We start from the raw sequence: 144,179 nt of genomic DNA, 5'->3' as shown, positions 1-144,179 counted from the left end.
GAGACAGTAAATGAAAAAGGAGAAAAGGAGGGTGCACGTCTCCAGAGAGGCAGAATCCAAATCCTCATCGGACGACAGATGAACAAGGAGAAGGCAGCAATCCTAAAAATCTGAGTCTTATTCACCCAATGTGAGTGCCGCCTTCTCCTCATTTGTCTGTCTCATCAAGGCAAGTGTTTCAGGACAGCAAATTTCTGGGGAGCCTTGATTTGTGTCAATGATTTACTGAATTTCATCTAAAACATATGTTTATCTTATTAGTATATAATGCTAGGGCCTCATACACACGACATGAGGTCTGCAAAACACGGATGACGTCCATGTGACATCAGTTTTTTTTTAAGGGCCCATTGACTTTGTCCGCTTTTTGTGGCCAAGAATAGGACATATTCTATCCGTTTGCGGAACGGACACGCAGATTAGAAATGAATGGGTCCATGTGCAATCCACCAAAAAATGCGGATCAGACACGGCTACAAAATACGGTCGTGTGCACGAGGCCTAAAAAGTGCTACCCTGCGCCTGGTCACATACAGATCTGTCAGGAAACCTCATCCATTTAGTCCCTCTTCTACCACATGGATTCCCTTTCGGGGCCCCAATTCATATTCATTAATTTAGATTCTGTGACCTGCTAATTGACCAGACCTGTTTTAGTCCCCATCATCAGTTTTTTTTATATTTTTTATTATTCCCTATATAGAGAGCTGGATTTATCAATGACAGATAGAAGAAGGACTTCTTCTCCCTGTCCTCAGACCCCCTATGGACAGCCTCAGTTTCTCATAGATTATCTGTCCACGACCTATCGGACCCTCACATCGCGGAGGAAGTAAAATCATATTGAACTTGGCAAACCATGTGTCTGGTGATTAGGGTACAATTTAGATTGAAAGCAAATTTCATCAGTGTATCTTCATAATGAGAAGACGTCTCTCCTCCAGGAAAGATATCACTGCTAGACTGGAGTATTTCTGGAAAACAGTTATCACTAAATCTACACTTTACTGATGGGAACCAGTGACCTCCAGGGCTGGGAGTGGCAGGAGAGACTATGTGCCAGCAGCCTTTCTTCTAGGAAAGGTTATGGAAATTACAGGGTGTTTCTCATGGCATATCAGTGGGACGCTAGGGTTGCCAACCTTAGTTTAAAGGGGTTCTCTGGGATTTTGATACTGATGGCCTATCCTCAGGATAGGGCACCAATATCAGATTGACGGCGATTCGACTCCCAGTGACCCCACCAGAGACCTCCGCGCTACGGTGACATCAGGTTCATTGGTCACATAGCCTTAAAGTGAATGGGGCTGAACTGCCATACCAAGCATGGTTTCTATCAAATGGACGGCGATATGCTTGGATAAGCTTAGAGGAGGACGCGGAGCTTATCAAAGCTTTGGTGAGCTCCGTGGATTCCTCAAACAGCTGATTGACAGGAGTGTCGAGAGTTGGCCCCCCGTCAATCTCATATTGATGGTTTATCCTGAGAACAGGCCATTAAAAGGCATCTGTCAGCAGATTTGTCCCTAGGACACTGGCTGACCTGTTGTGCGCTTGGCAGCTGAAGACATCTGTGTTGGTCCCATGTTCATATGTTCCCGCATTGCTGAGAAAAATGATGTTATAATATATGCAAATGATCCTCTAGGCGCAACGGGGGCATTGCCATTACACCTAGAGGCTCTGCCCTCTCTGCAACTGCAGCACCCTCTGCACTTTGATTGACAGGGCCAAACAGTGAAATCATCATCACACCTGGTCCTGTCAAAGTGCAGAATGCATGGCCGCTGCAGATAGAGCAGAGCTTCTCGGTGTAACGGCAACACCCCCATTGCTCTTAGAGGCTCATTTGCATATATTAAAACTTCATTTTTCTCAGCAATGCGGCCACATATGAACATGGAACCAACACAGATGCCTTCAGCTGTCAAATCTGCTGACAGATCCCCTTTAATATGCAAATCCCAGAAAACCAGGAATCGTGGACACATTTTTTAAGGACATATTAGAAAGGTAAAAATGAATCATAAATAATGTGTGAGGTAGCAGTGTATAGTTCAGACTACCAACATGAATACTTTTGTGTAATGTAAAATAATGATAATTAACGGGCTTAACCCCTAAAATGCCTCCCCATACACGCCTGGGCCCCTGACAGAGGTTATATTTTCCTGGCTTCCTGACACCCGTGTTCCTTCTGACGCCCGCTTCTGGTGCTCTGTAATGCTAGGGAGGCTCGTTCTCATCGCGGCCCGCTACTGGGAGATGCAGCGGCGGCCATGCAGAAGTCAGAAGCGACAAGGGTGCCAGGTACGTATAACCTCTGTCAGGGGCGTGTGGGGAGGCATTTTAGGGGTTGGATAATCCCTTTAGCTGGATAAGTGCCGCCATCTTCAATACATCATGGCTGCATCTATGTTTAATTACCTATCCTGATCAAAAGTCCTCTATTATTACAGACCGCCCATACACTTACGGATGTTGGCGACCCGTACTGCATCTTCCCCCACTCTCCATTGAAATCAATGGCAGTCTCTTATATGTAGTATAAAACACGGAAGGTTCTCAGAGACATCTGCTTTTACCACTGGCAAGTTGCTTCCTCCTCCCGCTTTTAAAACAGTTTCTGCAATAGGAATCCTAGCAACACAGACCACAATGCTATGGAGGTGACTTAAAATTAGGAAATCTCTGACCACACAGTCTTGAAATGTCATATGCACTCACATGCATCAGCATGCGCTGCCAACAAACAGGCAGATGATACCAAGTAGTGCCATGCACTATACTGGTGTTCAATTGGAGGGTATTGGCAACATCTCTACAGATTGTCTCATTGGTGCTGAAGATAATTTGTGTAATTACACAGAAAAAGCCCAAAGTAACTAACAGGGTATAAAAATACACAGCAGAAGCTCCCATCTTATCGAAGTACTGTGGTGTTTTGCTCTGGTAGATAGGGTAAGCAGACGCAGTACAGAGGCAAAAGACAAGTTCTTAATGCAAAACGGATCCGCACCTATAAATGCAAATGATGGTATCCGTTCAGTGCAGATCCGTCTGCATAACAGCTTTTCAGATCTGAGTTTTCACGATCGTGAAAACTCAGATCCGACAGTATATTCTAACACAGAGGCGTTCCCATGATGATGGGGACGCTTCAAGTTAGAATATACTAAGAACTGTGTACATAACTGCCCCCTGCTGCCTGGCAGCACCCGATCTCTTACAGGGGGCTGTGATCCGCACAATTAACCCCTCAGCCCCCTAATCGGGTGCTGCCAGGCAGCAGGGGCCAGACCCCTCTCCCTCCCCAGTATTAAAAGCATTGGTGGCCAGTGCGCCCCCCCCCCTCCCTCCCCAGTATTAAAAGCATTGGTGGCCAGTGCGGCCCCCCCTCACTCCCCAGTATTAAAAGCATTGGTGGCAGTGGCCACAGGCTAACAACCCCCCTCCCCCCCATCATTGGTGGCAGCGGAGCAGCATTTCCGATCGGAGTCCCAGTTTAATCGCTGGGGCTCCGATCGGTTACCATGGCAGCCAGGACACTACTGCAGTCCTGGCTGCCATGGTTACTTAGCTTATTCTTATATGCGCTGTCTGCTCGGCGGCTGGAGCTCCTCCTACTGGTAAGTGACAGGTCTGTGCGGCGCATCAGGGGGCTGAGATCCGCACAATTAATTAATTGTGCGGATCACAGCCCCCTGTAAGAGATCGGGTGCTGCCAGGCAGCAGGGGGCAGTTATGTACACAGTTCTTAGTATATTCTAACTTGAAGCGTCCCCATCACTATGGGAACGCCTCTGTGTTAGAATATACTGTTGGATCTGAGTTTTCACGATCTAACTCAAATCCGATGGTATATTCTAACATAGAGGCGTTCCCATGGTGATGGGGACGCTTCAAGTTAAAATATACCATTGGATTGGAGAAAACTCCGATCCGATGGTATATTAATAGGGACTCCTGACTTTACATTGAAAGTCAATGGGGGACGGATCAGTTTACAATTGCACCAATATTGTGTCAATGTAAACGGATCCGTCCCCATTGACTTATATTGTAAGTCAGGACGGATCCGTTCGGCTCCTCACCGCCAGGCGGACACCAAAACGCTGCAAGCAGCGTTTTGGTGTCCGCCTCCAGAGCAGAATGGAGGCGGAACGGAGCCAAACTGATGCATTCTGAATGGATCCGCATCCATTCAGAATGCATTGGGGCTAAACTGATCCGTTTTAGGCCGCTTGTGAGAGCCTTGAAACGGATCTCACAGGCGGACCCTGAAACGCCAGTGTGAAAGTAGCCTAAGACAAGTCACATTGATGTCAGTTCTGCCTCCAGCAGTCCACGGCAGGCTTTAGGGGGCCTGTTTCCTCGGCCCATGAGTCTCAGCCCTTCAACTTGGCACCAAGCCTCAGATCCCAACACAGAGATCCTGCTGCTGAGCCCAGCTGCCTATTTAAGGACAGCCAGGTGCCAGGCAATTAAAATCCAGTCCGGTATTTGACCCCACCTGGCTGCAAATCAGCCCAGCAGCACACGCTGAGATGAAAGTACCTGTTTTCCCAGAACATTCCCCTCACTGTGTCACAGTACTAAAGGTATGGGAGCTCATAAACCCCTCTAGAATGACTCAGATTTCTGCATATACAGTAAGGCTACTTTCACACTAGCGTTTTTTGCGGATCCGTCATGGATCTGCAAAAACACTTCTGTTTACAACCGCATTCATCCGTCATGAACGGATCCGGTTGTATTATGTCTTATATAGCCATGACGGATCCGTCTTAAACACCATTGAAAGTCAATGGGGGACAAATGCATTTTCTATTGTGTCAGAGAAAACGGATCCGTCCTGACACACAATGTAAGTCAATGGTGACGGATCCGCTGCTTGCAGCTTTATTCTGTCCGCGATGGGAGTGCAACCAAATGGAACGGAATGCATTTTGGTGCATTCCGTTTCGTTCAGTTCAGTTTTGTCCCCATTGACAATGAATGGGGACAAAACGGAAGCGTTTTCCTCCGCTATTGAGATCCTATGACGGATCTCAATAGCGGAATTGAAAACACTAGTGTGAAAGTAGCCTTACTTGAAATCTCTGGCACAACAGAGAGGATGTGATTTACTCCTTAAGTACTGGGCCCATTTATGGTTCTGCATTTTTGTTTTTACCTCCCCACGTTCCAATAGCCATAACTTTTTAAATGTTATATTCATATAGCCATATGAGGGCTTATTATTTGTAGGATAAGTTGTATTTTAAGGGCACCATTTAATTTGCCATGTCTGTTATTGGTTAAATTAAACATTACAGCGTTCACTGTGTGCTAAAAATGACATGACGTCCTTATTCTGCGGCTCAATATAAATATGGCAATACCAAACTTGTATAGGTATTGTTTTGCTACTTTAAAAAAATAAAAACCTTTGAAAAAAAATCTAAATTTTCTTTGCATTGCATACATTTTCTGACGGCTAGAAATTTTTAGAATTTCGATCTAGAGAGCTGTGTGAGAGTTTTGTTTTTTTGCGGGATGAACTGTAGTTTTTATTGGTACTTTTTTGTGGCATTTTTGTGGTATGTATGACTTTTTGATCACTGTTATTCAATTCCGTTAGGGGGAATAAAAAATGGTGAATGGTTTTCTTTTTTTTTTTTGTCGTTCACTGCACTGGAATTTTTTAAAATATTTTAATAGTTCAGACATTTATCAGGCAATAATATTTTTATATATATAATTGGAAAAGGGGGTGATTTAAACTTTTAATGTTTTTTTTGTTTTTAACTTTTTCTACTTTTATAGTAATAATTTTTAACCCCCTTAGGGGGCTAGAACCTGGGATCTTTTGATCCCTTGTCCCATTCACCCTATTAGAGATCTATTAGAATGGCATTTTGACATGCTCACTGCTGAGCTGTGCTTCGTGCACAGCTTAGCAGGGAGCTTACCATGGCAGGCCTGGAAAGCTTCAGAAGCATCAAGGCTGCCATGGTAACCATTTGGAGCCCTGCGATTTCACTACGCAGGCTCCAATCAAGAGTCAGAGGGAGCCGCATCCCTTTGCCTGACCCCAAAGATGCCGTAATCGTGACATCGATGCCGTTGATTGTGACATCTAAGGGGTTTGGCCTTATAGCCAAATTCCCCGTCTTTGCGAGCCTGGTGCCTGCTGTATTATATAACCGGCACCTGCCACATATAGAGTGGGCTCACTGCAGCACCCCCTCCATACATTTCCTTAACCACCATGACGTTACCGGTACGTCACAGTGGTGGAAGAGGGTAATAACACCTCTATTTTTGAAGATGACACCAAGCTATGTAGCACAATGCAGTCTATGGAAGATGTCTATAAACTACAAGCTGACCTGGGTGTTTGGGCATTAACTTGTCAAATGAGGTTTGATGTACAGAAATTTTAAGTTCTGCATCTTGGACTGGTAGTAATAATCTACATGCATCATATGTCCTGGGGGAGGTAGCACTGGGAGAGTTACTTATAGAGAAGGATCTGGGTGTCCTTGTAGATCGTAGATTAAATAACAGCATACCATGTTAATCAGCTGCTTCTAAGGCTAGCAGGATATTGTCATGCATTAAACAAGGCATGGACTCGCGGGGGAAGGGATGTAATATTACCCCTTTACAAAGCGTTGGTGCGGCCTCATCTGGAATATGCGGTTCTGGGCACCAGTCCGTAGAAAGGATGCCCTGGAGCTGGAAAAAGTACAAAGGAGAGCAACTAAACTGATAAGTGGCATGGAGGGTCTTAGTTATGAAAGAATTAAATTTATTTAATCTTGAGAAGAGATGTCTAAGGGGGGACATGATTAACTTATACAAATATATAAATGGGCTGTACCAAAAATATGGTGAAAAACTTTTCCATGTGAAATCCCCTCAAAAGACAATAGGGCACTGCCTCCGACTGAAGAAGAAAAAGATCCGTCTCCAGAAGCATCAAAGCTTCTTTACTGTAAGAACTGTAAATCTGTGGAATAGACTTCCTCGGGACGTGGTCACAGCAGGAACAGTGGACCGTTTAAAAAAAAAAAGCCTAGATACATTTTTAAAATTAAATAACATTAACGCTTATGAAAATGTGCAGAAGTTTGTGTCTCATTCCCCCTTTGCTAAAATTCCCATCTCCCCGTATCCCTTGGTTGAACTTGTCATTTTTTCAACCGTCCTATGTAATATTGTAAAGGCTTTTTTCCATAGGCTTACAGAATGGGGAATTAATGGAAATACCATAGTTTGTACCACACAGTTTCCTTGTGTATACGCAGCACATCCCTGTTCATATAGGGTGATGGGCTGCCAACAAATGAGGATTTTGTGTTGCATCACCAGATGAATGGACATTTGCCAGTTTTTCAAAACATATACATGGGGCAATTATAGGAAATGGATGTTTGTATAAGCGCTCATCCCTGATAATTGTCCTGCTCATCGACCTGTGTAAAAGGGCCTAAGGCTTCGTTCACATCTCTGTTTTGTAAATCCAGTAGTCTGTTCCAGCAAGGGGCGAGACTACCAGGGTTAATGTATCTGGCATAGCTGGACACCGCCAGATCCCCAATTTGGCAGGGATCCAGCAGGTTTCCAGCATAAATGCTGCTTTCTGCTGCATACAGTGGTATTTCTTTAGCAGAAAGCCAGCAATTATCTAGCAGTGCTCGGCAATGTATGGCTATGCCGGATATGTTAACTCCAGGAGTCTGTCTGTTCCTCTGATAGAACAGACTACTGGATTTACCAGCCTTAAAGGGGTTTTCCAATAATAAATTATAATACCTAATACTTAACTGTTAACCCTTAGCCAACATCTCCTGCTGAAAGATTTATTCTTCTTCTCTGGTGCAGTACAGTATTTCATATGTCTACTATTGCCATAGATTTTTTTGTAAAAGGTATATAGTGTAGTGTATAATTTGTTGTTTTGGTGGTAAATAGTGTATAGGCCTATGTTATAGTTAAAAGTACACAGATGTTGACACGTTAGCCAATATAAACCTACATGTTGCATCACAGTGTACATTTAGAAACTTTTTTGCTGTCCCTATATGACCTTCTTATGTAACCCATAAATGTGGTGTGGGCCGTAAACTGAATTTTATTTTTACTACTAAACAAAAAGTCCCTCTTAAAGCTGATGATGGGGCAATCCTTATTCAGCATGGCGATTGCTATTTTCAGTATCTGTTCCTGTTCTGTATAGTGTAGTAGTTAAAAGGGTTTTCCAAGATTTTATTACTGATGACTTATCCTGCGGACAGCCAGATGAACTGTATTGAGATGGTAGTGGTTCTCCTGTGAGTGCCGCTGCCTTCCTGCAGCTCACCACGCACAGCGCCGTACATTGTATAATGGCTGTGCTTGGTATTGCGCTTAGCCCTATTCACTAGAATGGGGCTGAGCTGCTCTTAGGCCATGTGACCAATGAATGTGAAGGCCGTGGTGCTCACCGGAGTGCCGATACCTTCTCAAACAGCTGATCATCAGGGGTCCTGGGTGTCGGACCCCCACCGATAAGATACTGATGACCTATCCAGAGGATTGGTTATCAGTATAACAATCTTGGAAAACCCGTTTAATGGCTAATGCCACCACAAAGATGTTTCATTAGATAGACTTTAGATATAGTATATTAAAATATTTCACATAGCTACGTTCATTCCAGTGTGTATTAGTGTGTATTAAGATGTATCACAAAGTTTCTTATAGTCACTTAAACTATTGATTTATGCAAAGCTGTTTGAAAGCACAGTGAGCATTTAATGGCCTCATACGCATAAGAGAAAAGTCATCTGAACCCACTAATTTCAGCCCGACTGGCCAACTATCTTATGTGTATGGAGGCCTCCAGATACTCTACCGACAGATGTTATTGAGGAAACGAAGAATCAGGCATGTTGAATTTCATGAATAGGCAGTTCAGTGGGGGTGCCGGCCGGGTGTATTGCGGATCCGCAATACACTATGGACTTGTGAATGGACCCTTAAAGGGGTTTTCCCATCTCAGACAATGGGAGCATATTGCAAGAATATATCCCCATTGTCTGATAGGTGCAGGTCCCACCGCTGGGACTCGCACCTATATCGAGAACGGAGCGGGCCAAGGTGGTGGCTAGAGGACTCTGGCCACCACCAAGCACTCTTCCCATAGTAGTGAATGGGAGCACACCACATGCACGGCCACTGCTCCCATTCACTTCTATGGCCCCGACGGAAATAGCCCGTCCAGGGCTCAGCTATTTTCGGCAACCTCATAGAAATGAATGGAGGATGGATGTGAATGCTACGTTGCTTTCAGGGCTCCATTCTCGGTGTAGGTGCAGGTCCCAGAGGTAGACAAGTGGTTATTGAAGGAAAGGAATATTTGCATGTGAGCATGTGCGTCCTGTATTACAAGGCTCCAATACAGGACATAACCAACGGCAAGTGAATATCAAAACCGGTTTGCCACAGGGCTCAATGGTAGGCTAATAACTTTAGAATAAGGCAGTCTTGATAAATGGTGGTATTTGGGGAAAGTGATATAACAGCGATATCTGTTGGGCAGAATACATTTATATTAGTGGCACAACCCCTTTAATGTGAACCTACTGATCTCAGTGAGTCTGGCAGACCATCTAATTTATATGGGGGCCTCCCAACTTTTCCCTGATGGCAGATGTTGAGGGATAGAAAGGTCGAGTAGTCGGATTTCAACATGCCTCTGGCAGGGTCTGGCAGCAGTTTACTTACCTCTCCTCTTTCGCAACACATGCATGCTCAGCCAAGCTGAATGTGTATGTTTATGTGGTTCTTGAGAAATTGCTGACAGCCTAATGACCATCTAAAATGTATGGTCAGCTTAAGCGTGCATATCTATGAGGGAGTTAAAAAACATAGCTGTCAGATGAACAAGTATCAGTTCTCACAATGCAAGTCTTAGCGGTGGGGCTGGCAGGGATGCAGGGTGGCGCATGAGCAGGGAGCATGGCTGCCTGGTTAATCAGAATTTAAAAGACAGTTGAATATGGCAATAACTGGGCTCCTATCTAGTTAGAAGCTGCTGTCCTCCTGAACGCCTGTTAGCATCCTAATACTACTATTTGGTATTTTGCATCCCTGTTATTGACTTATTTTTTTGACTCATCCACGTCACGCCCTTACCTTCCATTTTCTGTTTAAAAAATTTGCTAAAAAGGATTCTAAATAAAATGGCAGACACCATGACAGAAACCGACAGATCCCATTATAATCAATAAGGTCTGCCAGGCTCCGTTGGCGTCTAACGTATGATGGATCCGGCACTGGCGTTATTTTTGTTGTTTTGCTCCTATGACAAATCAGAACAATGAAATTAACCACGCAGATGGGAATGAAGTCTAAAAAGTAAATTCGGTGCCTGTTATCTGATGGCCAGTGGAACATTCAGCGTTCAGTTCCTGTTACAATTATAGCTGCATTTTATTTTCTCTTTGAAAAAAAAAAAAGAAGTTAATCCAGAACAAAACTAAGGGAATCCTAATTAACCCTGGCTGATTCAGAGGTAAAAAGCCGTTCTAAGGCCTGGTCTGTGGGAAAAACAATCCTTCCTGACCCCTAAAAGCAATTAGACTCAGGATCCAGCTAAGTATTTTTATAAACTTATGAAACACCTTCCGTCATGTTGTTTCAAAAAAGCATCCAAATCTTTCTTGAAGGGATATGTAGTTTCTATGAAAACAAGTTCCTGTGGAAGACTATACTAAACCTGTGCAGGAAATACACCTTTTATTGTAACACAGGGGGTTATCAAATTGGTGTAAAGTAGAACTGGCTTAGTTTTCCATAGCAACCAATCAGATTCCTTCTTTCATTGTTGTCAGCTCCTTTGGAAAATGAAAGGATGAATCTGATTGGTTGTTATGGGCAACTAAGCCAGTTCTGCTTTACACCCCATAGTTTGTAAGGCTGAAACCAGTTCAGCCTGTTATCCTGCAAAGTTGATCCAGAGGAAGGCAAAAAAAAAAACTGTGAGGTAGACACCAATTTTTCTCATCTTGCCAATCGGGCAATCAGAATAACTCCCTGGATCAACGACCCTTCTCCAGAAATCTAATAACTATAACCTGTAATACATCCAGGCCCTTCTTGAACTCTTTTAGTTAATTCACCATCATCTCAGAGAGTTCCATAGTCCCACTGCTCTTACCGTAAGGAACCCTCTTCTATAATGCTGTAGAAACCTTTGTTCCTCTAGTGACCGGATCATGGGCCACACAGGTAACACGTCAGTAATTGGCTGCAGTAGTCACATGCTCCACGTTAAGGCCCCATTAGCACGTCCACAATTCTGTTCTGCATTTTGCAGAACGGAATTGCGGACCCATTCATTTCTATGGGGCCACATTATGTGCTGCCCGGATCCGGAAATGCGGATCCGCACTTCCGGGTCCGCAAATCCGTTCACGAAAAAAATAGAACATGCCCTATTCTTGTCCGCAATTGCGGACAATTGCGGACAAGATTAGGCATTTTCTATTATAGTGCCGGCGATGTGCCGTCCGCAAAATGCGGAACGCACATTGCCGGTGTCCATGTTTTCCGCAAAACACATACAGATGTGTGAATGGACCCTAACAGGACGTTGATGCAAGCACCTTTGGGAGCTCCATAGCTGGCAGTGGAGTTATGGAGCCGGAACCCAGCGGCGCGGACCAGGTAAGTATGATCCCCACCGTGGGTCTGGACACTCTGTGGGGTCTGGAGAAAACATGACAATCCTGTTAAGACTCAATCTTTCTTTGAAAGAATGTTACAAAAAAGACCATTCATGTCACGGATTATGTTGCAGATAGCTGGAACTTATAAATAAACATCCGACTGGCTTGATCCCAAACTAAGGAGCATATGGGTGAGCCCTATAAAACCCAAAGAGCTCTCCCTGACTGCTATGCCCATGCAAGGGTCTGAATGGTAGCCGATTGCATGCCCACGTACCTAAGACTGTGTGACACCTGAAGACCCTATAATAGTGAGGGGACAGGACCACCGGCTCCCTACACTTAATACGGACGGAGTCAGGGTCACCTAGAATCAAGCCAGCAAGGAAACACAAATAAAGAAAAAGACTTATCTTAGCAAACAGCAGCAGCAGCCACCAGCAGTGAACACCTCATCCAGGTGCAGTAAGCCGGATTGGGATTATGCACACTGACGCTATAATATGCAATGACTGGGTCAGGTGTAGGTCATAGTTAATAGTTTTTGTTTGTGACGCCAATTGCAGCATGCGCAGGGTACAGTCTCAGGGCCCTTTAAGGTGTAGAAACTCACGTACCAGGTTAGGAATGCCAGAGTGGTGTAATGTCTCTGTATTCGCAGCTCCATTTTGCGAATATGGCAAATTAACCCTTTGAGTGCTGGAGCGCACGTTTAGCGCTTTCTGGCACAGCAACAAGGCAATAAAGTCAGTTTTCAGGGTTTTTGCACAATCTTCAGATCTTGCAGTACTGTAAAATATGCAATTTGATCCGGTTCTGTTGTGGCACACAATTGGATCCGGTTCTGTTGTAGCACACAATTGGATCCGGTTCTGTTGGCACACAGCTCGATCCTGTTCCAGTTACGCCAAAATATGCAGTAAACCGGATTGGGATTATGCACACTGACGCTATAATATGCAATGACTGGGTCAGGTGTAGGTCATAGTTAATAGTTATTGTTCAAGACGCCAATTGCAGCATGCGCAGGGTACAGTCTCAGGGCCCTTTAAGGTGTTTCAACTCACGTACCAGGTTAGGAATGCCAGAGTGGTGTAATGTCTCTGTATAGTAGTAGGTATAGTGTCAACGGTGTCTCCTACCTTGGTACGGCTGGACTCTTGGATCCTGGCTCACTTGCAATAAATGAGTGTGTTGCTAGTAGGAGTAATTGAGGGTTTTGGTAGCAGTAAATGAGATCCAGACTTGGAATATAATTCAAACTTGTCTTTACTCTGGTGCAGCAGCAATCCATATGAGATACAGCAATAGTCTTGGGTCCCAGCAGGTATTACTAATATGTGGCAGGGATTACTATCTCTTCTGCTTCTATCATATGCCTGGAGAATATGGCACAAATCTATATCTTCTGCTCTGTCTATCTTCTGCTGTGTATGGGACTGACTAGCTGAGGAGGAATTTGGCTTCTCCTGGTCTCTGGATGGTACTCACAGTGGTGCTCACAGGGAATGGTTCTTCCTGGAGTTCTGGAGGTGGCTGCTTGCTTGTCACCAGTTGAGACTGAAGGCTCAGACTAGGAATGGTGATCTTTGGTCTCAGCCGAGACACGATCCTGGGTTGGGATCCCTAGAACTGGGAGCTCCTACCAGCACAGCCTTCCCCTAGCCGGGGTGGCTGGCACACTAACTTTAACTTCCTTTCCTCCCCATGAGGCAGGATGTGGGAACATTTCACACCTCCTCAAAGAGGGGGGAGCTAAACTGGAATGTATTATTCCAGTCTAGATATGCTAAACTGTTACTAAGGCCCTGCTGACACATTGCTGCCACCTGCTGGTGTACATGGAAATTACAGCAAAGTACATTCAAACAAGGCTTTAAAATCACATTAGATGACAAGGCACATGTTAGTAACAAATAGTAGCGGGGAAAAAGAGTTTAGTAACATAACTCTGGGATGTTACATCCCCCCTTACTTCGAGTTAAGCAGCCCTCGGCTTATGCTTAGGATGGAGAGGAACCAGCTCTGGGGTACCCAATAAAGTACAAAGTGCTGCATGTATTACACATATGACATACAAAGACAAACATGAAACGGCTATCCCCAGGTTCCTGCCCGCTAGAGTAAGGTGTCCAACACACAGTTTCCTTCTCTTGGTATAACCAGTGAACCAAATACTGCACTAAGCAAACATTACTGACTGACTTTGTAGTTTCCTGCGCTATAAACACCAAAGAAAGCATGGGGGTGTCTTTACTCTGTAATCCCACCATTATGTAATGGAATGCCCGCAAATAAAAAGGGTGGCTTCATCCTGTATTCCCTTTCCTGCACCAAAGCCTGAGAAATTTGGCTTAAAGCACGATCACTATGGTGACTAAGGGGTAGCTAAATTATGTCTCTAAGGTTTGAGGCGCCATACCTTAGGCAAAGGCTCAGAAGGTATTTATCGTCTCCATGCACTTCTGGCAATGTCACAGGAGGAGGGTATGATAATCCCATGAAACTCCTGGAAGTAAGACACCTCAGGATGGGAACAATCCTGAACAAAAAATGAACGGGAAGGACTTCTAACGATTCCCGAAGCAGCGGAGTTATCTGTGTAATTACTGGACCTGCCGGGACTTACCACTTGGTCCAACCTGGGTACCTAGGATATACAACTCCAGCTGTAGGCCATTAGTATTTAAGCGTTGGTATGAAGGCAGTCCGTATAAAGGAAGGAGAGAATAAGAGCTGTCAAATAAGGCATAATGAAGTAAGTTGCTACATTTTTTGTTAAGTGCAATGTTAAGTGCAATGTTAAGTGCAATTGTCACAAATAGTGCAGGAAGATCACATTGCGGCACCTGGAAAAGAATACACACAATGGATGTCACGGATGGTGTTGCAGAAAACTAGAAGTCACAAATAAAGATCCGACTGACTTGATCCCAAACTAAGAAACATATGGGTGAGCCCTATAAAAGCCCTAGCCCTAGCCTCCCCATGCAAAGATCTTTATGATAGAAAATTGCATGCCCTCGTACCTAGACTGAGTGACACCTGAAAACCCTATAATAGTGAGGGGACACGACCACCGGCTCCCTGCACTCAATACGGAGGGAGTCAGGGTCACCTAGAATCAAGCCAACAGGAAAACACAAATAAAGGAATAGACTTATCTGAGGAACCAGCAGTTGCAGCATCTAGCAGTGAGCACAATCCAGGAAGTAGTATAAACCGCAAAGTGAGGCAGTATGGGAGGGGATATAAAGGGAGGCAATCACTGCTAATAGATGACAGCTAGGAGAGGGAGAAGAGATGACAAAACGAAACCAAAACAAAAGAACATCATGCAAGAGGTACTGAAGAACGTCTGTCAGAACTTCTCAGAGATCTGGCGGTGACAGTACCCCTCCCTCTACGAGTGGACTCCGGACACTCAGAGCCCACCTTCTCAGGATGGGACCTATGGAAAGCCCTGATAAGACGAGTGGCCTTAATGTCCGCCACTGGAACCCACATCCTCTCCTCAGGACCATAACCCTCCCAATGAACGAGGTACTGGAGAGAACTGCGGATAATACGAGAATCCACAATCCTAGAGACCTGAAATTCAAGATTACCATCAACAAAAATCGGAGGAGGAGGCAAAGAGGAGGGTACAGTGGGTTGGACATAAGGTTTTAATAGGGACTTGTGAAAAACATTATGGATCTTCCAAGTCTGAGGAAGATCAAGACGGAAAGCAACGGGATTGATGACAGACAAGATCTTGTAAGGCCCAATAAACTTAGGATCCAAGTTCCAGGAGGGAACCTTCAATTTGATATTCTTAGTAGACAACCACACCAGATCACCCACATTCAGGTCCGGACCAGGCACACGTCTCTTATCCGCCACACGCTTATATCTCTCACTCATGCTCTATAGATTACCCTGAATCTTTTGCCAAATAAATGACAAAGACGAGGAAAATCTCTCCTCATCAGGTAAACCAGAAGACCCCTCTCCAGAGAATGTCCCAAACTGTGGATGAAACCCATATGCACCAAAAAATTTTGACTTATCAGAGGACTCCTGGCGACGGTTAGTTAAAGCAAACTCAGCAAGGGACAAAAAAGAACACCAATCCTCCTGAGTCTCTGTCTCAAAACAGCGCAAATATGTCTCCAGATTCTGATTGACGCGCTCCGTCTGGCCATTCGACTGCGGGTGAAAAGCAGAAGAGAACGACAAGCGAACCCCCAAGCGAGAACAGAAAGCCTTCCAGAATCTGGAAACAAACTGCGTGCCCCTATCAGAGACTATGTCTAAAGGAATGCCATGCAATTTGACAATGTGATCAACAAATACTTGCGCCAGCGTTTTAGCATTGGGTAACCCAGGAAAGGGAATGAAATGCGCCATTTTGCTAAAACGGTCCACCACCACCAGAATCACATTCTTCCCCGAGGAACAAGGCAGGTCCGTAATGAAGTCGATGGACAGATGCTTCCAAGGACGGGAAGGAATGGGTAACGGAAGGAGAGGACACGATGGCCATGAATGAGGGACCTTGGCACGAGCGCAGGTCTCGCAGGCTGCCACAAAACCCTCAACCATCTTACGAAGAGCCGGCCACCAGAATCTCCGAGCAATGAGATCCACTGTGGCTCTACCCCCCGGGTGCCCAGCAAGGACAGTATCGTGGTGCTCCTTAAAAACCTTGTGTCGTAAAGCGAGAGGCACAAACAACCTCCCAGGAGGACAAAGATCAGGAGCCTCTGCCTGGGCTGCCTGAACCTCTGCCTCCAAATCGGGGTAAAGAGCAGAGACGACCACCCCTTCAGCCAAAATGGGACCTGGGTCTTCAAAGTTCCCCCCTCCCGGAAAACAACGTGACAGGGCATCAGCCTTCACATTTTTAACCCCAGGGCGGAACGTGACAACAAAATTAAACCTAGAAAAGAATAAAGACCATCTGGCCTGTCTCGGGTTCAGAAGCTTGGCTGACTCCAAGTAGGCCAGATTCTTATGGTCGGTAAACACGGTAATAGGGTGTCTGGCTCCCTCTAGCCAATGGCGCCATTCCTCAAAAGCTAATTTCATGGCCAACAACTCCCACATCGTAATTTCTCTCTGCGGAGGAGAGCTTCTTTGAGAAAAAGGCCATTTGGCAGGAGAGGGACGCTGAGACAAGACCGCACCCACACCCACCTCAGAAGCGTCCACCTCAACAATGAAAGGCAGAGAGACATCAGGTTGTACCAAGATGGGAGCGGAAGCAAAACTCTCTTTGATACTAGAAAAGACCTTACGTGCATCTACCGACCAGGAGGAAAAATCTACCGCCTTTTTAGTCATATCAGTGAGTGGCTTAACAACAGAAGAATAATTCAAAATGAACTTCCTGTAATAATTGGCAAAACCCAAAAAACGCATCAACGCCTTCTGATTCTCAGGAAGCTCCCAATCAAGCACAGCGCGGACCTTCTCAGGGTCCATGCGAAAACCAGAAGCGGAGAGAAGAAAACCCAGAAATTGAATTTCTGGAACCGCAAACACACATTTTTCCAGTTTAGCGTATAATTTTTTCTTCCGCAGAATGAGCAAGACCTGACGTAGGTGGTCCCTATGAGTTTTGAAATCAGGAGAAAAAATCTAAATGTCATCTAGATACACTAGTACAAATTTCCCCATTAAATGATAAAAAATGCTGTTCACAAAATGTTGGAAGACGGCTGGAGCATTCATCAAACCAAAAGGCATAACCAAATTCTCAAAATGGCCCTCAGGGGTATTGAAGGCCGTCTTCCATTCGTCTCCTTCTCTGACCCTGACCAGGTTGTATGCCCCTCTTAAATCCAACTTACAAAAAACTTTAGCCCCAATAATCTGGTTAAACAGGTCTGGGATCAGAGGAAGCGGATAAGGGTCACGAATTGTGATACTGTTTAGCTCCCTGAAATCCAGACATGGTCTTAAAGAACCATCTTTTTTCTTAACAAAAAAAACCCCAGCGGCAACAGGTGACTTTGAGGGTCAGATGTGTCCCTTTCTCAGGCTCTCAGAGATATAAGTACGCATAGCGACCCTTTCAGGTTGGGAGAGATTGTATAAACGAGATTTAGGCAGCTTGGCGCCTGGAATGAGATTAATAGGGCAATCGTACTCCCGGTGAGGGGGCAGCTCCTGGACACCACTCTCTGAAAACACATCCGAAAATTCTGAGAGAAAAGATGGTACAGTCTTAGTAGAAACCTCTGAAAGAGACGCTGAGAGGCAATTCTCTCTGCAAAAGTCACTCCAACCATTTATTTGCCTCGCTTGCCAATCAATGGTGGGGTTATGTTTAGTGAGCCAGGGTAGCCCCAACACTAGAGGAGTAGGTAATCCGCTTAGGACGAAACATGACATATCCTCAACATGAGCATCACCCACAGACAAACGGATATTGTGAACTATGCCCTTTAACGATTTTTGAGAAAGTGGAGCGGAATCGATAGCAAAAACAGGTATATCCTTTCCCAAAGTGCATACCTGGAAACCATGTGTTATAGCAAATTGATTATCAATGAGATTGACAGCTGCTCCACTATCTACACAAATCTCACAAACAATGTTCTTGCTCTCTAGCGCCACCCTGGCAGGTAGGACAAAACGGGAACTACAAGCAAATGGAAAACCTTCAATTTCCGCATCAACCTTGCCAATAGTAACAGATGGAACGTCTTTAGAGGACTTTTTTCCTTTTGTTTCTTTATTACCCTCAAAAAACTCCCTGAATCTCCTAGAGGGGCAAACATTTGCCAAATGATTTATACCTCCACAACAGAAACAAACCCTCCTCTGAGAGCTGAATCCTTTATTATTAGAGGCAAGCAAACCCAGCTGCATGGGCTCCGGCTCAGAGGGGATTGAGAGAGACTGAGGCCCCTGCACACTGAATGAGACAGCCCCACTGTCCTTGGACTGAATATGACAGGAAGGAGTGATCTCTCCTCTCTCTCTAAGACGCCTGTCAATACGAACAGCCCGAGACATGGCAGACTCCAAGGAGGCAGGTCTCTCATGAAAAGCAAATGCGTCTTTCAATCCCTCCGAAAGACCATGGCAAAATTTACTTCGGAGTGCAGCATCATTCCAACCAGAATCAGCTGCCCATCTCCGAAATTCTGAACAGTATATCTCTGCGGACTGTTTACCCTGGCATAAAAGACGCAGTTTAGATTCAGCCAGAGCAATACGATCCGGATCATCATATATCTGACCCAGGGCTACCTCAAAACCCTATAATACTGAGGGGACACGACCACCGGCTCACTGCACTCAATACGGACGGAGTCAGGGTCACTTAGAATCAAGCCAACAGGAAAACACAAATAAAGGAATAGACTTATCTGAGGAACCAGCAGTTGCAGCATCTAGCAGTGAGCACAATCCAGGAAGTAGTATAAACCGCAAAGTGAGGCAGTATGGGAGGGGATATAAAGGGAGGCAATCACTGCTAATAGATGACAGCTGGGAGAGGGAGAAGAGATGACAAAACAAAACCAAAACAAAAGAACATCATGCAAGAGGTACTGAAGAACGTCTGTCAGAACTTCTCAGAGATCTGGCGGTGACAGTTATCTTAAACGTTACATAACATGTAAACTGGTAATTAGTGCAAAAATATTAAATAGGAATCGCAAAGAGCTCAGGTATCGTTTGAGTCTTTTCTTTGGGTGCAAGCTTTTATGTTGCGGTAAACATTTTTAGTAAAAGTAGTGCAATTTTATTAATGCAAGAGTAGGCTCAAAAATAACTTGAGTCCTTTGACTTGAAGTGCTTGACGTTAAATCCTCTGGAAACAGGTAAAAAGTGAATTGTAATCCACAGGGATAAAAGTTAATTGTAATCCAAGGAGGCATAAAGTGTTATATAAAAGCACATATTTAAGAACCATGGTTCCATGAGGTTATCAAGTAACCTGAGAAAGGGGATAAAACAATGAACTTGGACGTGAGGGGTTAAATGCTGATGGGGAGGGGGGGGAGTCCTTACAGCTCATGACCACCAGGGTGAGGACAAAATAGGGCAACCTGAAAATAGAAAACTTTAAAAACACACAATGCCAACGGGTCCTCACCCGTCAGGAATAGTCCACAACGTGGCTCCCAAATGTCCTTATTTTTGTAGAGGGATGCACTTAGAGAAGGACATCCATGTCCTCCTCGCTGCTTGAGCTACTGAAGCGCATCAGGGGGCGCTCTTGCTTTTGGTAGCTCAGCAGTTGTGGTACGCCACTGCCCTCTAGTGGTGTCCTTTGGAGTTGGCTGTGCAGACAGCCTGGAGAATGCAGCTGTAACCTGCTGCAAGCCGGGATCCCTAGCCGGTGCAGAGGCATTCAAAACCTCCGGCTGAAGGGGTTCTGATAGGCAAACAGAGGGTGCCTGGGGCTGCTTCCAAGGAATGACATAAGGTTGCACCCTGGGGTTAAATGTCAAAACAGAATTGTTTATCTGGCCCACCCGTAGTGTTGGTGGTGCAGCCAGGTCAGGGATAAGAGGTTCAGTTGCTAGCTGGGGCTGTTCCCTGAAATGCAATCTGCCATCTGGGGTTTCTTGCAAAGAACGGACTTTCCCTGCAGAGCCTGGGTCTTCCTGCCAGACCTCTGGGGTGACTGCAGGGGTTAATGGTTTGTCCAGAAGAGTCACGCCGGCAGCAAAAGGTCCTTGGACTGAACGCATAGGGGTGTATTCCACCTGGTCCCCTGCGTACAAGTTGTGACGGGCCTGTGGCAGGTAATGTCGCTTGACTGAGTGGCGGCCCACAAAGATCTCTGACCCAGAGTCGCTATCTTGCAGGAATCCCACTCCTCTCTCGACTGAAAACCAGAGCACAGTCCCAGTCCGCCTGGTGAGTTTGGGGTCTCCTGGCTGGGGGTCATCTACTACCTGCTTGACCCATTCTTTAATGGCAGACTTGTATTCCCAAGCCGTCTGGGCATAGGCGGTAATTTCCCAAGGGACTTCGGGGTTAAGACATCCCGGTTTGGCAGTAGTAGCACTGGGCGGCGGAGTGGAAGTTCCGGCCGCCTCTGCCGCACCAGTAAGTGTCCTTGTCGGAGCAGGCCTAGGCCCTAGGCCGGTTCCGGTGCCTCCTGGTGGTCATCGCGGGGTCCAATCGCCATCTGCGGTGCAGGCTGATCCATGGCCTGGGCGACTGTATTAACGGCGTCCTCCGCGGGAGCAGGTTTAGCAGCGGCGGCCATCTTGGGTGACGTCTCGCCTTCAGCGCTGACAACAGTAGTAGCGGAGGGATCCACAGCCTCCGAGGATTTGGCTGGAGTCGCGTCTTCTTCCGCGGAAGCTGGAACAGCGGCCTTCTCAGCTGGGTTAGCGGCGGCTGTCCCGTCCTTGCTTGCGCCAGGCACTGGCTCTGGGGACGCTCCAAATGCGCAGGGGCCCACTTTCTTGACAAACTGCGAGACCCAGATCTCAGGTACGGTTGTCTCGTATATCAGCTCTCCCTGGATCGCCATCTGATCCCATTTTGGAGGACGGAGCGCCATCTTCCTTGGCTCCACTGTTGGGGTGCTTTCAGGAAGTGAGGGTGGAGCCCAGAGGGAGGAGTCTGCACTCCCTTGGCTCACAATGCAAAGTTCTTGGTGGGCAGGCTTTAGGTTTCCCGCTTCTAGGGGGGCGTATTCGGCATCTTCGCACTCCTGAGAGGGCGTTCCTGAGTTTTCCCGCTTCTGGGCACGAAGAAGCAGCGCCATTTTGCGAATATGGCACATTAACCCTTTGAGTGCTGGAGCGCACGTTTAGCGCTTTCTGGCACAGCAACAAGGCAATAAAGTCAGTTTTCAGGGTTTTTGCACAATCTTCAGATCTTGCAGTACTGTAAAACATGCAATTTGATCCGGTTCTGTTGTGGCACACAATTGGATCCGGTTCTGTTGTAGCACACAATTGGATCCGGTTCTGTTGGCACACAGCTCGATCCTGTTCTAGTTACGCCAAAATATGCAGTAAGCCGGATTGGGATTATGCACACTGACGCTACAATATGCAATGACTGGGTCAGGTGTAGGTCATAGTTAATAGTTTTTGTTCAAGACGCCAATTGCAGCGTGCGCAGGGTACAGTCTCAGGGCCCTTTAAGGTGTTGCAACTCACGTACCAGGTTAGGAATGCCAGAGTGGTGTAATGTCTCTGTATAGTAGTAGGTATAGTGTCAACGGTGTCTCCTACCTTGGTACGGCTGGACTCCTGGATCCTGGCTCACTTGCAATAAATGAGTGTGTTGCTAGTAGGAGTAATTGAGGGTTTTGGTAGCAGTAAATGAGATCCAGACTTGGAATATAATTCAAACTTGTCTTTACTCTGGTGCAGCAGCAATCCATATGAGATACAGCAATAGTCTTGGGTCCCAGCAGGTATTACTAATATGTGGCAGGGATTACTATCTCTTCTGCTTCTATCATATGCCTGGAGAATATGGCAGGAATCTATATCTTCTGCTCTATCTTCTGCTGTGTATGGGACTGACTAGCTGAGGAGGAATTTGGCTTCTCCTGGTCTCTGGATGGTACTCACAGTGGTGCTCACAGGGAATGGTTCTTCCTGTAGTTCTGGAGGTGGCTGCTTGCTTGTCACCAGTTGAGGCTGAAGGCTCAGACTGGGAATGGTGATCTTTGGTCTCAGCCGAGACACGATCCTGGGTTGGGATCCCTAGAACTGGGAGCTCCTACCAGCACAGCCTTCCCCTAGCCGGGGTGGCTGGCACACTAACTGTAACTTCCTTTCCTCCCCATGAGGCAGGATGTGGGAACATTCCACACCTCCTCAAAGAGGGGGGAGTTAACTGGAATGTACTATTCCAGTCTAGATATGCTAAACTGTTACTAAGGCCCTGCTGACACATTGCTGCCACCTGCTGGTGTACATGGAAATTACAGCAAAGTACATTCAAACAAGGCTTTCAATGCACATTTGTGAGGAATATTAAATAAAATCACATTAGATGACAAGGCACATTGCAAAACTCCGAATTGCACTGGCAACTGTAACACCTTTCAAAAGCACAGATAAGTGGGAGCAAGAGTTGAATTGCCCCCCACTACAGTGGTCTACTATTTATAGGAATGTGAGAAAGGCGTCGGTTTCCAGTGCGCACAGGTTAATCCAATTTAAGATCCTCCATAGACTTTACTATACGCCTAAAATCCAAGGAAAATTTCCCCAAAATAAAGATAGGGATTGCTGCTGCTCCAAATGTGGATATATTAATGCGGACTATGTCCACTTGCTTTGGAGCTGCAGCAAAATAAGAAGTTATTGGGATGAGGTTTTCGCTACCCTAGAAAGGGAGAGTTCAATGAATTATAACCCGGGGGTTTTGATCGTGCTCTTTGGAGAATGTGGGTCAGAAGTGGAAGTCCCGGCCCAGGTCAGACGGATTTGGATGCGGGGATTGATGGTCGCTAAAACTATATTGATAAAGTATTGGGGCTCTGTCTCCCCGCCCTCAACAAGGGAGTGGGGTTCATATCTTCAAAAAATTAGAGTTTATGAGGACATTGAAAGGAAACTGAGAATTGCACGCAGATCTACACAGCCATAATTAATATTATTCTATACATTAATGAATGGAGCGGACGGCAGCCAATGGGGGGGGGGGGGGGGTGGATATAGTTACTATTATATATTGTTGTGAGGGTGTTCTTAGGAAGCTGTATAGAATTTTTCTTCCTGTAAGGATGTTTATGATTGCCATGCTAGGCATACCGTTGTGATTATTACTGGTTTATGTACTAATATCATGATTTGGAAAATAAAAATATATATTTATTAAAATAAAAAATAAAAGATGACAAGGCACATGTTACCAACAAATAGTAGCAGGGAAAAAGAGTTTAGTAACATAACTCTGGGATGTTACACAGGAAGTAGTATAAACCGCAAAGTGAGGCAGTATGGGAGGAAATATAAAGGGAGACAATTAGTCTAAATAGGTGACACCTGGGAGAAGGAAAGGAGATGACAAAGTGAAACCAAAACAAAGAACGTCATGCAAGAGGTAGAGAAGAACGTCTGCCAGACCTCACAGAACTGGCGGTGACAATTCATCCTTCGGCTGGTCCACCCTGACCAATTGTAATGGCTAATATGCCGGGGCGTAGCTATAGGCTCATGTGCCCTGGTGCAAGAGTTCAATTTGGGCCCCCCCTACCCTCAATACCGTTTCCTAACACCACCAGACCCCTGCACGCCCACCATGCCCAATAACAGAACTAAAATCTCACAGAGAAAATACATTTTAATCCAATAAGTGCATAATAATAATGATGATAAGGATGCCATCTAAAAGTAGTACATTTTAAATTATTTTTAAAAGTAGGCACTGTCTGTGGCAGCATAGTGACTTCTGTGTTACAGGGGGGCTGTCCTCGCTGCCAAAGAATCTCCCCCTGCCACTTGATTGACAGGGACGGATATCTCGCCGTACCAGGACAATTGCACGCCTGCGCTGCTGCTCTGAGTAGTGGCGCATGTGCTCAGAGTCAGAGGCTCTGCTGGAACAGAGACTGTGCATTCACCCAGAAGTAGCAGCACATGTACTCTGCTCTTCTACCATTGTAGCAGTGCAGGAGGGAGACTTTCAGGGCCCCACAACATGTCCAGAGACTCCAGCCTCCAGCCCTATCAGTCAAGAGGCAGGGCAGATGAGATTCCTCATCTGCAGCAGCCAGCAGGAACAGTCACAGACTGGGGGGCGCAGCAGAAGTATATGCCAATCGTCCACCAGCAAGGCAGCTGGCACTGGGATCTCCATGTTATTGGTCAGTTAATACATCAGGGACCCCCTGGCATGGGGCCTGGGCATAGCTAAGTGCAAACTGGGTGATCCATAGGCAGGACCGGGTGGCTGCCCTCATCCACCAGTTCGTCCCTAATGCCAGTCAATACCCCCTTAGGAAATCACTCATCAGATGTGCACAGTGGGAGGCCCTCCCCTTAGGCAAGTGACAAACTGCCCCCCCCCCCTTTCATTCTTAGGCAAGTGACAAACTCAGCTCTGCTACATCTACAATGAGGCTGTGGGTCCAGTGGAAGCTATCCAAGGCATTACAAGGAACTGCAGTTTGGCATTACATTTGTTGTAGTTGCTCATTGTAGATGTAGTAGAGCTGAGTTTGTCACTTGCCTTAGACTGAGGGGGGGCAGTTTGTCACTTGCCTAAGACTGAGGGGGGGGGCAGTTTGTCACTTGCCTAAGGGGGGGCCTCCCACTTTGCACATTAATCCTGGCTTATCAATCGCTGCTGGCCTGCTGCAGTCACATCTGATGGTGGTGGTGTAAGCGGTGATAGGTACCAGCCTGTAGTGCCCTCATTATCCAGAATATTGAAGAGAACCGCATCACTCTGAAGTCTTCAGAAAAACTATAGCTTATTCACCAAATAGTGCAATGTTTCAACCTTACATGGTCTTTTTCAAGGCTTGAAAAAGACCATGTAAGGTCGAAACGTTGCACTATTTGGTGAATAAGCTATAGTTTTTCTGAAGACTTCAGAGTGATGCGGTTCTCTTCAATATTCTGGATAATGAGGGCACTACAGGCTGGTACCTATCACCGCTTACACCACCACCTTATTGATGACATATTTTTTCTGTAATTGCTGCTACAACTTTTTCTGTATTTTACTGGTTGATGAGCCACCATCAGAGGTGTCTGGCAGCAGCTTTATCCTCTCTCCCCACTGAAAACCCTTGGCCAAACCGAGCGTGTTTGTGGGAGTCAGTAGAGATAGCTGTAGGCCAAAAGACCGTTTGATCGACAGCTTTTGAAAATGTATGGACACCTTTAGTGTTACAGTCTTTTTCTGGTATCTGATGATCAGTGTATAATTATTGTTAAGTATTTGGCGCATAGCAAATGTGGTGCCAACATTCAAAAAGGGTCCAAAAACAGAGGCCGGAAACTATAGGCCGGAAAGTTTAACATCTGTCGTGGGTAAACTGTTTGAAGGTTTTCTGAGAGATGCTATCTTGGAAAACCTCAATGAAAATAAGCAAATAACGCCATATCAGCATGGCTTCGCGAGGGATCGGTCATGTCAAACTAATTCTAATCAGTTTCTATGAGGAGGTAAGTTCTAGACTTGACAGCGGTGAATCAATGGATGTCGTATATCCGGACTTCTCCAAAGCATTTGACATTGTACCACATAAAAGGTTAGTATATAAAATGAGAATGCTCGGACTGGGAGAAAATGTCTGTATGTGGGTAAGTAACTGGCTGAGGGATAGAAAACAGAGGGTGGTTATTAACGGTACATACTCAGATTGGGTCACTGTCACTAGTGGGGTACCTCAGGGGTCAGTATTGGGCCCTATTCTCTTCAATATACTCATGATCTTTTAGAAGGCTTGCACAGGAAAATATACATTTTTGCAGATGACACTAAACTGTAAAGTAATTTACACTGAAGAGGACAGTATACTACTACAGAGGGATCTGGATAGATTGGAGGCTTGGGTAGAGAAGTGGCAGATGAGGTTTAACACTGACAAATGTAAGGTTATGCACATGGGAAGGAATAATGCAAGTCACCCGTACATACTAAATGGTAAAACACTCGGTAACACTGACATGGAAAAGGATCTACGAGTTTTAGTAACCAGCAAACTAAGCTGTAGAAACCAGTGTCAGGCAGCTGCTGCAAAGGCCAATAAGATAATGGGTTGCATCAAAAGGGGCATAGATGCCCATGATAAGAACATAGTCCTACCACTTTACAAATCACTAGTCAGACCACACATGGAGTACTGTGTACAGTTCTGGGCTCCTGTGAACAAGGTAGACATAGCAGAGCTGGAGAGGGTCCAGAGGAGGGCAACTAAAGTAATAACTGAAATGGGGGGGACTACAGTACCCTGAAAGATTATCAAAATTAGGGTTATTCACTTTAGAAAAAAGACGACTGAGGGGAGATCTAATTACTATGTATAAATATATCAGGGGTCAGTACAGAGATCTCTCCCATCATCTATTTATCCCCAGGACTGTGACTGTGACGAGGGGACATCCTCTGCGTCTGGAGGAAAGAAGGTTTGTACACAAACATAGAAGAGGATTCTTTACGGTAAGAGCAGTGAGACTATGGAACTCTCTGCCTGAGGAGGTGGTGATGGAGAGTTCACTAAAAGAGTTCAACAGGGGCCTGGATGTATTTCTGGAGTGTAATAATATTACAGGTTATAGTTACTAGAGAGGTGTAACTTGCAGGATAACAGGCCGAACTGGATGGACAAATGTCTTTTTCGGCCTTATATACTATGTTACTAATGTTACGATTTGATATTCAGCGATAGGGCTATGTTCACAGCAGTGTTTTAAAATCCGGCTCCCCAGGAATATTAAAGCCCCCATTAGCGCCCCCAGTAATAGTAATGCACCCAGTAATAGTAATGCCCCATTAGTGCCCCCTCAGTAATAGTAATGCCCCCATTAGTGTGCCCCAGTTAGAGTAATGGCCCTATTAGTGCGCCCCAAAATGAATAATGCCCCCTATTAGTGCCCCCCAGTAAGAGTAATGCCCCCATTAGTGACCCCCAATTAGAGTAATGTGGCCCTCATCCCCCGGGAACCGTCACTCGGGGTAGGCACACTGACTGTAGAGTGTTGTGTGAGAGTCCGGCAGCTTTCCTGGGCCCGGTAACGGAGACCGGGGGAGAGGGGAGGTGATAGGAAAGGAGCGCAGCAGAAGAGCCGGGGACAGGAGGAGCGCAGGCCCGCGGCTCGTCTCATTGTTATTCGATTGTTTGTGATGGCTCACCGGATTATTGCAAATGGAATGGGTGCCCCAACCAATAAAGACACACCCGGTCTACAGAAAGAGGATCAATATACTACAGTCGTGGCCAAAAGTTTTGAGAATGACAAAAATATTGGAAATTGGAAAAGTTGCTGCTTAAGTTTTTATAATAGCAATTTGCATATACTCCAGAATGTTATGAAGAGTAATCAGATGAATTGCATAGTCCTTCTTTGCCATGAAAATTAACTTAATCCCAAAAAACCCTTTCCACTGCATTTCATTGCTGTCATTAAAGGACCTGCTGAGATCATTTCAGTAATCGTCTTGTTAACTCAGGTGAGAATGTTGACGAGCACAAGGCTTGAGATCATTATGTCAGGATGATTGGGTTAAAATAGCAGACTTGACATGTTAAAAGGAGGGTGATGCTTGAAATCATTGTTCTTCCATTGTTAACCATGGTGACCTGCAAAGAAACGCGTGCAGCCATCATTGCATTGCATAAAAATGGCCTCACAGGCAAGGATATTGTGGCTACTAAGATTGCACCTCAATCAACAATTTATAGGATCATCAAGAACTTCAAGGAAAGAAGTTCAATTCTTGTTAAGAAGGCTTCAGGGCGTCCAAGAAAGTCCAGCAAGCGCCAGGATCGTCTCCTAAAGAGGATTCAGCTGCGGGATCGGAGTTCCACCAGTGCAGAGCTTGCTCAGGAATGGCAGCAGGCAGGTGTGAGCGCATCTGCACGCACAGTGAGGCAAAGACTTTTGGAAGATGGCCTGGTGTCAAGAAGGGCAGCAAAGAAGCCACTTTTCTCCAAAGAAAACACCAGGGACAGATTGATCTTCTGCAGAAAGTATGGTGAATGGACTGCTGAGGACTGGGGCAAAGTCATATTCTCCGATGAAGCCTCTTTCCGATTGTTTGGGGCATCTGGAAAAAGGCTTGTCCGGAGAAGAAAAGGTGAGCGCTACCATCAATCCTGTGTCATGCCAAAAGTAAAGCATCCTGAGACCATTCATGTGTGGGGTTGCTTCTCATCCAAGGGAGTGGGCTCACTCACAATTTTTCCCCAAAACACAGCCATGAATAAAGAATGGTACCAAAACACCCTCCAACAGCAACTTCTTCCAACAATCCAACAACAGTTTGGTGAAGAACAATGCATTTTCCAGCACGATGCAGCACCGTGCCATAAGGCAAAAGTGATAACTAAGTGGCTCGGGGACCAAAACGTTGACATTTTGCGTCCATGGCCTGGAAACTCCCTAGATCTTAATCCCATTGAGAACTTGTGGTCAATCCTCAAGAGGCGGGTGGACAAACAAAAACCCACTAATTCTGACAAACTCCAAGAAGTGATTATGAAAGAATGGGTTGCTATCAGTCAGGAATTGGCCCAGAAGTTGATTGAGAGCATGCCCAGTCGAATTGCAGAGGTCCTGAAAAAGAAGGGCCAACACTGCAAATACTGACTCTTTGCATAAATGTCATATAATTGTCGATAAAAGCCTTTGAAACGTATGAAGTGCGTGTAATTATATTTCACTACATCACAGAAACAACTGAAACAAAGATCTAAAAGCAGTTTAGCAGCAAACGTTGTGAAAACTAATATTTTTGTCATTCTCAAAACTTTTGGCCACGACTGTATATAGAGTGGTTGTGCACACCTCATTTGGAAGAATTCATGTGTCGTTTATTTAAAACAAATTGCTGGAACAGTTTCATTTAATAAAATTAAATAAAAATAAAATTAAATAAAAGTGGAAATCTCAGAGATATTCAACTGCGTAGACCTAGGTCAGGTGGACCATAAATGTTAGGGTCTCCGTAATGATTATCCCAGATTGTCTTCAAGTAGCTATATGGCTCAATTCAAACAAAGTAGAAATCATATGTCAACATTCATCAGATAGATCAGTATAGTATTGATGCTGATATCAGTAGAAATCAATATTTCATCCACCACGGGGCTGAGAAGGACGATAATAAAATCTATCCACAATACAGATACTTATATTAAAGTGAATACATAGAAATAAAATAACTCCACCTATTAAAAAAACAATAATGTGAAAGAAGTTATTATGGAAAAAATATGTCCACCTACTGAAGGTATAGTGGTTGTGTTGGAAAGGAACCTTGTATTAAGGTGTGAGATAATTCCACCTAAGTAGACAATTTTTCCACCTAAAAAAAGAGAGTACTTCCACCTAAAGTAAAAATAAAAAGAGTTCCACCTGTACAAGGAAAAAAAAGAGGATTCCACCTGAAGGGAAATTGCTCCAATAGCTATATAGTCCGCAATGCAGCTGCAAAGGTTAAAAATATAACAACTAATTCATCCACTGGTTGTTATATTTTTACTTTTCCACTTTTATTTTATTTTTTTATTAAATAAAACTGTTACTATATACCAGCAATTTGTTTTAAATAAACGACACATGAATTCTTCCAAATGAGGTGTGCACAACCACTCTATATAGCTCATTGTTATTCGGCCTGATCTGGGAGTGAGAGCGGCTCAGTCCCGGCACAGCCGCCATGCTGTGGGGCGAGGGTTTGCTGCTCTCCTTCAGCAGCGTCTTCGTGCTCCTGCTCCAGACCACCCGCTGTGCAGCCCCCAGCTCTCCGGCTTCCAATCTATCCCAACCGGCGGCCTTGTCCTTTTCAGGTTCGAGCCGTTCCAGGAGTGTCGGCCGCTCACAGCTCGCCGCCGCTCACTCGCCGCCAGCTGTCAGGACCGTGAGCGAGCAAGTCAGACAGTCTTCACTGCAGTTTGAAATGAATCCTGTGCCCGAGTCTGAGAAAGGCTTATGTAACATCCCAGAGTTATGTTACTAAACTCTTTTACCCCGCTACAACCCGTTCAGTGTATTTGTACGGTCATCTAATATGACTTTATCTAATATTCTCACAAATGTGCATTGAAACCCTTGTTAAATGTATTTGCTGTAATTTCTATGTTTACCAGCAGGTGGCAGCAATGTTTTGCAGGGACTTGGTTTAGTATTTCTAGACTGGAATAGTACATTCCAGTTTAGCTTCCCCATCTTTAAGGAGGTGTGGAATGTTCCCACATCCTGCCTCATGGGTGGGGAAGAAAGTTGAGTCAGTGTGCCAACCACCCCGGCTAGGGGAAGGCTGTGCAAGTAGGAGCTCCCAATTCTAGGGATCCAAGCCAGGATCTTGTCTCGGCTGAGACTAAAGATCATCATTCCCAGTCTGAGCCCTTCAGCCTCAGCTGGTGAGAAGCAAGCAGCCACCTCCAGTATTCCAGGAAGAACCATACCCTGTGAGCACAACTGTGAGTACCGTCCAGAGACCAGGAGAAGCCAAATTCCTCCTCAGCTAGTCAGTCCCCAATACAGCAGAAGACAGATAGTTCAGAAGATATAGATTCCTGCCACATTACAGAACCACAAGCAGACGACTTATCCTGCAAAAGAGCTCCAGGCACATGATAGAAGAAGAAGATAGATTCCTGCCACACATTACCAATACCTGCTGGGACTTCAGACTATTGCTGTATCTTCCATGGATAAAAGCTGCATCAAGTAAAGACCAGTTTGAACTTTATTCCAAGTCTGGATCTGAATTATTGCTGCAAATCCCTCAATTACTCCTACTAGCAACACACTCATTTTATTGCAAGTGAGCCCCGGATCCAGGAGTCCAGCCGTACCCAGGTAGGAGACACCATTGACACTATTGCCACTATCACACAGAGACATTACACCACTCTGGCATTCCTAACCTGCTACGTGAGTTACAACATCTTAAAGGGCCCTGCAACAGTACCCTGCGCACTCTGCAATTGGCGTCACAAACAAAAACTATAGACTTCTATACCCATATCCGGACCCACTGCATAATTTGGCGTCCGCGGAACCATACCACGCCCCAGCTCAATTGCACTTGTACCCGGGCACAGGATTACAAACCCAGACTGTCCGGGTCATTCCCGTATGGGTGGCAACCCTATTAAGGGCTCCTACACACAAACGTATTTTTTTTTCTGTGTCCGTACCATTATTATTTTTTTTCGTGGCCTCTATGTGAAACCATTCACTTCAATGTGGCCGCAAAAAACGGAAATGACTCCATGCGCATTCCGTGTCTGTATGTCCGCATGGCCGTTACGTAAAATGTTAGAACATGACCTATTATTTTTGGCATTTTCCGCAATTTGCAGACTACAAAACATCCAACAATCGTGTTTATGATCCCTTACAGTGATAACAGAAATATTAAAGATGGCGTATGATGGTAGACACTCACAGCAAAATGCACAAACATACATATGGCAGAATTTAGGCTACGTTTACACTTGCAGTAGCAGGGTCCGGCGGGGGAACAGCCTGCCGCATCCGTGCAAACGCTAGCCCACCGTGCCGCCGGAAGTCCGTTGTAGTTTTTGTCCGGCTGCCTCTCGGCATGTTTTCTGTGCTGCGACCGGACCTCCGGCCCGCCCCCATTATAGTAAAAAGGGCCAGAGCGAACCACCGGCGGCACGGTGGGCTAGGGTAAGCACGGATCTGGCAGGCTGTTCCCCCACTGTAATAGCCTGCCGGACCCTGCTACAGCAAGTGTGAAAGTAGCCTTACACATACAGTACAGACCAAAAGAGTTTTCTATATTTTCATGACTATGAAGGCATCAAAACTATGAATTAACACATGTGGAATTATATACATAACAAACAAGTGTTAAACAACTAAAAATATGTCATATTCTAGGTTCTTCAAAGTAGCCACCTTTTGCTTTGATTACTGCTTTGCACACTCTTGGCATTCTCTTGATGAGCTTCAAGAGGTAGTCACCTGAAATGGTATTCCAACAGTCTTGAAGGAGTTCCCAGAGATGCTTAGCACTTGTTGGCCCTTTTGCCTTCACTCTGCGGTCCAGCTCATCCCAAACCATCTCGATTGGGTTCAGGTCCGGTGACTGTGGAGGCCAGGTCATCTGGCGCAGCACCCCATCACTCTCCTTCATGGTCAAATAGCCCTTACTTTCAAAGTTTTCCCAATTTTTCGGCTGACTGACTGACCTTCATTTCTTAAAGTAATGATGGCCACTCGTTTTTCTTTACTTAGCTGCTTTTTTCTTGCCATAATACAAATTCTAACAGTCTATTCAGTAGGACTATCAGCTGTGTATCCACCTGACTTCTCCTCAACGCAACTGATGGTCCCAACCCCATTTATAAGGCAAGAAATCCCACTTATTAAACCTGACAGGGCACACATGTGAAGTGAAAACCATTTCAGGGGACTACCTCTTGAAGCTCATCAAGAGAATGCCAAGAGTGTGCAAAGCAGTAATCAAAGCAAAAGGTGGCTACTTTGAAGAAACTAGAATATGACATATTTTCAGTTGTTTCACACTTGTTTGTTATGTATATAATTCCACATGTGTTAATTCATAGTTTTGATGCCTTCAGTGTGAATCTACAATTTTCATAGTCATGAAAATAAAGAAAACTCTTTGAATGAGAAGGTGTATCCAAACTTTTGGTCTGTACTGTATATGGATATCCTGCTCTTAAGTCAGTCAGAAACAAGACACATGCAGTTCCTATTACACATAGGAAACACGCAATGCACGCACCAAGACATTTTTGCCTAATCCTATCAAGTGTAGCACACTTAAAGGGGTTGTCTCCCTTCAGCAATTGACATTTATTATGTAGAGAAAGTTAAAACAAGGCACTTACTAATATATTCTGATTCTCCATATTGTTTTTTTTCCATCACATTATACACAGCACAAATCCATGGTTTTGACCACTCTGCAATCCAGCAGCGGTGGCCGTGCTTGCACACTATAGGTAAAGGTGTTGGCCTGTGCACACTTCCAGCCTTTCCCTATAGTGTGTAAGCACGGCCACCACTGCTGGATTACACAGTGGTAATAACCACGGATACGTGCTGTGTATAATGTGATGGAAAGGAGGCAATATGGAGTATCACAATACATTAGTAAGTGCCTTATATTAACTTTCTCTACATGATAAATGCCATTTACTGAAGTGAGAAAACCTCTTTAAGCATAAATGTCTGGCATTAAATTTATCAAATCTTAACCTCCTCAGATTGTACTTAATCTACATTATAATTGTCCTACCATAATGACCTATTGCCTATCTACAGGATAGGTGATAAATATCAGATTGCTGGGGTCTGACTGCTGGAACACCCACTGATCATGAAAAAAGGGGTCCTGAGACATTCAATTACATTACCGCCAATCTATGTACACAAGGGTCTTAAAGGGGTTGTCTCACTTCACCACTGCTGGATTGCAGGGTGGTCGTAACCATGGAAATGAGCAGTGTATAATGTGATGGAAAAAATGAATCCAGACAGAAAAGGAAGCAATATGGACAATCACAATACCGTGGGGGTCTGAACGCTGGAGCCCCCACTTGTCCCCCTTCTTGAGCATACGCCCTGCCTCTCCATCCATTCTCTATGGGGTCTCCAGAGATGGTGGAGTACAGCGCTGGCTATTTCCAGCGGTTCCAAAGAGAATGAATGGAGTAGCAGGGCGTATGTGTGGCCTGTCACACCATAAAAAGGGGGAACAAGACCCGATCCTGGGATCAGTGGGGGTCGCAGAATCAGACCCCACAAATCATATAGTTATGCCCTATGGTGTGGAGGGGATAAGTTGAAAACCTGCACAAACTCTACATGATAAATCCGACTTACTGAAGTGAGACAACCCCTTTAAGACCACGATCACTTGATCATGGGGGTCCCAGCAGTCAGACCCCCACCAATTAGACACTTATCACCTGTCGTGTCATAGCTGTTTAACCTTTTCACATTCACAATCCTTAAAAGGTTTTCTTTGGGTGTAAAAATTTTTTTTTTTATAAAAATAAAAAATCTGGCCCAAAATATGTGTCAAACTAAAATATATACCAAAATTCCCTAATGGACCCTATCAGGGTATGGGCAAATGTATGCTATTAACACTGAAAGCCAAACAAGTCTAATTACCCAAACCTGCGCTAAATTGCACAGGGCAATGGCATTTTTAGGAGTTCCGGTGACGTACCGGGGCTCTCCATGGGGCTGACAGGAACAGTAGTAAAACGGCTAGGGCAGAGCTAAAGCCCGCCCCTCAGAGCCGGTGACGTCACCGAACACACTGCCGGGCGGAAGTTACCGCCCGGCAGTGTGTTATTGAAAACAAAAAAGCCTGTGCCCTGCGCGATTTAGCGCAGGGCACGGGAGCGCATCGGAGCATGAGATGCTCCGATGCTAGCCTCAGGGGGGCTTTCTGTGTGAAAAAAAGGGTATGTCCGGGTTCAGCTTCTTGAGCATACGCCCTGCCTCTCCATCCATTCTCTATGGGGTCTCTGGAGATGGCAGAGTACAGCGCTGGCTATTTCCAGCGGTCCCAAAGAGAATGAATGGAGCAGCAGGGCATATGTGTGGCCTGCCACACCATCAAAAAGGCGGAACAGGACCCATTCCTGGGATCAGTGGGGGTCGCAGAATTGGACCCCACTAATCATATAGTTATGCCCTATGGTGTGGAGAGGATAACTTGAAAACCTGGACAACCCCTTTAAATCCTCCATCACCAGTATCTCTTTACAAGGCAGCAGTGATGCCTGTAAATACGGAATATCATCACTACCACTATGTAAACCATCCGTGTCAATACTGTAGAATATGACGCACTGTGCAGAATTTTTCGGGCATAAGTCCAACCCCCTTTGCATGCAACCTTTAACAAAGCCCAAGCAAAGGTGCTAGAGGAGCAACGTGACCAAGGGCACAAACGGAGGGTCATAACTGAAACAGAGGCATTAGGGTCACCTGAGGTAGGGTAATAGTGGGGAACCTGAGGCAGGGGTAACTGGAGAAGAGGCAATATTAGTGGTGCATTTAGAGTGGGGGCATCTGAAGCTGGGGTATTTATTGGGGTGCACCTAAAGCAGAGGCATTAGGGTCGCCTGAGGCAGGGTAATAGTGGTGATCCTGGAGCAGCTGCAGGGGTATTGGGGGCAACTGGAGAAGAGGCAATATTAGGGGTGCATTTAGAGTGGGGGCATTGGGGGGCATCTGAAGCTGGGGTATTTATTGGGGTGCACCTAAAGCAGAGGCATTAGGGTCACCTGAGGCAGGGTAATAGTGGGGATCCTGGAGCAGGGGTAACTGGAGAAGAGGCAATATTAGGGGTGCATTTAGAGTGGGGGCATCTGGAGCTGGGGCGCTTATGGGGCTGCACCTAAAGCAGAGGCATTGGAGGGGGGACCTAGGGCAGAGTCCCCCCAATGCCACTCTGAACTCTGCAGAGGGCAGCACACATACACAGATCTGAGTCTACTATAAACAAATCCCCTATTTCCCCCTTACAGTCTCCTACAGCTCACTACTGTCACACACCTGAGAAATCAGCCCAGCACCGCAGAGGAGTCCTTCGTTCCAGCAGCCACAGTTTTCTGGCAGGAGGAGGCAGACACCTCGTCTCCTCCTTCATAGCCAGCAGCCCCAGAAGTCTAGAGGATACTGCGGGGCTCCTGTACAATGTACACCAGCAGGAGGCTGCATCACTGTGAGATACTGCCACCTAGTGGTTACAATAATTATCTCTGCTGAGAAAGGAGAAATAATTACTCCTACATCTTCTCTCGGGCGCAGGAGACTGGGGGCCTACCGAGGAATCCCCCGCCTACCCGGTGGGCCAGTCCGAGCCTGACTACAATGGGACCCAACCAGGATCTGGCTGCTTTCTGGCATGATGCCAGCTTCTGACCAGACAAAAAGTCGTGCATGAAAGGCTTTTTGTCTGGCCCGAAAGCTGGCATTATGCCGTAATCAGCTGGATCACCGCTGGATCCCATTGTAGGCAATAGGAATCTGGAGGTTCCCGACATTATCCAGCTATGCTGGATTATAGTGAATGGAGATCCAGCGTTTCCTAGCCTTATCCTGCTATGCAGCAGGCTGTTCCTCTGATGGATTCCAAAATGCTGGTGTGATCGCAGCCTAAAGTCCTTGTCTTGTGCTTTACAATCAGTGGCAAAGCCAGTGTCTGATATCTGCTGACCTATAAGGGCCCTTTTACACAGGCAGAGCATGGGGTGAATAGGTAATGGTGCTGCTAATCAACCAGTGAATGAGCAAATGTTCATTCATAAGATGATCGCCATACTTCATGCACCACCTAAAATCATTTGAGAGAGACCTGTGTAAACAAGGATGTGCTGCCAACAAATAGTGACTCTGTATGGGGATGAGCGATCACAGTAGTGATCATTTATCCCCATATAGAGGAAAAGATTCCGCATTGTGAAAGGCCCATACGATTAGAGGCCCTGTTAAAATCTAGAGATGACCGTACAAGATGTATGTTGGCCAAGCCCGGGGAACCTTACAAATCTCCCTCGGTGTTAAATGTCAGGGGAAAGGAGCCCAGTCCTTTTGTTCTTGGTGAGATGAGCCTCCTGCCAAAGACCACATATAAAGACACCAGTCCAGACACATGGTAAGTGGGGGTCCAGATGCTGAATTTGAGGCCAAAGATCTTCAAGCTGTGCCTCTGTACACACATATTTGACAATGGCCACCACAGGATTTTAGAGGGTATTGTTAGGATAGGTCATCAGTATCTGATTGGTGGGGGTCCCACTCCTGGCACCCCCACCGATCAGATATTTGAAGAAGCCGCGGAGATCCAGTGATCGCTGCTGCCTCCTCACAGCTTACCAAGCACAGCGCCGTACATTGTATAGTGGCTGTGCTTGGTATTGCAGCCCAGGTCTATTCACTTGAATGGGACTGAGCTGCTGCCTCTTCAAACAGCTGATCAGAAGGGGTCCCGGGACTGATACTGATACCATCAATAGCAAAATCTTGGACAACAACTTGTGATGACCTGCATCCTTTTTCCGTAATATAAGGTGAAACATGAGGTGTGCTAGCAAGGAGGGCTGACAGGAGCAGTATTTGTTATGGGCCCTATGTAAAAACATATATAGAGACGGCAGAGCAGAGGGTCCCCAAATTATATCATTGATTTAGTAATTTGCTTGAAAAATAAAAGCTGGATCTGATTGGCTATTGGCAAAATGAGCACAGTCATTACAGCCATGTATATCCACCTCAGTCATTTTGCTTTATAATTGATACATTATTTTCATTATAAACCTTGTCTAAAATTGCTGTCAATTAGTGATAGGTGGAGGGGGTGTGGCTTAAAGGGGGTGTCCAGAGGGGTATAAATTTAACTTGTAGTGCTCAGAGTGGTTTAAAGAGGACCTGTCACCGCTCCTGACATTCCTGTTTTAATAGCTTAATGCATTCCCCATGTAATAACAATTCTGGAACATCTATTCGTGTCTGTATGTTGTACCGTTCCTTTATTATTTCTAATAGAAGTTATGGTCCTACGATGTACAGGTAAGCCCTTACCTGTGCCTGTTTCTGGAGCCTGTCTGAAATCAAATGCGGTCACCGGGAGCAGGCAGTTCCGAGAACAGCCGCCGGGGGCCTTCATCGGGCTGTTCTCGGAACTGCCTGCTCCCGGTGACCGCATTTGATTTCAGACCGGCTCCCGGAAAGGACTTACCTGTGCATCGCAGGACGGGTGAGTCAAGATGGCAGCCCGCATGTGTTCGTTGGCGAACATTGCGAACTGACCATTACTGCTTATGAATAAATTGCTATTAGCCTTCAGTAAGGGTACAGAGGGGGGGTAACCAGTTGGGGGGGGGGGGGTGTACCTGCACAGTCTGACTCTATCCAATCAGTGCTGCCGTTGTCAGACTGTGCAGGTACACCCCCCAAACTGGTAACCTCCCCTCTGTGCCCTTACTGCAGACTGCTAGCAATTCATTCATAATTTCTAGTGCAAATAATAAAGGAATGGCATAACATAGAGACATAAGAATAGATGCTCCAGAATTGTTATTACATGGGGAATGCATGAAGCTATTGAAACAGACATGTCAGGAGCGGTGACAGGTCCTCTTTAAGAAAATAAAATAATCAATACTCAACCCCACCAGTCCCCCGCTGCTTCTGTTCTGATGCCTACCGGGTCCCCGCTGGCCTGTCCTTCCTGGTTTGGGTTTGACGTGCAGGAAATGCCACTCAGACAATCACGGACATGTACCCTATGGATGAGCTGCACATGTACGTCATGCACGGGCGGATTGGACACTCAAAGTGGCCCCATTTTGTAGTTGGGTCCGAATTGACAGAAGAGAGCCAACACAAGTAGGGTGGGGGGCAGCAATACCTTATTCAGACACATTATGTCACCCCAGCAGAGCCAAATACCTCAGTGCATCACAAAATACCGCCCCAGCAGCTCCTTTCCGAAAACTTCCCCTCTATAGTGGCCAGCACCAGCTGTCATGTTTTGTCCTCCTACTCCAGTTGCTTTAGGATGGCAATTCAGGAGGGGAACATTAGATCATTACTTACCATGGCTGGCGCCCCCCCAGGCGTCGGCCCACTGAGAAGTTTCCCTGTAGGGTCTATGGCCAGTCCGCCCCTGACAGCATGTGTCCAGCGTATAAGTGGTGCATGAATAATGCTTCTGTGTCACATGTGCTGTGAGTGATAAGTGTACTTTATGTGTACTCATGTGAGCAGCATACATCCAAGGTGCGCGAGCGGCATGTGTCCAAGGTATGCGAGTAGCATATGGCCAAGCAGCATTCGTTCAAGGTATGCGAGCATGTGTCCAAGGTATGTGAGTGTCATGTGTCCAAGGAGCGTGTGTGCCCAAGGTGCGCAACCGGCATGCGTCCAAGCTGTGCATGCAAGTGGTATGTGTCCAAGGTGCACAAGCAACATGCGTCCAAGGCGCACAAGTGGCATGTGTCCAAGGTGTGCAAGCGGCATGCGTCCAAGGTCCGCAAGTGGCATGTGTCCAAGGTGCACATGTGTCCAAGGTGTGCAATTGGCATGCGTCCAAGGTGCACGAGCGATATGTGTCCAAGGTGTGCGAGCGTCCAAGGTGCACGAGCGGTATGTGTCCAAGGTGTGCGAGTGTCCAAGGTGCACGAGCGATATGTGTCCTAGGTGTTCGAGTGTCCAAGGTGCACGAGCGATATGTGTACTAGGTGTTCGAGTGTCCAAGGTGCACGAGCGATATGTGTCCAAGGTGCACGAGCGATATGTGTCCTAGGTGTTCGAGTGTCCAAGGTGCACGAGCGATATGTGTCCTAGGTGTTCGAGTGTCCAAGGTGCACGAGCGATATGTGTCCAAGGTGCACGAGCGATATGTGTCCTAGGTGTTCGAGTGTCCAAGGTGCACGAGCGATATGTGTCCAAGGTGCACGAGCAATATGTGTCCAAGGTGCACGAGCGATATGTGTCCTAGGTGTCTGAGTGTCCAAGGTGCACGAGCGATATGTGTCCTAGGTGTTCGAGTGTCCAAGGTGCACGAGCGATATGTGTCCTAGGTGTTCGAGTGTCCAAGGTGCACGAGCGATATGTGTCCTAGGTGTGCGAGCGTCCAAGGTGCACGAGCGATATGTGTCCTAGGTGTTCGAGTGTCCAAGGTGCACGAGCGATATGTGTCCTAGGTGTGCGAGCGTCCAAGGTGCACGAGCGATATGTATCCAGTGGAGTGATAAATGTGCATTTAAAAAAATATATCTTTCTGTGTATGGGAAGAATATATCAAACTACCTGCACATGTTGTGTATTTCTATGCAGAAAATATGCAACAAAACAGAATAAAAAGCTGCACCTAATGCGTTTTTGTAATGCGGCTTTTATTGCTAATTTAATGGGGAGAAGCACTACATATAAGGTGCGGAATCGCGCACACTTGACATTCGGAGAATCATAAAATCCACACGTCAATTTCTGCAGGTAAAAACTATGCAATGTGTACATGAGATTTGTTTAACTCACTTTGTTACGGTTTTTCTGCCTGAAAATTGCGCATGGCGTGCAGATCACGGTCGTCTGCTTGAGCCCTGATCAGGAAAATCCTGCCGGGAAATGAATTCCAGCAATTAAACGTATAGAGATATTTTGCTGATTAATTCATATATTTGTATCCTTTCAAGGAGAAGCTAAATACTATAACGATCGATATAACTTTATAAAACTGATTCTCTCATTTTATGAGGTAAAAATGTACAAAGACTGCAGAAATATCTCACTTTTTACTTCAAGAAGAAATCTTTGCAGAAAGCCTCCCCCCCTCCCCCAAAGCTTAACAGAAAAAAAAGGCCTCTCACTTTTTTTTTTCTACATGCAAGAGGAAGAGAGGGAAATGAAGTGCAGAAAAAAAATGACATTTTGCAAAAGTTCCCCACTTATGGACCACGTGACTCCCCCTCCTCAAGGAAAAAGAAAATAGTCCCAGCGATTAAAACTACGAAAATATCCTTCCGCCGCAAACGTGGAATCCTTCCACTTCTACCAACGGAACCCTGGTCGTCCCATTTTTTTTATTTATTTATTATGAAGGTACGATGGAGCCGCTGTGTGTTAATACCAGCCACGGCTGTCACCTTATGAGAACGGCTTGAGAAGGAAAAAAAAATAAAAAAAATCCGCTGACGGATGATGTGGCGCGGTGAACTATATCGTGCGAAGGCGGAGTGATTCGAGTAGCGGGCCGCGGAGGGATACGCGTCGTCGCTCGTTCGTTGACTCTCGCAGGGGAAGCCATGATGGGTGCTTGAGCGTGCAGCAGCAGCAGCGGTGGTGGAGGAGAAGACATGAGACGCGGCAGGCGGGCTCCTGCACCGACCACACCGGGCCATCTTGCACCGGCTGTGTGAACATCTGGAGAGCTGCTACGGGAATCGAGCGAGTAACGGAAATACGGCGCGGCGCACCGGACGCCCAGCTTTCCCCTCTGGATCACGACACCGAGCCGGGCTAGGGTGGAGGGGAGAGCCGGGAAGGACTTGTGTACCCAGAACGGCCGGAGACCCCCGGGGCTTTATACTTGGAACCGCTGTGAGGAAGTAGGCCGCATCCCCCCTACGGTACTTGTCGTGCCGTCCCTCCGGCCATACTCTGGCCTCCCCCGGCAGCCCCCGGAGCAGCAGCAGGAGGAGGAGAAGGGGGCGGAGAGGGGACCTAAACGGCCGGGGAGAGGAGGCAGACCACGGAGCCGGGGCCGCTGCTGCCCCCCACCAGCAGCACCTCTCGGCCCCCCTCTCCTCCTTCTTCCCCACCCCCAGGCTCCCCGACATGACTGCCATCATCAAGGAGTTCGTCAGCAGGAACAAAAGGCGATACCAGGAGGATGGATTCGACTTGGACTTGACCTGTATCCATTTCACTACTACCCCCATCATCTCCATTCCTGGTCTGCACGCAGATGGGGGGCATCTGGATGGAGGAGGGGAGGGGTGGCATGATCGCTTTGCAGATGCTTTGTGGCTCCCACGATCATGGAGGGCCCTGGGAGAGTGCCCCCTTATTTCTGCAGAGTTGGAGGCCTTTGTGGCTGCGGGGGTGTCATGCATGTGTGGAGATGGGTCACACAGTTTTTGGCACTGCCTCTCAGTCATCCCATTGAAGGTCCCTATGGTGGCTGATAACGGGGGACACTAGCTGTGGGGGCCACGCCGGCCCGGCTGTGATCACATCCATGTGCACTTATTCTAGCGCAGTATTATCAGTCATTGGGTGGTTTTGGACTACTTTGGTGCTGTGCTTTATATTGCTGTTTGCTGAGCCAGGAAGCTGCAGAATTAAAAGACTCAGTTTGAGTTGGGGGTGGGAATGAAACCTTTAGAAACAGAAGCTGTGACGCTGGGGCGAGCACCGTGCCCCCTCGTAGGCTGCGCTCATTTGTTCTGAAGGCTGACAAGTTGTATCCATGTTGGGACTGTATGGTTGTCAGAGCGGGGGAAGGGGGTGTCAGAGGCTGACATGTTCATATGGTATTTGAATTTGATAAATGACCTCACAACAGTTAAAATCGGACGTGTGACCGATTGCCGCACGGCTGTTTTCAGAACCGTTGCAGTCTATGGTGTTGTAGAAAATTGGACATATCCTGTTGTCCGTTTTCACGCACCAGCAGCATCCATAAAGTTCAAAGCGGTGTTTTTTCATCCGTGAAAAACAAACCAGCAGTTGAATATGGACCGTTTGTCTTTTTGCGAATATACCCTTAGCGTGTTGGTGGACGCCGAAGAGAGTTGTAGAGCGTTGGGTCCGGGTGGCAGTCCGGTGTAGCGCTCTTGTAGCCTGCCAGTTGTGCCCAGGGATCGGGTGGCTTTAGGGACGTAGACGGGTAATGGGGTATATTGTATGTGTCGCAGTTTTGGTTAAGGCCTCGTACGCACAGCCGTGTTTTTGTTCCGCTTGTTTATGCAGATCAGATGCGGACCCGTTCATTTTTAATGTGGATACGCTTCCGTATGTCTGTGACGTGGGACATTTCTACAGAAGGGAGAAAGAAAATGGCGGCATGCACACTGCCGACATCCATGTTTTGCGGACCGCATACTGGTGCATGGGGCTTTACGTATAGATTAGGGAGCTGGGATAGATGGTGTCCTCCCTCCACAGCGGTCACGTGGGTTAGGACCCTTCGTCTTCTGCTTAGTCCTTTTTATGTCGAGTGCTTGGCTGTTTTTTGGCGGAGCGGTCCGAAGTCAGCCCCAGGCCTCCTCTACGTGTAATTGTATTTAAATTTGCAGTTTTGTTTGGAGACCCCATTCCTGCCCTGTTCAGACCCCTAACCTCAAGGTAGACATGCCTGTGGATATTTGCCAATAATCAGACAGGTGGGCAAATACTCTGTATTCCTCATAATATAGAAAGCTTCTGCTTTGAACAGAACAACTTCTTACGTTTCTTACACATTTTGTAGTCGCCAAAATCATATTGCTTGCCTATGAAGTCTCGCCTATAAAGTTAAGCAAGTTGCATAGTTAACTATTTGATCGTCACCATAGATCACGCTGCTAAATCTGGGTGAGATTAGGGGACCTGGTGGAAGGGCCGGTGCCCACGGTCATAGATTTAAGGCTACTTTCACACTCTCGTTTTGTGCTGATCAGTTATGGACGGATCCGTTCAGATAATACAACCGTCTGCATCCGCTCAGAACGCATCCGTTTGTATTATCTTTAACATAGCCAAGACGGATCCGTCTTGAACACCATTGAAAGTCAATAGAGGACGGATCCATTTTCTAATGTCTCATAGAAAACGGATCCGTGCCCATTGACTTCCATTGTGTGTCAAAAAGGATCCGTTTGGCTCAGTTTCGTCAGACAGACACCATAACTCTGCAAGCAGTGTTTTGGTGTCCGCCTCCAGAGCGGAATGGAGACTGATCGGAGGCAAACTGATGCATTCTGAGCGGATCCTTTTCCATTCAGAATGCATTAGGGCAAAACTGATCCGTTTTGGACCGCGTGTGAGAGCCCTGAACGGATCTCACAAATGGAAAGCCAAAACGCCGGTGTGAAAGTAGCCTAAGACCTGTCGGCGGTGACAGATTTCATTCATTTTAACATGGGGCGTTTATGGCGAAGCTTGTCAGATTGATGTCTGTGGAGCATTGTATAGGGTCATCACATGGCAGATGGTCTGGGCATCTCACCCTGTGCACTGGGTATGTGCAGATGTCTCTGGGGTCTCGCTATGGCAGGGACGACATGCAGTGATCCGTGGGTTCCTCCTGGCACTTATAAGGCAGTTCTTTGGGGATTGCCCTGTGGAATAAGCTGCAGGATATTGTTTTTTTTTTATGCTTCGTTTTGTAGAAAGGAGTTCTTCCGAACGGTTTCCCCCTCTGTCTCGCTCATCAGTTGCTTCCTCCAGATCGTTTAGAGACTGAGGATCATCCATTGTTGCCGAGGCCTGAGCTCAGTCACAGATCAGATTAAAATGAAGGTAGCACGTAGGATTGCATCAGACTCCCTGCAGCTAGTTGCTGTGGCACTCATCATAAACCCTTTTATTTCTATGTTTCGGCATATATCGGCACTGCCTTTCTGCAGCGTGATTTCAGTCTGTTCTCCGCTGGTGTTACTTGTCAGGGAAGGAGCCGGGTGCAGATGTCTTGAGGTGACGTCATAGTATTTCTTCCAGTCGTCTGCCATTTGCATGTGATGCTGTTCTGCACAGGATGCAGAGGTGTGTAGTCTGCTACCTCTGCTTTCATTTGCAATCTCTACTTTTGAATGTGGACAATAGGACCTTGAGGTCGTGCATTTTTGCTTCTCTCTGGCTTGGAGGATACTTTTCAGTTTTGGATACGTTTCTGTTGTGGTACCATTAGCATGGACCGTTTTCTCTTGATGCACAATTACCCTTGATTGAGTCCTGACGCTGCAATAGGTAGTTATTACCAAGGCAAGAGCTTTGCAGTTTTGCAGAAGTGAAACTCTTGATGTGTGCACGTCTTGACATTAGGCTGCAGTCTTCAGATTTTTTTGATTGTCTAGTCGCAGTGATTGCTAACCTTCGGAACTCCAGCTGTGGCGAAACTACAACTCCCAGTATGCTCCATTCATTTCTGTGGAGTTCTGAGAACAGCCAGGGGCCATCTTGGGAGTCGTAGTTTTACCATAACTGGAGTGCCGGAGGTTAGCCATCACAGCCATGGACTATCAGGGCATTATTATTATTATTAAAGAGGTATACATACATAATACAGACAATTGCACTAATCATAAACAAGACTAGCTACAGACTGGTACAGAAGGAGAGAGGGCTTTGCCCGTGAGGGCTTACAATCTACATGGTATAGGAGAAGGACACAGTAGGTGAGGGTGAAGCTGGTCATGGCGGTATAGAGGCAGCAGGGTCACTGGTTGTAGGCTAGTCTGAAGAGGTGGGTTTTCAGGTTTCTTTTGAAGGATTCCACAGGGCATGATGGGAGTTGTAGTTTTGCTATAGCTGGAGTGGCGGAGGCTACCCATCACAGGACTAGTGACGTCACATTGTTTCTTTCAGGTGGTTGTAATACGGCCACAGAACCTGGATCCACAATGCTTCTATGAAAGCCAGCTTAGGGTATGCTCACATCTGTGGCAGAGAGCAGCCTGCCGGATACGGCATTGCAGGATTATACCGTTCACCGCCAGATCCCCATTTAATATATTGGGGTCTAGTGGTGATCTGGTGTGGATGTAACCTAAGATAGGCCAAACTCTGCACTGGCCAACGACTGGGATCAAGCAGTGCTAATTCCTGAGCGTTGGCCCATGTGCAGGTGCTGCCATTTGCCTGCCCTTTTGTCAGGTGATTGCTCTTTAATGTGGCACCAAAAAGCCTAGCTTGCTGGCAGAACAGTGTCCTATGTAAGCAGGGGATGTGCTGGCAACAAATCATAACTGTGTGCGTGAACAGCCGTATTCCTGGTCCTTCGTCCTTATACCCCCAATTGCTGCATGTAAATTGGCTTTTAACGGGTAGAAATCTGCCCATGCAAAGCCACCCTACATTCAGCTTAGTTTACATCCATGATTTCAGCACTTGCAGTCATATTATAACCATCTGTAACAGGCCTTGGGGTATGTTCAAAATGCAGCAGCTTCTGTACAGAAGTTGCTTGAACTGAAAATCTGCTCTATGTTGCATGGATTACTGCGAGCCCCGATCACTAAAATTGGGCAGGTGCTGAAGTCCATGGATGCATTTGTCAGACAGATCCGGATCTGTCTCACAAATGCATCTGTTTGCCTCCGGATTGCCGGATCCGGCAGGCAGTACCGGCGGCTGAACTGCCTCCTGGAATCCTCTGCCACAAGTGTGAAAGTACCCTAAAACAAGGCTAGTCAAAGTCCAGGAACCAAGTGATCAGCGTTGCTAGTGATGTCTGTAGAATTTCTTTATCTCCAGCAACTAAGGCTTCTTTCGCATTGGCATTAGGCTGTATTAACACTTGCACTCGTGTGCTGCCGGAAGCACTGGCCGCATTCACTTTAGGCCTCATGCACACGGCCGTGTTCCGCGGCCGAGAGCGGTCCGTGGTAACCCGGCCGGGATTCCTGCTGACAGCAGGAGCGCACGGCGTCATTGGTTGTGCATGAGGCCTTAGGCTACTTTCACACTCGCGTTTTGGGCGGGACCATCATGGATCTGCAAAACGGATCCGTTACAATAATACAACCTTATACATCCGTCATGAACGGATCCGTTTGTATTATGTCTTCTATAGCCATGACGGAAGTCAATGGAAGTTGGATCCGTTTTCTATTGTGTCAAAGAAAACGGATCTGTCCCCATTGACTTACATTGTGTGCCAGGACAGATCCGTTTGGCTCAGTTTCGTCAGACGGACACCAAAACGCTGCAAAGCAGAGTGGAGGCTGAACTGATGCATTCTGAGCGGATCCTTCCATTCAGAATGCATTATAATGCAAACTGATCCGTTTCGGACCGCTTGTGAGAGCCCTGAACAGATCTCTCAAACGGAAAGCCAAAAACGTGAGTGTGAAAGTAGTCGTATGTGGGTGTCCCGACTACCCCTGACAGCAGATATTGGGAGAGTAGGGTCAGGTGGATTTTAACATCTCTGAACCTTTAGTTTTCCATGGAGATATTCTGTAGCCAGAGGAAAACTCCCATCTCCACACCGATCGGACATGTGTAGGAGGTGGTTGAGAGGGATAGGTGCTGTCTGGGCAGCCATTTGCCCGACAGCTATTGAATGTGTGTGGGCAGCTTGTCTACAGCAATTGGGTAATCAGTGATGAGAATTATTTTGCCAACAGGAAAACCTACAGGTTTAAAATGTGCCAATACAGATGGCTGTGACCTTACCTTGGCTCTTGTATTGCAGAAATATGGGGCCCATGAGCTGTGGTTCACAGCAGTGGCCTGTTTGACATGCTGGTTCCTGGGTAGTCACCCAGTTATTCCCTCCTCTGAGGAACCACAGGTACTTAGGGGAGAATGAAATTTTTGCTGTTACACTTTAAAGAATAGTTTTAAAATGGTCTCATGCGTTGAAGGGGTTTTCTGGTAATGGCAAGTTATCCTCTGTCCACAGGATAGTGGATAGGTATTCAGTTAGTGGGGTCCTACCACTGGGATCCCCACAAGCGTGAGGATTGGGGCCACCTACCTCTAAAATGAATGGGACGTCAGGTCAAGCATTCATGCTTCATTGCCCCTGAACCAGTGGTGTCGGGCAGAAGTTTCCCTTTTTAGATTTGGTGTGACTGGAGTGCCGCCACACGGTCAGGTTTTCTTATGCTTTTTTCGAAGCCAAAACCAGGAGTAGATTTGAAAGAGAAGTCCTTTATATTTTTTCCCCTTTTATGATCCGCTTCCTATTTTGACTTCCAAAGCTGCATTAGGAAACCTGATTGCGTGGCGGTACCCTGAATGTTGTACTTGTGTGCCCCTAGATTCGGTTGATGGGGTTTGATTGGTTACTTGAAGCAGTTGCTGTATGCCAGGCATGGCCAACCTGTGGCTCTCCAGCTGTTGTAAAACTACAATTCCCACCATGCCCTGCTGTAGGCTGATAGCTGTAGGCAGTCTGGGCATGGTGGGAGTTGTAGTTTTGCAACATCTGGAGAGCCTCAGGTTGGCCATCCCTGCCGTATGCAGAGCTGCGTGGCCTCGAATGGGTGACAGGCGCCGCTAATGCAGCAAGTAATTGAGAATTCTGTATGGAATCCAATTCTTAGGGGTGTGCCCATGTACCCCTGTATGACACCGCCATGTGTGGGAGGACTTCCATAGAGTGCATCCCTGCTTGACTTGGTATCTGCATGGCGTCCAGTTCCTCACTCTTTGGGCTCATGCACAGGAACGTACTTTGTCTGTGCCCGTTCCGTTTTTCTTTTTTTTGTGGCCCATATGCGGAACCATTAATTTCAATGGTTTGCAAAAAAAAAAAAAAAAATGGATCAGTGTTCACTCCGTATGTCCGCAAGTCGGTTTCACAATAAATAGAACATGTCCAATTCTTGTCTGTTTTGGAGACTAGGACAGGCAATGTTATCCATTTTTTTTTTTTCTTTGTGGATCCATTGTAACAATGCCGGTCTTAGTCCGCAGAACAGACAAGAATAGGAGATGTTCTATATTTTTTTTTTTTCTTGGTGTGCAATTGCCAGCGGCCGGAGCCTCCATGGCCTTCCAGGAATACCTCATATTTTTCACCACTCTTTGCTCTGCCCTACGCTGAGCAATCTGGCGAATGTATTGTAATACCTCCGCTTGTAAAGAAAATCAGAAATATGGCTGGTTTCTTGTCCTGCAGATTTGGATGTCTGTGGACCGCTGTTACACTATGTAGCCGGTAGCGATGTCAATCTTTGGTGATGGCCTTCTGTAGTTGGTGTTTGTAGGAGTAGCTGTCTGATGCATATTGGGAGACAGGTTGTAGAGGATCCTTGCTATGTGTGTGGGGTAGCTTTCTATTAGTGGCTGCTAACTGCAGGACACCCATGGTTTATGGTAAGGCCCTGTTCAGGAGGTCCAGCTGCCTGATCTGGCGGTGAAGTACAGAATCCGCCAGGCTGCTCTGTGCCAAATCTACTTGACGGACATGTGAATGAGGCCCAACAGATATATACATGTAAAATTGCTATGTATCTATGGCTTTGTTCACATTTCCAGATATTGTAAGGGAAGAGTAGTGCAGCGTGAAGAACTATTCCTTCTGTCAAAATGACGGACACTTCAGTGGAACCTGATTATAAGTCCGGGGGTCTTCAGATGATGAGGCATCTGACGCTCCAGTATTCATGTTTCTACTCCTCTGCTGATCTAAGACAGAAAAAATGGCGAATGTGGTCAGTACTGGACTGCTGCATCCAGTTTGAATGCCTTTTGTACATGTTCTCGGCAGCAGAAAATATATATTAGAAAGGCCTGGCAAGTTTATGTTGTGTGCAAGCCATTGGTATACCAAAAATGCCTCTGTATTCTGCTGCGTGCTTTAGTAGCTTTATTCTACACTTTCCTGTTTGGATTCACCTACTTGTATATAAAGAACCATGCTCGGCCCGGGAAACATGGTGCATGTGTTGGTCGCATCTCCCCTGCTGACCCGAACTGACTGTATCACAGTAATTTATGATACAGCCGTCTCTGATTGTGGAGCTATCAGTGTACTCACACGATGATATCAGTATACCGCAGTACCCCCGAGATCAGATACAAGCAGGCTATCATAAATGACTGTGGTCACTTCAGGTCGGGGGAGCCACAGTCGGCCAGGGAGTAGTTGCCGACACATGGGCTGTGTTTACTGGGCCGATTACTGTCGGGTGCATGAGCCCTTGCCCATTAAAGGAATTCTTAGAGGACAGAACCTGATACCATAAGTGGCAGATTCGTTACAATGTAAATATTTAAAGGGGTTTTCCCATCTCAGATAGTAGGGGGGAAATGGGACCTGAAACTACTCTGAGAACGGAGCCCCGGAAGTTGTCGAGGGTGCACTGTGCAGCCTCCCTCCATTCATTTCTAGGGGGCTGCCAAAAATAGTGCTGGCTCGGCTATTTCCTTCAAACCCATAGAAATGAATGGGAGCAGTGGCCGCACAAGCGCGGTGGGCTCCTATTCATGACTACTGGGAAAGTGCTTGGTGGTGGCCGGACCCAGGGAATCCCGGGGTCCTCCAGCCACCACCTTCCTCGCTCCATTCTCGTTGTAGGTGCAGGTCGCAGAGATGGGATATGCTAGGACAGTGATGGTGAACCCAAAACCCACTTATTTATCGCAACGTGCCAAGATGACAATTTAACCTGAATACCAATATAGTATATCTTCTATGTACTTTACCATTTAGCTATAATATCCTGCCTGCATTCAGAGCGCTGCCTGTGCTGTTCATAGTGCGCCCTGCGCTGATGAATGGCAAGAATAGTCTAGGGCAGGGAAGCTCAACCTGCGGCCCTACAGCTGTTGCAAAACTACAACTCCCAGCATGCCAGGACAGTCTACAGCTATCAGTCTACAACAGGGCATTGTGGGAGTTGTAGTTTTACAACAGCTGGAGGGCTGCAGGTTGAGCATCCCTGGTCTAGGGCATATTGGTACACTATAGACTTTTTCCAGGGTGCCCACAGAGAGGGCTCTGAGTGCTGCCTCTGGCACCGGTGTCATAGTTTCCCTACCACTGTGCTAGGATATGCCCCCATAGTCTGATGGGTGCAGGTTCCACCTCTGGGACCTGCACCTACACAGAGAACGGAGCCCTGAAAGTTGTGGAGGGTACACTGCACATGTGCTTCCTACCTCCATTTGTTTCTATGGGGCTGCCGAAAATAGCTGAGTGCTGGCTCAGCTATTTCCGTCTGCTCCATAGACATGAATGGGAGCAGTGACCGCGCCAGAGAAGAGCACTCCTATTCACTACTTGGTGGTGACCTGGGGCCCTCTAGCCACCACCTTCCCTGCTCCGTTCTCTGTGTAGGTGCGGGTCCCAGAGGTGGGATATGCAAGGATATGCCCCCCCATTGTCTCGGGTGGGAATACTCCTTTAAATACTAATGACCTATCCTCAGTATACGTCATCAATATCTGAATGGTGGGGGTCCCACAGCAGAACCCCTGCCGATCAGCTGTGTGAGAAGGCAGCGGCACTCCTGTGAGCGTAACGGCCTTCTCTCTGCTTTCCCAAGGCCAGTGATGACATGTCATTGGTCACGTGGCCTTGGAGCAGCTCAGCCCCATAGAAGTGAATGCGGCTGAACTGCAGTACTAAGCGCAGCCGCTATACAATGAATGGCAATGCGCTTGGTAAGCTGGGAGAAGGCCGCGGCGCTAACAGGGGTGCAAGTGCCTTCTTAAACAGCTGATCGGCAGGGGTCCTGGTGTTGGACCCCCGCTGATCAGATACATGGATTCCTGGTTACATGACCCGCCATTAGCAGCCATTTTATGGACAGACGCCCTGTGCAGGCAGCACAAAAGACTGCAAACAGAGATATAGAAAATAGTGCAGAATTTAAACAAAGGCTATATTAGTAAGTGCTATATAATCATCTCGCAAAAAGTGGCGAACCTCTGATGAAATTAGGGTTCATCCATGAGTTGGTGTTCATTTTGAGCAGTGAGTCTTGGTAATGTAGGGGTATTGTCTGGTATGTGGATATTATATAACCTTTACGTCACTGTCGTCTGAGACATGGCTGACAAATTTGTGCCAAAAGCCTGTCATTTTAGTAGTCATTGTGATAACTCAATCCTTATAAAGGGAATGTGTCCTGAGGATGTGGAGCGTGCGCATTAGATTGCTGCTTGTGGTGCTGTACCCGGTCTGTGGGACGTCAGGCATTGAAAACCTTCACCATGATTAACAGTAACAGGTTAAGGCCTCCTGTACATGACTATTTTTTCCCCCTCATCTGATTTGCATTTCCTGAAGGTTGGAGAGAACACGTCCTATTCTTCTCCATTATTGCTGGATGCACACTGTTATCCGTATTTTGTGGACTGCAAAATGCATACGGTTGTGCGTGGGAGGCCCAATTGCGGTTTGTGGGAGCTTGATCTTGAGGACGGGTTCCCTTTAATGACTGGACTTTTATAAAGGGTTTGTTCCATCCGGGGTGCACTCTTTAATCTGAAGTTTAAAGAGGACCTTTCATATTTTATTTTTTAGTTTAGATAAATACCTTTCCTTGCTGGGTACCCCCTGCTGATGCTGCCACCCTGCCTGTTTTTTTTTTTTTTCAAATACGCCCCGCTGTGCCCCCCAGTAGTTTTCCCGCTCAGTATGTTAATACTGAGCATCGGTACAGGGAGGAGGAGACCCCAGGGTTTCTCAGTGGGTGTCTCCTTCTCCCTGGCTGTAGGGCTGTCCAATCACAGCGGAGAGCGTCGCATGGTGTTTTCAGATAGCATTGTATTTTGTGGTAACAGGTCCTCAAGGGTCCATTCACATGTCCGTAAGTGTTTTGCGGATCCACAAAACACTGACACCGGCCATGTGCACATGGCCGGCACTATTATAGAAAATGCCTATTCTTGTCTGCTATTTGCAGAGCCGCGGACCGGAAGTTTGGGGCCGCGGAACGGAAGTGCGGACAGCACACTGCTGTCAGTATCTTTTCCAGCCCCATTGAAAATGAATGGGTCCGCACCCGTTCCACATAATTGCAGAACGGATCCGGAACATTCATAGGGACGTCTGAATGGAGTCTTACCCTGGCCTTGCTGTAATGTAACTCACCTTCTCATTCTGTGTATGCACTGAGGCCAATCTGGATGAGGGGAGTAAGGCAGATTTCACACGAGCGAGATTTCAAAGCAGCAAAGCATTACAAATTGTGGAAATCTGAAAAAAATAACACGTAAGTAGCTCGGATCTACATGGGACGCTAACCCGTTGCGGTTTAGCAGTAGGCTGTCATATATTTCGGTATGTAATGTGAAGGCGCAGTACCATGCGGTTTCCTTTACCTGACTGGCTGCATTCTTTACACTGGACTAGACTGCAGTTTTGTGTAGCTGGCATTTCAGGTTTTTCAGAATGTATTGTTAGCAAGCATCGAAACATGACTTTCCATTTCAAGACTCTTAGGGGTCATGCATACAAGCCACCTTTCTCACCTGGTGGCACAGAGAAGATCAGTGTGAGTGCTTCATGGTGGACCCTTACTCCTTCCTGTGAGATTGCACCACCACTATGTGTGTCGGTGGTGCCTGTAAGCTCTCCGCTAGATTTCTGGTTTGCTCAGAGAGGAATGCCTTTCACTGGTGTAGTTAGTTCATCGGCCAATGTCCTATGTGTACGGGCACAATTTTAAGATTGGAGGTAGGTGGACTGTCTTTGGCAGCATTACAGGGCCAGTTATCGGAAGCGCGTTCCTTCTGTCCGAGCAGCCGATGAATGATCAAAGGTTCAGGATCACAGATGCCTGAAGATCAGCGGCACAACTCACTGCGTAATCGGGAGGAAGGACTGCAGTAGCAATCCTCCCTCCCACATCAGGCCTGTGCAAACAAGCGCTGATGGATGTTATCATCCATCGGCATTTGCACAGCCCATATTATAATTTGACCGCTGTAAGCAAAGAATGGGCAGCTTAGAGGTTTAGGAGCTGGTTGGGGCAAGGCTTTGTTCACACTTTTGTCTTGGTTTCTGTTTAAAAGGGACACTATGGTGCATTGCCAGATTTGTCACTTGATGGCCTCTACCACTATTTGTTTCATTAAATCTGTCGTAGCTCAGCAGTGTGAACCCCAAACAGCAAGTTGTCAGCAAGTTATCCGACTACCTGGCTCCTGATAAAGTATATTAAAGGGGTTGTGCAAGAATTTGGCACCCTTCCCCCAAACACAGACACTTGCCTGGACCTGTAAAGGAAAGATGACTTGGCTGCTTCCTGCCGATGGCTCCCTGTTCCTTCTCCTCGATGTTTGACATCGCTGCAGTCGATCACAGGCCGTGGCGGTCACCAGCTCCACTTCAGCCATGACAAATGGCATACATAGAAATGAATGGGCCCTTTTGCTGTATCTGCCAAAAATACGGGTTGGACGCAGATGGAAAATGTTTGTGTGCATGAGGCCTTACTGTTAGACAATATCACTTAGCGCTGCCATAAATGACGCCACTCTTCTGTAGGTGGCACAGTCAGGCATTGGCAGGCGTTTGTGACATTTTTGTGGCTTGGGAAACGTCTTCCAAAGGCTTCCGGGATCCTTGCGCTCAGTAGAAAATAACTCCTAAAGATAGGTTCCAGCAGCAGATTTCTAGGCACGTTGGCTACCTGGCTCCTGGGATTTCTCCAGGTAATGTAATCAGGAAAATGGCTCCAAAGGTCGAGCTGATTGTTTGCTTGTCAGAACAGTGTATTACGAGATGAGTGTAATCGCAAGGTATTTCACCCTTCTCAAGATCAGCATGTTATCTATGAGCAGACCTGGCCGAGGATGGTAAGGGCTACCTGAGCAGTGAAGATTGTAATGGTCCTGCGCCATCTTCTGCCATGGATGCCTTGTGGCTGCAAACAGTGTCAGGTCCAGGCCTCCTGCAAGCTGGAGAGCTCCTGGCACTTGCCCATCACTGGGCAGTAATGACTTCTCAGCGTCAGGTTCGCCCTTTTTCTTATTGCGCTTTAACAAAAGTAACATGGAACGTCCCTGATATTTTTAAGATACACTTCCAGAATAGTTGTCAGTACTACGTGTTCCTTTCATCATTTTATCTTGCGTGGCCTTCCTAGCAGCGAGGTTGACACACATTTTTATAGCTGTTCTGTTAATTGCGTTAATCTTTTTGCAGTTTTTTTAACAATTAAAATAAGCTACTGTCGTTCAGGTGATGGGACTGGCACCTCTATATCGTATGGGACTATTCAGAGGTTGCTAATGCTGTCATGTGGCTATGAAGATTCATTCATCTGAGGTTTTCTGGGGCTTGCATATTGATCACCTATCAGCAGCATACAGTAGGTCATTAGCATCTGACTGGTGGGGGATCCAATTTCTGACAACCCTGCTGATTCGCTGTTGCGCTGCAACCATTTCATAGTATATGAAGCAGCGCTGTATATTGTATGGCGACTGTGCTTGGTTTTGCTGCTCAGACCCATTCACTTGAATGAACCTGACCTGCACAAAGGCCATGGGACTGATCCTTTGGACAAGACTTAAAGGGCTTATCCGGGTTCAGAGCTGAACCCGGACATACCCTTATTTTCACCCCGGCAGCATCCCTGAGGCTAGCATCAGAGCATCTCATGCTCCGATGTGCCCCCTTGCTCTGCGCTAGATCGCGCAGGGTAAGGGCTCTTTTGTTTATCATAAGCGATTTAGCGCAGGACAAAGGAGAGCATCGGAGCCTGAACTGCTCCGATGCTCGTCAGGGGGGCTGCCTGGCTGAAAATGGAGGTATGTCCGGTTTCAGCTCTAATGGAAACCCATTAGCGTGAAAATGCAGTGCAAGCTGCATGTTATAGAGCAGGAGGAGCTGAGCAGATTGATATATAGCGTAATGAGAAAAGATTCAGTAAAACTTGTACAGTAATTTATACATTTATATCCCTGCTCATTCTGTTCTTTGAAGTCCTATCAGTAACTGACAGCCTTCCCTCTATCTCTGTGTATACAGAGAGAGCGGTCAGTCACTGATAGGACCGTCTCCTGGACTTTAAAGAACAGAATAAGGGAGCTTTCACACGACAGTATAAATGGATCCGCATCCGTTCCGCAAATTTGCGTAACGGGTGCAGACCCATTCATTTCAATGGGGCCGCAAAAGATGCAGACAGCACACCGTGTGCTATCCGCATCCGTTGTTCCGTTCCGTGGCCCCGCAAAAAAGAGAGCATGTCCTATTGTCCGCATTCTCTATATAGCGTCGACCATGTGCGGTCCGCAAAATGCGGAACGCACACAGCAGGTATCTGTGTTTTGCAGACCGCAAAACACTTACGGTCGTGTGAATGCACCCTAAGTGGGAATTTAAATTAATGAAATACACGTTCTACTGAATCTTTTCCCTCCACACTATAGATCAGGCATGCTCAACCGGCGGCCCTCCAGCTGTTGCAAAACTACAACTCCCAGTATGGCTGGACAGCTTGCAGCTATCAGCCTACAGCAGGGCATTGTGGGAGTTGTAGTTTTACAACCGCTGGAGGGCCGTAGGTTGAGCATGCCTGCTATAGATCAATCTGCTCAGCTCCTCCTGCTCTATAACACACCTGCAGATTATACTGCATTTTCACGGTGACAGGTTCCCTTTTAAAAAGGGCTGGTTAAATCTATAGCTTTTATATGCTATTAAAGGAAACCTGTCACTGGGATTTTGTGTATAGAGCTGAGGACATGGGCTGCTAGATGGCCGCTAGCACATCTGCAATACCCAGTCCCCATAGCTCTGTGTGCTTTTATTGTGTAAAAAAAACGATTTGATACATATGCAAATTAACCTGAGATGAGTCCTGTACATGAGATGAGTCAGGGACAGGACTCATCTCAGGTTAATTAGCATATGTATCAAATCGTTTTTTTTTTACACAATAAAAGCACACAGAGCTATGGGGACTGGGTATTGCAGATCTGCTAGCGGCTATCTAGCAACCCATGTTCTCAGCTCTATACACAAAATCCCGGTGACAGGTTTCTTTTAAAGGGCATCTGTCAGCAGTTCTGTACCTATGACACTGGTCGAGCTGATTGTTTGCTTGTCAGAACAGTGTATTACGAGATGAGTGTAATCGCAAGGTATTTCACCCTTCTCAAGATCAGCATGTTATCTATGAGCAGACCTGGCCGAGGATGGTAAGGGCTACCTGAGCAGTGAAGATTGTAATGGTCCTGCGCCATCTTCTGCCATGGATGCCTTGTGGCTGCAAACAGTGTCAGGTCCAGGCCTCCTGCAAGCTGGAGAGCTCCTGGCACTTGCCCATCACTGGGCAGTAATGACTTCTCAGCGTCAGGTTCGCCCTTTTTCTTATTGCGCTTTAACAAAAGTAACATGGAACGTCCCTGATATTTTTAAGATACACTTCCAGAATAGTTGTCAGTACTACGTGTTCCTTTCATCATTTTATCTTGCGTGGCCTTCCTAGCAGCGAGGTTGACACACATTTTTATAGCTGTTCTGTTAATTGCGTTAATCTTTTTGCAGTTTTTTTAACAATTAAAATAAGCTACTGTCGTTCAGGTGATGGGACTGGCACCTCTATATCGTATGGGACTATTCAGAGGTTGCTAATGCTGTCATGTGGCTATGAAGATTCATTCATCTGAGGTTTTCTGGGGCTTGCATATTGATCACCTATCAGCAGCATACAGTAGGTCATTAGCATCTGACTGGTGGGGGATCCAATTTCTGACAACCCTGCTGATTCGCTGTTGCGCTGCAACCATTTCATAGTATATGAAGCAGCGCTGTATATTGTATGGCGACTGTGCTTGGTTTTGCTGCTCAGACCCATTCACTTGAATGAACCTGACCTGCACAAAGGCCATGGGACTGATCCTTTGGACAAGACTTAAAGGGCTTATCCGGGTTCAGAGCTGAACCCGGACATACCCTTATTTTCACCCCGGCAGCATCCCTGAGGCTAGCATCAGAGCATCTCATGCTCCGATGTGCCCCCTTGCTCTGCGCTAGATCGCGCAGGGTAAGGGCTCTTTTGTTTATCATAAGCGATTTAGCGCAGGACAAAGGAGAGCATCGGAGCCTGAACTGCTCCGATGCTCGTCAGGGGGGCTGCCTGGCTGAAAATGGAGGTATGTCCGGTTTCAGCTCTGAACCTGGACAACCCCTTTAAGAGGAAAAGGGCACAGCTCTCTCCTGAGCGCAGGTGTCTCTTCCGACAACTGATCTGCAGATCCCCCACCCCCCCACTCAAATTATCCTGCGAAATAGGTCATCAATATTTCGCAGATCCTTTAAATATTCTTTTTTTCTTACTCACTGCCTTAACAGAGCCATAACTTTATTTTTCAATTTGCATAGCCGTATGAGTTTTTTTTTTTTTTTGAGACAAGTTGCACTTTTTAATGGCATCATATAGTATGGCATATGATGTAGTGAGCTGGAAAATAATTAAAAATGGGGTGAAAACTACAGATCACCCCACAAGAAATGAGCACACACAGCTCTGTAGGTGTAAATATAAAAAAGTTAAAGGGGGCCAGAATATGGTGTTGCACAGCAAAAATCATATTTTTTTCCCAATGTTTTTAGAAGTATTAAAACACAAGAAAACTGTATAAATGCCTTATCTCTATTTGTATAGTAAATGGCATAAAAATGTATAAAACTATAGCGGAATATAATAAAAAATTTTTGTTATACCATTTTCCAATGTTAGTTTTTGATCACTTTATTTTTTTATTTACTTTTTTTTGCGCAGAGGAAAAAACAGCAAATCACCATTTTTATTTTATTTCTGTTATGGTGTTCAGCATACAAGACGGTACATTTATTTTCTAATAGTTTTAATTGAATTTTATTGACCATTTGAACATGCGATCATTAGATCATAGACTGCAGTGAATTACCATAGCAGCCTTTGAGAGGTTCACTATGTTCCTATGAAGCCCTGCCACAGACAGGGCTGCATAGAAACTGTTGCTGTGGTAACCTGCAAGCCTTTAGAAGGCTCAAGGCTACCACGACAAATGAACAGCTCCCCCAGTCTTTGCACCCGGGGAAAGCCCAGTTTGAAGGTCTGCGATCGGCGATATTGCAGATCGCTGACAAAATCTCTCGGTGTCTGCTGTTGCAAGTCTGTGCCATTTACCCACCTTTAACCGTTTGTTTCGCCTTTGAGTACAGAAAGTGGCATAAGCGATTTGTGGTTTACATGGGAATGTACTGAAAGTAAAATTGTAATGCGGCAGTTTACATAGTAAGGATGACGTACGTAGCTTTGATGGGGCAGTTGTAGTGGTGAATATGCAATTTGATATTTTTTTTTGACCTTGCGCAACATCTTTTTCCTGCTTTGAAAACGTGGGTCATTAATGCGTGCTGGCCAAGTGTCCAGATGATGAGAATGGACCATGGGTTGGAAGTTATGCGTCTGTGAAATCCTCTGGTCTTATTCCTCTGGATGATAAATTTGGTGCATGGCTAGACTTTATACCAACGATTGATTGCTTGTCTTAGTTTGTGATCGTTTTATACCAGAATTGAGGCTCAATTCTGGTGCAAAATGTTGCATTTTAGGCCTTATCCCATTTCTCATTAAATGGGTTATACAGGAAATTATAATGATGACCTATCCTCGGGATAGGTCATCATGATCAAATTGGCAGGGGTCAGAGCCCCGACACCCCTGCCAATCGGTTGTTCCAGGGAGCCACTGCGCTCACTGGAGCTCTGGGGAGTGCTGTGGGCACAGCGCCCTACATAGTATAGTGGCTGTGTTTGGTATCGCAGCTCATCCTCATTCACCTCAGGCCACGTGACTGATGTACAGTGATCTCACATGGCCTAGGAAGAGACCTCGGCGCTCATGGAGCCGGCTGGCCTCTTACAGCTGATCGGCAGGGGGCTGGGGTGTTTGACCCCACCGATCTGATATTGATGACCTCTCCTGAGGATAGATCATCAATATTATTTACTGGATAGCCCCCTTAAGCCATGTCCAGTTGCTTAGCTAGATGCATAGGACTTTTCCCAAAACCAGATGACTTAAATTGTGCCAAATATTTGTGCAATTTGCGACTAGGTCTGGGTGGACTTGCATTAGCAAATCCAGGCAAGTGTTTTCTTCCTGTGTTGTGTGGAACTTTTGGTTCCACAAGAAGGTGTTTTCCTGCATGGCTCACAATGGGACCGTGCACTGGGTTAGTGGCATACATTTCAACAGCAAATCTATCACTGATCTAAATGGGGCTTGCAGAAGGCGTTCACGTGGAAGTTCCTGGCCACATACGTGTCTGCCACGGCTCTTCTGTGTGTGAATTCACCGTTTTGCAGCAGGAAGCTTTCACAGGCAGCGTTTCTATCAAGTAACCCGGGGCCTGGGATGCCAGCGCTTGCTTTAGTTTTGATTAGTTGGTCCATTTGTGGTGCAGTGTACTGGCAAATTCTTAATCCCTTTTCCTCGATCCACGAGTGCTCTCCACTATTCGTGTTGGGAGAGTGAAACAGGCATTCTTCGAAGAACATCTCTAGGAGAGGCTGAAGCCAAAAAGGATTATTTCCTGCCCCAGGATTTGAAGTTTAGAATATAACAGTGCTGTTTTCAAGTACAGTCACTTCAGAAATGAACTTGGCAGACACCATGAATGTATCCCCTATGCTGAAAATACCAAAGGCGTTTTCCTTGGACTGGCTGTGGCAGTCAGAGCACAAAGTGCTTACTGTTGAAAGAGGAGATACTGCCGAGAGTCTGCACCAGAGCTGGGAACAGACATGGCTTTATTCCCTTGTACTGGGATTTTAACTCCTTTCTCTGCAGACCTGAGAGTTCACTACTGGTTCAGTGCCCAGATGCCCTTTTTGGCTTTTGATACTTCTCTCTAGTTTCCAAAGTGTAAAAATGCAGCATGTTGTGTTTCTGCTCTAATTTGTTTAGTAGTTTGGGTTCCTGCAGATGGAGTCTTGCTCGAAACGGGTGCCAGTTTGGAAACAAGTGCGATGGGCAGGGATCATTCAGTTAATGTGAATATTCTTGGTTGCATCCAATGTTTTCAGTCCGTTCGGATTCTGCCCCTGAGCTTTGAGGCCAGCATTGCTCTATGGAAGGTTTGGCATCCTGTCATCCAGACCTGCTCGCCTTAGACAGAACTGATTTGTGGCTACAATTTGCTGCGATTTTGCTCAGAGCTGATCTATTTGATATCCAAGGATAATTATTAAAAGGAAACCCATTAGCGTGAAAATGCAGTGCAAGCTGCATGTTATAGAGCAGGAGGAGCTGAGCAGATTGATATATAGCGTAATGAGAAAAGATTCAGTAAAACTTGTACAGTAATTTATACATTTATATCCCTGCTCATTCTGTTCTTTGAAGTCCTATCAGTAACTGACAGCCTTCCCTCTATCTCTGTGTATACAGAGAGAGCGGTCAGTCACTGATAGGACCGTCTCCTGGACTTTAAAGAACAGAATAAGGGAGCTTTCACACGACAGTATAAATGGATCCGCATCCGTTCCGCAAATTTGCGTAACGGGTGCAGACCCATTCATTTCAATGGGGCCGCAAAAGATGCAGACAGCACACCGTGTGCTATCCGCATCCGTTGTTCCGTTCCGTGGCCCCGCAAAAAAGAGAGCATGTCCTATTGTCCGCATTCTCTATATAGCGTCGACCATGTGCGGTCCGCAAAATGCGGAACGCACACAGCAGGTATCTGTGTTTTGCAGACCGCAAAACACTTACGGTCGTGTGAATGCACCCTAAGTGGGAATTTAAATTAATGAAATACACGTTCTACTGAATCTTTTCCCTCCACACTATAGATCAGGCATGCTCAACCGGCGGCCCTCCAGCTGTTGCAAAACTACAACTCCCAGTATGGCTGGACAGCTTGCAGCTATCAGCCTACAGCAGGGCATTGTGGGAGTTGTAGTTTTACAACCGCTGGAGGGCCGTAGGTTGAGCATGCCTGCTATAGATCAATCTGCTCAGCTCCTCCTGCTCTATAACACACCTGCAGATTATACTGCATTTTCACGGTGACAGGTTCCCTTTTAAAAAGGGCTGGTTAAATCTATAGCTTTTATATGCTATTAAAGGAAACCTGTCACTGGGATTTTGTGTATAGAGCTGAGGACATGGGCTGCTAGATGGCCGCTAGCACATCTGCAATACCCAGTCCCCATAGCTCTGTGTGCTTTTATTGTGTAAAAAAAACGATTTGATACATATGCAAATTAACCTGAGATGAGTCCTGTACATGAGATGAGTCAGGGACAGGACTCATCTCAGGTTAATTAGCATATGTATCAAATCGTTTTTTTTTACACAATAAAAGCACACAGAGCTATGGGGACTGGGTATTGCAGATCTGCTAGCGGCTATCTAGCAACCCATGTTCTCAGCTCTATACACAAAATCCCGGTGACAGGTTTCTTTTAAAGGGCATCTGTCAGCAGTTCTGTACCTATGACACTGGCTGACCTGTTACATGTGCGCTTGGCAGCTGAAGGCATCTGTGTTGGTCCCATGTTCCTATGTGCCCACATTACTGAGAAAAATTATGTTTTAAAGGGCTTCTTCAGGCTTTTAATATGGATGCAAAATGCAGAACGCACATTGCCGGTACCACTGTTTTGCAGATTTGCAATTTGCGGACCCCAAAACACACTTGTGGTCATGTGAATGGACCCTTACGGTGCCAGTACACATTAGGTGATTGTCCTGTTTTTGAATGTCTATATTTTCCGCCACAGATGTTTGGGGGAGGAGGATCAGCAGTTGAGTTCCCTTATAAAGGGAGATGCAGATGATCAGAGGCCTGCTCAGGCAAACCTAGCGCATATATATATAATTTAGTCCGGAGGGATAGCGGTCGCTGCCCAGCAGACACCTGTCTATTTCCTATTTCTAGCTTTCAGGTATGTTCTTGCACTGCACTTTTTTGTGCCTGACCAGTTCATCCAAATGGGCTTGCCAAAATTTTGAAAATATGGAAATTCTGTAACTTGGGAAGCATTTTCCCCATGCGCACCATTCCAAGAGTTATTTTTTTTTTGCAGCTTTTGCATAGAGTTTTGTCGTCTTAGATAAACCAATCTCATTCCCTTGCACAGATGGAGCTGTCTTGTGGTTTAAGATATGATCTTGGAAAAGTTTGAGGAAGGAAGAATGGCTGGCTTCTCATTCTTGCCACTGCTTGGTTATTGTTGTGGAAAATGCCTTGGCGAGGAGCTGCTGCAAATGAGAACATGATGTCATTCACCATCTTGATGCTTCCGTGAGTTTTCTGTCTGTGCCTCCGCATCGCGAAATAGTGCGGACCGTCTGATGCAGAATGCAGACCCCATTCACGTCAATGGGTCCACAGACAGCAGGCATACAGTTGGTGCCCGTGCATTGAGGACTGCAATTTGTGGTCCGTCTGCAGCTCAGGCAACGCTGGCACACAGTCGTGTGCTGGAGGCCTAAATGGTAGGATATGGCAAAAAATGTGTTAGCAAGGGTTGGTGTACCAGGAAGTCCCAGTACTGACCTGCCTGAGCTGGTTTTTGTGATGTGTCCTGTGAAATATTAGTATTGTTGTCCTTGGTGATCTTATTGCTTTCTTAGATTTAATAGTGGATTTAATTGTTTAGAATTTCATTGGAGTAATTTATATAGTGTAATTGCTGTAATGTCTTAATGGGGTAGCTGTTCATTTTCCCAACGACCTGGACCGTGTTGTAGGTTAGAAATGTTGCACAATACTTTGGATGGTAGCACAATTGGATTTTGGTCCAATACTGCGCTGGGCAAAATCTAGGTGTCAGGTAATCAGGGGTTTTCTCACTTCAGCAAGTGGCATTTATTATGTAGAAAAAGTTAATACAAGACGCTTAGTAATGTGTTGTGATTATCCAAATTGTTTGATTCATTTTCCCATCACATTATATACTTCTCATTTCCATAGTTATGACCACCCTGCAATCCAACAGTGGTGGTCTTGCTTGCATACTACAGGAAAAAGTGCTGGCCTCTCCTGTGACCAGGACTGTGGGAGCGGACACATATGCTGGTGCTTTTTTCTACAGTGTGCAAGCACGGCCACTGCTGCTGGATTGCAGGGTCATCGTAACCATGGAAACAAGTAGTGTATAAGGTGATGGAAAAATTAATCCGGCCAGCAAAGGAGGCAATATGGACACTCGCAATACATTAGTAAGTGCCTTGTATTAACTTTAACATGATAAATGCTATTTGCTGAAGTGAGACAACCCCTTTAAAGAAAATGGGGTAATTTATCAAACTTTTATAAAGGGAATGGGGCTTAGTTGCCCATAGCATAGGGGCAGCCATCTTGATTGACCTGTCAAAAAAAAAAAATTGCTTTACAGCAAGCCCCATGGTTCATAGACACAATGGTCAGGAGGGGACCTCATTGACATCTATGGGAGAGTTTTCTAGGCATGTTCTGTGACCTGTTCAGAGGTCATTGTACAAGGGAAGAAGAATAGATAAGCTCTGCCAATCACCTATTGTGAATGGTGGATCCTGTCTTATCTATACACAGAGGTGATACCATTACAGGCAGGATTAGAATGACAGATGAGCAGATAACTGCAGTAAAGTAATCTGTACAGATTTGATTAGGCTGTGGCCAGTGTGGAAACTGCAGGATTTTTTTTTCTTGATAGATACGGACATGGAAAATAAAAAAATAACATCAAAATTCTTTAAAAACATGTTATACATAAAAACGTGATTTAAACAATAGGTCATTTTCTGATGACCTATTATCAGCACATAGCGACCAATTTTCAAGATGCTGTGAAAATGGGATCTGGAATCTGGTTACCACAGCAAGCGACACCACTTTTTCTATAGTCAATAACTCCCCCCCGGTGTCCAACTTTTTGGTAAAGACGAGGTATCTCATTCTCTTGGAACCAGAGGTGTAGTGCAAGGCCCCACATAACCACAACTCGGCTCCTATACAAGTAATAGAAAGCACATGCAGCAATGAGGGAGGTGTCAGAATGCGCCACAATTTTGGCATGGTTGGCAAAAAGAAACGCCTCTAAAACAAAATATGGCTTTCATGCTTAACCCTGCACTTGAGTGTTTGACATTTTTATTTTTTGGCTCATGTGGAGAGGGGTGCGGTTGTGGTGCGAGAATGTGTGCCAAAAGTAAGCCAACCAATAGGTGGTGTAAACTACGCTGCGTTAAGGTGCGCCAGATCACCCGGCATCTGTCATTGTGAGAAATCTGGCATAGCTTTAGTCTGTCTAGTCCAAGTTTACATTGTGTAACTATTAGATGTTCATTTGGCAGCAGAGCTGCAGTAACCATCTCCGTCCACTGCACGACGGACGGCGCTGTGTAGTTCTGAAGCTACTGCTGATTGGCGGGGTTGCGGTGTCGGACCCCAGCCTGTCGGATAGTGATGGCCTCTTCTCAGGATAGGCCTTTATTTGTAAAGGGTTGGACAATAATAGTTCTAAGTCCTTTGAAGAAATAAGACCACCTCCTGTCAGTGCTCCTTGGACATTGTGCAATATTTTAATGTCCTCTGCTTTCCTCAGTATTTCCTGGGGAAAGCGAGAAGAGACCCCCTAAAATGTTGAGTCGGGGTTAATGCAGGAGCGCAGATTGGAAATGGCTTGTCAGACTTGCTGAGTTCCTGCGTGACTGATGTGCAGAATCATTCTGCAGCAATTTACAGAAACCCGATCTCCATGAGATTTCCCCACAGATTCCACCCTTTGCATCGGGGAGACAGATGCTGATTCATTGCATATTTGGTGCTGATTCACAGACGGATTCTTGGAGGAACTCCATGAAATAGCCCAGCCTTTTGGCATGTCTGATATCTATAGAACTTGTGGTTTTTGGGGCGCTGAAATAGTCAAGATTGGCCCTGAAGTATGCCAACCTTTTCCTAATGTCTACAGTAATTTATCCATCTTTGCGTTAATTTTTGTTATTACTTTTTTTTTGTCTATTGACTTCATGCTGTGCCCATATCTTTGGCATGCCTTTATAATGTTCTCCACATGCAGACTTGGCACACTTTTTGCTCAGGATCGGCCTTTATGAAGGTATTGAATAGCGTAGCCTGATGGCTCAAACTTGGTGTGACCGGACTCCCTCATTGGGTCTAGGTACTGCCCCCTGCTGTCTAATTTAGTGGGTGCTGCTAGTGCCCACCGACCACCATACCATGCTGCTTCCTTTCCTTAACATTCCGTTCTCAGATATTTATCCTAATATAATTGCCATGGGGTTCCCGGCAGAAAGACTTGAAGGTGTATACAGAAACAATATAGATGATGTTGTAAGGTAAGTGGTACAAAGTGAGTTTTTCCAATGTTTCTGTGAATGCATGGCTCCTCGGCAATGGATCAATTCCTCTCCTCTGTCCTAGGGTGAGCATGTTTTTACAAGTGTGCTCTACATCTTGGCGTGTTTCACGCGCTTGTTTTTAGTCTCGGTGTGTGTGATTTTATATATATTTTTTCATTTATTTTTTCTCCTGACCATCCAAATGGCTGCGAGTGAACTAGATGTGACCCAGATTGCATTGTCTAAACAGCTTCCTTCATTTTCTAACAGGATGTGTAGCTGCACAAAGGCACCAAAATGCCCTCCATGGTAAATCGCGTCATTAGACTGGTGGTTCCTGTACGCCTTTGTTCTGCTTAGAATCAAATTAGGTCTCGCTTGAGGCAAGAGGTTACTATTGTAAATCTGTGTGGTGATGTTATACGGAAACCGTGGCTTATGAAAACCTTATGTATCTGGGTGGTGGAGCCCAACGTTTGGAAGCTGGAATCTTCTCAGTTCTCCTTTTATTCCAGTTAGGGCTCATTCAGAGGGCCGTATGATGTCCGCAAAAATGCGGATCCGTTTTTTTGCGGACAGTTCAGCATGTTCGCAAAAAAATGGTTTGCCTTCGGTTTTTTTGCTGATCCATAGACTTTAATAAGGCCATGTCCTGATTTTCACTGACCAGTATAGGACATGTTTTTGCTGAACTGTGCAATGGAAGAAAAGGGCCCCATAGAAGTGAATGGGACAGCATCTAATCCGCAAAAAAACGGATCCACATTTTTGCGGACAGCATACGGCCGTCTGAAGGAGCCCTTAGAAAGATACATTTGTGTGTGCTCAAAAATGGAATCTAGTTTGTGGCCACTAAACCCAGACTTGAATGAGAAAAAGTGTAAGGAGTTTCCAAAGTAAAAGGGCATGTCACAGTCTGGAAGGGGAACCCTGTCCTCTGCCTCCAGCCCAAAGCTAAGCAGGTACCTGGCGCAGGAGGGGTGCCTAGCTGGCCTGGGCTCCACTGCGGACTGGGGGGGTCGGGAACATTACTGCCCCAGCAAGAGAGAGATTCAGATATTATGATCCCAAGAAATGGTGTAGTGATAGTAGCGTCCTTCACAATGAATAGTAACTCTGGTAAACTGGAGAAAGCGTTTCCAGATGCTAGCACCATGTGTTAGGACTTTTGCAACAAAATGGTTTCATAGAAAATGTGGCCTTTTTAGCAGTACCCATGTGCTTGCCCATAGCAGTCAGATCACCCTTTACACTGCATAAAGCGATTCGTCGGCTTTGTGCTAGCGGTGCAGCCCTCTTTTGGTCTCATCTGGCATAGGGTTGTCCGGGCTTTTAATGTTGAGAACCTATCCTCAGGGTAGGTCATCAATATTAGATTGGCGGGGGTCTGACACCTCTGCTCCCTGCTGCGGCCCCATAGAAATACAGAAGAGAGACGGCATGGGCGTACTGTGCGCGCGCAGTCTCCTCAAACAGCTGTTCAGCGGGGTTGCCAGGTGTCTGACCCCCGCCGATCTTATATTGATGACCTATCCTGAGGATAGTTTATCAATAGAAAAAGCCTGGACAACCCCTTAAAGGTAGCTCAATTTAGTAAATAGCATATATGAAACGAGTGACTTTTAAAATTTACCTTTATTAAATATTTAAGTGGGTATAGGTATGTATATACCAACAGTGAAAAAACTACAATTACTCAGTGGGGGAGTAGTAATTACTCCCCCACTGAGTAATCTCAGTAATTGTAGTTTTTTCACTGTTGGTATATACATACCTATACCCACTTAAATATTTAATAAAGGTAAATTTTAAAAGTCACTCGTTTCATATCTGCTATTTACTCTCAGAACTATTGTGACAAAACATCTCCTTAGAAAACCTTTAATGCTGATAGTAATTTGTAGCTCAATTTAGGTTTTGTCTATGCTTGGAACAAGTAAACCATTACTGCTGTGCTGTGGCCACGTGTATAAGACGTTTGGTTCTGCCAGGCGGAATTCACATGGCCCAGTACAGTCCGTGAAATGTGGTCCCTGTTACAGCCACATTTCCCAGACCAGCTGCAGCTCATAGTGATCTAAGATGCTGTGAGTTCCAGCCCATCCACTTCATTCACTGAAATGATGCTGAGAGTGCGGGACTAAACATGGATTAAAGCCTGGTTCACACCTGAGCGTTTTACAGCGCGTTCCTACGCGCTGTAAAACGCTCAACAGGTGAAAACCCATGTTTCCCTATGGGCATGGTTCTCACCTGCGCGTTTTACAGCGCGTACGAACGCGCTGTAAAACGCCCTACGCCCAAAGTACAGGAGATTCTTTGGGGCGTATTGTCGCGCGTTTGCACCCAAAGACTTCAATGGGAACGCGGCAAAATGGACTCTCCTCTGTACATAAACACACAGGAAAGGGTGATGGTGCTCCGCAGGAAGTCTTTCATTGGACACCTCATTAGACAAGGCTGTTTTTCATTGGATGCCTCTGTGGTCAATCGCAAGAACGCGCGTATGACGTTAGTTTCCTATTTCCAAAAACGCTTTAATACGCCCGGAAAACGCCAGACAAAAAACGTGCGTAAAACGCGCGTATCAAACACGCTCAAGTGTGAAGCAGGTGTAAAGGGGGGTTTTCTGAGCTTTTACTGCTGATGACCTATCCTCTGGATAGGTCATCAGTATCTGATCATGGGGTCTGACGCCCTGGACCCCCTCCGATCAGCTGTATGAGGAGACACCAGCGCCGCTGTCAGTGCTGCAGTCTTCTCAGATTTTCCTAGGTCATGCGACATCTCGTTCATCAGTCATGTGGCCTAGGTGCTGCTCAACCCCATAGAAGTGAATGGGGCTGAGCTGCAGTACCAAGCACAGCCACTATACAATATACGGCGCTGTGCTTGGTGAGCATGGAGAAGGTTGGGGGTGCTTACAGAAGAGCTGCTGCCTTCTCAAACAGCTGATCAGAGGGGTCCCGGGTGTTGGACCTCCACCGATTAGATACTGATGACCTATCCAGAGAATAGGTAATTAGTATTAAAGTCCTGGAAAACCCTTTAAAGGTTGGGATGGAACTCAGTATCATTAGATCACTCTGATGCAGTGAGTTCAGCGCACAAGAGCTGCAGTCAGTCCGGGAAATGTCTGTTGCTCAGACGGCACACAGCCATGTCAATGCAGCCTTTAAGGGGTTCTCCCACAATTGACATATATCCCCTATCCACAGCAGTTTCTGTTAGCCCCATTGAATGGTGCATGCTCGGCCGCCGCAGCTCCATTCAAACTCTTCTTCATTGCAGGCATACAGTGGGGGGGGGGGCTCAGGATGCTGGTCTTAGATTGGTGGGGGTTCTAGATCTGTGACCCCCACTGATACAACATTTATAACTTAAGGGCAAAGCGTTAAAGGTCTGTAGGGGGCAAGGCCCTTTAATCCCCCTGAATGCCCTGCCAGTCTTTGTGGCCCGGACTCGCCTGCAGGGCAGTATTCATTCAGTTGAATTATGAGCTGTTACTCAAGGCCTCATTAAAACAATCTTATCTTTATCTGAAAGGTCTCTTGGTAAAGGGTTAACACTTGCCAGGCGAGTCTTTCAGGTGATGAGACAGAACTGTAGCTGTTGATGGGCACAGGAATGTCTAGACGGGCGCGGGGGAGTGCGGAGATTTCTGCGTGCCTACGCTCTGTCAGATGGGGAGGAAGTGAAGACCTTTTAAAGTCTTGTGAAATTAACCAGTGCCTGGTCATGGGAAACGAGCGCTCCTGGATCAGAAGCCAGAAAAAGGATATAGGCTAACCTACTTAATACGTGGGTTGCATGTGGTGCCAGGGAATAGGTTTGTTCGCATATCTGATTTTTGGTGTGGATTCCACCCCAAAAGCACATGCAGACCTTCTCTATTGATTCAAATGGCTAATCTGCATTTAAAATCATACAGCACTTTATTTTATTTTTTCCAGTTGTGGTTTTAAAAAAAACAAACTGAATTTTTTATCCGCATCCAGAGGTCCCATTGAAATGGACAGGATGGAAACCACATCAAAGCTGCATCTAAAATAAAATGTGATTAACGGTGTAAGAACGAAAAACTGGGAGAAATCCACAGCAGATTTTCTTTAAGGACAGAAAAAAAAACTCTGACCCTACTGTAAAGGTAGTTTCATTGAGCTAAAACTAGCTAGAAATGGATTCACAAGGAATGGGAAATATAAAGGAAAGGACATGGGGGGGGGGGGGGGGCATTTACTAAGCTGAAATACACCTAAGTTAGGCATGTTTCAGGTGCAGATGGTGGCGCAACGTTCACGCCAGGTCTAAGATTGTGGGCAGGGAAGGGGACAGGATGGCAGGCCCGTCTCATTCATTTCTTACGCCTGTTTTAGGTGTAGAAAATGGTGTAAATGTCAGACAGCTCGGAGGCTGATCCGGCGAAGTTATGGAGAGGCCGGCACCTCTGTTACTTTGGCGGATCCACCGCCAGGTATAAGGGTTATTAAGACCGCCATCTAAAACACCAATAATAATAATGTGCGCCATAGATTTCTCCTTCCTGCTGAATCCACTTCTGGTTTGAAAACTTTGCAGTGGCATTCTCCCCACTGTGTGAGTCTTATTTAAAATAATAATAATAAAAATATCCCCCTTTCATATCATAGATTTCAGATCTTCTCCTTTCAGTTTCCCCTGTAAGTCCCTGGAGGTCCTGATCTGGGAACCCCCTCCAGGGCCTGCATGCTATGTGTCTCATACTTCCAGTGCCGGCAGCAATTGTGCCTCCTCATCTTTCAGACTTACCAGTATTAAGGCTTGGCAGCGGGCCAGGCCGTACAATGACAAATAAAGGTGTAACAGCGCTGGTTACCAGTTACACAAGGAGCACCCATACAGCGGAGATAAGAGGCCTCCTGATTGTGAGCTGTGGCTTTGATTTCTGGACGACCTATGAGGACGTTATTACTGCAGCTCGGTCTTCTTTTTAGTTTGGAGAAGAAATTGTGGCATCCCGTTTGCCATTCCTGAAGGTATATCCTGTATGGGTGCTGATTTTTGTGGTGGGTGATGCCTGTTGATCTCCATCCATTAAAGCCAGACCTTTCAGACATTTAGCTCTGTGCATAAATAGTGAAGTTAATAGAGTGAAAAAAAAAGTTAAAAAAATCCTAATCTGTAAAAGGCAGGCCGCAGACCCCGACCGTCCTGCTGCAGCCTGTGCTTCCTGATGAAGCAGCGAGCGCCCAGAAAAGCCTGTTTCTGCAGACGGCACTGTCATGGAGCCAAATGGGAAGTTAAAACCAGATGCAATCCAGAGAGCTGGAGTGGAAAAATGCATGTTGATTCGGAGATCAAAGACCCCTCACCCATTTCTTGAGATCATTAAAATTTAAGTACAATGACTGTATTCAGTGTGTAGTTGCTGGGAAAACCCAAATCCTCACTACCAGTTGTGTGTGTAACTCATTAGTGGCCAGCTGTGATGGCACGCCGCTGGAGCTCTTCAGTGATGGGATCTATTCCTGTGCCAATAGGTTAGGGCTATGGCCGTCTCCGGAGCCCGACTGCGCGTAATTCATGTTCAAATGGAAATGTTCTTTATGGTTTCACACTCGGCCCAGGACACTGAATACCTTGGAAAAAAAATCCGCCATACCAGAATTGCTGCTTTAGCTTATCTGCCACAAAAGACGTAAAAATTTTAATAAAAACATCACCTGTAACACATGTAAGGCTACTTTCACACTAGCGTTGGAGCGGGTCCGTCTGATGTTTCATCAGACGGATCCGCTCCTATAATACAGACGTTTGCATCCGTTCAGAACGGATCCGTCTGCATTATTACTTAGAAAACTTTCTAAGTGTGAAAGTAGCCTGAACGGATCCGTCCAGACTTTACATTGAAAGTCAATGGGAGACGGATCCGTTTGAAGATTGAGCCATATTGTGTCATCTTCAAACGGATCCGTCCCCATTGACTTACATTGTAAGTCTGGACGGATCCGCTTGCCTCCGCGCGGCCAGGCAGACACCCGAACGCTGCAAGCAGCGTTCAGGTGTCCGCTCGCTGAGCGGAGCGGAGGCTGAACGCTGGCAGACTGATGCATTCTCAGCGGATCCGCCTCCACTGAGAATGCATTAGGGCTGGACGGCTGCGTTCGGGGCCGCTTGTGAGCCCCTTTAAACGGAGCTCACGAGCGGACACCCGAACGCAGGTGTGAAAGTAGCCTTAGCTACAAGCTGTCCCGTAAAAATTTGACCCTCAGACAGCTTGTTAGAACGAAAATGGGATGCAGCGATTTAAAAAGAGTTTTTATTGTGCAGAAGTAGTAAAACTTAGACTATACTATTTGGGTAAGTATGACCAAATACAAAGTTATAATGGTATTTATGCTGCTAAGTGAATGTTGCAAAACTGACAGCATAAAAAGGCAATTTTTAAAGAGTTAAAAGGATTTTCCAAGACTTTAATACTGATGACCTATCCTCTGGGTAGGTCATCAGTATCTGATGCGTGGGGTCAGACACCCAGGACCCCCACTGATCAGCTGTTTTGAGAAGGCAGTGGTTCTCCTGTGAGCGCCGTGGCCTTCTCCGTGCTCACCACGCACAGCCCCTTACATTGTATAGCGGCTATGCTTGGTATCGTGCTCTGCCTCATTCACTTCTATGGGCAGCTACTCCTAGGTCATGTGACCGATGAACGTGTCCTCACTGGCCTAGGAAAAGCTGAGGGAAGGCCGTGGCGCAACTGCGAGCACAGGTGCCTTCTCAAGACGATAATCGGCGGGGATTTTGTGTGTCAAACCCCCTTGGATCAGATACGGATTACCTTTCCTGAGGATAGGTAATTGGTAAAGAAAAACAATCTTGGAAAGCCTCTTTTAATAAGCTAATCAGGGGTGTACCCTTTCCCCCACCAGCCAATCAGCTGTTTGGAGGAAGTGGTGTTCCATGCAAGCCCTGCTCCCTCTTCATTACACTGTCCGTCGTCTCAGAAGTGCGGTGTAGTTACAAGTACTCTCTCCAGTCACTTGATTACACTACGTCACCACCGCAAGGGAGACTATGTGTAGTGTAATGAAGAGGAAGCAGGGCTCGCATGGAACAGCCGATCGGGGGCGCCAGATGTCGGACCCCCGCTAATCAGATTATTATGAAGATTGCATCCTATATGCAGCCTGCACAACCACTTTTATCACTCGTGTAGCTACATCGAACAGAAAAGTAAAATAGTTATAACTCTTGGAAGGTGACAATAAAAAAAAAAATTGCTTGGTGACTAAGGCCCAAAATGCACGCAGAGGAAGGGGTTAGTGCTTCTTTTACATGCCAAGGTACAAAAATACTTATAGCTTCCTACAGGTTAACATGTAACATCTGTCCGCTGTGTGTTTTCCTGCAAAAAAAAAACACCTACATGCACAAGCACCCTAAGGGTTTACCTTAAGGCTGGGTTCACACTTGAGCGTTTTACAGCGCGTTCAAACGCGCTGTAAAACGCTCAACACATGAAAACCAATGCTTCCCTATGGCCCTGGTTCTCACTTGAGCGTTTTACAGCGCTGAAAAACGCGCTGTAAAACGCCCTACGCTCAAACAAGTACTTGAGCTTCTTTGGGGCGTTTTGACGCGCGTTTGTGGCCATAGGACATTGCAGTTAATCACACAAACGCGCGTCAAACGCGCGTTTACTATTGCAAAAAACGCGAGTCAAAAACGCGCGTTAAACGCGCATATCAAAGACGCTCAGGTCTGAACCCAGCCTTAAGGAAATCTGTCACCCCGATTTTGGACCCTTATCTACAGTAATACATTAAACTGCGGGTGTGGACTCCTACCGCACCCCCTGGGGACAGTAGGGGAAAAAAATAGTGATCTACACTCCTAATCTTTAGTACTACTCCTGTGTTACTTTAAATCAGGCATGCTTAACCTGCGGCCCTCCAGCTGTTGCAAAACTACAACTCCCACAATGCCCTGCTGTAGGCTGTTTGGGCATGCTGGGAGTTGTAGTTTTGCAACAGCTGGAGGGGCCGCAGGTTGAGCAAGCCTGCTTTAAATAGTCTTAGACTGACACATTCCCTTTAAAAATTAGACTGACACATTCCCTTTAAATCTGACATGGGAATTATTTAAAAAACATTTGAATTGAATCTTGTGTGTTTGATAATGCATTTTGTGGAATTGTGTATATTATGCAGCCTAGTGCCTGTTTTTAGACTGATGGCCTCTCCTTTGAATAGGTAAACAATTGTTGTTGGTAGGACTTAGATCTTTCATCGTAAGGATAGGCCATCAGTATAAAAATCCCACATAAACAGGTACTTACAGTTCGCCCGCCCCCTCCTACTGAAACGCTCATACGTGCTCCATACCACTCTGGTCCTATGCGCTTACTCCTGTACCTCGATCTTCTGGTCTGGGATTTGTTTTCTTCCCCCCCCCCCCGGGTCGGTCACCTGATCCTCTTCAGCCAACCGCAGTGATGTTTCCACCAGAGATGCGTCACTGCTGAAGCCAGTGCTTGGCTGAAGAGGATCAGATGGCCATGACGAGAAGGAAGAAAGCAAACCCCGGACGGCAAGACGGAGATGCAGGAAAGTATGGCCCTTTCAGTGGGGGAGTTTGGCTGTTAGAAATTGTGTATTCCTGGAGAACCCCTTTAAGAAGGGTAAACATAAGTATATTTGATAATGTTAAGGATGAGCTTTCATCAGTTTATAATTTCTGAAATCAATACCTGGCACTGTAGGCCAAGTTTAGATGTCATATCACTATTTTTTCTCATATTCTCCTCCGTTGGGGCGCTGTGCCCCCTTCTGTTTCGACGTCTTGTATACTAATGAATAGCATCGGTACAGGGAGGAGGAGACGGCTGCGTTTCTCAGGGGGTGTCCCCTTCTCCCTGACTGTGGCGCGGTCCAGTTGCAGCGGAGCACATCACAGCCAGGGCAAAGGTGAGCTGTTTTTTGCCAATCGCTGTGATGCAGTTAGCGGTTATTGGACATTGCCACAGCCAGGGAGAAGGAGACGCCCCCCGAGAAACGCGTCCGTCTCCTCCTCCCTGTATCAATGCTATTAATTAGCATACAGGACTGCAAAACAGAAGGGGGCACAGCGCCCCAACGGAGCAGTGTATGAGGGGAAAAAATAGCGATACCACATGTCCTAATCTTGGCCTACTGTGCCAGTACTGTATTTTAGAAAGTATAAACTGATGAAAGGTCGTCTTTAAGGGTACGTCCTGGCAGCAGTGCAGTAGAAAACTGCTAAAAATGAATTTAAAACCCTTTTTAGATGTCTTAATGTCTTCCTCTGCTGCATGCAGTAGTTTAGACGAGTGGTCTCTAAGATCGGCTTTTTCTGCTACTTACAGTGCTTTTCTCTGAATTATTTTCAAGGTTTTTGGACTCCAAGCATAAAAACCATTACAAGATCTACAATCTGTAAGTATACTCTGCTGTTGCCTTCAGTTTAAATGATAGCATTTTGGTTAAAAGTTTCTGCCTGTAGATTTCCGCAGACCCAGAGGTTGGGTATTGTTTTACAGACTTGCATGCCTGAAACAATTAGTTAGAGGGGCCTAATGGAGAGTTGTGTCGCAGTGGTGGAGTGATGAGGTTAGATGGAATTTTGGCAGGCGTTCATGTTACATGATCTACTTTTAAACGACTTGGATGCTTGCCCACTCCATGGCCTGTGACCACGTGTTGAATTGGGAATAAAATATATAGCCAGTGCCTCTCAGCTTGTTGACTTGGGAAGCAGTCTTGTGAGCCACAAGGATGAGCCACCACCGCTTTAGTGCTGGCATAGATTTGGCATATCCTGTACTTTAGGGTGGGTGAGCATCAGTAAATACCAATTCTGGTGTTTGACACACCCCAAATCTCTAAGGGTCCATCCACATGGGCCATAAATGATTTGTCTGACGCATATCTTCACTTTTTTTTTTTTTTTTTTTTTCTCTCCAAAGTGGATGACATTCTTTTAAAAATCCGACTTGCATTGTAAATTTTTTATCCATAGCAAGTCTAGTTTATGCTCCAGGTTTCACTCGCGGCTATCTACCTTTGCAATGCAAATGTTGAAAGCAGCTGCTATCTCCGTAGCAATGCCACCACAACCTGCCCATTTCGGCGCCAGATTTCAGAGAAACGCACTGTTGGATTTCCCTAACGGGAAGTTCTGCACCATAGTTAATCGTTGTAAATGTACCCAAGGATATTAGAGGACTGGGTACAAAAAATAAACATGGCATCACTGATTTGAGTTGCTTCGTCTGTAGCTGTGGTAGAAGCAACTTTTCAAAGCTTGGGTGCCTGCAACGATTTAAAGGGAATGTCTCACTTTTTTATGTTTTTTTTAAAGTTTTTATTTAAAAGGGTTTTTTGGTACTTGGATATTAATCGCCTATTCTTGAGAGGTCATCAATATTAGACTGGTGGGGGGAGGGATGCGACATCTGGCATCCCCACTCATCAGCTGCCGGTGGCAGAAGCTATACAGCGGGCAGAGCTGGGACCTCAAGCGTCCATCCATTGTGCTGCGACTGTATCGATTACTGCAGCTCAGCTTCCATTTAAGGCTACTTTCACACTAGCGTTCGGGGCTCCGCTTGTGAGTTCCGTTTGAAGGCTCTCACAAGCGGCCCCGAACGGATCCGTCCAGCCCTAATGCATTCTGAGTGGATGCGGATCCGCTCAGAATGCATCAGTCTGGCAGCGTTCAGCCTCCGCTCCGCTCAGCAAGCGGACTCCTGAACGCTGCTTGCAGCGTTCGGGTGTCCGCCTGGCCGTCCGGAAGCAAACGGATCCGTCCAGACTTACAATGTAAGTCAATGGGGACGGATCCGTTTGAAGTTGACACAATATGGCTCAATTTTCAAACGGATCCGTCCCCCATTGACTTTCAATGTAATGTCTGGACGGATCCGTCTGAACTACTTTCACACTTAGAATTTTTTCTAAACTATAATGAAGACGGATCCGTTCTGAACGGATCCAAACGTCTGCATTATAGGAGCAGATCCGTCTGTGCAGACAGCAGACGGATCCGCTCTGAACGCAAGTGTGAAAGTAGCCTAAATGAATAGGAATTGAGCTGCAGCACACCATAAACTACACAGCGGATGGAGCCTTCTATCCACTGTATTACTTCCGTCACGAATGCCTGTCTTAAGCAGCTGATAGTCGGGGTATGATATTGATGACCTATCCTGATAAGCCATTAAAGGGGTTATCCAAGACTATTAAATGCCCCTCACAATAAATATACTTACCTGACTCCCCGCTCTCTGCGCCGCTCCTGGTCCCCGCACTGCTGCTCCCCTTGTGCAGATGAAAACATCCGGCGTCGGGGAGCAGCCAGTGTCATAGTCGATGGGGACGGAGCGGCATTCCGGGGGCACGCGTGAACTAGCAGCAGGACGGATCAGACAAACTGTTCACCTGCTGGAGTCCCCTGCCACTAATGTGAAAGTACCCTAAGTATATTCATTGTAAAGGGCCCGGGCATATGGAGCATTTAATAATCTTTGATAACCCCCTTTAATATCGAAGTACCAGGAAACCACTTTGTCAGTAGTAGAGAATTGATGCTGGTTCAGGCATGTTAAAGACGTTATCCCGTGATTTAATGTAAAAAATGAAAATTGAACATCATATAGTACATGACAATCTCTGACAAAGCTAGAACCAGCCCTGTACCTCACATGGATCCAGAGATCTCCCCATTCATTGCTCCAATTGCTCTGCTAGATTTATTTCAAGCTGACCGCTCAGGGGGCGTGGCCATTCTGCTGCAGCTCTCTCCCTATGACAGCTCAGTTGAAGGATGAAACAGAGCATGTGCGGCCCTCTCAATGAGCCGAACAAAGAAATGAGGGGGAAAAAACTAACTGCAGGTGGCTCTATACAGATACATTTTATTTAATAACTCTGGCAAAAGACGCCCACTGAGAAAAGCTGATGTCTCCTCCTCCCTGTTCCAATGCTATAAACAGAACGAGGGGCACAGCGGCGCAATGGAGGAGCATATAATGAAGAAAATTTGCGATATGACATCTAGGGAACATGGGCTACAGTGTGAAGTATTGCTTTTATAAAGTAAAAACTGGTGAAAAGTCCTCTTTCAACGGCCACACCTTTTTTTTTCTTAGGGAAGCTAAGGTATCTGGCAATGGCTTCCCCTGTTCTCCCCATTAGGAACAAATGCACACACAGCTGAGTACACGTTGGGAGGGATAGCTGTCAGCTGAATGAACTTTTGGCTGACATCTATTGAAAGTGAAGGAGCCTTTACTATTTTGGTCTCCAGCAGTACAGTAGAGTTGTAATTAACTTGACTGGTGTCTAAAGATAATGAGATGACTGCTCATTTTGTCCCAGTCTATACAGCAAAGCTGTCAAGTGAGCAATGAGCCGCTGTCTGTGTCAGATATAGATTTTATAATATATCCCAATTTTTAAATGTCATTTTCAGGTACATCCCCTGGATGCAGAAGTGTTTTAGCTTTGTGCTAGGTTTAGCGATGATTAGAATTGGTTATGCTTTTTGTCATGAATGAGAATTTCCCCTTTAACTAGGCTTCGTCTTGAGGTGTCTGAACTCCACTTTAAGACATTATCTAACAATGGGCAGACATGTCGTCCACAGTCCATTTCCCAAAGCCGTCAGTCTGGAGTGTATTGTCCTCTTAAGGAGCCTTGCCAATAATGACATCACAAGGCTTTTGCACTCTGAGAGCTGTCCAAGATCAATGCCTGAGGTCTTAATTGCATATCTCTTTAAATAATGCAGAATAATGTGCTCGACATGAGCAGGCTTCAAATAGGAATTGGAAATAATTAGACCTTCTTCTTTTGTTATGAAGTAGATTTAGTTTGAGTTACAGATTGAGAAATCTTGCTGAAATGGAGCCTTATTGGATTTTGATGATTGTTTGCTGGTATTGGTAGAGACGGGCATGTCCACTGTATGGGGATCTGACATCTTAAAATGTAAATGTCCTTGGCTCTAACCTGTGTCTGCTTCACTTGTAGATGTGCTGAAAGACATTATGATACAAACAAATTTAGCTGCAGAGGTAAGTGACCTTGTGACAAAATGGTTTGTGGGGTTTATACATTAGTCACACTCTTCATTGATTGAACAGCTTTTCCTTTTCTGCGTTCTCAACCAGAAATTTGATGCAATGGCTCATTGCACATTGATGCCGTTTGCCTTCAGAGAAATCTGATTGACTAAAGTTTTCATTAATGTAACCATTTTTCACTAATGTTTCCCTTTAAAAAGAAGGTAACAAAGTAATGTAGCGAAAAGCGGAGTGAGAACAGAGCCGTACTACAAGGTCTGGCTTTACAGACTGAATATCAATAAACATGCTCTAGAGATGTTCAAGGGGGTTTTCTGCTATCCCCATATTGATGATCTATCCTCAGGATAAGGCCTCATGCACACAACCGTACCGCAAAACACGTATACTGGTTGTTTGCAGAACGGAAGTTCTACGAGAATAGGACATGTTCTATATTTTTATTTTTTTTAAATTTCACATGACAGCAGAATCGAGGTACGGATATGGACAGCACACGGCGTGCTGTCCTCATCTTTCTTGGCCCCATTGAAGTGAATACCGTAGGTCCGCATCCCAGCCGCTAAAATATGCAGCTCTGAAGCCGACCCAAACAACGTTTCTTGTGCATGAGGCCAAAGTCATCAATATCAGACGGTCCGTGGTCCAACTTTTGGCATCCCTGCCGATCAGCTGTATGAAGAGAACGCAGCTCCTGTGCCTTCTTTTAACTGTTTACCTGCTGCCAGTTGACATTGTAGCAGTGTAATTACAACTCCGCTTTCCCATTCACTTGGATGGGACGGAGTGTAACTGCACCTGCTACTTCCCATTCAGGTGTCGGACTCTGCTGTTCTGATATTGATTACCTAACCTTTAGGATCAGCACCATGCCAATCAGCTTTATGAAGAGAACGCAGTGCTCTGTAATTACACCTGCTTACTGCTGAGATGTAGACTCTGGGCTGGTAATCGGCGCTGCACGAGCGATGCTTTCTCTTCATACAGCTGACTTGCAGGGTTGTCGGACTCCACTGATCTGATATTCATGACCTGCCCTGAGCATAGGCCAGAAATACGGGGAAAACCAAAAAACCTGTAAGTGCTTTTTCTGCCAAAGCTAATGGAAGATATTTTGGAGTTCTGTCTAATCTCTTTGGGCAGGAGTCACACACAATGACCACATTTACTAATGTGAGTGTGCCCAGATATTGTCGTAAATTGCACCAAATTTTGAGGCATCTAGTTTTAGAAAATCCATTGCACCTAGCTCGTCCAGGGGCATAGCTTAGTGAAAAAGGGGTTTGGCCTAAGATGCAACATTTTGCTATGCAATTCTTGTGTAAAATTCTGTTTCAAATTGAGCCAACTGATTAGTTGGTATCAAGTGAGACAAAATGATTTAACCATACACCAAATTTTAAAGCCTCAGCTTGTGTAATACATTTGGTGCATGACTAGTTAGCCTGTCTAAGCTTATGCCATCCATGGGATTAGTAAGTCTACCTCTGTGTAGGGATCGACCGATTATCGGTTTGGCCGATATTATCGGCCGATATTGAGGATTTTGAACGTTATCGGCATCTATTTTGCCGATATACCGATAACGCATTGGGAACACAGAACGCGCTGCTCTCAGCGCTCTGTGTTCCCTCCGCAGCACAAGGGAGAAGGAAGCAGTGTCTCCTCCCCCTGTGCTGCCGCTGCTGCCAATGAGAGGAGAGAACATAAGAGGAGGGGAGGGGTTGTGGCCACCGCTCCACTATTGAAGATAAGTCTCTCAATCATTCATATACAGGAGGCGGGAGCTGGCTGCAGAATCACATAGCCGGCTCCCGACCTCTATGAGCTGTAGCTGCGATCCGCGGTAGTTAATTCCTCAGGTGCCGCGGATCGCAGGTACCGCTCATAGAGGTCGGGAGCCGGCTATGTGATTCTGCAGCCAGCTCCCGCCTCCTGTATATGAATGATTGAGAGACTTATCTTCATTGGTGGCGCAGTGCGCCCCCAAGCCCCCCAGTATTAATCATTGGTGGCGCAGTGCGCCCCCCACCCCCACCCCAGTATTAAAAACATTGGTGGCGCAGTGCGCCCCCCCCCCCCAGTATTAATCATTGGTGGCAGTGGCAACAGGATCCCCTCTCCCTGCTCCTCCGATCGGAGCCCCAGCAGTGTAATCCTGGGGCTCCGATCGGTTACCATGGCAGCCAGGACGCTATTGAAGCCCTGGCTGCCATGGTAAGCTCCATGCTGCTGTGTGCACAAAGCACAGAGCAGCAGGGACAGTGTGAGATCCTATTCACCCTGATAGAGATCTATCAGGGGGAATAGGACAAGGGTTCTAGTCCCTAAGGGGGCTAAAAGTTAGTAAAAAAAAAAAAAAACACAAAAATATTAAGTATAAATGAAAAAGATTAAAAAAATAAATACACATTAACAATAAACAAAAAAAATACACATTAACAATAAACATATTAATTTTCAGCAGATTTGTGTAGGAAATTTTTTTTTTTCTCAAAAATGAAAATTCCCAGAATATCGGTATAAATTATCGGCTATCGGCCTGAAAGTTCACAAATTATCGGTATCGGCCCTAAAAAATCAATATCGGTCGATCCCTACCTCTGTGTATATCGTCCTCCCCTCCTTTGTAGCACATCTTCATCGCAGGATGGAGAACATTATAGTGAGGAGTGTAGCTGTGAATCCAGTATTGGGGTGAGACAGTGGAATCAGCTGCGTCTCGTTCCCCTCTCACTGCAGCTGCTTCCTCCTTCTATCTGACTTCTATATGGAACATATGAAACCTGATCTCTCAGGGAGACTGATGAGATACATTGCATGGTTTGTCTTTTAATTTATGCCTTTGAAAATTAGCGCCCTTTTAGTCATGTTTCCAGTTTCAAAAATCTGAGCAGTGCTGTAATGGTTTGAATGTTCTGCAGATCCCTTTCTGGAAATCCGTGTGGGGCCAATGTTAGTCTTCACCCGTGACAGCTCTTCACATGTACCATTTTATCAGATTTAACATATATAGTGAAGATATTTCTACATGTAATTGGTTTACCTGCATGCCTTTTGTTCTTTTTTTTTTTTTTAATTGCAGTTGCACAGTATCCTTTCGAAGACCACAATCCACCACAGTTAGAACTAATCAAACCATTTTGTGAAGATCTTGACCAATGGCTAAGTGAAAATGACAATGTAGCAGCAATCCACTGTAAAGCTGGCAAAGGACGTACAGGAGTTATGATCTGTGCTTATTTGCTACATCGAGGCAAGTTTATCAAGGCACAAGAAGCATTAGATTTTTACGGAGAAGTACGGACCCGGGACAAAAAGGTGAGTGGAATTGTGCTGGTCCAGCCGCCTAAATTCACGTGGATCTATGAGATCTGTCATGGAGACTCAATCTTTATAAAAGAACATCTGTTAGATGCCAACATTAGACTGAAAAAGTTTGGGGGGGGGGTTCATGTGGCCCCTTTTTGACAAATTGCCTGCAGTATAACATATCTGAGGTAAGAATATTAAGCTGTGATTTCACGTGTAAAACAAACCAACCAAGCACAAAAGAACAAAAAGCCTGCTGTGCGCATTGTCTATACCTTTACTGACTGTGAATGCTCTGCTCAAATGTGTTAAAATCGTCCTTCTCTATATTTAGGGTGTGACAATTCCCAGCCAAAGGCGCTATGTCTATTACTACAGCTACTTGTTAAAAAAAAATTTGGATTATCGACCAGTGGCCCTGCTGTTTCACAAGATGATGTTTGAAACGATTCCTATGTTCAGTGGAGGCACTTGCAGTAAGTATGACCGTTGTCTCATTGCTTGCATTGCACAATGCCCTTTTTCTGGTAGTGGTGGAGCTTCTCATGATATTTCTGGGCACAGTGTTGTGGCAGAGGTTCCTCACAGGGACTTGATGCTTGTTTGGTCGCCCATCGTGTTATTGAGTGGAAGCAAATTTGACGTTTGCCAGCAAACGCTGCAAGAAAATTCAATAGTTCACAGCTTGTATAGTGAGGGCGCAGGGTTAGTATATGCATACAGGATGCAGAAGTTACAGGTTTTCCTGTGAAAAATTGTACTATGCATTTCAAGGGGAGTATCGTAATGTACATGCAATATAAATATTGTCACTTTTGAAAAAAAATCTTTTACGTTTTCCTCTTTAGTAGGGTTTATTCTTTTTTTTTCCACCACTTGATGCATTCAGTAATGGACAGATATGCTCAGTAGTTTCCCCACTCTTCCCCACTGTGTGTTATCGTAGTGATCTTATAATGTGCCTGCCCCAGGGGCTCCCCGGGCCCTCCTCACAGCTGCCGGCTGTGTACTTACTATCTGATGCTCTCAGCATTATTTAATGCTAGGAGCATCAGGTACTTATACCCCGCCTCAGGACAGTGATACTGCCACATGTGTCACAACTGTATTTTATGCTGCACTCTATTTGGTTCTGCTGGGGTGCTATTTTGTTATTCACTAAGGTACTGCTGGCCCCCATTTGCCACTTAAGTTCCCAGTCCTCCCCTGAGCTGCCGGGACACATTTCATTGATTCATCCTTACTTCTACATTCATAGAAATATATAGCTTATATCTCTCTAGATACTGGAGACGGAAATTTGGAGGTCGGGGCTTGCATTACATACCATATGTATCTGAGGGACTGTTTTCTATGCAAGGGAGGGCTTAACGAGATGCAGGTGCTGGAGTTGCTGCCCTCCAACAGAAAGTAAAGAGAGTCTTCCAGATAATGAGTAAGGCCTCCTGCACACGAACGCGTGCTTCCCGTTGCCATATTGCAGATCCGCAATACACAGGCAACGTTCCGTGTGCAAATCCGGAGATGCGCAATGGTGCGGGGCGAAAGCAGGGAACGGAACCCTACAGAAGCACCACGGAGTGCTTTCGTGTTTCGTCCCGTACTTCCATTCTGCAAAAAGATAAAACATGTCCTATCTTTTTGCGGACGGGCAGATCGCGGACCCATTAAAGTAAATGCGTCCGCGATCCGCTGCGGCTCCCCCATGGTCAGTGTTCGTGCATTGCGGCCAGCAATTTGCAGGCCGCAGCACGGCCATGGGGCGCGCATATTCGTGTGCAGGAGTCCGAAAAAGGAGTTTTACATTTATGGGATGGAAGATTGTTAAATGAAGCTAATTGCAAATCTGTTTTATTTCCAAGAGTATACATAATGCCATAAGTAGGTGTCCAGCGGTCACCTACCTGTCTCTTAGGGTTCATGCACACAGCCATTGCCCGGCCGTTTCCGTACTGTGGCCCACAAACAGCAGTGTGCACACTGTATCATGAATGCGGACCCATTCACTTGAATGGGTCCGCAATCTGGTAGGTGTGGAACAGAGGCAATATGGAGTGCTTACGTGGGTTTACTGTCCGTGCCTCGGACGCTCAAGTGAATGGGTCCTGTGTCCGCATATGACAGCCCCCCGGTCAGTGCCTGTGCATTGTGGGCCGCAGCATAGGCCCTTGTGGTGTTGCAGAGTAGTGAAATGTGTGAAAGGCTTTGTTCATTAGAGATTGTTGTAGAAGAACCCCTTTATTTCTTGTTGGTTGAAGGCTTACAGACCAGTTCTGTAATATTGTCCCAATTTTGCACACTTTTTTTTTTTTTTTTTTTTTTTTTTTTTTTTCTGGGTTTTACTGTGCTGTGGGTTTTCTGCCTCCACCCTTCCTGTTCTGAATATCTGAGGCATTTTGGTTTTGTGCACCTGAATGGTGTGACTTCCCCCAGCCCTGAATGTTTCTGATTATTTATGTGCTGATTAAGTGGAGTTCCTACGTTAACTTCTGATAATTAAGGAAGCCCTGGGTGAATCATAAGCTGTTTAGAGAGGAAAGTTATATTATTACTTTTTTTTTATATGAAGTTCTGATAGTTGGAGTGTTGGGTTAATCAAAAATAGGTCTCCATTAGGATAGTTCCACACCTATGGTAAAGTTATCCAAAAGGCTGTTTCGTCAGATTTAACAGTATCTGGACTATAATGGGATCTGCCCAAATTCAGTCATGAGTGCTGGCTGTACAGCCAAAATTTGGCTCACATGCTGGAAACGGGTCGAATCCCCACCGGAACCCATGCAATATATCCAGGTAGGCCGGATACAGTGAACTCCAGCCAGCTGTTCCTCTGCCGGATAGCTTTACTGAAGGTGTGGACTAGCCTGACCCAGCTGTTCGGTGGCACTTCCATGCTATTTCCACTTGGGTTGCTTTAGGTTAGTCAACACTTTGTGGGACCCACCAGCAACTTGTTCCTTTTGAGGCTGCACGGAGTTAAGGTTGCAGTTCTGAACATGGTAGTACTAAAGGGCATGCATCGCCAGAAAATGACCTATTGTTTAAATCACATTTTTATGTGGAACTTATTTTAACATTTTGGTGGTTATTTTTAATTTTTCAATGTCAACATCTAGATTTCAACAACAACAAAACATTTTTAAATCCTGCAGTTTTCGCACTGGCCACTAAGCCTAATAGGCGCCACTTATTGGTCTACACAGATCACTTTACTGCAGGATTCGAATAACCAATATCACCTCTGTATCCTCTATTCCCAATCGGGGAGCGTCAAAGCTTTATCCTGTGCTTATAAAATAACCTCTGCACAGGTCACAGAGCATGCCCAGAACCAGAGAACTCTCCCATAGAAGTCAATAGGGTCCCTTTCTGACCACTGTGTCTATGGCCCGTCTCTAAATGCTGCTAAGAACAGCTCAGGCAAGATCACCACCTCCATAATCATGTTCAGGAAATAGAATGAAAAACAGATTAGAAAAAAGGTTGTGCCTCACTAATCTAGTTTTAACTAGTAGAAAACATTTTCTGTGACACATTCTCTTTAAACAGTTATCTCCATATTATAAAATGTATACGCATTGATTCATCCTATAAGGATACTTTCACACTTGCGTTTTTCTTTTCCGGCATAGAGTTCCGTCCTAGGGGCTCTATACCGGAAAAGAACTGATCAGTTTTATCCTAATGCGTTCTGAATGGAGAGCAATTGGTTCAGGATGCATCAGGATGTCTTCAGTTTAGTCGTTTTGACTGATCAGGCAAAAGATAAAACCGCAGCATGCTACGGTTTTATCTCCGGCCCAAAAAACTGAAGACTTGCCTGAATGCTGGAGCCGGCATTTTTTTTCCCATTGGAATGTATTAGAGCCGGGTCCGACATTCAAAATACTGGAATGCCGGATCAGGACTGCGCATGCGCAGACCGAGAAAAAAAAAGGTGGAAAAAAAAAAAATGCCGGATCCGTTTTTCCGGGTGACACCGGAAAGACGGACCCGGCATTTCAATGCATTTTTCAGATTCATCAGGATCCTGATCAGTCTTGCAAATACTATCAGTTGGCATACGGAACTGCTTGCCGGATCACTCTGCCGCAAGTGTGAAAGTAGCCTTAGAAGAGGAACCATACTGATGTAAAACAATGCTTGCTTTAAATCAGTATCTTGAAGTATCCCCTCGATGCTGTGCTCCTCCTCACCATAGGCTGGTGATTTTTCCTATAATCTGCAAGCACGGCCACAGCTGCTGGATTGCAGGGTGGTCATAACCATGGAAACGAACAGTGTATATTGTGATGGAAAAAAGAATCCAGCCAGCAAAGGAAGCAATATGGACACTGTCTAGAGAGATGTTTGTGGCTTAGTATGGCATTGACAAGACATGATTGTTACTTACATTTATGTTTTTGACTTTTTTTTTTGCTTTTAGATCCCCAGTTTGTCATCTATCAGCTGAAGGTTAAGATCTTTACATCCTCCACAGGACCCACAAGGCGCGAGGAGAAGTACATGTATTTTGATTTCCCACAGCCTCTTCCTGTTTGTGGGGACATAAAGGTTGAGTTTTTCCACAAACAGAACAAGATGATGAAAAAGGTTTGTGAATTGTCTTTTCAGCTTCTCTCCAGTGTAAGATTACTTCTACCATTTATTTTCATATGCCCCATCTCCACCCCCTTCTGACGTGTTGGAGAAATTTCTATAGCTCAATAAGGCTTCCTGACCGTACACTTCTGCCCTGTGTAATGAGATTTCTGTCTCCAACCCCATTTCTTACCCCATTTCTTTGTTGCTCTTTAGTACACATTTTTAGTCCAAGGCCATGTAAATGGGGACTGTATTTGAAGCCGGGTCTCCCAGGCTGCTTGCTCCTATGGAATTACTTTTTTTGCCTTCTCTGGCCATGTGTTCAGAAACTTCCTGGAACTGGGCCTATGAGAATGGCAGGAAGCTACTGTGTGTAGCGGCCATACTGGTAAACATTGAGACCGGGGCAAAACCCTTTGGCCAAAATCTTGGTATTGGTGGCTTTTTCTCAGGATAGACCATCAGTATCAGTCAGTGGGGGTCCGAAACCCCTCGCTCTGGCTGATCAGCTGTTTATAGTTGTAGCTCCAGCCCCAGAAATCCACAGCTCTATCCACTGTGTTGTGGATGGAGCTGATAACTGCAGTGCCGCTCCCATTCACTTCAGTTGGAGCAGTGCTGCAGTAACCGGCTCCGTTTACTACACAGCTGAACGGCAGGGGTGCGGATGTCTGACTCCCCACTGACTGATACTGATCTAACCTAGGACTACCCCTTTGAAGTGTTGTTCTAAAAACGTCTGCTTGCCCCCAAATCAAAGCTGTCAAGTGTTTGTGGTCCATATGTGACTTGCATCATTGATTTTGTAGTATTCAGCATTTGGTGTGTGGTTGGTCTGAGAAATGAGTCACGTTTCACTTGATTTACCATTTTGTAAGTCTCTAGCAGCGGTCTGCATCCTCTGGCTGTTGAGAAACTACAACTCCCAGCGTTCCCTGACTGCCTGTGACAGTTCCCAACAGCTGGAAAGCCACAGGTTGCAGACCACTGGTCTACACATTTAGCATGTGAGTTCTCTTTTTGTTTGGTCATATAATGTGAATCAAGCCACCTGTAGCCCTAATTGATGGTGTAAATTACATTTGCTTATCAGTTATATTTGGTCCTCCACAGCCCGATCCTGGATTAAATATTGACATACCACCTGCTTACAGGCACATGCTGCGAAATGGATCCATGCCCTAGTTTAACCTCTTAAGGACACATGACGTACCGGTACGTCATGATGTCCTGGTACTTAAGGACACATGACGTACCGGTACGTCATGTGGTGTTCCGATCACTGCCGGTGATCGGAACAAGGTGCCTGCTCAAATCATTGAGCAGGCACCTAGGCTAAATGCGAGTGACACCCCCTTCCCCCCCATGTCGGTGATCGCAACAAACCGCAGGTCAATTCAGACCTGCGGTTTGATGCGCTTTTTGCAGTTTCTGCCCACAACTGAGCAGACGGGGAAGGTTCCCATGGCAACAGGACGCCTTCTCAGGCATCCTGCTGTCCATGGTGCTGAACAGATCTGTGTTAAAGGCATAGATCTGTTCAGACAAAGTGTAAGTAAAATACAGTACAAAACACTATATAGTGTACTGTACTATACAGACATCAGACCCACTGGATCTTCAAGAACCAAGTGGGTCTGGGTAAAAAAAAAAGAAAATCAAAAAACACATTTATCACTGATTAAAAATGAAAACCATAAAATTCCCTACACGTTTGGTATCGCCGCGTCCGTAACGACCTGATCTATAAAACGGTCATGTTACTTTACCCGAACGGTGAACGCCATAAAAATAAAAAACTATGATGAAATTGAAATTTTGCCCACCTTACTTCCCAAAAAAGGTAATAAAAGTGATCAAAAAAGCCGCATGTACGCCAAATTTGTAACAATCAAACCGTCATCTCATCCTGCAAAAATCATACCCTACCCAAGATAATCACCCTAAAACTGAAAAAACTATGGCTCTTAGACTATGGAGACACTAAAACATTTTTTTTGTTTTCAAAATGAAATCATTGTGTAAAACTTATATATATATAAAAAAAAAAAAAGCATACATATTAGGTATCGCTGCGTCCGTGACAACCTGCTCTATAAAATTACCACATGATCTAACCTGTCAGATGAATGTTGTAAATAACAAAAAAAAGGTGCCAAAAAAGCAATTTTTTGTTACATTGCCTCACAAAAAATATTAAAATGGAAAATCTGCCAAAAAAGTGAAATTTTGAAATTGTATCTCTATTTTCCATTAAATCTTGTGCAACACCTAAAGGGTTAACAAAGTTTGTAAAATCGGTTTTGAATACCTTGAGGGGTGTAGTTTCTTAGATGGGGTCACTTTTATGGAGTTTCTACTCTAGGGGTGCATCAGGGGGGGCTTCAAATGGGACATGGTGTACATAAACCAGTCCAGCAAAATCTGTCTTCCAAAAACCAAACGGCGCACCTTTCACTCTACGCCCCGCTGTGTGGCCGTACAGTAGTTTACGGCCACATATGGGGTGTTTCTGTAAACGGCAGAGTCAGGGCAATAAAGATAGTCTTGTTTGGTTGTTAACCCTTGCTTTGTTAGTGGAAAAAATGGGTTAAAATGGAAAATTAGGCAAAAAAATGAAATTCTCAAATTTAATCCCCATTTGCCAGTAACTCTTGTGCAACACCTAAAGGGTTAACAAAGTTAGTAAAATCAGTTTTGAATACCTTGAGGGGTGTAGTTTATAGAATGGGGTCAGTTTTGGGTGGTTTCTATTATGTAAGCCTTGCAAAGTGACTTCAGACCTGTAGTGGTCCCTAAAAATTGGATTTCTGAAAAATTTCAAGATTTGCTTCTAAACTTCTAAGCCTTGTAACATCCCCAAAAAATAAAATATCATTCCCAAAATAATTCAAACATGAAGTAGACATATGGGGAATGTAAAGTCATCACAATTTTTGGGGGTATTACTATGTATTATAGAAGTAGAGAAACTGAAACTTTGAAATTTGCAAATTTTTCCAAGTTTTTGGTAAAAAAATTTTACTTCATTTTTCAAGTGTCATGAAGTACAATATGTGACGAAAAAACTATCTCAGAACGGCCTGGATAAGTCAAAGCGTTTTAAAGTTATCACCACTTAAAGTGACACTGGTCAGATTTGCAAAAAATGGCCTGGTCCTTAAGGTGAAATAAGGCTGTGTCCCTATGGGGTTAAGGGTGCCCTCTGACTCGTGACTAAATTCCTCTGCGGGGGACCTGTAGTCTCCAGATCATATCAAGCCACATAAATAGCGTCATTTGCACAAATTAAGATCTAAAACCCCACACGACCGTCTTTACCCTATAATGTGCTGGATTATATAGCTCTGGTCACTGAGGTACAGCTGCACATAAAAGCTCATTTAAAGAAACACTGTAGTTAGAAAACATTAATATATATATATATATATTTTATTGTATTTTTCACCCCATAAATGCCCTTGCGTCTTATGGGGCAAATGCTTGCAGTTTTACATCGTGAGCGGGGACTAGGGGAGGGACTGGGAGGTGGAGCTTGGGGCTGGCAATATCGGCGGTGCAGTCAGTGTAGTATAGCCCCGCCGCTCCGGTATACTAATATAAGATGTCTTATTCAATTAATAGTTATTAAACATGCCCCCCAACTCCTAATAGTACCTTACATCCTAACAGCTTCTGTAGAATGCAGGCAGGCCGGGCGGGCGGCAGCGTAACTCCCTGATGTCAGGTGCCTGCGCCGCCTACTTTATGAATGAAGCTGGCGGCGCAGGCAAGCGACGTCAGTGAGGGACGCACCTGCCTTCCGGCATTGTACAGAAGCTGTTAGGATGTAAGGTACTATTAGGAGTTGGAGGGCATGTTTAATAACTATTAATTGAATAAGACATCTTATATTAGTATGCGGGGGTGGTGGTGGTGGTGGTATCTGTGGATGACATTTTTATGGGCGACATCTGTGGATGGCAGTTATGGGCTGGGGGGGTCTGTGGATGGCACATATATAACAGTGCCACCCACAGATCACCCCTGTAACAGTGCAAGCCACAGATCTCCCCCCCCCCCCCCCCCCCCATAACAGTGTCAGTCATCCACAGACCGCACACCTTTTGGTTAAAAAATTTTTTTATTTTCCTCCCCAAAAACCTAGGTGCGTCTTATGGGCCGGTGTGTCCTATAGGGTGAAAAATACTAATATATATATATATATATATATATATATATATATATATATATATATAATATATATATATATATATATATATAATATATATATTATTTTATAGGACTCAGACCTGATGAAAGCTTTGATCCATATAGAGATATAAGAAACAAGTGTCTCCAATATTGGGGAGTATGGGAGAGCGCTTGGAGTTTGATCTACTACATTCTCCTTTTACCTGCAGCACTCGCTCTGCGCTTTTAACCGTCTCCCACATATTACCACAATGAAAACAAACCTTCTGACTCCCCGGCTGCCGCTAAATGACTAATTCCCTTTCATTGGCTTCAGAAAGGGAAATTCTCGTTTACACTTACAGCTTTGATCATAATTTTATTATTCCATTGCATGAATAGTTAAATATTTTAAACCGTTTTAACTTCTGCAGCTTTCTTGTATTCAACTATATAGCAAGATGCTGAATCTGTCAGACGAGCTTTCTGAATGCCTTACTCTTTTTCTCCTGAGCAGTCCTCTAGCTGAATCATACTTTGGTCTTTGGAAAATTTTAGCTGGTAGCTTGGAAATAAAGGGCTTATCTACTTAGGTATGGCTTAAAGCAGATAAGTTTACCTCATGAGCTACTGTATGTAAAGCTACAAGTAGTCCGAAAAATCTAAACTCTGTCCATCGTTTTACCCTTGCTGGAAGCTGTAGTCTGTGATGGTTTAATAGTCTCACTGAATCCTCCAGACTGGGAGACATTGCTCCACTTCTCTATTTCCAGCTTTTTCCACATTCTCCCTTCATTCACTTTTGCGTTGTGATTGCTGGTTTGCAAGGCCCTGTAGTTCCGGAGTTTGACATGCTCACTTTTTTCATGTAGTATGCCTGGGTTGTGCTTAACATTGTTGGTCCATAGCTTAGTTCACTATGGCATCATAGTATAGATGTGTATAGGATGTAAAATACCCCCTAAAAGTTGCTGAAAATGCAAACACATAAACAAAATTATATTAATCACTTCACACCAAGGAAACTTGTCCTGTTTCGAGTCGAGCAAGTCCATTTATTCCAACGATTTTTATTTTTTGTAAATTCAGGAGACCCATTGAGGTCATGTGTTAGCAAATTCTCGGACTGCTTTCCACAGTGTGGCCGGGTCCATCACCACATTGCTCCCCGGTAACAGACTCGGCCACGACACTTATGCTTAATCTGTTTCCCAAAAAACCATTTGGGTAAGAAAGAAGCTGCAGACTGCAATATTTTTACCAGTGTGAGCCCGACTTTTCTATATGCCACAGACATGGGTGGCTCCTAGCATTCGCACTTGGAGTACCTGCCACACATCACCCTGTGAAACTGCAGCTGACGTCTCGAGGGCCTAAGTGAAGACTCAGATGTGGCTTTGCTGCCTCTTACACCGGAACATTTGGATGCAGATTTGAAGGCCTTTTTGCGGCAGTCTCTCAGCTGTTTTCAGTTGATTCCCTGTTCCGCAAAGCATGTACATTTTGACAGATCCATGGCAGAATAACATGCCACATGTGAATCTCCCCCTCTTCTAGAATTGCACCAGGTTTGCCCAGTTGCAGACATGTTCGTTTTTGTATGTAATTGCATAGTTTTGTTTTCTTCTTTCTTTTAGGAAAAGATGTTTCATTTTTGGGTAAACACCTTCTTTGTACCCGGTCCAGATGAACATTCAGAGAAAGTAGAGAATGGAACATTACTTGGCGAACAAGAACTTGATGGTATATATAGTACGGAACGTTCAGACAATGACAAGGAATATCTTACCCTCACGTTAACAAAAAACGACCTAGATAAAGCTAACAAAGACAAGGCCAACAGATACTTCTCACCAAACTTCAAAGTAAGTCTGTGCAAGTTGTCTTATTGGGTTTTTCTTTTTCTCTTACTCAAATTGAGAAATTCACAAAGTACAGCCCTAGCCAGATGAAGCCAACAAAATACTTTGCCCATATCATAATGCACCAATCATAATGCATCTTTCATTTTTAGAAATGCAACAGCAAAGCTGTGCTTTGGTTGGTGTAGTTAAAGGGAATCTGTCAGCAGTTTTGTACCCATGACACTGGCTGACCTGTTACATGTGCGCTTGGCAGCTGAAGACATCTGTTGGTCCCATGTTCATATGTGTCCGCATTGCTGTGAAAAATTATGTTTTAATATATGCAAATGAGCCCTTAGGACCAATGGGGGTGTTGCCATTATTCCTAGAGGCTGCGCTCTCTCTGGAACTGCCATGCCCTCTGTACTTTTTCGCTACCTGGTCTTGTCGATCAAAGTATAGAGGGAGAGTTTAGCCTCTAGTTGTAACGGCAACGCCCCTGTTGCTTCTAGAGGCTCATTTTGCATTAAAACATCATTTTTCTCAGCAATCTGGGCATATAGGAACATGGGACCAACACAGATGCCTTCACCTGCTAAGCACACATGCCACAGGTCAGACCGTTTCATAGCTGCAAATCTGCTGACAGGTGCCATTTAAGTCTTCATGAATTTCCCTAATGTCTTTTACAGGAGTTGTCGCAAGGTAACCCCTCTCTGTATGCCTGATTAAGGAAAACCTAGAGGGGGCTTCCCTGCACAGGGCCTCCCCCAGAATAACCAAAGTGCTCTATAAGATCCATCCTCTTGGCGACTGAATGGGAAATGCATGGTGGCCGAGACTTCCCCCAGTGATGTCTGGTGCTAAGCTGGAGCAATTAGGGGGCCACATTTTGAGAGGGGTCATCTCTGAGAACCTATTTAGGATGTTAGAATGCTGTTCTCAGTGTTCACTTTTTTATTATTTTTATTTTATTTCAGGTGAAGCTATTTTTCACAAAAACAGTAGAAGAATCTTCAAATTCAGAGGCTAGCAGCTCCACTTCTGTGACACCGGATGTTAGTGACAATGAACCTGATCATTACCGATATTCTGACACCACTGACTCTGACCCAGAGAATGAACCTTTTGATGAAGATCAGATTACACAGATTACAAAAGTCTGAATATTTTCCTTAATTTTTCCTGTTTTTTATTTTTTTTTGTTTTTGTTTTTTATCGAGGGAATTAAAACCACAGAAAAGACAAACTTGAATAAACCGAAAAGGACCTTTTTAAATGGCATTGTCAGCCTAACATAGGAGCAATTTATTTTCTTTCCTTGACCAATATTGTTTTGCCCCACCGGGTTTTTGGCACTGCTGTCCAGTGAAATAAAAAAGAAAAGAGGAAAAAAAAACAGTAAAATTGAAGAAAAGGTTACGTAGCATTGTTATGTAAATATCCTTTTCGTGTCAAAAGGACGTTTAAATCTTAAAATTAGGATAAATAAAGATGGCACTTTCCCATTTTATTCCAGCTTTTTTTTTCTTTGTTTTCCCCCCTTCCGCCTCCTTTTTTTTCTTTCTTTAAGTGGAGCTGTGTATGTGTAGTTTTCTTCCCTTTATTTTCTTTCCCTCTCACCAACTGAAGTTACTTGTGTGCTTTGTGAAATACAAGGTTCACCTCCTGCCTCTCCACAGCCATTGTGGCAACAGATGACGTTTTTATTCGGCCAAGAGATGTTCGAGGGTTATTTTGTTGTACGTATGTATTATATGCGGTGGATAGTGAATATTGAAAACTGAATCTACTTCCAGCTTGATTCATGGACCATCTCAAACTATCACATGCTCCTTTTGTTTAGCATGCTGCAGTAAATCCTGAACATATAAGGAATTTTTCACTGTCGCTGCTTATTGTTTGTGCTTTAAAAAATATTTTTAAAAAAATGTAAGCATAATGGTGCTAGAAAAGGCAGCTATAGGGAGCAGTCCTTTAAAGAGGTACAGGACTGAACCATCCAAATTTTTTATTTTATATATACAAGCGGGCCTGCTCAGTTCTAATGCCAACAGGGTCATATAGAGAAGTCGAAAGAGCCTCAAAGTTTCATCCAGGTGTATAGACTAGTCGTCCGTAGTGAAGTGTAATTGACCATTTAAGGCAGGGATGCTCAACTTGTGGCCCTCTAGCTGTTGTAAAATTACAGCTCCCATCTTGCCCTGATGGCTGTAGGCTGTCCAAGCATGCTGGGAGTTGTAGTTTTGCAACAGCTGGAGGGCAGCAGGATGGGCATCCCTGACTTCAGCCTGCTATGTTGATGGTTTTCACCCCCTTGTGTTTATGAAGGGCAGTGATGTGGTCTTGGATATTAGGCATCTGGGTGCCACGAGGATGCCTGTGCAGTGGATAAATTTGCTTGAGGGTCAATCATTAAACTCGTTCAGTTAAAGGGGTTGGCCCATCTCTGACTTTAAGGGCACATCGCTAGGCTATGCCATCAATATCAGATATTTAGAAAAAAAAAAGATCTGCACACCCTCTAGTGGTAGGTGCTCATAGAGGACAAAAGTCAATCCAATATAGAGAGGAATATCTATGGCACACCAAAAGATAATTTTTTTTTTCAAGCGATGCTTTAATACATATTTGTGCAATTACGTCAACATCAGAGAAAAACACTCCTCATATGGGCCAAGATCCCTTGATAAAGGTAACTTTTGACCGAAACGTTGGGCCTTCTCTTTACGGCCCCTTGTATTGTTACATACTTTGGATGAAAATTAAACCTAAAATGATGTTGATGTAATTGCAGAAATATGTATTAAAGCATCGCTTGAAAAAATAATCTTTTGGTGTGCCATAGATCTTCCTCTCTATATCAATATCAGATAGTCTTTGGTGGCCCGGAGATAGGAGTTCCCTGAGATGGGACCCAAAGTGAAGCAGAGCAGGCCCGCATGCATGGTGTGCAGTCCATTTACTTCTATGGGAGTTCCGAAAATAGCCGAGTGAGTACACTCTATTTTAGGAAGTCCCATAGCGAACAGTGAATTCAGTCACACCTCCATTCAGCTCTATGGGACTGCTGGAAACGGCCAAGGCCTTGCCTAACTATTTTCAAACCTCCAGTAGCTCTAAACGGAGGGTGGCCACGCATGCTTGACTGCTCTTCCTTTGCTTCGAGGGGCCTGTTATAGAGAGAGGTGCAGGTCCCAGAGATAGGACTCGCACCCATCTAATATTGATGGCATATCCTAGCGATATGCCATCAATGAGATGGGGATACCCCTTTAATTTCCAAATATATGCCCGCTTTTCAATGCTTCAAGTGCTGCCTGCAAGCCTCTGTTTTACATTTCCCCATGCCCTCGTCGAATATAAACTATTATAACAGTACAGGAAGTCTGTGTATAATTCTAACCGATCTTTCTGAAAAAGAAGGAACAAAAGGAAATTACGCATCAATGAAATTGCCTAGGTGTCGACTTGATCCACCTTTTTGACCTTACACATTCTATTACAATGAGTTTTGCAGTTTTGCACACTTTTAATGTCATTAACTGTTAGGGAATTTTACTTGAAGAATGTTAGTAGCTTCAATGTTTTTTTTTTTTTTTATATATACATATACATATATATTTTTGTTTTTTTTTACGTTACACATGGTTATGAAGTCAGTGTTGCTTTAAAAGTTTCAACACGGCACAGATATAAAAAAAAAAAATGTATATCTAAAATATAAAGTGTCCCAAATATTCTATGTAGTTTGCTATTAAAAAAAAATATTAGACTTCTCAACTGGCAGTGTTCAATAGTTCACATATATGGCAAATCTAGCCTGGTACTCCATTAGGGTCCATTCACACGTCCATAAGTGTTTTATGAATCCGCATAACACCGGCAATGTGCGTTCCACAGTTTGCATACCGCACATCGCCGGCACTCTCATAGAAAATGCCTTTTGTCCAATTGCGGACAAGAATAGGACATGTTCTATTTTTTGCGGAACGGAAGTGCAGATTCGCGGATGCGGACTGCACATTCCGGCCCCAATAAAAATTAATGGGTCCGCACCTGTTTCGCAAAATTGCGGGTCGGATGCAGACCCATTTTGCGGACATGTGAATGGACCCTTAATGTGGCAATGTTTTTCTTTCTATTTTTATTTTTTTGGGGGCATGCCAGGCTACAGAATATTTAAGCTTACCACCGCTGCTGTTTTTATTTTAATTTTAATATTTTTTTTTGCAAGCTTTAAATCTACAATTCAAATGTTGATATTTTACTAAAAGAAAGTATGTTTTACGGTCGTGTAAAATCCCATTTTATTCTGTTTCATTAAATGTACTTTGTCCCAGTTAACAATGGAAGCTGGCTGTTTCAATTTTAAGTATTTGGAAATAGTTATTTAATCAAATGGTATGCCAGCGATCGATGTGAAACTGGCATTTAGAAATGAGAAGTAGGTGGTGTACCTCGACCTGGTTTAGAATTCTTTTTTTCATATTGGGCATTTATTAGCGTGAACAGATACTGGCTTTTAATTTTTTTGGAATCCTATCACAACAGAGCCTTCCCGTATGTCTGACTGCTCTTGACTCCAGCAGCGGCTGTGATCCTGGTACCTCCACGTAATTAGGTTATCTTCATTTGAGTCTCCTTTCGTAATTTCAGTAAGGAGTATTTTATTTTATTTTTTTTACTGCACGGGGAAAAGAATAATTGACTCCTTACTGAAATTATGACGTGGGTTTTATTTCAGTTTAGAGGCCAGGCATTGATCAGTGTTGGAAAAACTTCCAAGCCACTTTCACTTGGGTAAATTTGGTGTGCTGTAAGGCTGGGTTCACACTTGACCGTTTTACAGCGCTGTAAAACGCTCAACACATGAAAACCAATGCTTCCCTATGGCCCTGGTTCTCACTTGAGCGTTTTACAGCGCGTTTGAACGCGCTGAAAAAACGCCCTACGCTCAAACAAGTTCTTGAGCTTCTTTGGGGCGTTTTGACGCGCGTTTGTGGCCATAGGACACTGCAGTCAATCACACAAACGCGCGTTTACTATTGCTAAAAACGCGCGTTAAACGCGCATATAAAATGCGCTCAAGTGTGAACCCAGCCTTAGACTGGATGGAGCAATTTCATGTGTTTAGTTACGCCTCTCGCCTGTTCCGACACAGAGGAAAGTATGGAGTTTTAGGAGAACCTGATCCAGTTTTCAAGTTATTCACTAGTAATGGCGAATTTTTATTAGGAAATTTGTAGCAGATATGTCCTGTGCCTCATCAACAGCCCTCATTGACTTTGAGGCCGAAGTATTATTGAAGTGTTTTTATTCTACTTTTATTTCTAATTTTTATGGTCAGGAACTACACGGCTTTCGTATGACCGTTGTAAATGCACATGACATGTCTTTGGCTATGTTCACACTTGTGTTATGCTCTTTCCCTAGCAATTGGTATCTTGTTGGTGTGAAAAATATAGGAACCCCAATGGAAACCTGACCTTTTTAAAGGCTAGGTTCTGACGCAAATGTGAACACAGCCTTAAAGCTGTATTGTATGTATTTGAACCCCGTTAGTTTCAGCTGTTGGGCAGCACATGGGTAACCTGTCCTTGCCTGCCAGTCATTTGTGTAGTCAATTCATTTGGCAATGAAAAGTCAACATGTAGAAGAGCACCACAACCTAAGCGCGCGTGTCCTGAAACTGTTGGGCACCCTGTCTATTCAGTCTGTCTGCCGTATGCCAGGAGAGATGTTTGCCACCCTCGCTGCCTATATAATGCATTTTGGTAACAAATTGCTAGGTTTGTCTTTTGACAGCATATTTGCATATGTATGCTTAGGTTTGATCCTGGTTTGGCGATGTGCCATCACTACAACCTGTTCATTAGTACCCATGTGGGCATCAAATGCTTTAAAGTTGAGCATCGTTTTCTGCTTCTGCCATTCTGAATTCCTGTTTCGATTAAGTGTTGCTCATTTGTTGCCTTACCGACATTGCCAGGGGTGAAGACTTGGTATGGCCAAACAGATTGCACTAAGATGAGGAGTTACCAATTGTGCAGGCCTGGACTCCTCCTCCTCCTCCTCCCTATGTGATGCATACCTGCTGCTACTATGTATAGTCGTGACTAGGTCCAAAAAATGTAGAATTGGGGCTAAAGCGGTGCAGCATTGGAAAAGAAAAGTTTTTTTTTATTAAATAGCGCATTTAATAAATTGAATCATCCTTGGTTCAGGGATATGCTAGAACTTTAAAAAATATATATATATATCTGCCAACCTCTGAGTTTGGCTTCCAATTTACAGCTAGATTTTTAGAAACTGTCACATATGCTTTATTTGAATGAAGATCATACAGATAAACCCTAAACTATGGGATTTTGCACTTTTTCCCCCTGATCCCTTCTCAGCCCCCTTAAATTAGATTGTTTTTAAGGCTTTCGCTATCCTCAAAACCTCCCTAATGTTTTATGGTGTAGTCATCTGGAGTGGGACCCATGGCATTACGTTAAATATAAAGTATATGATGTGTATAAATCTACAACTTATTTTATTTTTTTTCATAGATTTGCCAAGAATTCTTGTGACCGAATGATTTGTTCTATTCCTAAATTTAATTTATTGCAGTATTTTGTTGGCCTCCCCTGGAAATGACTGCTGTGTTGTACATAGCAGTCATAGTCCTGGGACAGTATGGCCTGTAGGCATTGATGCTGGTTAACTATGCATAAAGGCAACACGTTGGCTGCAAGTTTTTGTGCAGCTGGTGTAACACCCTTAGTTTGTAATTGATTTCTAGATTTTAGCCTTTGCCATGTATGTGTCCTGAATGACCAACCTGCTTAATGCTTATCCTGTAGAAAGAAGAATACTTAAATGAGCACTCCCACAAAAGTTTTATTCTCTGGCCTGGTGTGCTGTAAATTGTAGTGAAGGTAATCTTCTATCAACTCCCTTCTGTTCCTCCTCTGTCTTGTGACTGACACTTCCACACTCCAACTGACCCGTGTGGGTAGGAACTCTGTTTATTCCTATGGGAGTCTCCATGTTAGTTTAAGGCCTCATGCACACGACCATGTTTTGTATCGGTTTCCAATCTGCATTTTTTGCAGATTGCTCATGGACCCATTAATTTCTATGGGTCTGCCCGAAAAACATCCATGACTGTCCGTTCCGCGAATTATAGAACATGTACTATTGTCCGTATTGCAGACAAGAATAGTAATTTCTAGTAATAGGAGTGGGAAAAAATGCAGATTAAATGTGGAAGGCTGCAGTAGTTTGCGAACCGCAATACGGAAACTTAGTGCAGGGATGGCCAACCTGCGGCTTTCCAGCTGTTGTAAAACAAACTCCCACCATGCCTTGCTGTAGGCATGCTGGGAGTTGTAGTTTTGCAACAGCTGGAAAGCCTCAGGTTCGCCATCCCTGGCCTAGTGCATGAGGCCTAATAGGAATGACTAGAGAAAGTGACTTCCTGTCAACACAAGACGTTGTCAGCTGGAGGGTTAGAGTGTCAGTCACATGACACAGCTGAGGATCAGAAGGAAGGGGATAACTCCTAACTACAGCCACCAGTAAAACATTATCTTCACTACATTTTGGATCATGCATCTTTCTAACAGGCCAGAGGATAAAAAAAAAAACCTGTGGGTGTGGTTCATTAAGAAAAGATGCACAATGCTGTCATCTTCCAACAAGTGGAACAGGTGAGGGGTGTGCAGTGTGGGTCTTTTTGAATTTGGCCATCTCGCGGTCCAAATCGAAAGTTTTTCCTATTAAATGATGTTCACTAAGATAAGGATGGAGTTCTGTACAGCCACCAAAAAGCCCACAGGCAGATCTATAGTCCCAGTGAAAACTTTTTATTTTATTGCAGAGAGTTGGTTTGTGTACATGACTCCTTTGTGAATGGGCCACAGATTTTAGGTGAAGTTTGCAGGCAGTGTGTATACAAGCAGAAGTAGAAATTTGTGCAATATGTCTAACGATGCCTGTGGTTGCCACAAAGTGCCTCGTTTACTTTTTTTTTTGTTTGTTTCTTTGTTTCCCCCCACCCCCACTTTATTTTTATTTTTTTCTCTTTTCGTTAAATACTGTTAAACCTGTCATGCATGCAAATGGAATGGGTGGAACTGTGCACTATTAGGAGGCTTCAACTGGAGATAATAATGTTTGGCCCCTATAATTCTGCTCCCAAATTTGAGGAATTCCTTGAAAGTTATATTTTTTCTTTTTTTTTTTTTTTTCCCCCTTTAGTTTTTTTTCCTCCGGTTCAGGCTCTTCAAATATTATTGTGGCTCTGTGTGTAATGCTATGCACTGAGAATATACAACAATTACATGTACAGGATAATGCCTCGTTCAAATCACATGTCCATTTGTTATTGTATGTGTTAACATCCCTTTATCTTAGTGTTATAAACTCCACTTAAAAACCAATTAAAGTCTCATTCTTGTCACTGTGTGGGTGTTTTATTGGAGAGATGTATACCCAAAATACAAAAATTTACCAGTGTATTATAGTGCTAAATCTGTTTACAGGGCACAGTGTCCCAAGTTCTTACTCCAGTTTCAAGTGTTTTTGTTGTGGTCTTAGCGGAAAAAAATTAAAGATGTATAATAGAAATATATACAAAATAAAACGTATATTTAAAAACAGCCAGTCCATACAACCAATGGTTTCTTTTCTTTGACTTGTCAGTGTGTCTTTGTTTGATATTTGAACATGTTTGCTTCTTACAATACTTACAAATGTCTTATCCTTTCCTTATGTCGTGAAATATTGAAAATTTGTTTTTATGAAAAAGTAGTTCTTGCCCATGTTTTTAACACTGTAGTTGGTCCATGTTAGATGTTTATAAAGGCTATATACAGTATTTTCATAACTGGCATTCCTGAAGGAAGAAACGGTTTCTATAGTACTAGCTATTGGATGTCAGTACCCTATTGAGAGCTATGTAAAACGGGCTTCTCACCAGCCAACCAGTACCCTGCTCTGTACTGCATGAACCCCCCTGAAATGGCTGTTTGCAGATAGGTTTCTGGTTTGGCGTCTATCCTTAAGGGTGTATTAGACACCTAGATGCTACTAGCGATTTTCGGGAGGAAAACGTTCCCTCATGGCAATCGGCAGATGGCTATCGGAGAACACTGCTGCTATTACATGCAGTGATGTCCTCCACACCATCGGTAGGAGCAATAGTTATGCTATCGCTCATCCCCATGTAGAACAGCGGGGTGCCTGCGGCAGATTGCTATTAGACTATGCGATCTTCCGCTAACAAATCTAGACTGCCCAATGAACAAGCATTTGCTAGTTCATTGGGCATTTAGAGGCAGTATTAAAAATTAAAATTATAAAGCGTTTATCACACGAAAAGTACTGCAAATAGTCAATTTTTACTTACTGCCGGTGAGCTGGTGTAGATTTTTGCTACAATATGTCAGTTTCCTAGCATAGATTATAATAAATGTGATAGGCTGCCTAAACCGCCCCCACACCACTCGCTACTTTAAAAAGTGGCAAGTGTAGTCTAAGACCCCCAATTTTGTAAAAGTGCAGCTTGCGCCACACTTTGACTTTTTGGTGACAGTTTTCTGGTGTGGAGAGGGTGATAAATTTCCCACCTAATCTTTTCTGTGTAGTTTCCCTCCTAACATTGGCTTTAACAGCTGTATAAAAAAAAAAAAAAAAAAAATCCATCAAAATAGCATGTGTGTAAGTATCCTAATTGGTCAGCACAATCAAAAATAAGTGGTATGTTCATAGGATGCCATCACTCTGACCTCTGGGACCCTTAGCAATGCCTAGAATTTAGGCGTTGATACATCTTCAGCTTCTTATCATAACACTGTTCCATAAATTACCATCCCCTTCAATTGAGTGGTGCCTGATCCAGAGGGGCTCTGGTTCAGGATACAAAAAGCTGACTTATCTGCAGCTTCTTCAATCTTGAAGGCTGGAAGCTGTCCTAGCTTCTACCACGCCGATACATCTATTCTGGCAACTCTGTTTGATGTCTTTGTTGGAGAAACCTTCTTTAATAAACTTATTTTTTTCTTTTGAGAAGGTTATGAAATCTTGCCTCCATCTTGAGCTATGGTAGTCACATAACTTTAATTTTAAGGTGACCACAGTCTGAAAAAATATTCCAACATGCCAGAATATGTGGCCCTGGAGGAGAATATGATAACCATTAAACAGATGGAAGATGGTATTATGGATCTGAAACACAATAAATTTCAGAGATCTATTTGACTATACCAATGATTAAGTTTATGAATGGGGTAGGTGGCAGAATCCCCACCATACTCCCAAATCTATTCTAAAAAAACGGAATATCAATTAAAACAAACTGCGGAATAAAACACCCAAGTCTAAATTGGCATGTAAAGTCAGTTTTACATCTATGGACTTAGAACACTCACGGATGACCAGTGACTCAGGAATCGGTAGAAGAGTTTCTCAGTGAACCTCAGGAGACACCATTGACTCAGACGAAACTTTCATATTTCAAAAAGACAAAGCTAGATATGGTGACCCCACAAAAAACTAACACGGCGCGGTGGACGTAAACACTCGGGGAAAAAACTCACCCAATGACTACCAGATTCCACGAGAAATAGGTGCCTCTGTTCCACTTAACAAATCATTGGACGTTATTAATCTAGCGGATACTGTATTGACAGATGATGAAATGGAGGTCCTATCACTGGGCTTAACCTCTTCAGGACCCTGCTATTTTTCACCTTGAGGACCCTGCCATTTTTCACCTTAAGGACCAGGCCATTTTTTGCAAAACTGACGTGTCACTTTGTGTGAATAACTTTTAACTTTAAAACTCTCTTACTTATCCAGGCGATTCTGAGATTTTCTCGTCACATATTGTACATCATGACAGTGGTAAAATTTCCTAATTTCAATTTCTCTACTTTTTATAATAGATAGTAATACCTCCAAAAATAGTTATTACTTTACATTCACCATATGTCTACTTCATGTTTGGATCATTTTGTGATTGCCATTTTAATTTTTGGGGAAGTTAGGCTTAGAAATTTAGAAGCAAATCTTGAATTTTTTCAGAAAATTTTCAAAACCCACTTTTTCATGACCAGTTCATTTCTGAAGTCACTTTGTGAGGCTTACATAATAGAAACCACCCAAGAATGACCCCATTTTAGAAACTACACCCCTCAAGGTATACAAAACCAGATTTTTACAAACTGTTAACCCTTTAGGTGTTCCACGAGACAATGGAAAATAGAGATGACATTTTAGAATTTCACTTTTTTTTGGCAGATTTTCCATTTTAATCGATTTATTTTTCCAGTTACAAAGCAAGAGTTAACAGCCAAACAAAACTCAATATTTATGGCCCTGATTCTGTAGTTTACAGAAACACCCCATATGTGGTCGTAAACTGCTGTACTGGCACACGGCATTGCGAGGAAGAAAATTAACGCCATATGGTTTTTGGAAGGCAGATTTTGCTGGACTGGTTTGACACCATGTTCCACTTGAAGCCCCCCTGATGCACCCCTAGAGTAGAAACTCCAAAAAAGTGACCCCGTTTTGATAACTACGGGATAAGGTGGCAGTTTAGTTGGTACTATATTAGGGTACATATGATTTTTGGCTGCTCTATATTACTCTTTTTGTGAGTCAAGGTAACCAGAAATAGCTGTTTTGCCACCGTTTGTATCTTTTTGTTATTTACAACATTCATCTGACAGGTTAGATCATGTGGTATTTTTTATAGAGCAGGTTGTTACGCATGCGACAATACCAAATATGACTTTTTGGTTGTTTAAGTTTTACATAAAGCATTTTTGAAAAAAAAACCATGAAAGCGGTAGTTTTATTTATTTTTATAGTTTTATGTAGGGGCTAATTTTTTTTCGGGATGAGTTGATGGTTTGATTGGTACTATTGTAGAATGCATATGACTTTTTGATCGCTTGCTATTACACTTTTTGTGATTTAAGGTGACAAAAAATTTCTTTTTTTACTCCAATTTTTTTTTTCTTTTACGGTATTCACCTGTGGTACCTCACCTGTGATATTTTTATAGAGCAGGTTATTACGGATACGGCGATACCTAATATGTAAACTTTTTTATTTATGTAAGTTTTACACAATGATTTCATTTTTTAAACAAAAAAAAATGTTTTTAGTGTCTCCATAGTCTGAGAGCCATAGTTTTCAGTTTTGGGGCGATTGTCTTAGGTAGGATATGATTTTTGCGGGATGAGATAATGGTTTGATTGGCACTATTTTGGGGTGCGTATGACTTTTTGATCGCTTGCTATTACACTTATTTTTTTTTACGGTATTCACCTGAGGGTTTAGGTCATGTGATATTTTTATAGAGCAGGTTATTACGGACGTGGCAATACCTAATACATATACTTTTTTTAAATTTACTTAAGTTTTACACTAACAGCATTTTTGAAACAAAAAAAAAAGATGTTTTTAGTGTCTCCATATTCTGAGCCATAGTTTTTTTTTGTTTTTTTTTTGGGGGGGTCGGGCGATTGTCTTAGGTAGGGGCTAATTTTTGGGCGGGATGAGGTGACTGTTAGATTGGTACTATGTTAGGGGGCCTTTTTGATCGCTTGGTGTTGCACTATTAGTGATGTAAGGTGACCAAAAAATTGTTTATTTAGCACAGTTTTATAGAGCCAGTTGATATGGACGCGGCGATACCTAATATGTGTACTTTTCTTTTTTTCCCCTATTTTGTAAAAAATTATTATTTCCCTTTATTTTGGCAAAAAAACTTAAATTTTTTTTTGCACTTTATTTTTTGTCCCACTTTGGGGCTTCAACTTTTTGGGACTGATCCCCTTTACAATGCATTCCAATACTTCTGTATTGGAATGCATTGGCTGTAATTGTAATACAGTGTGTATTTCACGTACAGCTTCCTGCCTGTGAGATCCAGAGGGCTGGATCTCACAGGCTCTCCCCCTGGAAACATAGAAACATAGAATGTGTCGGCAGATAAGAACCATTTGGCCCATCTAGTCTGCCCAATATACTGAATACTATGGATAGCCCCCGGCCCTATCTTATATGAAGGATGGCCTTATGCCTATCCCATGCATGCTTAAACCCCTTCACTGTATTTGCAGCTACCACTTCTGCAGGAAGGCTATTCCATGCATCCACTACTCTCTCAGTAAAGTAATACTTCCTTATATTACTTTTAAACCTTTGCCCCTCTAATTTAAAACTGTGTCCTCTTGTGGTAGTTTTTCTTCTTTTAAATATGCTCTCTTCCTTTACCGAGTTGATTCCCTTTATGTATTTAAAAGTTTCTATCATATCCCCTCTGTCTCTTCTTTCTTCCAAGCTATACATATTAAGGTCCTTTAACCTTTCCTGGTAAGTTTTATCCTGCAATCCATGTACTAGTTTAGTAGCTCTTCTCTGAACTCTCTCTAGAGTATCTATATCCTTCTGGAGATATGGCCTCCAGTACTGAGCACAATACTCCAAGTGAGGTCTCACTAGTGTTCTGTACAGCGGCATAAGCACTTCACTCTTTCTACTGCTTATACCTTTCCCTATACATCCAAGCATTCTGCTGGCATTTCGTGCTGCTCTATTACATTACATTGGAAGGCAGCCCCGATTCCTAAGGAAGGCATCGCACTGCCTTTCATGCCATCGGGTCCCCATCACAGCAGCATGGGGACCCGATGGCAGCTCTGATATCCGTGAGGACATCACATGTGCTGCGGTCAGCGCTGACCGTGGCACACCAAGGGTTAATACGCCGGCATCGGTGATTTCACCAATGCCGATGCATGCAGCAGTGGTCTGGCTATCAGTGACCGCCGGACCCCTGCCGCGGATCGGGCAGGCGCATCTCCTGCACCCGCCCGATCATAGCGCCATACATGTACTGCGCTGGTCCTTAAGTCACGGGTCCTCTACGGGTTTAATTTTGCTCCCACTAATGACTGATTTGTTTTACTATTCTAGATGTTAAATTTATCAGGAATTTGACCCTGCAAAGACATTTCTCTGATACGACTCCTGTACAGAGCACTACACAGCTGGAACCTCCCAATATAGAGAATTAATTTGCTGATTTGTCTCTTTGTGAGCAGGTTTCCCTAGTCTATTTGATAGATTTACAAACAACTAGTGAGGGTCCTGAGGGAATTATTCAACAGACATGAATTTAAAATCAGCAATCCAAAATATTGCTGATTTTAAATTCATGTCTGTTGAATAATTCCCTCAGGACCCTCACTAGTTGTTTGTAAATCTATCAAATAGACACGTAGTATGGATACCTTTCAGGAAACCCTAGAAAGGGAGCTTACAGATATCTACGAGAGCAAAAGAAAGTTCCAATAAATATAAACACCATAATCTTAATGTAAAACAACGTAATGCTCTGAAACATTTAGGTGAATGGTCCAACCTCACTATTAAAATGGCAGATAAGGGAGGTTCGGTGGTAATTATGGAGAAAGATGCTTATAGCCAACAAATGTGTGACATGTTATCTGACGACTCCACCTACAGGAAACTTGATGAAAACCCTCTACCAAAAAAAAAATATATCTCTATTATAGACAAAGGTAAATACAGGGGTTTCTTCAGTGGAGAGGAGCATGGTTTTCTGTGTGTGGGGTCGCCAGTGCCACACCTACTATACACGCGCTACCCAAAATTAATAAAAACCTAAACCCACCTCCACTACGTCCCATTGTCACCGGTATTGGGTCCCTGAAGGAGCGACTGGGGGAGTGGCTTGATACGCTTCTCCAGCCCCTTGTCAGGAGACTCCCGGGGTATATTAGGGACACCACAGATGTATTGAGGGTGTTCTACAATAAAATAAAAAAAATGGTATAAAGAATATTCCTGACTCACTTTGGATGTAGTCTCGCTCTATCCCACACCAGGTGGCTATTTGGGCTCTTGAGTATCACCTCCATAGATACACCAGTTATACATCCGATTTTGTGGACAATGTCTCTGAAGTTACTGCGATCCTCATGACACATAATTATTTTTAGTCTGATAAGTTTTTCTTGCAAATTAAAGTTGTATCGATGGGGGCTAAATACTCACCTTTCCCTTGCGAACCCTGTGATGGCGTACTGGGAGGAGCGTTATATCTTTGCTGAAAATCCGTTTGCTGGGGGAGGGGGGGGGGGGGTTTTGGTGAGGCAGATACATCGACGATTTGCTCCGCCGATGTATTTGCCATACCTGACTTTTTTTAATTTATTTTTTTGAATGTGTTAATGATAACCCATACAATCCCAATACCATCTATTTCCTTGACCTTAGATTAACTGGCATACAGGGTTCAGATATCTGCACAAAACCATTTTGTAAAGAAACATCAGAAAATACTATATTCAAGGCCTCTAGTCACCATCCCTTACATACCATTAAGGCAATTCCAGTAGGTGAGTTTATCCATGCACGCCGGAACTGCAGCACCGAAGTTGCGTTTTTTTTTTTTCCGGAATGCATGAACATCTGGAGCCGCCTTAAAACTAGGGGCTATTCCCCCTAGAGAGCCCTTAATATTGCTAGTAATGAAGAAAGGGGGGTCCTATTATTTAGTAAGATTAAAAGTAACACCGAACACGATGATATTGTTATTAATAATCATAACAAAAATTATAAAGAACAAAGAAAAAATTGAAGGCAAAGAAACTTATATACCCATTTTAGTACTGACATATAGTCGCCAGTTTTCGGAAATTCAGCGGGCGATTAAAAGATGCCTTGCAATACTGTATGATGACAGCATCCTGTTCGACACTGAAACATGGCTGTCGAGTAGTGCCCAGTTGATCCAAAGTATTGGCTAATATTCTGCCCCCTTCATTCTTTACTTGTGCTTCTACGATACATAGAGATACTTGGCTTAAAGGGAACCTGTCACCTCTACTGTGCTACCCTCGCAGAGCGTTTCTAAATGTTCATTGTGTTACCCTAAACATATAAATTACACTTTTAATTTCATTTGCAGATGAATTCAATAAGTATTATGCATTTTTGTACTTCACGCCTTTTATGCAAATTAACATAAGAGTCATATCTTACTTGTGTGACCAGAGAAGAGTCATATTTTCAAGCTCTGACTCATCTCAGGCTTATTTGCATATGGATTACATTATTTTTTTTTCACACAATAAAAGCACACAGAGCTATGGGGACTGGGTATTGCGGATGTGCTAGCGGCCATCTAGCAGCCCATGTCCTCAGCTCTATACACAAAATCCCGGTGACAGGTTCCCTTTAAGTTCATTGGCTCCACCAAATGCGGGGGCTACCCTTGCAAAACCTGTAAATTTGCAGTGCAAACAACTGGGTTCGATAATTCTTCCCATACTGATACTTTTTCCAGGAGTTAATGCATTTTTATTGATGCTGTGGAACATATTTACATTTCTACATTTATAGATTTCTATATTGTGAAACATTGTTGTTGTCTGTTTCGTTTTGGGGGATTGGATAACATGTGTGAGAGCTTTGTTCTCGTTCCTTTCTTTTTTCCCCCCCATCAGTACCTTTGTTTTTTTTCCTTCTCTTTTATGTTTAGTTGGTCATTCTACTGGATCACATACACACTGTTCGTTTTATATGGTTTCCAGCCTGATGTCCTATGACACAGTCTGGGTGTTGGGTTCGAGTAACACACGCACAGAGTTGTTCTTTTTTGTATGGCCTCCAGTGTTTTTAATTGCACAATGAGATTACTGTGTGATGGTGATTTTACTTTATTTTTAATTGGGAACTGCCTGGCCTCGGGCTTTCTTGGTTTCCACCTCCTCTCACCTGTGTCCCTTCCCATTCCGGTTTTCTTCCCCCTCCCCACCCCCCTTTCCTTGAGTACCTAATTGGTTGTGGATTTCCATAAGGGTGCTCGAACCCAGGCAGTCATCAGATCATGAGTAAGAACCGCACGGTTCGAAACATGTCGATCTGTCAGGAGGTTTTGTCCACTGCACTTTAATCAGAATGACTGTTACAGAATAAAGGCGACGCAACGTTTTAACTTACTACGTGCTGGAAGTTCCTTTCCTTCACAGTCATCAACTTGATACTGCTGTCAGTGATGGCAGCATAAAATAGTGACAGACACACAGATTTCAATTGTCACTCTTTTGCTAAAATTAAGTGGTTGGTTAGAACCAGTATTTTGATCAGAGCCCAGGTCTGGAAAAGAGTCACGTCAGCCTGAGAAGAGTCATGGTTATTCAGGAGTTCCTGCCCAGCTATTGATTGACAGTTTTCTTAGTTTTATCCCCAGGAGAAAACTGTCAATCTTCGGCAGGGAGGGAGGGAGGGAGGGAGGGGGGGGGGGACTCATGAATAACCAGGACTCTTTTCAGTCAGCTGTGACTCTTTCCCAGACCTGGTCTCTGATGATTACAATGCTGGTTCTTACCAATCACTTAATATTGGCTCATGAGTGACATGCTATTTAAATCAGTGTGTCTGTCACCACCTAATTCTGACGTATGTTCATGACAGGTTTCATTTAAGAACGTACTGCATGTGAAATCAATTATATTGTCATTTATGCTGTAAATGGGTCTGAGCTGTAGTACCAGCTACAGCCTATAGAGAAGAGTGGCACTGTATCTGGGGAAGAAAAGTAGTTCTATTTTTTATAAAACTCTTACAACCACTTCTTAATGGAATTTGTGTAGTGTCAGAAGTGTGGTGATATTCTGGCATTTCTCTAAAGCCACCTTCACAACGACATTCTTTTTCTCTGTTCTGCAAAGCATAAAAAAATAATGGATTTGCTGGATCGGTCTTAGGATGAACACAAACGGCACCCAATGGATCCTCTTGGCCATAATAAAGTCGGTCAGTCCGGCATTTTACCGGACACAATAGTGCAGAATTCTGCCCTATTTTGTCCTGTATTTTTGGGGGGGCAGAGATGATTGCTGTAAAAAAATGAATATATAGTACATGATAATACCTTTCTAACAAAGCTAGAACCAGCCTCGTACTGCACGTGGGTCTAGAGAGCTCCACATTCACTGCTTCATTTGCTCTGCTAGATTATCTTCAGCCTTTCAGCTCCAGGGACGTGTCCTTTCTGCTGAAGCTCCCTATAACTGCCCCAGCTTCTAACAGAACATGTGGCTGGTGGCAGTTAAAGATTTAAACTGAGCACATTCAACCAGCTCAGTGAGACGGACAGAAAATAAGGAAAAGAGCAAACAGCAGGTGGCGCTATACAGATATATTTCATTGAATAGGTTACTGGCTATACTAAAAATTTTTATTACATGCGTCTTTAACTGAGCCGTTGTCACAGATGTGAACTTTTATTGGTGTGGAACTTTTGGAGACATTAAAAGGTGTTATCTAAATCTGTAACATCCCCCCATTACACACACACACACTAACACTAACACTAACACTATGCCCAGGCCCTTCATACAGAGAATACTTACCTAGTTCCGAAAGCCTGTGTCCTTAGGGATCCCTCCAAGGCCGTTGCCACATCTCCCCCTCGTGCAGATTACAACATCTGTAATCACTGACTTCAATGTGTCCGTGGTCCACATTCTATGTTTTTGCAGAACGGACATACAGATGCAGAAACACACCGATAAACCTTGTGCTTTCTGTATCCGTATGTCCGTCCTGCAAAAAAAAATTTGCATGTCCTATACTTGATCGCAAAATGCAGACCATGGTCAAAGGGTCCACAAAAAATGTGAATGCAACGCGGACGGCATCCATATTTTGCAGATCTGCAATTTGCAGCCGTGTACATGAGGCCTAAGTCTAGTGTATGGACAGCTTTAGTCCTGCAGATGAAGGTGCTGACTTGCATTGAAAGAAAACGCGTCCTTCTAGCCACATCATTTTGCAGTTCCATGAGGTCAGTAGTGGTCGATGAAATGGACGTGAGTATTGGTCTTCCCTTCTCTCATGTTTCAGATCTCCCTTGCCATTCATTCTAAATGATGGTGTTGGTCACTTTAGCTAGTAGGTAACACAATCCTAAATCCATGTTATGAGACTCGGATTCCATGCATCAGTCAGATTTCCAAGAGCATAAAGGTTTGCCCATCCCCCTCAGTTTATTTGGAATGCATATAGATCCCTCTCCCTGCCCCAACCCCTCATTTCTTTAGGACATTATCACCTATTAAACCTTTGACTAGAAACGTCTGCCTATCTTTTGCACTAACATCTGCTTTAGCTATTAATGTGATTCCTCCTTTAAAGGCCTAGGGCTTGTGCTCTAGCTGCAACTGATTAACATCAATTTCCTCCCCTAACTGGAGAGTTAAGTGAACTCAAAACTGTAATCCCAGAATTCGGAAAACGGCAAGCTAAACATGTACAGGAAACGCTGTTTACATTGTTTTAACCTCTTCAGATAGATTTTCTGGTAAGTAAAATGGTCCTGTTTACTCGCTGAGAAAACATAAGCTGGGCAGTGTACTGTAGATAACGCAGAAGAGTTACCGCTCCAGAAGAAAACCTCAAAGACAAGTTCCCTTTGCCTTTTAAGAAGAGGGAAACTGGGAACATGGGCATATGCGCATCAAAATGGTGCACTACCAAACCTTAAATTCTAGATATTATGGTATTTTTTAATAAAGTGTAGGGTAGTTAAATATTTTTGTAATATACTTATTTAGAGAAAGATATTCCTTTGTACTGGAAATAATGCATTCACTTCAATGGGGTTTCATTGTATGTCTGCAAAAAAATAAAACATTTTCTATTATTGTCCGCATTACGGACAAGAATAGGACTGTTCTATCACGGGCCGGCCGTTCTGTTCTGCAAAATGTGGAACGCACACTGTTCGTATGTTTTTTTTGCGGATCCGCAATTTGTAGACTACAAATCAACAATGGTCGTGTGCATGAGCCCTTAAAGAGATCCTGCTGCCTGCCAGCTGTCGTCCACACAAAAAAAAAAAAAAACGCGACATTTAACGCTTTTGGCCAGGCCGAAGCCCGACTTTTATGCTGGAATGCGGGGGATCAGTGGGGATCCGGCAGTGAAGTAGAGGATCTGACAGACTGCTCTGTGCCTGAATAGCCTGTTGTATCTGCTAGATGTGAACAAGGCCTTAGCGTTTTTGTAGCTTTTTAAAGGTGTTTTTGATAGGTCTTTGCCCATATAGTGTGTTTTACCACCTGGTATTTTTTCATTGTGCTTGTATTCCTTAAATTTTTTTTATAGGGAAAATACATTGCTACAAAAAAACGCTATCTATGTGACAAAAAATGCCAGACCAAGAGCATGCAGTGAAAAAAAGGTGCATAAATGGCACTGCAAAAAACACCTGTTTGTCCTGCCTGTCTAATATTTCCCAAAGACTTCCAAGCAACTTCTAGAGCTGGTGTTTTTCCCCAAAAATAAAAACCAATGGAGCCTTGCGATCATGTCTGTTATATATTGGCCATCACTGGCTGTGGCATTTTTTCAGATGTTTTCCTATAGACTTTTCTAAAGAGAAAAAAAATTGTAAGAAAAATGTGTAAGTAAACAACGTCATCCCCCAAAGAACCATTTCAGAAATGCCTGAATTTCATGGCGTATTTTATAAGCTGGAAACCAGCATCAAAAACTGTAGGCTAGAAGCAACCCAAACACCCAAACCTGACACAAAGGCTTAGACCAGTGATGGCTAACCTCCGGCATTCCAGCTGTGGTTAAACTACAACTCCCAGCATGCTCCTTATATTTCTATGGAGTTCTGAGAACAGCCAAGCAAGTGTGCATCTTGGAAGTTGTAGTTTTACCACAGCTTGACTGCCGGAGGTTAGCCATCACAGGCTTAGACCCTCTGATCTCTTCTAGCAGATATTTAATCTATAGGGCTGTTTATAGGGAATCACACCTATAAGGCCCCATTCACACAAATGTAAGCCTCTGTGCCCGTGTTGTGGGCCACAAACAGCGGATCCACAAAAGACGAACACTGGCCATGTGAACTCTGTGCTACGGATGCGGATTCATTGACTTGAACGGGTCTGAAATCCGCAAAATATGGCAAAAGGTAAGACATATCCTATTTTTTGTGGAGCAGAGGCACGGATCAAAAGCCCATGGGCTTTCGGATCCGTGCTTCCTCACTTCAAAATAGCCTTGGAGTGGGGTGAGAAGGAGTGGGAAGCCCCAGAGTGGAGAGAGAAGGAGTGGGAAGCCCTGGAGTGGAGTGAGAAGGAGTGGGAAGCCCCGGAGTGGCGTGAGAAGGAGATGGGAAGCCCTGGGACTAGAGTGAGGAGTGGGAAGCCCAGGAGTGGTGTGAGAAGGATATGGGAAGCCCTGGAGTGTAGTGAGAAGGAGTGGGAAGCCCAGTAGTGGCGTGAGAAGGGGATGGGAAGCCCTGGAATGGGATGGGAAGAAGTGGTAAGCCCTGGAGTGGGGTGGGAAAGAGTAGGAAGCCCTGGAGTGGGGTGGGAAAGAGTGGAAAACCCTGGAGTGGAGTGAGAAGGAATGGAAAGCCCTGGAGTGGGATGAGAAGTAGTGGGAAGCCCTGGCATGGGGTGGGAAGGAATGGGAATCCCTGGAGTGCAGTAAGAAGGAGTGGGAAGCCCTGGGGTGGGATGAGAAGGAGTGGGAAGCCCAGGAGTGGAGTGAGAAGGAGTGGTTAGCCCTGGAGTGGAATAAGAAGGAATGGGAAGCCCTGGAGTGGGGTGTGAAGGAGTGGGAAGCCCCGGAGTTGAGTGAGAAGTTGTGGGAAGCCCAGGAGTGGAGTGAGAAACCCTTGAGTGGAGTGACAAAGAGTGGGAAGCCCTGGAGTGAAGTGGAAATGAGTGGGCAGCCCTGGAGTGGGTGGGGAGGATTGGAAAACACTGGAGTCAAGTGAGAAGGAGTGTGAAGCCCTGGAGTGGGGTGGGAAGGAGTGGTAAGCCCTGGAGTGGGGCGGGAAGGAATGGGAAGCCCTGGAGTGCAGTGAGAAGGAGTGGGAAGCCCTGGAGTGGAGTGAGGAGTGGGAAGCCATGAAGTGGGGTGGGAAGCTCTGGAATTGCGTGGGAAGGAGTGGGAAGCCCAGGAGTGGAGTGAAAAGGAGTGGGAAGCCCTGGAGTGGAGTGAGAAGGAGTGGGAAGCCCGGATGCACAGTTCAGTGGGAGAAAAAAATTTAATTGGCTCTGTTGCTCAATTGATTGAGTGGATTGGACTTTAATGGACACTGGAAGCCCTGGAGTGGGATGGAAAGAAGTGGGAAGCCCTGAAGTAGGGTGGGAAAGAGTGGGAAGCCCTGGAGTGGGGGTGGGAAGGAGTGGGGAGCCCTGAAGTAGGGTGGGAAAGAGTGCGAAGCCATGGAGTGGAGTGAGAAGGAATGGAAAGCCCTGGAGCAGGATGGGAAGGAGTGGGAAGCCCCTGGCATGGGGTGGGAAGGAATGGGAATCCCTGGAGTGGAGTAAGGAGTAGTAAGCCCTGGGGTGGGATGGGAAGGAGTGGGAAGCCCAGGAGTGGAGTCAGAAGGAGTGGTTAGCCCTGGAGTGGAGTAAGAAAGAATGGAAAGCCCTAGAGTGGGGTGGGAAGCCCTGGAGTGGCGTGCAAAGGAGTGGGAAGACCTGGAGTTGAGTACGAAGTTGTGGGAAGCCCAGGAATGATGTGAGAAGTCCTGGAGTGGAGTGACAAGGAGTGGGAAGCCCTGAAAAGAAGAGGAAAGGAGTAGGCAGCCCTGGAGTGGGGTGGGAAGGATTGGAAAACACTGGAGTAAAGTGAGGAGTGTGAAGCCCTGGAGTGGAGTGAGAAGGAGTGGGAAGCCATGAAGTGGGATGGGAAGCACTGGAGTGGAGTGAGAAGGAGTGGGAAGCCCTGGAGTGGAGTGAGAAGGAGTGAGAAGCCCTAGAGTGGAGTGAGAAGGAGTGGGAAGCCCGGATGCACAGTTCAGTGGGAGAATAAAATATCTCTGGCTCTGTTGCTCAATTGATTGAGTGCATTGGACTTTAATGGAAACTGGAAGTCCTAGAGTGGGATGGGAAGGAGTGGGAAGACCTGGAGGGGGATCGGAAAGAGTTGGAAACCCTGGAGTGGGGTGGGAAAGAGTGGGAAGCCCTGGAGTGGAGTGAGAAGGAATGGAATGCCCTGGAGCAGGATGGGAAGGAGTGGGAAGCCCCTGGCATAGGGTGTGAAGCCCCTGGCATGGGGTGGGAAGGAGTGGGAATCTCTGGAGTGGGGTGGGAAAGAGTGCGAAGCCCTAGAGTGGGATGGGAAGTAGTGGGAAGCCCTGGAGTGGAGTGAGAAGGAGTGATTAGCCCTGGAGTGTAGTGAAAAGGCGTGAGAAGCCCTGGAGTGGAGTAAGGAGTGGGAAGCTCTGGAGTGAAGTAGGAAGGAGTGGGCATCCCTGGAGTGGGGTGGGAAGGATTGGAAAGCACTGGAGTGAAGTGAGGAGTGTGAAGCCCTGGAGTGGGATGGGAAGCCCTGGAGTGGAGTGAGAAGGATGTGAAGCCCTGGAGTGGGGTGGAAAGGAGTGGGAAGCCCTGGAGTGGAGTGGGAAGGAGTATGAAGCCCTGGAGTGTGGTGAGAAGGAGTGAGAAGTCCTGGAGTGGGGTGGGAAGAAGTGTGAAGCCCTGGAGTGGAGTGAGGAGTGAGAAGCCCTGGAGTGGGCTGGGAAGGAATGGGAAGCCCTGGAGTGGGCTGGGAAGGAATGGGAAGCACTGGAGTGGGGTGGGAAGGAGTGGGAAGCCCTGGAGTTGAGTGAGAAGTTGTGGGAATCCCAGGAGTGGAGTGAAAAGGAGTGAGAAGCCCTGGAGTGGAGTGAGGAGTGGGAAGCGATGGAGTGAAGTGGGAAGGAGTGGGCATCCCTGGAGTGGGATGGGAAGGATTCAAAAGCACTGGAGTGAAATGAGAAGGAGTGTGAAGCCCTGGAGTGGGGTGGGAAGCCCTATAGTGGAGTGATAAATTGTGGGAAGCCCTGGAGTGGAGTGAGAAGGAGTGGGAAGCCCTGGAGTGGGAAGGAGTGTGAAGCCCTGGAGTGGGGTGAGAAGGAGTGGGAAGTCCTGGAGTGGGGTGTGAAGGATGTGAAGCCCTGGAGTGGAGTGAGGAGTGAGAAGCCCTGGAGTGGGCTGGGAAGTAATGGGAAGCCCTGGAGTGCCGTGAGAAGGAGTGGGAAGCCCTGGAGTGGAGTGAGAAGGAGTGGGAAGCCCTGGAGTTGCGTGGGAAGGAATGGGAAGCCCAGGAGTGGAGTGAGAAGGAGTGGGAAGCCCTGGAGTGGAGTGAGAAGGAGTGGGAAGGCCGGATGCACAGTTCTGTGGGAGAATAAAATATAATTGGCTCTGTTGCTCAATTGATTGAGTGCATTGGACTTTAATGGAAACTGGAAGCCCTGGAGTGGGATGGGAAGGAGTGGGAAGCCCTGGAGTGGGATGGGAAAGAGTTGGAAGCCCTGGAGTGGGGTGGGAAAGAGTGGGAAACCCTGGAGTGGGGTGGGAAGGAGTCGGAATCTCTGGAGTGGGGTTGGAAGGATTACAAAGCCCTGAAGGGGGGTGGGAAAGAGTGCGAAGCCCTAGAGTGGGGTGGGAAGTAGTGGGAAGCCCTGGAGTGGAGTGAGAAGGAGTGATTAGCTCTGGAGTGGAGTAAGAAGGAATTGGAAGCACTGGAGTGGGGTGGGAAGCCCTGGAGAGGGGTGGGAAGGAGTGGGAAGCCCTGGAGTGGGGTGGGAAGGAGTGCGAAGCCCTGGAGTTGAGTGAGAAGTTGTGAGAATCCCAGGAGTGGAGTGAGAAGCCCTGGAGTGGAGTGAGGAGTGGGAAGCCCTGGAGTGAAGTGGGAAGGAGTGGGCATCCCTGGAGTGGGGTGGGAAGGATTGGAAAGCACTGGTGTGAAGTGAGAAGGAATGGGAAGCCCTGGAAAGGGGTGGGAAGGAGTGGCAAGCCCTGAAGTGGAGTGAGAAGTTGTGGTAAGCCCAGGAGTGGAGTGAGAAGTAGTGATATGCCACTCTAGTGCACTTTAGATCCGCAAAAAAAATGGATGCCGTCCGTATGGCATCTTTTTTTTTGCAGATCCATTGTAATAATGCCTATCCTTGTCCGCAAAACGGAAAAGAATAGGACATGTTCTATATTTTTTTTCATGGCTACGGAACGGAGCAACGGATGAAAACAGCACACGGAGTGCTGTCCGCATCTTTTGCGGCCCCATTGAAGTGAATGGGTCTGCACCCGAGCAAAAAATGCGGCTCGGATGCGGAACCAAACCACGTTCGTGTGCATGTAGGCTAATTCTTATACTGAAATCTTTAGGAAATCCCTAAAATGCTCTAATATAATCAAGTACAATGAGCTAGTGAATATAGTTAATAAATTACTCAATATTAGTCCTTCTCTTTTCTCCAAGTAATTGTTCCCTATGGAAAAGCACCCTTAGGCCTTATGCACACGACCGTATGTATTTTGCGGTCCGCAAAAAACGGATCCGCAAAAAAATCTGTGTGCAATCCATATTTTGCGGAACGGAACAGCTGGCCCCTAATAGAACTGTACTATCCTTGTCCGTAATGCGGACAATAATAGGACATGTTCTATTTTTTTGCGGAACGGACATACGGAAACGGAATGCACATGGAGAATGGACACGGAAATAAAATACGTTCGTGTGCATGGGCCCTTAGGCGATGTTCAAATGTGCTGGAATTGTTATGTATTTCGCAATGAATGTCTGGGACAATTTACCGTACAATACAATACAGTTTCTTTTTAAACTATATGCACATTTAATAGAAAAAAATGTGTGGGGAAAATTTGCAGCATGCCCATTCTGCTGTGGAAATGCAGTGGATGAAATATCAGTGGAAAATTTCCAGTACATCAAGATGCACCTTCAGAATGTACTGGTAATCTCTGTATAGGGTCTCACCACCTCCCTCCATAAAGTTACTCATGCTGCCAGAGCCTGAATTGGTGTAGTATATACTGTATATGTGTAACACACATTTGCATTTATCAAAGGATGTCGTCCAGTTTCCTGGCGTACAAAAAACTTTTTTTCCATTTTAATAAAGGTAGCCTATCTTACACCAAAACACATATTTTTTTTACACTATATATGAAACACTAGTCCTAAAGGGGTTGTCCCAGGAAAAATATTTAGCAGTTTTCAAACCTCACCTGAATCTGAATGCCGGTACTTTTGTAATTGCATGTCAGTAAAAATGTAGTCACTGAGTTTTAGATAAAATGTACTTGTATAGCGCCACCTGCTGTTTGCCTTTTTTCTTATTTCTCTGTCTACCTCACTGGAGTGGACTCACATGCTCAGTTCCATCCTTCAACTGCTTCCTGAGCTTTGACAGGGAGAGAGCTGCAGAAGAAAGACACGCCCCTTGAGCTGCAGCAGAAAGGACATTCTCCCCTCCCTGAGCTGCCAGCTTTTGATATAAGGCCTCTTTCACACTTGCGTTGTCCGGATCCGTCGTGCACTCCATTTGCCGGAGGTGCCCGCCGGATCCGTAGCACCGCAAGTGAACTGAAAGCATTTGAAGACGGATCCGTCTTCAAAATGCGTTCAGTGTTACTATGGCACCCAGGACGTAATAAAGTCCTGGCTGCCATAGTAGTAGTGGGGAGCGGGGGAGCAGTATACTTACAGTCCGTGCGGCTCCCGGGGCGCTCCAGAATGACGTCAGAGCGCCCCATGCGCATGGATGACGTGATCCATGTGATCACGTCATCCATGCGCGTGGGGAGCCCTGACGTCACTCTGAAGCGCCCCGGGAGCCGCACGGACGGTAAGTATGCTGCTCCCCCGCTCCCCACTACACTTTACCATGGCTAACAGGACTTTAGCATCCCGGCAGCCATGGTAACCATTCAGAAAAAGCTAAACGTCGGATCCGGTAATGCGCCGAAACAATGTTTAGCTTAAGGCCGGATCCGGATTAATGCCTTTCAATGGGCATTAATTCCGGATCCGGCCTTGCGGCAAGTGTTCAGGATTTTTGACTGGAGCAAAAAGCGCAGCATGCTGCGGTATTTTCTCCGGCCAAAAAACGTTCCGGTCCTGAACTGAAGACATCCTGATGCATCCTGAATGGATTTCTCTCCATTCAGAATGCATGAGGATAATCCTGATCAGGATTCTTCCGGCATAGAGCCCCGACGACGGAACTCTATGCCGGAAAAGAACAACGCAAGTGTGAAAGAGCCCTAAATCTAGCAGAGCAGTTGGAGCAAAGAATGGGGAGATTTCTGGATCCATGTGAGGTACAGGGCTGGTTCTAGCTTTGTTAGAAAGAGATTGTCATGTCCTATATGATGCCTGATTCTCATTTTTACATTAATCATAGGATAGCCCCTTTAATAAGTTCCCATAAGCCCAGCAGATTGGCTTGCAATGACAAGATGGTCAGTGTTTCATCCTTGGGAATGTCCATGAAGGGTCAATGGTTGGTCTTTTTTTTTACCCTCCATGTTTTCCATGTACACTGCTAGGCTAAAAAATGGGATTTCCGGAGCCTCTCCTTCCAATGGTCAGTGACAACCACTGCCATCCATCTTCTGTTGGTGGTTTTCATAGATCCATAGACTTCAATGGGCTTGCTTGGTCCACACCAAGGACCGAAGTAGTGCAAGTCTCCATTGTTTGTACACTTACCGTGGGACAAACAAGTTAAAATAAATGGATACATGTGACGTCACGAGTCATCGGCGTGTGAATACGTCCTAAGGATTATAGATGGACGCCGCTGGTTTGCTTTCTCTCTGAATACACAGATTAGTGTACTTATATGTATATGAGTCAGTGTTGAGCTTCCTACAAAAAGTCTTCAAATGGATTTCTTTTTTGCTCTAGTTTAAAGAAATCAAAAGAAATTCATCTCCCATGTAGCTTTCATAGGCATCCAACATTCCCACGTCAATAAGTGCTGCAACCCACAATCTTCAGTGAAGCAGCTGTTAGCATAATTGGGAAGTGTCTAAAAATAACAAGCAGGTAAATGAAATGGCTCAGAAAAGGAGGAGTGGGAGGATTTGTAAGAAGCCTATGGATTTTATGAAGGTTGCATAAAAAAAAACAGACTGCTGACACAGTGTCTATTCTTCATCCATTGTAGCCTTCAATTAAAGAGGAAATTCAGAGTTTGGTGCTATTAAAAAGTAAAGCCAAAACAGGGAGAGCCCCTCTAAATTCCAGACCTCTTCACATCTCTATCTAAATCATGTTAAGGCCTATTGCACATGACCGTATGGCTTTTTCAGTGTTTTGCGGTCCACAAAAAGTGCAGATGACGTCTGTGTGCGTTCCGTTTTTTGCGGAACGGAACAGCTGGCCCCTGATAGAACAGTACTATCCTTGTCTATCTTTGAACGGAACGGAAAAACGGAAACGGAATGCATACGGAGTACATTCCGTTTTTTTTTGCGGACTTATTGAAATGAATGGTTCCGTATACGTACCGTATATGGAACGCAAAAAACGGAATGTAAACGGAAAACAAAAATGGTTGTGTGCATGAGGCCTAAAGGGAATGTGTCATCAGAAAATGACCTATTGTTTAAATCACATTATTTATGTTTAGCATATTTTTTTAAGAATTTCTAGTGATGTTATTTCTAATTTTACATGAAAACATCTTTATTTAACCCTTTCTACCCCGGGCCGGTTTTCGCCCTCCTGCCCAGGCCATTTTTTGCAAATCTGACATGTGTCACTTTATGTGGTAATAACTATAGAACTCTTTTATTTATCCAAGCCATTCTGAGATTGTTTTCTCGTGACACATTGTACTTCATGATAGTCATAAATTTTAGTCAATATATTTCACCTTTTTTTATAAAAAAAAATACCACATTTTACAACAATTTAGAAAAAAACCTCATAAAATATTTATTACTTAACATTCCCCATATGTCTACTTTATGATGGCATCATTTTGTAAATGGCATTTTATTTTTTTTATGATGTTAGAAGACTTAGCAATTTCCAAATTTCCAAAACTCACTTTTTAAAGGGAACCTGTCACCTCCAAAAACCATCTGAAGCCGTAAGCAGTACCTGCGAGTAGCCAGCAGTGTGTTTCTGACGATTGTTTTGTTCCTGAATGCAGATGTTAAAGATGTGTGAATTTTATTCTATATTTTGTATATCTAGGACTGTAATGAGTTAAACTTTTTCTTCTCCAAGTGCCTCCCCCCCACCCCTCTCTTTGTTTCAAGGCTGGAGAGGAAGGGGGGCAAAGTGCTGCGGGCAGTGTCTGATTTCTCATCTTACTACAGGTTTCCCATAGAGTGTGGTGGAGATGCGTAAGCCAATCATATGGCTTGATGATATATATTATTCACTGCCTATAGAGAAGCACCTCTTTGAAGTGTCTCATATGACGTATGCAGTATTATTGTTAGATTGTCCGCCATTACAAAATGGCGATGGTAACGAGATGTTTACATTAGTTCACATTCCAAAGTGGTATTCACTGCGCAGATGCAGGTGTATTATCAGCCTCTCTCTTATCTCTTCTTCCTTTTTGACCAATAAAACAATGTTTAAGCCTCAGTGAGGACTGCCCTCTTCTGAAGATGTATAATACGGCTTACCTGATTTAAATAAAGTTAGAGATTGCTTTGACCAACTTCTGTGTCAGTGTTCAGTCTCTCAGCCAAGCATGGATATTAACCCCCTGGGGGGGGGGGGTACATTGATCTGGAACACCAGAGTGTATCTAAAATGCCCTAATTTAGGGCTGCTTTAACAAATGGCGCCTCCAACGTGGGGCCCCAAGGTGAAGGGAGCATCGACAGCCGACACACAAGAGGCCCCAGGACTTGACGAACGGCAGAGAGGAGATGGCCGGCTTTCATAGAACAGTAAGAATACTCTTACCTGCCTTTCTGCCATTTAGTTTGTCACTTCATGTTGGCTTAGTCTGCTGTGAGGTGGTACCCATGTAAGTATAGTAGTCGGCTGTAATGCTGAAAGCCTGGGGTCCATAGAACCATAGTCTGAAATTATAGATCACTCTGGTGTGTATATGTTTTGTGTCTGTGATTTATGTGAGGAGTGAGTTGAGCACAGACGGTAAAACCACAGACAAAGGGAGGTGACAGTAACCTCCTGGTTTGGAAGGGGGCGCTGTAGCGCTGAGATGTGGGACAAAGGAACTCCGGCTGACCTGACCAGGGAGACTGTAGTTCCACATGACTCATTGATCAGGGGAAGACTGCGGAGACTACCTGACCTGACCCTAGGAAGATGGTAGTTCCACATGACTTATTGATCAAGGGGAAGACTGTGGAGACTACCTGACCTGACCCCCAGGAAGACGCGACGGAGCCCCGCCTGACCCCTGGTTTTGGGGAAGACGTGCGGGGAGTCCCGGCTGACTAGTCAAACGTGATAGTCAGATTTGAGCAAACCAGTGGGGAGGGTGAATCCTTTGTCTGCGGAGGAAAGGGTTAAAGGTGCTGATCACTCCTCTGTTTTGTGTGTGTGTCAGTTTGTAATACTGTTGTTAAGATGGGTCAGTCCCAGTATTATAAAGAGGGAGATTATAGGATGTGATATGGAGAATTGAAAGTTAAAATGTGACAAAGAATGTTAGAGAAAGTGTGGCCCCGGACAGAAGGTCGCCCGGCTGGCAACAGGGATGAAAATCTGTAAGAAACTGAAGTTAGAGCTTACAGATTGAGGGCATCAGAACTCCGGTGATGTTGAAGGGGGAGTTTTAACGAGTGGGAAAACAGAGCAGTGTCAGGGAAAGCTGAATGTTATTAGGTGCAGCACAGGCATGGCACCGAGCGGCAAGTCGATTTATGGCAACTGGAGGGACAAAAAGATGGTCAGGAACTGTGAAATAGAGAGATTCACTTTCCCCCGCCTTCACACAGAAACATTCCTGAGATAAGAGGAGCAGGAAAATGGGGGGAGGGAAAAATGGGGGCAGAGAATCGTGCAGAGTAAGTGATGTTATATGTGTAATATTATTATTATAGAAGACAAAGAATTGTTCAATAATCTTCTTTCTTCTTTCCCAAGCAGTGCACTGTGGGAATCCAGCTTTTAACAAAATGACTGTATGATTATAACATGTATATTGTCTTACAGCGACAGACCATCAGCAATTCTGGGTGTGGTGTGGCTATCTGTTTCCAGGAAAGCTGTGTTTGTCTGTGCTGCAAGGTTTGGGATGAAACAATGTGGGTTGGAAGACATGAATGATTCAGTGGAATGTGAATGGGTGTGGCTTTGAGTTGTGATTGAGGCGAATATGTGTGAAGACTGATTATGAGCTGTTAATGAAAATGTATATGAATGCGTATGGAGTACGGTATTTGTTTTTTTAAAATAATATGCGCATTGAGGATTTTATTTTATTTTTTCTTGGAAGTTTTTGGGTTTTTATTGGTGCCAACAGCATTGATCAAGCTGTACATTTTTTATATCGAAGTCAATGAAAAGTTTTTATGGGCCCTTTGTGTGTTCATGTCTGTATTATCAGATCTGTTTGTTTCAATGTTTGAAGTTACGTGTTACATGTTAAGTGTTGTGCTAAACATCAGAGCTCTGTTCTGATGGATAGCTGCCACATTACTGACAGACAAAAGAAGGACCACAGCGTCCGACTGAAAGGGGTGGACTTAGATGACTCAGAGCGGAGGGAGGAGGATAGGGGTGGACATTACAGACAACGACAGCCCTTGTGCCCATCCCCTAGTTATAAGACACTCCCATGGAAGATGAGAAGTCCTGTTTTGTTTTCCAGTCTATTAATTCCGCGATAGGGAAAGTTGGATACTTCTGTAAGCCAAAATGCAGAGTAACATCAAGCGGCATTGGGTGGTTCAGTGGTGCCAACCATAGGTAGTGTTCCTTTGGCATTGCTTCAGCCCTGATGTCAAACGCCTCATTGAAGTGAGGAAAAAGTAAGTCTGCCACCCTGTGATGGGCCTGCAGAGTCTGTGGGACCCAGATCCCAGAAGAAAGAGTGTTGTGCTATGTGTGGTACTCCTCGTCCACACCACACGAGAGGATTGTATTCTATGTTGACGATGCCCGGATCACTGTCTGTCCCCACAGAAACCCATGTTTTGTTGTCATAAGGAGAACACAAAGACAGGGAGGGGGGGGAGTTAGATCAAGATTAGGAAACAGGAAATCCATTATCGGCTCTACTTTTAAACATTTTTAGCAGATTCAGTCTGGCCCAATGATATCCCTTACTCTGGGTGATAAAGTAGTAGTCCCGTTTTTGATTGATACTGGAGCAGCCAAGACAGTTGTGCACAGCAAACATGGCCTCCCCTGATTTACTCTCCAAGCACACCAGTCTTTGGGTAGAAGTGGATGGGAAAGTAGTACGTTCCCTTTTCAACAGGAACCATCCATATTAGATTTACCCCTAACCAAGATGCGCTTGCCCGTTTGCTGGTCAGTGGTAACGCCCCTTGTTGCCTCCTAGGTGCAGATTTGCTTGCAAAAGTACATGCTGGTATCTCATATCAGGAGGACGGCACTGTGAAGCTTACAGGTGCCCTCAACGACCAGGAACTTTGTTTGTTGGCCATTAGTGATAAAATTCCCTGGTCCATGTTTGTATAAGTACTCCCAGAAGCTGAGAAAAGCAACACCACTCACCATTGGATGGTACATGACCTACATGCCGTTAATGAAGTCACAGTTTCTAACACCCACATCGTGTCCAATACACACACCTTGTTGGCTCAGGCTCCCATTACCCCTACTCACTCCACTGTGATTGATTTGTCCTTTAGTCCCTACCGCTTCACAGATGAGGTGGTAGATGCTTTTTATGCCTAGAACTGGCAATTTTGTGTTCCCCCACACTGGGCCTATCAGATTATTACATTTAGATTGTATTGTTATGAAGTGAGTGGCCATGACTCAGCTGTCCTCACCCAACTGCATGGCCAGCAATAACACCCCGTAGCATATTATTCAGCCAGAATTGATCCCATGGCCAGAGGTGCCCCTTTCTGCATCAGAGCTGTAGTAGTTGTACTAGCTATGCTTGATGAAAGCTCGGAGATAGTTCTGAACCACAAAGTGATGGTGATATTACATCTATCCTCATGAACATACAATCCAAATTATTGTTTTGTTGCCCGTTATTTGAGAATGCAGTGTTCCATTTTGTTGCCTGACAATGTTGCTCTCCAAAGGTGTAATACTTTGGACCCAGCCACCCTGTTGCCTCTGGACCAAGGGGGGAGGGAAGAGTTAGGGCACCGCACTTTAAACTTTTCTTCCAGATTCAAAGGAAGAGGCTCCTGACTGTTTGCAGATGATGTTGCAAGAGGTAGTGGGATTTGGTAAATCAGCCATTAGGTAATCCAGATCATGTGCTCTTTGTGGATGGATCGAGGTATGGCCAGGATGGCATGTACTACACAGGTTGGGCAGTGGTGATTAAACGTGAACTACCACACATGTCTGCTCAAGAAGTTGAGCTAAAAGATGGCTTGCAGATATGCAGATGGAAAAACAGCCAACATTTACACTGATTCCAGGTGTGCTTTTGGGATAGCCCATGACTTTGGGCCCATATGGAAAGCCAGAGACTCCTTGATCGCTTCAGGTAAACCCATCGAAAATGGGGAAGCAGTGAGGTCTCTGATGGAAGCCCTCTTGTCACTAACATGAGAGGTGATGATAGCAACGAAAGGCCACTGTAAACAGATGCAGAGGAGGCAAAGGGGAAAGCCACGCAGATCAGGCGGCAAAAATGGCTTCCAAATTACCTAAGCAGACCCCTATCTTAAGTGGCCACAGTTCAGGTCCTTGAAATAACTCCTTCTGTCTACAAATAAGAAGGGAAAGTTTACCTTCCCAGGTCCCTCTAATCCACAATGGCACAGGCAACCCATGGAGTGACGCACCAGACAAAAACTGCTATGTGTGATTTAGTATGTAGCATATGGTACGCCCCAGGGTTCAGCACTGTAACAGTCAGACATACTCAAGGATAAACGGTTGTGCCCACAACAACGTGGGCAAGGTGGTTAAGGTACCCAAGAAACACGTCTTGTTTTTTGTATCTGTTTCAACGTTTACAGACTACCTTCAACTACACAAGGTGGGCATGTATGAGTATGTATTGATATGTGACTGGTTTTCAGGATGGCCAAAACCGTACCCAAAGAAGTAAAAAAAAGAATATGGCCGAAGTTGTGTGCAGGTATGGGGTACCTTAGATCATTGAAAGTGACACAGGTGTTCACTTCACAGGTGAAGTGATGCAGGAGATGATGAAGGTTTTGGGTGTAGGACAGGCCTTACATGCTTCGTACCATCCACAAAGCAGCAGTAGAGTAGGGAAAAGGAACTGAACGGGACACTAAGTTAAAGATTCAAAAGCCCTAACAGAGTGCCTGCTGGTAGCCCTCTTTTAGTAAGGTATACGCCTAACCGTGAGACAGGCCTTTGTCCCTATAAGGTCCTTTTTGGGTCAGGCCCTAGGATAGGATTTTATTTCCCACAGCAGCTCCAGATGCAACATGGTTGTCTGACAGATTATGTGATCAGTTTTGTACAAGCATTTGACTAAAGTACATTTTCGAGTTTTTGCTTCACTTCCAGGTTTTGATAAAGTACCAGGAACCCACGCACTTGTGTCTGGAGATTGGGTGGTAGAAAAAGACACGTTAGGAAAGTCCTAAAACCCTGGTTTGATGGTCCATTCCGAGTGTTGTTGACCACAAGCACAGTGAAGCTCAAAGAAAAGCATAATTGGATTGATTTCAAGGAAGTGTTGAGACTGGTTTTCCCTTGTGTGTCCTGTTGATCATGACTCAAAAGAATATGGAAAAACTGTATGAAAACATCGATCCAGAAAATCAGAAGCACTGATAACCTCCAGTCCCCCCCATATAATGTCAACGCCGGTTAGGGAAAGATCATCTGACTTCCCCGTGCTCAAGTCCAGTGTCACGGGAGGCTGTTTGCTAGGTATGGCTTGTCGTGGAAGCTGGTGAAAAGGTGGACAGATGGTTAGGTTTAGTGAGAGAATGAAATTCAAGGGGGGACTGTTAAAGATGTGTGAATTTTATTCTATATTTTGTATATCTAGGACTGTAATGAGTTAAACTTTTTCTTCTCCAAGTGCCTCCCCCCCACCCCTCTCTTTGTTTCAAAGCTGGAGAGGAAGGGGGGCAAAGTGCTGCAGGCAGTGTCTGATTTCTCATCTTACTACAGGTGTCCCATAGAGTGTGGTGGAGATGCGTAAGCCAATCATATGGCTTGATGATATATATTATTCACTGCCTATAGATAAGAACCTCTTTGAAGTGTCACATATGACATATGCAGTATTATTGTTAGATTGTCCGCCATTACAAAATGGCGATGGTAACGAGATGTTTACATTAGTTCACATTCCAAAGTGGTATTCACTGTGCAGATGCAGGTGTATTATCTCCTCTCTCTTATCTCTTCTTCCTTTTTGACCAATGAAACAATGTTTAAGCCTCAGTGAGGACTGCCCTCTTCTGAAGATGTATAATACGGCTTACCTGATTTAAATAAAGTTAGAGATTGCTTTGACCAACTTCTGTGTCAGTGTTCAGTCTCTCAGCCACGCGTGGATATTAACCCCTGGGGGGGGGGGGGGGGTACATTGATCTGGAACACCAGAGTGTATCTAAAATGCCTTAATTTAGGGCCGCTTTAACACAGATGCGGCAAAAGCTCAGAAAACGTTTCCTTCATCCCCTGCCACTGCGCTTCTCTAGACATGCTTCAAGTCAAGGGGGCAGCGGCCTCCTTGCTTCAAGTCAAGGTAACCACGCCCCCTTCCCTGCCCCTTCGCTGTGACTGACCAATTAAAAATGTTAGTTTTTTTTAGCTCAAAATGAGTACAACGCAATGCAAAAAGTTGTACATAGCCACCATTTCTGTCATTGCAGAAATTTTATTGAAAAGTGGCCAAATTCTTTAATAGGTTTAAATAAAACAGTAAAAAATATACATACCAGAGTCATGTACGACCATTTATATATAGCTGTAGACATAAATGATGGCACGAGAGGCAGACACATCACGCTTGGTGGTTATGGTACCAAGAACATGAAATAATGGCAACAGCTATGTGAAGAAAAATCTTTAGAAAGCCGGATTACTAGCTCATCCCTGGTTATTAGCCCTGCTGTGTGACTAGTCATATGGATTCATATTTTCCACATGTTTCCTGATAAATTGGCAGCAATAAGTCACATAAGTGTGAACCATTTATTTATGAATGTATATGTGAAGGTTGCCATGGAAAAAGATACACAAGAGCCGCGAACACTAAGTGCATTTAATGGAAGGGCATGGATATCTCGAGGTGGCATCCTGGAAAGAGACAAGAGCGCCTTTATGCAGTGGGTCTCACGTCTCCTTTAGGATGGTAATTATGATCTTTACCACCAGCTGCCAACTGCCCTGTCACAGAGGGCACATAGGAAGGTTAGATTCAGCTACGCAAATGGATTTCTTAGACTATTCTGGCATTATAGAAGGTTTTGTTAAGTTTTAGCAAGAAATTAAATCACATGCATTCTCAATAGTATATTTTTAAAGATGTAGCAGAGCTTCAGTTTTTCATTTGGAACAGGTCATTGAGATATCACAATATGCTATCAATGACCAATATTTTTTCACATGTTCCTTAGGCCTCTTGCACACGAACATGTGCGCTCCATGGCCGTATTGCGGACCGCATTTGCGGATCCTCAATACACGGGCGCCGTTCCGTGGGCATTCCGCATCACGGATGCGGACCCATTCACTTGAATGGGTCCGCAAATCCGGAGATGCGGAACAGAACCCTATGGGAGAACTACGGGAGAACATGTCCTATCTTTTTGCGGAACGGCCGGATCGTGGACCCATTAAAGTGAATGGGTCCGCGATCCGCTGCGGCTGCCCCACGGACGGTGTTTGTGTATTTTGCGGGACGCAGCACGACCACGGTGCGCACACGTTCGTGTGCAAGAGGCCTTAATGGGGGGTTTTTGGGGACCTAGATCCTAATGAACTATCCTCAGAAAAGATCATCAGTATCAGATTAGGGGAAGTCAGACACCTGGCACGCTCATCGATCAGCTGTTTTTCGGCCAGCCGCCGCTGCTGAGCAGAAGGCTTTGTCCGCTGTGCAGTTGAGCCCCTATTCAAGGGATTGTTTTCTGTAATTATTTCAAAAAGAAAACCTATGTAAGTTTTTCGCTGTCAGAAAGCAAGGAAGTGAAAATGAAACGGATGCAGAAGAGTCTGTTAACACTTTGCCCTCTGTTTAGCACTAATATAGAGTCAGACATCCAGTATTTGGTCTGGAATTTCGGTTCTGGAATCTGCACCGAAGTTACACTACAATATTAGCAAATGGGGTTTCTAAAGCCTCATTCACTTACTGCGTAAATGATCTGCAGTTGAATTTAGGAACACGCTATGGATTTTTAAATGCAATGGATTGAGTGAAATCCACAGCTCAATCTGCACCGTAACCAAGGCTTGATTCCTAGATGTGTAATCCAGTAAAAGGCCAGGGTCCCCATAGCAAACAGCAGCTTCCAACAGTCAGCATTTGTCAAAGCCAAAGCAGGTTTAGGCCTCATGCACATGAATGTATTTTGAGGACTGTATATGGAACCATTTATTTTAATAGGTCAGCAAAAAAAACGTGTCCATTCTGTTTCCGAATGTGCATATTTTCGTTCCGTAAAAAAATAGAACATGTCCTATTATTATGGACAAGGATAGGACTTTTCTATTAGGGGCCAGCTGTTCCGTTCCGCAACATTCGGAATGCACATGGACCTCATCTGTATTTTTTGCAGATCTGCTTTTTGCGGACCGCAAAATACATACAGTCGTGTGCATGAGGCTTTAGTCTGGAGCTTTCAATGAAGGGGTTAACACTTCAAAACCATTGATTGCAACAAATATGTATAATAGAGCACTTCTGAAGAGACATTTTTATACAATTGTATTTCCTCCAAGATTGTGGAAACTTTTTCAAGTGTTTTTTTTTATTTTTATACCCTATTACATACACTACAAGGCTGAACCAGATAAACATATGCTGTACTTATAAAAAAAATGAACCAAAACAGAAAAAAAATATGTTTGTATGTGACTTGCTACAAACCCAGCATATGTTGTAGAGGCGTAGAAGTCGGAGAAATTCTAAATCAGGAAATTTGATGGATGTAAAAGAATAGCGCAGTTACAGGAAAGTAAAAGCTGTTGTAAGTCAGGCATATTTTCCAGTTATTTGTAGCTGAGTGGCAAATTTTTGGGTGCCATGTTCTTCAACCCCACACGTTCAAGTTTTTGGATACAGTTTTGGAAGTCAAAACCGGGACTGATCTCAAAAAGAGAAGTCATATCTGTCCTTAATCAATTCTCTCCTTTTATGATCCACTTCTGATTTTGGCTTTTAAAACAGCATCCAATAACCTGACCGTGTGATCGTACCCATCAGTAGTGTACATAGAGAAGTAAGGGCTCCATAGCAAGGATCAAACCAGGTTCCCCACACAGGACAGAAGGGCTTCTGCCTAAACCCTTTTTAATGACCCTTGGGCCATTTTTCTCATTTGCTAAAAGTTGTTCCTTAAGAGGGTAGAGTCCTGACCAAGTTTTTACTTCCAGTAGAAGAGGGGATGATCCCAACTAAAACTGGGCCCCCTCTTGCCCTGGGCCCCATAGCAGTCGCATGGTCTGCCTCTATGGTAGTTACGCCCCTGGTGCCCATAGTGAGGAACAATTTTTTTTGCATGGCTTAAATATATTTTTTTTGTGTTCACAAATGTCAAAACGGTCAATGTTTAACAGCTGTTTTTTTCATGGATGGTTTTCTAAAAAAACAGCCATTAAAATGGCCTCTTTGCATTGTATGGGGGTTGTCTGTCCATGAAAACAGAACATGTCCTATTTTTTGATGGCTGTTATTCACAGACTTATTATGTTGACCCCAGAGGAAGACATTTGTTGTATTTGGCATCACTTTTTGATGGAAGGATTTGTTTTGTTGGCACAGACTGTGCCTGGTCCAGAAATTTTCTTGTCACTCATGGGGTAGACCCAATTCATTTACGGTTGGTAGATTACTTGGCTATGGGCAATAAGTGAATTATTTAATGTGCCCATTGACTCCACTGTCCTCATGATCAGCATCAGAAATGTAAGGATTTATTTGAGAAATTCACTGCAAAAATAAAGCACTGGAGTCGCATTATGTTAGTAATTTCCTTGATATTGACTTCTTCCTTCCTGCTGATTTGCTCCATCTTGGGCTGGAGACCTACTGAGGGCCATGTGTGCGTGGCTTAACAGTTATTTTGTTCTACTGCAGACAGTCCAGATGGGGAGGCTCAGGAGGAGGACATGACTGATTCAGGGACACACTGAAAATATCTTTATATATTTGTCATTTTTATTTGGAATATGGGACAGAATAGCATCAAAGGAACGGAGGAGATGAATGGAGGAAAAGCTGGAATATGTGTTATATATTTGTAGACTTTCTTTATTTAGTATTCCTTTGAGGTGTACCTCCAGGTATACACTCCCTCCCGATCTCACACTTAGCAAGTATTATGCACATATCTCATTAATTAGAATAGGACGTGTGCGCAATACTTGCTGGGTGTTGTACTCTTGCTTTGGCAAGCATACAGTTGCATCTCTCTATATATGTGTCAGATGGGTGGTACAGTATGCCTGGCGGTAGATTTACAGCACAAAAAAGTAGACTAAGGGATTCAAGAGTTTCACTAAAGCCTATGGACTGTGGGGGCCAATCCAGCACCTCTACTTCATTGTTATTGAACCATTTCTTCGCCAATCTCAATGTATGTTTCAGGTCATTGTCCAGTTGGAACCCAATGTCGTCCTTTTCATACCCATAGTAGTCGAGTGTGCGAAGTAACTCGTCTTCTAGGATACTCACAGATAGCTCAGCATTGAGACCACCACCGATCCTGGTCAAGTATCCAGCACTTTTGACTGTGAAATAACATCATACCATCAGGCTTCTTCCACCGAACTTGACAGTTCCTTCAATTTCGCGATCCGTTAGCACCCTTTTCCTTTGTTTCATCCAGACCCATTTGCACCTATCAGAGCCCAGTCTATTGACTTTTGTCTCATCGCTCCAAATCACCAGTTTCCAATCTTCTACTGTCCACATTTTTTTGCAATCTCGAGTCAACGGTTCTCATGACAATATTGAAGTCGAGGCGCCACTTTTTTTGCGCCACCCTTCCAGACTTGTATAATGTGCATCGCACAGGGCTTGCATGGATGTCTGTGATCTCACTATTTAAAAGCATACGAGCCACCTCTACTGCCGTGTTTGTCACGCCAGAACTGATAGACCTTGTGATGAGCCGACTTGTTGACTCCGATATTTTGCCTGGACGTCCACCTCTTGGCATTGGACAGACGTCATTTCATATTCTTCCAACTGTCATGGAACTCGCATGATGCAGTTTGGCAATTTTCCTGGCCGAGATACAGATATCGATAAGCTGGATGATGCTGTTTCTCTTTATATTGCCATCGATGAGCTGGATGATGTTATTTCTCTTTATACTGCCATTGATGAGCTGGATGATGCTATTTCTCTTTTCTTGGGAAATCTTCTTCATGGCTGCTCGTGGATTCGGACCAGTGACCTTTTCCCTTGCGAATCAACCTAATAACACACTGAGCTATTAGGGAATGTGAGAGCAGGTTGTAATTTGTAGTATACAGGAAGAAAAAGATTGTTCCACCACCAGGAGCAGAACAGTAACAATGCAGTTACATGACAAGAATCTGCAGAACTAATCATATGATAAATAGTTACAAATCCAATTTATGTATGAGATAGCCAAGATGATTGTCTATAAAATTATGGCAGTCTCACATTGGAAGCTGAAGCAGACGGTGAGATATGGAGCCTGAAAGTCAAAAGTTCAAACCATTGTTACCCTGTTGCTCATTAGTGTACTTTCTGCTTCATTCTCTCATAGTCTTCAAAATCTTTGCTTGCTGACAGCCAATGGAAATCTTCCTTGTTTACTCCCAGCGGATATAAATCTGTCCCAGTTATGTGATGCTCACAGGTGCATGTTATGAGAAAGCGCTATCCTGTGTGAACATCATATGACTAGGTTTTGTTGTTTAAAGAGGCTGACCCAAGGGTGAAACACATCAACACTCCACAGGTTTACTGATCGCTGCCCCCACTAATTCTCTTGTTCAGTAGGGGTCCCAGCAGTAAGACCCCAACGACTAGACAGTAGGTGATACATTTTAATCTTGAGCCAACCCCTTTAAATAAATAGTGATGTCTCCAATGGAATGACAGCCAACAGAAAATCAAGAGCAATAGATGCAGAAAAGTACATTGCATTGGAAATATCTGTAAAGAATAAATCAAGGCAACTGGACTTACTGTAGATTTCTTGAAAACGTTTCACTCGTGCTTCCAACGAGCTTTCTCAATTCTGAGTGACTGTACAAGAATTCTCTGGGAATAAATATATAGCTGAATCAACATCTGGTAATTATACCCAGCATGGGGTCAAAGGTGTTGATTCCATTATCCTAATTGGAGTCAGTAGGTGATAATGACCTCCCAGAAAAAGGTGTCAAGACAGCATTGTATGTGGCAGACAATAGATGTCTAACCCCCCCGCCTCATTTTTACGTAGATGGCCTCCTTCACACCTCGTTTGTACCAATCGGCCTCCTTATCGAAAACACGTACTTGACTGTCTTCAAAGGTGTGACCTGTTTCTTTTAGATGTAAGTACACGGCTAAATCTTGACCAGAGGTTTTGGCTCTTCTATGCTGAGCCATACGCTGATATAGTTGTTGTTTTGTTTCGCCGATATACAGTTCCGAGCATTCCTCATTGCACTGGACTGCGTACACAATGTTGCCCATCTTGTGTTTAGGCCTTGGGTCTTTGGGGTGAACCAGTTGTTGCCTCAGTGTGTTGCTGGGTTTAAAGCAGACAGGGATGTAATGTTCATTAAAAATCCTTTTGAGTTTCTCAGACACCCCAGCTACATATGGGATAACTATATTCTTGCATCTGTCATGCTTCTCGCCCTCACTGGTAGTCTTGGTGCTCTTTCTTCTCCTTTCTTCTGTTTTGACAAAGGCCCAAACTCGATACCCAAAAGTTTTAAATGCCCCTCTGAGATGTTTGAATTCCTTCGCCTTGGCCTCTGTGCTGGTGGGGATTTTCTCTGCCCGGTGGTGTAGAGTCTGGATGACTCCCAGTTTGTGGTCTAGAGGATGGTGGGAATCAAATAGCAGGTACTGGTCTGTGTGTGTTGGTTTTCGATAGACCTCTATTCCCAGCTTTCTTCCCTCTCCCACTGTTATAAGACAGTCTAGAAACGCCAGTTTGTTGTTCTGCATATCTTCCCGCGTGAAATTGATGTTGTGATCCACTGAGTTGATGTGGTCGGTGAAAGCCTGTAACTCTTGTTTATGAATTTTAACCCAAGTGTCATCCACATATCTGAACCAATGACTCGGTGTAATTCCCTTGAAAGTGGTCAGGGCTTTCCTTTCTATTTCCTCCATATACAGGTTCGCTACAATAGGTGAGACTGGCGATCCCATAGCACATATTTATTCCCAGAGAATTCTTGTACAGTCACTCAGAATTGAGAAAGCTCGTTGGAAGAACGAGTGAAACGTTTTCAAGAAATCTACAGTAAGTCCAGTTGCCTTGATTTATTCTTTACAGATATACCATGACCTGGATAAATGAGAACCTTCACAGACATTGCATTGGAAAGTTACATAATTATTATATAATGAATACGCTTAATTTGCTGAAGGTGGAGTAGCCCTTTAATTCTTTTTTTCCACACTAAGTTACCATACTTAAAGGTAAATCATTTTGCAAAAATTCATTGGACTAAATGTTACTTACTGTAAGGTTTCTGTGTAAAAGTTTTTCATGTCCATGGAAAAAAACACCATGCAAATGGATTGCAAGGAATGGCAGAAATACATTATTAATAACATTTACATCATTACTTAGCATGGAACTAAAGCCGCCAAAAAATCGCTAACTCTAGTCTATGAAAGATAATAATAATAAAATCAGTCACATTGGTTTAAAGGGGTTATCCTGGAAATAATATTCTTAGGCCAGTGAAATCACTGTACATCGGTCACGTGGCACAGTTGCAGCTCAGCCCCATTTAAAGAGGACCTTTCACCTGTATAAACTATATGAACTGAGTATGCTGCCATGTAGAGCGGCGCCCAGGGATCTCACTGCACTTACTATTATCCCCGGGCACCGCTCCGTTCTCCCGTTATAGGCTCCGGTACCTTTGCTTCTTAAGTTATAGTAGGCGGGTCTTCCCTTGTCCTGTGGGCGTCTCCTTCTCCTAGGCTGCAGCTCTGGCCAATCGCAGCGCACAGCTCACAGCCTGGGAGAAAAAAACCTCCCAGGCTGTGAGCTGTGCGCTGCGATTGGGCAGCGCTGCAGGCTAGGAGAAGGAGACGCCCACAGGACGAGGGAAGACCCGCCTACTATAACTTAAGAAGCAAAGGTACCGGAGCCTATAACGGGAGAACGGAGCGGCGCCCGGGGATAATAGTAAGTGCAGTGAGATCCCCGGGCGCCGCTCTACATGGCAGCATACTCAGTTCATATAGTTTATACAGGTGAAAGGTCCTCTTTAAGTCAATAGAGCTGAGCTGTAATACCAAACACAGCCACTATACGATGTACGGCGCTGTGCTTGGAGAGCGCTGCAGCTTCCTGCATCAGCTGATTGCTGGGGGCGCCAGGACTTGGACCCCTGACAATATGATATTGATAACCTATCCTGTGCAGTGAGTGATGATAATGACTGTTAAGCGCTGTGGAATATATCAGTGGCTATATAGGTGAGTAAAATAAATATAAGTAAATAGGTCATCAATATTATTTCCTGGATAACCCCTTTAAGGTATACTACAGTGTTTTATATGTTCAATACATTCCCATAAAGGAATATTTCCCTCCAAATAACTGAAATATAGAGACTGAAGTGGTCTTTATAATAGATTGATACTCAAATTCTCGTGGTAAACTTCATTCCAATTTTTCCGGGCAATTGGATCATGTACAACCTGTGAATCTGGTTCTGTCGACGCAGCAATATCCAAAACACCATGGATATATATATATATATATATATATATATATATATACATACATACATATCTGCAGTGAGGGTAGTAAATATAGAAAATCAGTTGTAAAGGCATAAAAAGCTAATACTTGGATACATCAAATACAGGTAAAATACATCAAAGATAGAAACAAGAATGCAAAACATTGGTCAGTGTAATTAGTTGTAGGTAAAATATATCAAAGATAGAAATAAGAATGCAAAACATTTTGTACTTGTACATTTTGTGCAGCGTCCACTGAAGTGGTCATCGACCTTCTCATGCTGTCTCCAGTGATTTGAGCCTTCAAGTGTTTTGCAGTTATAGATAACAAATGGATCCCAATATACAAAGAAAGGACTGTATCCCAAGCATGAAGTAGGTAAACACTAGGTATAATGTGGTGGACGCGATGTCCCCAGGGGGTCAGTAGCCTTAGAAGAAAGGTCACCAGATGGCTAAAAACCTAACCAAGAACATTCAGTGTTCCCATCTCAGCCCCCTTCTTTGTATTTGTCTTGTGGTTTGAAATACTGCAGTTCACACAAGGGAGTTGTGTCCTACTGAAAGTCTGCTGCTACTGATTTCGACATCTGGTAAAAGACATCCTTCTGTAGACAGGACATGTTTGGGGTGTTTTCCACGACCCATGTTCAGGTCTTTCACCATCAGAAAATAGTCTGGATTAATCGTATCGGTGGGAAAGGTTTCTAAAAAGAGTGTACTAGAATGACACCTAAGTAGCTTCATACATGGGCTTAGGGGGGAGCAGAGGTAGCAGCCACACCTGGGCCCCGGTGACTGGGAGGGCCCAAAGGTTCCTCTGTCACTTTCAGTTACAGTTTTGCTTTGGAGGCCAGAAACTTCAAATTAAAGGGGTTGTTCACATCTTTACCATTGATGGCCTATCCTCAGGAGAGGCCATAAATATTAGATTGTTTGCGGTTTCGACACTCTGCACCCTTGCTGATCAGCTGTTACCTTGTAGCTTCAGTACTTGGAAGTAGACATTGAAACTACACTGCCCCATCCATTGTGTAGTGGAGAGAGCTTGTAACTGCAGCGCTGCTCCCATTGACCAGCCCCATACACTATACAATGAATGGAGCTGTGTAGTTCTGGTGTTGACTTTTGGCCTCAAAGCTACTCTGAAGCAGCCTAATCAGCAGGGGTGTGGAAATGTTGGACCCCTACTGATCAAATATTTGCTGCTTATCCCGAGAATAGGCCATCAATAGTATAAGAATATACAACCCCTTTAAAACCCCCATACACTCAGTCGAGCCAACAATTTTGGCATAAACAGTTTACTATGTTCTGTGCGTGCAGGCCTCCCAACTCTCCATGACAGATGATGGAGTAAGGGTCAGGCATTTTGAATTTCAAACCTCATTCATTTTGTGCTCAGGAAATAAATGTTATGACGGTGGCACATGCTGCCCTGCTCCTCCTAGTTGTTTCACCGGCAGCCCAGACTGGTGTGCTCTCTTATTCCACCTGCAGCGGTTCCAGCCACTGGCATTCCATATGCTTGCTGCTATCCAGATTCTACGCTTGCAGGCTGCAGCCTATGCACTCTCACAGGTGTGCTGCCTCGGCCCGCACACACTCTCCCCAGCTCTTAAAGGGCCAGTGCTCGAACATCCTTAGTCTTCCCCATCCTATCACAGTTCACTTCTGGGTATTTAAGGCACCATTCCCTAGGGCAGGGTGGCTGAGCTTTAGATTCCTAGTTTGTAGCCAACCAGTGAAGGTGCGTTAATCTGTTTGATTACTTGTGTACAGGACTACTGCCTGATAACCGACTTGGACTCTCCACTGCCTGCCCTGACCTTAGCCTGTTTCCCATATTGACCCATTGCTGCCTGCCCTGACCTTGGACTTGTTTCTCAGATACGTTTGAACTCTGCCGGTGCAGACCTCAGACTGTCTTCTGACTATGAATATGGTTGAGTACAAATGCAAGTTCTGGCCGCATGCACCATGTAACCTTTTCTTCATGCCTTTTTAGCATGTGACTACAACTTGAACTTTATTGCAATATGAAATAATCGCCACTTATAGCGACGTGTTGAATATTTCCTTCACATGAATATTTCCTTCGAACAAGAGGTTAAGTCACTGAATGGTATGCCGCAACGTGCAAGCCCTTACTTAAAACAAGAGACGCCTCAACTAAGTTCCCTACAATATTGGATAAAGTGAAGATTGTCCGCCTCAGTTACCGTAGTTACGATAATTTATGCTTATGACTTTTACACTAACTGACAGAATTAGGCCAGAAGACTGTAATCTTATTTAGCAAGTGACCACTGATACATGCAATTTTTTTGTAAACCAGAAACCATAGCAAACTGAGCCATTTTATATAACTAGAAAGATATGGGGACAAGGGAGGCTAAGCCGTCTTACAAGTGGAGATGACCTCATTGCAGTAAATAGGCCGTCATTTGTCAATGTCATGTTTATTGTAGACAGTGGTTTGCATCTTGATACATCAGATCGCCTGGACTGGCAAATATCAAAGGTGTAAAGTATCCATGTACCTCCAATAGCTGTCTGCCAATAGCTATGCTTCAACATGCATGTGTTCTGAATGGGGAGAGGGGAAAAAAACAGTGGCAGTGGCTCATTAGGACGGGCAGTGAGTGTGGAACCACTATACAAACTAACCGGTTTGGGCTAAAACTATTTCTAAGGGTGCAATCCTGGCAGTGCCCTGGTATTCACACTTTAACCCTTATACAGGTATCTGGTCTTCACTGAAGGGGAGCCACCAGACTGCAAACTCTTGAGATAGTCCTGGTGTAGTTGGTGGCTGAACCATGGGGGTCTGAGACAGTGAGGCACCATTACTTATTGCACACGGGCACGGCTGGAGTGGCAGTGGCTACACTGCTAATCCTGCGGACAGTTTGGGATCGTCCAGGCTGGGTCCGGAGACGCAAGTAGTATCTTGTTACTTGTTTAATATTACACATGTCATATTACATATGTGATTGTCTCCAGAGGTCCTCACTTAAATGATTTATATTGGGACTATCTATCTGCATGTGCTCTGATATCTGTCCGGGAGTCTGTACTCCTTATGGGTGATATTTCCATGCACTGTACCCCCAATGGCGAGTGATTAACACATTAGGTGCCACTTATGGCCCTTAAATATGGTCTTTATATCTGACTTGTTTAGCTATTTAAATATTGGATTTATCAGGCTATTTAAAATAACTAGCCAAACTATGTTATCATAATTGAGGGCTTGGCTGACTGCTTTGCTACTCCGTACTAATTACTGATGCCAAAAAACAGCATTGTACTAAAAACGTCCCCTGAGGAACCTGGCAATCAATAAGGGTGAAACGCGTTGGGACTTTGGCGCCTGATTGTATGCCACCAAGTCAGGAGGCAGTCTTTTGGCGCCAATTGTGTATATATATTTGACAACACATCTGTATGTATAAATGTGTACGGCATCTTGGTGTGTGAATATTACACAGATATCTTTCACTTGATGATATATATATATTGAGAATCACGAACGTGAGTGTCTTTGTACCGTCTATGACGTAACATCTCGAGAAATTCCCCACCTACAGAGACAGCATCCAAGGTTGCGGGTGGTCCATTGCTCTCTATACTGTAATTTTATTTTTTGTTCTGTGTACTTAGACTAGGCCTCCATCTAGGGACTTACCAACATCATAGGGTCAGCCTAGGGCCTACCAGGAGGTTCCAGAATACGGGATCGTCCTTATCAGGGCGGCCATTCCGTTTATAGGCAGGGCTGCTGAGTATAGGGCAACATACAGGGACAGGCCCAAATCAACGACAGTCTACCCTGCCTATCATCGACTAATGCCACTGAGCATTACAGTATTATCCCATATATGTCGTCATGGTGACATCTTTTTTCCTTTTTGTTCTTTTTCTATGTTTGTCTGTGGGAGTTTGTTATTTTATATGTAAATTATATTAAAGGCTACGTTTTATAACAGGTTGTACCCTGTGATCACATTAACTATACATACACTCACCTAAAGAATTATTAGGAACACCATACTAATACGGACCCCCTTTTGCCTTCAGAACTGCCTTAATTCTACGTGGCATTGATTCAACAAGGTGCTGATAACATTCTTTAGAAATGTTGGCCCATATTGATAGGATAGCATCTTGCAGTTGATGGAGATTTGAGGGATGCACATCCAGGGCACGAAGCTCCCGTTCCACCACATCCCAAAGATGCTCTATTGGGTTGAGATCTGGTGACTGTGGGGGCCATTTTAGTACAGTGAACTCCTTGTCATGTTCAAGAAACCAATTTGAAATGATTCGAGCTTTGTGACATGGTGCATTATCCTGCTGGAAGTAGCCATCAGAGGATAGATACATGTTCTCATTCTGTTTATGCCAAATTCGGACTCTACCATTTGAATGTCTCAACAGAAATCAAGACTTATCAGACCAGGCAACATTTCTCCAGTCTTCAACAGTCCAATTTTGGTGAGCTCGTGCAAATTGTAGCCTCTTATTCCTATGTGTAGTGGAGATGAGTGGTACCCGGTGGGGTCTTCTGCTGTTATAGCCCATCCGCCTCAAGGTTGTGCGTATTGTGGCTTCACAAATGCTTTGCTGCATACCTCGGTTGTAACGAGTGGTTATTTCAGTGCATTGAAGCAACTGCCATGTGATTGGTTGACTAGATAATTGCATTAATGAGAAATAGAACAGGTGTTCCTAATAATTCTTTAGGTGAGTGTATATACCACCTGTGGTTATTATTCCCTCTGATGGGATATTGTCTTAGCTGTGAATTCTAATGAAATTTGTTGAAATTTGTGAATTTGTCAAATGCCGCACTTCACTATATTCATCAAGGGCCTAATGAAAAGGAATAGAGAACCTATAGAAAACACAACATACAGCAATATAATTTTCATTGCATAATATCTTTATTGGACATTATAATAATTAATAAGACAATGGTTGGGAAATGAATACTCATCAGGGTTCAGATGGAATAAAAGGGAGGTGTACACTATAATATATTATTGTTTTACATTACAGTTTTAAAAGTTCACAAATATATTGTAGAACATTTTCCACCATAATGCCTTCCCTATTAAGATGACTGCATTTGTGTTTGAATCTTCCTTGATCGCCTCCATTCCACTCCCCGTACATCAGTCTGTAGCTTTCTTATAAACTTTACGTCTTATAACCTATAACTGCAGAGGATTTCAGTATATACATCGAGCACCAATGTCTTAAGGACATTTTGTGGGATTAACAAGATGAAAGAACTCTCAGAATAAGATGTATCAAGATGCTAATTAGCAATATGTAAATGACTACAACAGAACATATAAAGCATACATCGCCTCTAAAGTGAAATAATTTTATTCAAATATTGCATTTTAATAATTCATAGTGGACGTAATGATCAAGTCAGCATGGATCTTCTATGAAACATGCCAGTGTCCTCCAGGCTCTTCTTAAAAAAAAAAAATATTCAAAGATATATACGGTAATATTCTGGTAAGTTATTTGGGTGTTGTGCTAGACCAGTGGCAGGGTGTCTTGCTGGGCTCTTTTGCAGGGTGACAGGCCAAGTGTTATTTTGGCACCCTTTACCACTTAATACAAGAAAATCACATTATGGATTTTTTTTTCCCCAGCTTGTTTTAATGATGACCCCTATGAGACACACTGATTCATGTATTTGGCATTTTGGATGGATCTGTACTAACATCACAGCAATAACCAGTTGCCAATCGGCCTGTATAATGATGATATGCTAGAACTAATAGCAGATGAACAGAATGCAAATTCCCTATGAAGATATTGGTGTGTTTTTTTATTATTCAAGAGTAAAAAGGTTAAATATCAGCAATGAGGGCTGCAAACCAAAGCAAAAAAAATAAAAAAAATACGTTGGAAAGAAATGGTGGTGGTGGTTCAGGGTTTCGGTGGCTTCTAATTGACCTAAGGAACAGATAATGATGGACAGAGATCTTGCTTGTTGTGGCTTTCTTTCAGGCCATGTAAACTATTCTTGGTTAAGGTTTCTTCTGTTTTCAGGTTTCCAGTTGTTTATGAAGGTTTTCATACCGTTGTGAACTACAATTCAATTAGTTATGTTTTCAAAAGTACAAAAAAATTACAAAAATAAATGCAGTAAAATTTCTAATAGGCTGCAATCACACATGTTGGTTTGGTGACAGTTTTTTATGCAGTTATTTTGAGGGAATGAGAAATGTAAAGGAATGACTTGTACCTCTCATGCCTGCTGGATACACTGTTGGCTTTCTCTCAAAAAGTGCACCTAAAACTGTATATATGAATCTAGCCAAAATCTGGTAATTCCAATGTTCCTCAGAATACATCATGGTGCAAAGCAGGGTTTGGCAATACATGTTGGTTAACCTCTTGGGACCAAGGTCATTTTGGCTTTAAGGGCCACAGGAATTTTTGTGGTCTTGCCTCACTACATTATGTCAGCCATAACTTTTTTAATTTTGATATAGACATTTGAGGACTTGAATTTTCTGATGCAGGATGAAAGGAGTAAGCGGTATTGGATTGGAGTTCGTCCTTCAGCTGTGCCCTGTGCGATCACCATTACGTACACGTACATTGGGATATGGGAAGGGGGCCTTCTATTGGGTTTTCAATAAATTAGATCTAGCATCTGAAATAGGTTTGTGATCTGTTTTTTACTGAAGATTTTTTAAAGGTCAAGTCTGTTTTTGGAACACCATTTCACAGTTTACATCTAGAATTAACCCACGTTAAAGGTTGAGTAACTCAACATCACTTATCTTGTACTCAAGATCTTCATTTAAAGTCCTATAGGCTTCAAAAGTTGAAGTTCACGCTGAAAATTTGCCATATGTCTGCATCATAATGGGCATGTATGTTGTGAATCTAAAACTTGTGAATGCAGCTCTGGGGTATACTGCTGCTTCTAACTAAAGATCAGTACAAGATGAGCAATGCAAAGTATTTTTAAGTTACTCTACTCATCTGGAAGCATTGCTACCTCCATACATACAGCATCTATGGAAACATGTTTGTGAATGAAGTTGAAGGCATACCAAGGTATATTAGAGATGTCATAAACCTCCATATGGGTCATATTATTTCCCCATACAAAACAAAGCCAAAATATGGCCATGGGCTCGAGGAAGAGTCATATGGAAAGCTGATGGTTTGGAGGTCTATGTCCAAAAGTACATGAATCGCTTTGCTGGATTGAAGACTGGTAACAAAAGTTAATTAC

The 144,179-nt window shown here is 44.6% G+C and overlaps 1 protein-coding gene across 1 annotated transcript; it reads left to right on the top strand.

Annotated features, from left to right (window-relative positions):
• The first annotated feature begins 41,083 nt into the window (after positions 1–41,083).
• PTEN (phosphatase and tensin homolog) lies at positions 41,084–94,722 on the top strand. Its single transcript, XM_040436833.1, has 9 exons — positions 41,084–41,750; positions 65,718–65,802; positions 75,195–75,239; positions 78,837–78,880; positions 81,975–82,210; positions 82,536–82,677; positions 86,628–86,794; positions 92,596–92,823; positions 93,783–94,722. The coding sequence occupies exons 1-9, from the start codon at positions 41,672–41,674 to the stop codon at positions 93,966–93,968; spliced, it is 1,212 nt and encodes a 403-aa protein (XP_040292767.1). The 5' UTR covers positions 41,084–41,671; the 3' UTR covers positions 93,969–94,722.
• The last annotated feature ends 49,457 nt before the right edge of the window (positions 94,723–144,179 follow it).

Source organism: Bufo bufo, chromosome 6 (assembly GCF_905171765.1).
Source record: "Bufo bufo chromosome 6, aBufBuf1.1, whole genome shotgun sequence".
Lineage (NCBI taxonomy): Eukaryota > Metazoa > Chordata > Amphibia > Anura > Bufonidae > Bufo > Bufo bufo.
The sequence above is the reverse complement of the archived record's forward strand: the minus strand, read 5'-3'. Positions and strand labels throughout refer to the sequence as shown.

What these genes read in the sequence shown, in the direction of transcription:
- PTEN (XM_040436833.1), top strand. Translation starts at nt 41,672, where the DNA reads ATGACTGCCATCATCAAGGAGTTCGTCAGCAGGAACAAAAGGCGATAC. An exon ending in AATATAGATGATGTTGTAAG is followed by an intron (nt 65,803 to 75,194) that starts GTAAGTGGTACA and finishes ATTATTTTCAAG; the next exon opens with GTTTTTGGACTCCAAGCATA. An exon ending in AGAACAAGATGATGAAAAAG is followed by an intron (nt 86,795 to 92,595) that starts GTTTGTGAATTG and finishes TCTTTCTTTTAG; the next exon opens with GAAAAGATGTTTCATTTTTG.